This window comes from Schistocerca piceifrons, chromosome 7 (assembly GCF_021461385.2).
Source record: "Schistocerca piceifrons isolate TAMUIC-IGC-003096 chromosome 7, iqSchPice1.1, whole genome shotgun sequence".
NCBI lineage: Eukaryota > Metazoa > Arthropoda > Insecta > Orthoptera > Acrididae > Schistocerca > Schistocerca piceifrons.
Genome location: NC_060144.1, coordinates 106,399,760 through 106,543,938, shown reverse-complemented (window position 1 = coordinate 106,543,938; position 144,179 = coordinate 106,399,760). Strand labels below are relative to the sequence as shown.

The following is a 144,179-nucleotide window of genomic DNA, read 5'->3' as shown; positions in this document are numbered from 1 at the left end:
TTACCTTGCATACCAAACAAAATAGTTTCTTCGTGCAGTGTTCTACCAAGGATCTTAATGATTTTGAGAGGACATTGTCTACTTCAGGTCCCTTGTTATGACTTAGATTATAGAATTCTTTGACATATTCTTCTTGCAGACTCGTATCTTTCATCTTGGTTTCTACTTCTGACTCCCTTTCCATAATATTGTCTCCTTTCTATATTGTACGACGTGGAATCCAAAATTTTGGGACTGGTGCTGCAATCTGGAAAGTAGGAGTAGTAGATCTTTGCACCACTAAGTGGCAAGAGCTGCATATCTGATGAGTAAGTGTGTGGAGTGGCATTCAGCTGGGATGAAGTGTTGTGTGTCCACAGTGATTTCCGTAATACTCTGTTTGGTGTGTGGCGATTTTACAATGGATCTGCGAACATAACAGTGCATGTGTGTCAAATTCTGTGTGAATCTCGGGAAAAATGCTACAGAGACCCTTGCAATGGTTCAAGAAGTGTTTGGGGGACAGAGCATGAGCTGTATAGATGTGTTTGAGTGACATGTTCGGTTCAGGGCTGGCCGTACAGACATCTAAGATAATTCTCACACTGGAAGGCCCGTTAGCCGCACAATGCCAGACATTGTTGCCAAAATTCAACAATTGGTTTGTGTAGATCAACGTCGAATCATTCAAGACCTTGCGGATGAAGTGAGTATTGGTTGCATGAATTGGGCATGCATCGCGTCGCTGCAAAATTTGTGCCAAGGATCTTAACTGCTGATCAGAAGGCACAGCATGTTGAAGTGCGCATGGGCCTTCATCAGACCACATCTGATGATCCAACCTTCTTGTCATGGGTTATCAGCGGCAATGAGAGCTGGATTTATGGTTGACCCAGAGACAAAGCAACAATCATCCCAGTGGAAGAGCCCGGGCTCTCCAAGACCCAAAAAAGCGAGATGGGTGAAGAGCAAAGTGAAGAGCATGATCATCATTTTCTTTGATACCAAGGGAACTGTTCACAAAGAATTCGTCCCACCCAAGAAAACGTACTGTGTACTACTGTGACAGCTCCATGAAAACATGCGGCGACAATGGTCCCGAACTATGGCATCAAGGGAACTGACTGCTGCATCGCGACAATGGGCCCTGTCACACGTTCTTGCTCACCAGGACCTTTTTGGCAAAAAAAAAAAAAAAAAAAAACATGGCGGTTGTACCCCACCCACCATACTCGCCAGATTTGGCACCTTGCGACTTCGCGCTATTCCCAAAACTGAAACTCAAGTTGAAAGGCTGTCGGTTCGACACTGGAGGATTCAAGAAGCATGGGTGGCAGTGACAAACACTCAAAGAACAGGACTTCCAGAAAATGTTTGACCAGTGTCAGAAGTGCTGGGACTGGTGTGTACGTGCGGATGGGAACTACTTCGAGGGTGATTGTGACCATTAGTCAAAAGGTAAGGTTTTCAGCAGATGGCAGCACTAGTCACGAAAATTTTGGATAGCACCTCATATAATATTGTCTCCTTTGTATCTTCCTACTACATCAGCACACAGGGTTATCATGTTAGCACAGCATAACACTACTCTAGCCTTCATAATGTCTTCAGTTCAAAGAGGAAGAGAGTACACTGGTTTCTTCATATATGCCATATTCAGCTGAAACCACTCGTTAATGATTATATGCTACGGAAGTCTGAAATTGTGGGGATGTTTATTTATGTTTCACATGCTGTTCCATTGAGTGCCATACATCTTTTATGTGATTAATATCATGTGATTTAGATGGTAGCTGTGCTGTGACGGAGTTCATCAGACCAGTAAAATATATTGTGAGGCAAATGCCTCGTTTGGTCATCAGTACACTCGACCCCTTGTTTCAATACACTCCTCCAGTCAGCTACTATCTAGTTTCTAGATAACCAGAGATTGAAGGCTATCAGTAGACAAAAATGCATATGGTGATAACACAGATAACTCTTGTGTGTTGAGAACATTTTAACTGCTTAGTCCCCATTTTCCATATTTTCTGTCCAACCAGAAAGAAGTCAGGCAGTTTTCATCAGTTCCGATACATCATTTTTCTTCTCATACAAAAACAAGGGATTGTGTCAACTATCATTTCAGACAATAAAAAAATGTACTTAACAGAAAAAAGTGAATTTGGCTTTTTTGGTTCATTGCAGTTCTTAGCACTGAATAGTGTCAAATGGGAGACAGACAAATAATGGAAACTGATTAATAATTGCTGCTTGAATAATTAAAAAAATTAATTGGAAAGAATAACTGAAAGAAATTGGAAGGTACATATATCCCAGGTGAACTTTAACTGGTACTAATATCAACAGACCTTCAACATCAATACATGTAAGATCAGTATTCATCATTTAAGTTATATACTTCTTCACATTAATTCCACTGTGCGTAGCACTGCTTATGACAATGCCAATACAGGATCACCCCGCTGCTGCTTCCATAGATTCCTCTTGTCTGCTTTGAACCTCACGATGCAGAATTCTAGGCATAGGTGAAATGATGAAGAGACGGGTGTTATTGATGTAATTTTAACTTGCCTTTCTAATAACTTTCCTAAGACCTTTTAATATACAATTAGAATGCACATTTTTTAAACAATACTGGCATGGTGGGGCTAGTCATACATCCGCCCACTAGCACTTATAGAAACAAACAGGTGAAGATACAGAAATTAATCAATTGAAGGGCGTATCTCTCCTCTTTTATTGTATAAAAACATTATCTCTGGCACAAAATAACTTTTACTTTACCGTTGGCTTACATGTATAAAAAGAAAAGAACAAAGAGAGAAAGAATAATATGATCCATTATTGCACCCTTCACTGCCTGACATTCTTGTATATGCTGGCACTAAAGCAGTTGGTGTGGGCATGGGCAAGTACTGATGGAGTCTATGTCACAGTGTCAGGTGCTGAAATTATGACCACCTAATGGAAGGCAGACACTACTCCTTCCTCTGTCAAAACTATTTCTCAATGTGCTGCCAAGGAATCGTAAATTTCCTAACTCTCTTATAATGGTATTTTGCTGCCCAACAAATCTGTACAATATCCATTGCTGTCCCTATGTCACTATTAATCCTAAACTCTCCAATACAAGAGCATCTTTGTGTGCAAAACCCAGACACAGTATCTGCCCAGCACTTCCCACATTCCATCTCTCTTAAAAATAACTAGTGTCTATTTCACTTTAACTATTTGACAGTGTTCTGGTGGGTCTTACTATGAATCACCAATCCAGCAATGCAAATGGCCACTGCCAAGCTATGGCAAAGGATCAGTTGGAATGTCCAGCTGGGGAGCATGCTGCTCAAGTTAAACATCCTTGACTTACACAGCTGTTTACCAATTCAACCCATCTGGATCCTCCAGTACACACCGTATTTTCTGAATTGCATACGAGGGGACTCATTTTCCAGCATCTATTTCCCTCCTGCAGTCTCCTTCACCTCAATCCTTGCCTAGTGTTTAGAGTGATGCTGTGGAAACTATGTTTTATGTTATGAGTTATCACGTGCAAGGTGTGTGCAAATCGAAGAAAATTGTACAATAGGTACCTACTGAATGAGGTACTGCAGTTGATAAAGACACTGACCTCATACTTGGGGAGTATGGAGTTTGCTCTGTCTGTTCATCCTGATTCAGATTTCGCACGGTTTCATCATTTGAGGTTTATGTTGGGATGGTTCCTTCATCAATGCCAAGGCAGACCATCTGTCCTATCCTCATATAACCATACTTACATACTGTGTGTTTTTGTACAAGGTCTAACAAAAAATATGGCCAAACTTACAAGAAAATTTGCTCTCACATAGAGGAATAAAATGGTATATGGACATGAATTCAGAAAAGCTCCATGCCCTTCACCATTTGTCCTGTTCTACCTCTTTCCACCTTCTTGTCTCCCTTGCCATTAATACAGTACCCCTCATACTTTCATAATAGAGCCTAACTCATCCACCTCTTCCATATTTTCTCTCTCTCTCTCTCTCTCTCTTTCCCTCCCCCCCCCCCCCCCCCCCCACACACACACACACACACACACACACACACACACAACAGATCCCACATCTTCCCCCTGTACTATAATCTCATCACTTCTCCTAATAAGCCCTCTGCATTCATGTGTTAAGTGACTGCTGCTTTCCTTGCTAACATCTTCAAATTATACACAGGCATAATCTTGGATAAATGCTTTCCTTTTCAATCTGAAGGTCAACTGAATCCAAAATCTTAGCCCCTTTACAGGCTTTTCTACATGTTAGTTTGCTGCTCAATGCCACTTCTCTTTCATGAGTAATTACTGGTATTTATCTTCCCCACTGCCGTCAGAGCACCACTAACACTGGTGTGTATTATCCAAGTTACTGATGGACAAATGCCAACTATACTCCTTTCTAAGCATAGCGGACCTAGTACTACATGCAACAATGTTGCTTCTGCATGTTTTCTAGTGTCATTGTGACCTCTAATTATTTCTGTATCTCTTGGACTCCATCAGAGAATATCCTTAGCCTGTCTATCACCAATTTACTTCATTATAAATCCTGTCCACCTCCATTCCAGTTTCAAGGTCATTGCTTAAGGCTGAAACATAGGTAGGTGAAATAGTCCCTGGTTATAGTAACACTCCTAATATAAATGCCATTTTTCATGTCTGCTCTCATTTCTATGTCGTTGTTGTTGTGGTCTTCAAGTCCTGAGACTGGTTTGATGCAGCTCTCCATGCTACTCTATCCTGTGCAAGCTTCTTCATCTCCCAGTACCTACTGCAACCTACATCCTTCTGAATCTGTTTACTTTTCCTAATCTAATAATTCGACTACATTCCATTATCCTCGTTTTACTTTTGTTGAGGTTTATCTTATATCCTCCTTTCAATACACTGTCCATTCCATTCAGCTGCTCTTCCAGGTCCTTTGCTGTCTCTGGCAGAATTACAATGTCATCGGCGAACCTCAAAGTTTTAATTTCTCCTCCATGGATTTTAATTCCTACTCCAAACTTTTCTTTTGTTTCCTTTACTGCTTGCTCAATATACAGATTGAATAACATCGGGGATAGGCTACAACCCTGTCTCACTCCCTTCCCAACCACTGCTTCCCTTCATGCCCCTCGACTCATATAACTGCCATCTGGTTTCTGTACAAATTGTAAATGGCCTTTCACTCCCTGTATTTTACCCCTACCACCTTCAGAATTTGAAAGAGTATTCCAGTCAACAGTCAAAAGCTTTCTGTAAGTCTACAAATGCTAGAAACGTAGGTTTGCCTTTCCTTAATCTATTTTCTAAGATGTGTCGTAGGGTCAGTATTCCCTCACGTGTTCCAACATTTCTATGGAATCCAAATTGATTTTCCCCGAGGTCGGCTTCTACCAGTTTTTCCAATTGTCTGTAAAGAATTCGTGTTAGTATTGTGCAGCTGTGGCTTATTAAACTGATAGTTTGGTAATTTTCACATCTGTCAACCCCTGCTTTCTTTGGGATTGGAATTATTATATTCGTCTTGAAGACTGAGGGTATTCCGCCTGTCTCATACATCTTGCTCACCAGATGGTAGAGTTTTGTCAGGGCTGGCTCTCCCAACACTATCATTTCTATATGTAACACATATACCATGCTTATATCAAAATTCCAAATTCTTTTCCAAGTTGTGCTTTTCTGAACCTAACTGTTCTGTGTGTAAATTAAATGCTACTGATGCTAATAGTTTACGGAGTTTGTGCAGAAACATTTTACTTACACAAATATTTCTGATTTTCATAAATCACACGCACTTGACCCCACTAATAATTCTTTGATTTATTATTGAATACTCTGTTTGTAAGCCCTTATTTAGTAGTAGTAGTAGTAGTAGTAGTAGTAGTAGTAGTAGTAGCAGCAGCAGCAGCTTTATTCATCCATCGATCTCTTTTCAGAAGGATATAGGTCATGTCAAACTAATTACAACTTTGGAACAATTAAAAATATGCTAATTCATATACACATACATTTACATTCTTCTAGTTAGAGTCAATTATTAGATTTACTCCTGATATACTTCTTTTACAAGTAACTTGTTAAATAATGTAATGCCACACTGTTCACTCAGATCTCACTATCAGTCACTGTGCACACTATACACACATTTTTCTGTACTGCAGCTTCCCATTTGCTATCATGAAAAACTGAGTCAGCATTCCCGTATGATGAGTGAGATGTTGAGCTCAGAAAGAGGTGTTAGTATTGTGCTATGCATAGCTTGGGGTAAGTTTTTTTTAGAAAGGGAAAAAATAGTGTGAAGGTGCTATGTGGAATGTTGGATGTTTTATAATCATTATTATTATTATTATTATGTATTCGCGTAACTTTTTTTTTCTTTACCTCTACTCTGTTTTATCCAAGCAATCCTGTAATGTTTAAAATGTGTTGCTTAAAACATTCTTTTTAGCTGCCTTTTTAAACTAAGTATATTTTTGCAATTTCTTTAATCTCTTTTGGTATTTTGTTGTACAGTTTTATTACTTGGTAGAAAATGCTGTTTTGAGTTTTATGTTTATTTTTTCTTGGTAAATTTAAGTTGTATAGATCTTGTTCCATGGTTATGGACAGAGCTGTTTGTGCAGTAATTACCAATGTTATTTTTGATGAGTACAAGTGACTGGTAAATTTATTCACACAGAGTAGTTAAAATCCCCAGCATTTTGAACACATCTTTATAATGAGCTTGACTACTATTTTTGGTTATTATTCTTATGACTCTTTTCTGGAGATTTAAAATTGTGTTCATATTTTGTGCATTTGTTCCACAAAAAATAATGCAATAGCTAAGAATCGAGTGTACATATTAATAGCATACAAATAAGAGACACTGCCTACTTTTTGAAGAACATTAGTTTTTTCTTAAATTTATGTAATTTAAGAAATGTAGCCTAATTATTCAAAATTTTTATCATCTTAAGAATTCTACAATGTTTGAATCTTGAAAGTACAATTTGTAGTGTTACAGAACAGATTTTTTATTTCCAAAAAGTATACTTTTACTAGAATACCTTACTAGCCAATAAAATATTTCAAGTGAAAAATTGGAACTCCAGAAAATTCTTGGCAGGCTTTGCTAAATCGTGACATATTTTGTCAAATTCTGGGAAGATCAGCATTTGTGAAGTTAGTCACCCATGTGACCATTAACAGCCACTAGTTAAATTTTGTTTTTATGAAGTTCATTGACCTGTTGCATTACAAATATGAAATTCTGGTCTGTTATAAAATAACTTATCACTATCAGTTAAGACAGTTTTAATAAATATGCATCAAATGAAAAATCTAGTTTCACAGGGCTATATGAAGTTAGTTAAAATCTACTCAAAGCACAGCATGATCATCAAATAAATACTGCAACAAGAATACTCCTGAGACAGTCATCCATCTGACAGGTGAGTGAACTTACAAGCCCGTGTGTTACCCATCTATTCTACCTTCTCCTATTCAAAGGTACCTTTAGTTACATTATAGGAAACAGTCTGAAAAGTGTTGAATGAAAACTTTTTGTAGTATGACTAATTTTTCACTTAGTGTCCTCTTCTCAGTAGTCTTGCTTTTGTTTGTGTGTTATCTCAAAACAGTTCCATTACACAGTCACTCTTTTCACTGTCTACTTGCTGCTGATGAACTGTCGCTATTTCACTTTCTTGTGAACTTTACTATGGCAAACAGGTCAGCATAGGATATCAACAACTACATACATCCAAAGTCTGCAAAATCTGGCAGAAAAACCAAGATTAAAAGTTTGCCCAACTAATGACATTCCTATCACATCTGTTTAGCCTCCTATCTCTCGTGCAACTGCTACATAAACTGAGTATTACATAATATTAGCCTGTAAAGTTTACGGTAAGTACTGTAGTGACACAGCATTCAAAGCACTTTACAAACAATATATTCATTATGGCCTTTTATATGAATGTGTTTTACACATAATGAAATAAACAGAAGTCATTTCAGATTTTTGATATTTGCAATTATATGCAAGTATTTGGCACGTAATTATGGAAAACACAAATGTACTGGATTTGCATGGCATTTCACTAAAAAGGTGCAAAACAAACCTCAATTACCAGTTGTTGTACTGAGCATTTTGCTAATTATTTAACATCTGGTCTGCAGAGAAGAGTACAGCAGGGAAACTTCCTGGCAGTCTTGCTTGGGTAGCTCAGTTGGTAGAGCACTTGCTCACTAAAGGCAAAGGTCCTGAGTTTGAGTCTTGGGCCGTCGCACAGTTTCAATCTGCCAGGAAGTTTCATATCAGCACACACTCCGCTGAAGAGTGAAATTCTCATTCTGGAAGTATAGCAGTTATTTACCGACCAAATACATACTCTGTTAGAGGCAGCACTATTCAAAATACTATGTTTTTAATGAACCAGTATAACAGCATCAATTAGTAAGTTCTCCCATAATATTTTTCACAGCAGCAACCACCAACCATGAGGTAATTGTGGCAGCAGTCTATAATATTCCAGGTGAATATCTCATACATGTTACACATCATATGCAGCAACCATCCTGGTGACAAGGCCATGCCTGGATCTACACAGGGAATAATTCAGTGAACTCAGGTCAGGTGGCCTCATAGGTCACTGAATTGGGCTGCCCTGTCCAATCTAGGGACCAAGAATTTAGCATCAAGATGATGGCAGAGCTATACTAATAGGGAAGCACTCTGTCATGCTACAGATACATTCTCATTCAAAATAAGTTGGACATGTGCCATGCAGTCTTGCCTTGCAAGCATTTGAAAAATCTCATCTTCCATGTGTAGCACTATCTGCCAGTCTGACATTTACAGGCTGCAATTTTTGTGACCTTAAACACTCAGCAACACAATAAGGGATCATCTTTGATGGATCACGCTTCAGTGTGGAACTAGCTGGTAGTCTTGAACGCCTCATGCAGTCATGATCCAGTTTCTTCATTGGGTCACCGAGTCAATTGTGATGTATTCAGATGTTTATGTACAGGCATTATATCATGACATTATGGGCAATGTAATGGACTTGTGTACCACTTAATATTCTTCTTGCTAGCTACAGTCAGCCAAGTCTTTGTTCAATTCTCATCATGCTTGTCATTTCTGTGTCTGAAGTAATGGATTGGGTTGAGGTCACCAAGTCCATATACAAACACAAATGCTGAGTCCCTGAGGGCATTAATCTGGTCCCACAGACCATGAGCGAGTACAGGTACAGGGCACACTCTTGTTCTTGGGATGGGAAACGGTCCCTAAAGATGGATAAGCCACTACAAGGCCAACAACATAAGATGGAGAAATCATTGGGAAATCACTCCATTAAAGATCCATCTAGGTATCCTATGTATCAGCAGTTCATTAAGTTAAATGCTTCTTCAGAAAAATTATCGGCAGGTAAAACAGTTCCCCCACTTGGATGTCCGGATGGAGGCAGCTTGAGAAGATACATCAGGAAAATAAGAAAATAAAATAAGAGAAGAATTTATACTTGGAATCCGAGAACCTTACTCCAGACTGAGAAATTATGGAACTTCATAATTGAGATGGGAAGATGAAATTTAGATTTATTTGGATTAGCAGAAGTGACCACAACCTGTAATGGAAAGTACTGAGTAATCCATTCTGATACAGTAGACAGACCAGGGTATTGTGGAGTGGCTATAATCTCACATAATAAATATGAAACAGAGCCACAGGACTCATGCAATACAATGACTGACTGACTATAGTAAGAGCTGAAACTAAGCCTGAGGATACTGTGATAGTTCAAGCCTGTATGCCAACAACGGATGAGGAAGAAGTGGTGGAAAAATGTTACAAGGAGCCAAGGGAATCGACAGAGAAAATACAGACTGAAAAATATCTGATGTTATTTGAAGATGAAATGCAACCGTAGGAGAAGCAACCAAAAGGAAATACAGTTGGTAAATACAAACTGGAACAAAGAAAAGAGAGCTGAGAAACCTGTAGTGTTCTGCATTAAATGTAAGTTAGTCATAGCAAATACTATATCCCAGCCTCATCCAAGGAGGACATGTATGTGGAAAGCCCCAAGAGACATACGAATGGCACAAACAGTCTACATACTGGCAAGACAAAGATTCAAGAATCAGGCAGATAGCAAAAGCTACCCTTGAACTGATATCAGCTGTGACTATTATCTAGGCATGATATGCCGTGAACTAAAGTTCAAAAGATTAAAGGTTAAAGAGAGGAAACAGTGGGAGGTATGTAAGCTTAAAGATGTGTCTACCCAAAATCAGTACATGGCACAAACAAAGAACACGACTCAGGATACCAGAGAATGTATCAGAAATGCAGTAAAATAAAGAAATGCATTTTAAACTCACCAGAAGTAGTGTTACAGAAAAACAAACAGGAAAATATGAAAGAATGAATATGCCAGGGAATCAAGAATATAATAAAGGAAAGAAGAAATGTAAAAACTCAAAATATGATGAAGGAATGTAGAAATACAAGAGCTTAAGGAACAAGATTAACAAGGGGGGGGGGAAAGCAAGATAAAGAGCAGCATTTAAAGGAAATTTGTGAACACACAGGCAATAGCATGAAGGCAGGAAAATTAACATGGCGTAACAGAAATGTAAAGAAGTTCATCAAATCAAGAAAGGCAAAAACACTGTGAATTAAGGACAAACATGGATAATAATGATGAAATTACAGTGAACAATGGAAGGAATACTTACAACAGTTATTCAGAGGAAACAACAATCTGACTATCAAAAAGGAAGAAGAAGTGGAGCTGGATAATGTAGGAGCTCATATCATGAAAGAAGAGTATGAGAAAGCACTATAGGATCTTAGAGAACTGAAGGCTCGATGAGCCGATGGCATACAAGGGAAACTATTTAAAAAGTTGGGTAGTAAAGTGTAGATGGCACTTTATGACTTGGTATGTGATATTTACTCTCTCTCAAGAGTTCCCAGAAGACTTTGTTAAATGCATAATGCTAGACATGTGAACATCAACAAACATTGAGTCTGGTGTGTCGTGCATCACGAACAGCCACCAAAATTATTCTCAGAAGAATGGAAAACTATTTGAAGACCAGTATGGTTTACAGTGTGGGAACAAGAAAGCAATTTGGCACTGAAGCAAGTGACATGAGCAGTTGAAAAAGGGCAAGAGTACATTCATAGCATTTGTAGATCTTGAGAAAGCATTCCCCAGTGTCAACTGGAAAGCATTACTCAGTATCCTTCGCCAACCAGGAATCAGCTTCATAGCATATGCAAAGTCAGTAGTTCACTGTGGTAGTAAAGAGTAATTATCTAGCAGTCCAGTAACAGGTTACTTTTTGCTTGCAAAAATGAGGTAGGTTTTATTTATTTTTTTTATCTTGGGCATATAGTTGAGAAAATGATGAATCCAAATTTTCAACCTACAAAAGACTTGTTACGACTTTTTGTGGACAAAAAACAAATTTGGGCTTTTTTCCAGGTTCTCGGCTATTATTCAGAAACTATGCACCCTACTGAAACTTTTACGATCCAAAATGCAAGATCATAAAATTTTGCGCCAAATGATCTATTTAAATGTCAATTGCCATTTGGTTGTCTAGGTTTGTTTATTTTTACCAAATGGTTAAAAAGTCAGTTCCAATGTTTGTTGCTTAAAAACAGCTACGCAAATGAAAAATGTCAAGTTATCGAAGTATTAGAGTGCGAAATTTAATGTTATAAAAGCATATAATTCTTCAGTTTTAGGCACTATTAAGTGTTCATGCACTTTAAAGCCAAAAGTTATTTTCTTTTTTTTTTCCTGGAAAGACAGCTCTCTAACTAGCATGTGTTCTTCCGTATATATGTTATTAATTTTCTTCATTCATGTGTATTTTTACTCATTTATATCCATGCCTTAACTGGTAACAGTGGTTACTTAAATGAAAACCAAGTACATGGCAATGGCCAAAACGTATTTACACACGAGTAATACTTCAGAAACAAACTTGTACAAATGAACAAATAAAAGGGCATGACAATATTAAAAAACACACTTTAAATATCAGATTCACATTTAAGTTCTATAGAGGTTGTCTGGTAGACTGCAGCAGGTCCCAGTCCAACATCTAATCTTCAGGCTCCATTGCAGCACCTTCACCAGCTCCCTCATCCTGGAATACATATTTCAACTCTTCCCCATCGTTGACAAACTCAATTTCTGTGGCGTTCTCAGAAGATAAGCCACAATAGTGTTTGCAACTGTAACTGGGTGACCTCTTTTTGATGCTAGTCAGTTGTCAGGATGAGCATTACTGCAAAGGGCATTTGTTTCTAAAGTATTATGTCAGGGTGAAAAGCACTAAATAAATTACTTTTCCTCTCTTAACAACATGTGGGCAGGGTGGGTTCTTCCTTGGCTTGGGTATGAGGTGGAATGAAACAGCATTCTTACATAAGATAACTTTTATTGAAAGATTTGTACAATGGTTTCCTTACCGGATTGTTCTGGCTGGGAGAGCAGCAGCTGTGTCATTTGCTAAGCCTTCTGCTGCATGAGCGGCGGCGTCTGATTACACTTGGCGGTGTGTATCTCGTGTCACTGTTTCGCCCAGTTGACTGGAGATGCGCATCGTGAGGTGGCCCTTTTAATTACTGAGAAAGTCGTTAATCGGATGGTGATACCTTGGATGTGGCATCCCAGTGTTTCTCTTCTCTATGCGGCCGCGTGTGTCAGTGTTGTGCGTCGGCCAGCGGAGCAGCACAGCGGGGTGAAGGCCAGTGTCCCGGACTCGAACAACGGACTCGCCAGTCTTCGGCTGTCAGATCTTCATCACCAGCTCACAGGTGACTGCTGATGTGAGGCCATCTCCTTCCCATCCTCACGAGTCACCCGGGTATGTAAAAATCAGTCTTCAAATACCTTCTAACTTCTGTCTTCTGGTGGCGAGGCTGCTGCTTGCTATTCCATTACAGCGGCGGACTTGGTGCTTCTGTGTACGATGTAGTCTCTTCCTGCATGACGGTCTTCAGCACCGACTCAACTGTACTGGAACTGAACTCAAGCCAAAACTGAGCTGAAAACTCCTGTCGGGCCCACTGCGTCTCGCGTATTTATTTACTTCAGTTCACTGGAGGTGAACGACTTCACGGTCATTGCCTCTTCTGTCACGTTGAAAAGCTTCTCGAAGAATCTTCTTAACATCGACCATTGGCTCTTGGAATGTAGGCGAGGGCCTTTGATCACATGTGACAATTGAGCAACACATGAGCCGGTCGGGCGATGCCCTGACGGCTGAATTGACAGCTTCCACTTATGTGGGGAGGGCGATGGCTTCTCCTGAACGTGCTATGCAAGCGCCGGCCGTTGCCACCGCTGCTTTGTCCGCTGTTTCCCAGTGTGTAATTCTTCTAAACTAAACTAAGTTTTTCATTTATTTTCTAATTTCTACCTCACTTCACATTGATTTCACTAATTTATTTACCTATTTTAAGTACCACTCAACACAACATCCACACACTGTTGTGCATCTTGTTTTGCATGCGCAGGAAACCATCTCCACCAGTGTGTGTGGTGCTGCGTCTATCATCATCATCATCATCATCATCATCATCATCATCATCACAGGAACCAGGCCTGATAAATTTTTCTTCCAGCTCCACTTGCATGGATCAATTTTCTTCCACATGTAAGATTGCACTTGACATTAAGATTGCAGTGAGTGCTACCTTGCTGTGTCTGATGTTGGCAGTAGCCTTTCAAGTTGGAAAGATTTTCTCAGGGTAGAATTTACAAAAAGGTCATACCTGAGCTCGTCCAAAGTCATGTAGTTGGAATTCCCATACAGTGCTACCATCAGCTGATCTCCTGCCTGTGCTATTAGAGCTTGAAAGCCTGAGTTTTTAACAATTTCAGCAGCTTGCACTTTTATGTGTAGCTGTTGCTCCATAAGGTTTAGTAATTTCTTTTTCCTCAGCCAAAAAAAGATGATGTGGTACCACATCCAGTGAATGCATCATTAAAAAGGGCAAAGGTAGAATCAAAATTGAAAGAATTACTGGAGTAACACATTCCTGCTGATTTGCCTCTTCCCGATTTATGGAAGTACAAGTAGTTGTAGTTGCTTCCTCGAGCTATTAGGAGAAAAAGTACGTAAATGTCCTTGCTCATAACCACCATAGTCAGACCCAGCAACTTGGAAGATAGCTGTTTCCACAGGTAATGAATCCACTTCTTCTGCTTGTACCACTTGAGTACCTAAGTCTACAAGTTTCCATATGAGCATCAAAATCGAGATTTTTTCCTGCTGATGAAGAACCTGGTGTCTTTAGACAATGAGGTATTTCAGAAGACGTGTTCCCCTTTGCAGACCATCACTTGGATAGAGATCAAATTTAACTGTCATTTCGGATCTGCAGTGCTTTCTCAAACAGGTTTCATGTTTCGTACAGATGGCTCCGAGCTTTTCTTTGATGTGCCAAACAATCTTATGGAGCAGGTGATCACCATCCACCACAAAGCTTTTTATTTTGGGTACTTCATTCTGTTGGAGAAGTGTGAATGCATCATACAGAGATGATTCTGTACCTTTAACAACATGGATTATGGGGAGCTCAAATGAGAAACAGAACTTAAAAGTCCTTTATCAGACTGCTCGATAACACAGTCTGTGAAACAATGTTAATGGGTTTATGGTAGGAATCCTCTTCTTCCCTATATTGAGAGCCATAGTGCAGGAAGCAAGTGTTATGACCTTGAGGTTGCATCAAAATTAGGCATTTTTAAAGTTCTGTCCTTTAAGTCTGGTGATACCCTTAATTTCTTCTACTAACGCCTCACGACAATTCACCAGTTCATCATCAATTACTCAACTGCTTACTGACAATCACATTATATATAGGGAAAGGTGGATGTTTGAACAGCCAATCATTCAGACTGTCACTATCTGCTGCATAGTTCGCTCTATTGTTACATCAGACCATACACGACACCAAAATTTATCACTTCGCCTAATGGTGAAGTAACCTGCAGCTGCAAATTTACTGAATTCAGCAGTATCCATTCAGTCTTCCAATGTGAGCACTTCTTGTTAAGGAAAGGTGAGTGCTTTCAGTGTAGTGGAAATGACCAGCAGCATTAAAGTACAGAAGCATTTCCGTAATGGTGTTTAAATGCAAATTCCACTACACTCAGCCTCAATGAACTGTTCTGTGAGTATAATCATGTGATAATATTGCACATATAATTTAGATTTTTTCCGCTTGCTTCAATGTGGCAAATTGCCTTTTCAAATCTGGTTATCGCATTTCTGTAACCTTTGTTTTCAAGGCATTTGAATATGGATGGTCTGTTATGGAGAAGCAACAATTTCTCAATTATTTTCATTTCATCTTTTTTGAATGCAGTCTCCTGGAAGAGGTAATATTACAATACCACATGACCAGTGTATGAGCTCTACTCTTACTGCTCTATGAGATGCATGCCCACTCAAAACTTTATCCACACTGTTTTCAGCAAATATTGTGGGCAGTAAGTCTCTCAAGCCATTTCCTTGCCATTAATACACTTAGGGGCATTAGAAGGTGCGACCCACCTAACTGTACAATGACATGTTCTAAATCACTGCCTTCGCTTCTTACAATACCCACAGTCTTCAGATAAAGTGGCTGATCGAAAGTGACAGACCACCACCTTTGATCATGTATTATGCATTCTTTTCAATGCCGTTATAAGAGATGTATATATTGTGTCATACTAAGTTGGAGGATCCATCCCACTCTGGCACATTGGTGACTTTTGTCCACTTTCCATAAAGCTACAGAATCCCATATCCAGAGAGTGATACCTTCAAGCATTCAGGGTCTTTGAAATTTAGATCGTGTATAAAAATACTGTTTAAGCCAACTCCATCACGGCGCAAGGAATGACAGTCATGATTCTTCCCATGGAATGGAAATTGTGCATATGTTAAAACCAGCATTATTAAAGATGAACTGAATGAATCCTTCACTGGTTACGTTACGATAATCAGGTCATTCAATCGAGGATGTTTCAAAAAGGGGAGCTTCCATACATGGAGCTGCGAAGCCAGTTGAACTAAGAGTGTCAACAATAAGGCGATCTAAATCTTTCTTACATGAATGTACTGGGCCCAGTCAATAGTAAAAATAAAAATGACCATGGCCCTACTGCCAAAATCTACTTGTGGCAAAGCAACAATTTTTTTCATTTACCTGGAGCTCGTTTAGTTTTAAAAATCAGTTCCTCAAAGAAATGGAGCAATGAATCAGGAATCACTGATTGGACATCTGACAAGAAATCATAAGGTAGGGGTATTGTGATGTATCATAGACCTGTGTACTGATGTCCACACTAAGATTGGCTGGTAAAAACCCCTTTGACAAGACCATTGATACCGAGCATCTTTAGCACAAATGTCATCACAAATGCGTTCCAATACTTCACAATCCCACTCATCACCTCGTCTTTCAGTCACCCTGATAACAGTATATCTTTATTCAACTTTCATTACTTTATGAACAAAATTCAGCCAGACCAGTTAATAACTTACTATGTGCTGCAATTTTCCTAACCCTACTGCATTCTAGTAGCATTTCCAGTTCTTTCTGTTTCACTTTAACCGCATCACCATCTGCCAAATTGCTGTTGTATGTAAAACACCCCTGCTTACGATCTGGAGTGCTATTTTTCGATGCATTGACCACACAACGAAAGTAAACTCAAATGATAATTTTGCAAGATACAAGGATTTTTGAACATGTCCCTCACACAACACAGGAAGACTGGTTGCGGCTAACAATGGTAACAATAACAAAGGAACAGAGGGGCTGGCAGCCTCGGCTGTTTGCGACATGTCATTCGAAGGAGATCTAGAGATACCTCAAAACCAGAAGTTGGGACTCATTTATGTCTTCCTAGTCGACATTTCTTTTCTTTGGCTTTCAAGGGTATGAATGATTAATAGCATTTAAAACTGAAAAATTTAGGCAAGTTGGTAAAAACGAATGACCTTTGGCAACTGATTGTAACCAAATGGCTCCACCGATTCTGACATTTAAGTAGGTCAGTCGATGCAAAATGCAACGCTCTTTCATTTTGCTAATAGTAAAATTTTCAGTAGGATGCAAAGTTTCTCAGTAGTCAAAAATCTGAAAAAGTTTTTTCCCCCCCACAAAAAGTTGTCCTCAGTGTTCTGAAGGTAAAAAACTGATTCTACACAGTCTCAACTATGTACACGAGACAAAAAAATAAATTCTTGTACCTCATTTTTTGCAAGCAAAGGGCAGTTTTGTGATGCCGTTACTGGACTCACAACAACCTTAAGGTGGTACGGCAGGTTTGCTCCCTATCATCACACTTATTTAATCTGTACATACAGGGAACTATCAACAGGGTGAGAGAAGTAGACATACATGGAGATGAGGTGGACATGCTGAGATTTGCCAATGACATAGCACTAATTGCAGAAAGTGAAGGAGACCTGCAAAAAATCCTGAACACAAGCTAAAAGGCGATATTATACAGAATTGTCCAGGTCGAGAATGCTTTTATAAGAAGAAAATCATATTCACCACAAAGAGTATAAGCTTTGAAGTGGTGAAACAAATGTTGAAGACCTACATGTGGAGCATTACAACATACCTCAGCAAAGCTTGGACAATAGGAGTGGGAGAGACGAGAGGAGACTCACGGCGCTGCACCTTATCACTTGCCTCACCCACTGCTCTGCCACTTCAGTGATGAAGTGTGAAATCATTACTATGAACTGTGCACTAGAGTGGACTTGTTAACAAACCCTGTTTATCTAAAGTGAAAATGTGGGAAACACACTTTATTCAATGATTTTTCTTCATGTAGTAATCACAGCTAAACCTAATGAAATGGACATACTTTACATGATAAGACAATTAATTAACTGTTGCTTGACAGAAGGCCATGCTGAGGAAACCTGCAAGGCAAATAATTTTAATATTAGGAGTAAGAGAATGCAGAATGCACCATTGCACCGGGAGGCATGCCACAGGTACAGTAAAAATGGGACTCCAATAATGACAATGTATATTGTAGGATAATTCGAATTACAGCTTTATTTGATTGAAAGAATATACTTTGTTTGTCACTCAGCATGTATAAACTGTGATTTGTTCATTTCACTGCTTTAACTAGACATTTTGTTCATATTAACTTAAATATACAGGCAAAGCATATGGGTCAATGGGTTGCAGGAGATCAATTGAAAATCAGTACTGTTGCTCCTCGAGACAACATTTCAAACACCAATAGCAAACTGTGATGCACATATGTGCCTGGAGAGGGGGGGGGGGGAGGGGGGGGGAGAGAGAGAGAGAGAGAGAGAGAGAGAGAGAGGAGAGAGAGAGAGAGAGAGAGAGAGCACGCAACAGGTGTAACAGAGATACTGAGTCAGAGATCGAGAGGAAATGTATTTATCTTTTAATCCACAAAGAGTGAACAACGGTGTACTTCCATTATACTACATCTGAATACAGTAACGTTTGAACACTGAAAATATTAATTTTCAATCTATCTAATTAGGAAAGGAGCTACTCTGAAACATGACAGCTACGTTATCATCATCTTGACAACAGTCTATTCTATTAATGGGTCACATAAAATTTATATTTTCTCCTGAACTACTATGTAAATTTTGTTCTTGTAGGAAAGATAGTGATTAAAATTTACTAAAACGTAATTAGAATTGCACTAATAATGCACGAATATGTATCAATTTACAAAAGAAAGAATATACATACCTATGAGGCTAAATATTTGAAAAAAACTGTAATATTTTCAGATGGTTTGCGAGTCTCTAAACCTTTGAAAAGGGAGACTACAGCATACCTATTTCATCATTAATGGCAATGTGATTCTCAGATTGAAAACTTAACCTTCATGTACATGAAGTGTACTCAGATTTACTAATCATCACAGAATCACACACTATCATGACTCAGTTACAAATTATGTTACAACTGAACTGTTCTCAGGCAGTCTTAAGTATTTTATTAAATATCAGGAAATTGATTGAATTCAAATCAACAGAAATGTTTGAGGCACCAAGTTGTTAGTACGAGCATTCAAGCAGACAATAGATTGAAAGTGGTGACATTCAGCTATCTCTAGAACCTTTTGTACTTCAAAACATAAAACCATGTATTAACTTTGTCATCCAGCATTCAATGTCTTCTTCCTCTTCCTCTCAGCCCAGAAATATTTCCTCTAGATCTATGTTTATATTCCACAAACTTCTGTGGAGTTCAACAGGGTACATCCACTATTGTATCAATTGTTAAGGCTTTTACTTTTACCATTCACACATGGAGCACACGAAGAATGGCTGCCTCATAGCCTCTGTATGTGCTGTAATTATTTAATCCTGACTCTGTGATTCCTATGAGACTGATATGCAAGAAGTTATAATATTTTCCAGTTTAACACCTAATGTTGGTTCTGAAAACTTTACAAGCAGATTTTCACAAGATAGTTTGCATTTTTCTCCCAGTGTCCGGCAGTTCAGTTCCTTCAGCATCTTCATAACACCGTCCCATGGGTCAAACAACTCACTATCTGTTGCAGGCAATTTCTTCATACACATCACGGCCAAGATGTTTTCCTCATTCTTGTAATTTCTGTTAGTTTTACATCCTTTCCAATTCATACTTCTTTGTTTCCCATCTGTCAGTCTATCACTTAAGAAAAAATTTTTCTCTGTGACACTGTGATTTACTGCCATATAACACACCGACGAAACAACCTGACCAAGTTCACTCTTCATTTTGTCCAAATTGTTTCTGCAGTCAACAAATCATTCACATTTTCAAAAGCTCTACTTCTAATTTCCTTGGCACAGCCTCCATTTTGCGATCAACTTTGTAAGTGGCTTAAAGATTTTACTGGTTCCAAAGACATTCCTTCCAGTTTTTGTCAGTGTCTTAATGTTTCCCAATCCTGATAATGGAAATGTTGTGTTACTAGGGCCTGCCGTCGGGTAGACCGTTCGCTGGGTGCAAGTCTTTCGATGTGACGCCACTTCGGTGACTTGCGCGTCGATGGGGATGAAATAATGATGAGTAGGACAACACAACACCCAGTCCCTGAGTGGAGAAAATCTCCGACCCAGCGGGAATCGAACCCGGGCCCTTAGGCCCAATCCTGATTACTTTGGCCTATCCTACCATTTATCCTCATCCCATACTATTTTTCCACATTTACAATAATTTCCAACTTACATTTGATTTCTGCCTCTGATTCAGCCAATACTGCTCTATTATTTACATACATAATTGTAATTTACCTTGTTTTTCCAGATTTTTCACTTTTTTCACACTGACTACTTTAACTACTTTTTTCTAGGCTGATCAGTTCATTATTCACCTTTTTATATCATTTTTTCCTTCTGCAGAATAGTTATTCTTCCATTTTATCTAACATACTTTATAAAACCCATTCTTTTGTAATTATGGCCACAATTATTCATTTTAGACTGCAGTTAAATATTTACCATAAATTTCATTTGAGGATACATTTACCATAAAACATCATGTAAAATTGGTTTGGAATGCTTCTTCGTAACTCTTTCACTGTAATTTTACTGACACACACACGTGTGCGCACACACCTGCAGTACAACAGCACCACCACATAACCAGATGAAAATGTCAGGAGTCCTTGATAGTGAATATTATCAATGGATGACATAGCATTATTCCAAGTAGAATTTCAGCAAAAACCTCCATTTCTACTGACAAGTTCACTTGCTAACTTTATCGCCAACTCTGGAGTACTTCCTAACAACATGATCCAAATAGCTGAAAGTGAACACGAGAATCTCAGTGCTGTTATATTTCATAGGTTGGCCAGTGCAGAGGCAATTTTCTGAAATAGCCAGTTTCCTCAGTTGTTTTAAGTGTGTGACGAACTTGCCCTCCACTGTCCTGATAGGATGACCAATGTATGACATGTCACAACTACAAGGGATACAGTAGATACCTGCCTTACGTAACCTAATATCACCCTTTTCCAAACATAGAAGGGCCCTAGTCTCAGATGGTCATTGAAAAATAGAATATGACCAATCTTGTAGGAAATGCTGCCTGCATAATGCAAAAAGACTGTAGACTTTGGTGTCACCTTTCTTTTTTTTTTATCATTCGCATTGTGTGTGTGATTTGTTTTCCACTATAACCACTGTGACACAAGGTTACTTCGAACTGGGCTAATTCAGATGACAAACTTTCTGAGATGACATAGGCCCTATGGAAGAAGTTCCAAAGTACCCATTCACAAGAAGCCGGATGGTGACAACTATCAGCATGACACATATGAATCAGTATGAGCTGGCTTCCTATGAATGTCATGTCTCAATACACCACCAACCTTCCACCTGACCAATACATTTTTATATGTCCATTGTGAAGTAAATATTCAAGTGGATTGAACCAGATGTTTCCACCAAAATAAATACAAGCTGTCAGTTGCACAAAATTTTTTGATTCCGTTTCAAGAGATTAATCTGTTATGTTAAGTTTGATACAAGCTTGAATCATAAGAAAGCAGAGATTAAATATGGATTGGATGATAATGACATCCTAAAATTATCAAGCAAAAAATATAGAAAGTTTGCAAAAAATGTGGAGTAACCGAGCATAAATAAAAAAGGTACAAAAAGTTTGTTAAAAACTAATATACAACAGTGGAGCATTAGAATAATCAACTACCTTTGCTCACGAATATTGAACTGTTATAAATCGCAGTAAGTGCACAGTATATGCAGTGAATAGCAACAATCAGCTCAAAACAAAATTCTTTTTCCATCTCCTTTTAGTTAGCGCTGTTTCAAGGTAATTTTACCTTTATACCTTATTGGCTGTTTGATCTGAAGTACAACTGTCTAGCTTCTGTTAAACACTTTATATGGTTCCATAAGGGTGTCCCCAGCTGCCTTCCCTCTACGGCTACATTGTGCCAGCTGGAAAGACCATGTCGTAACTACAATTCGACTAGGATTGGGGGTTGTCTCAGGAGGCGTGGATGCCAGGAGAAAAATGGCAGGGAACTGGAGGGAGGATTGGGGAAAGGTGTCTGGGAGGGAGAGGCTGCAGATACAAGGGATAATAATGTAATTTTGACATAGGTATTAGACTTAGATTAGATTTACTTTCTTTCCAATTGATCCGTAGTGAGGTGGTCCCCCAGGATGTGGAACATGTCAGAACTTATACTTTTACCATTCACATATGGAGCATGTCATGCAGTGCATACTGAAGATTACATGGAGGAATGGAGGAAGGACAGCAATTTAAGGTAGATGCAACAGCTGGCATTAAAAAAAAAGTACGGCAAATTTCACTTGAGAAATTGGAGGGAAATATCCCAGAGTGAACCAACTGTGTTTAGAAACATTAAATTAACATTAAATTATTTGCAATTGGCCATAAGGACTACCATCAGCTGTATAATAGAATGACAATGACAATTTGTGCCGGACAGGGACTCGAACCCGGATTTCCCACTTATCGCAAGCGGTCGCCTTATCATTTGGCTATCTGTGCATGACTCACTGCCAGACCCAAACTTCCACATGTTGTCAACCATGTGTCTACGACCTGTACTCTTACATCCATTATGTATATTCTCATACAGCTCAGACTTACTGGACAGGATGAGAAAGCATGTCTTTGCTTCTCTTCCTGATCTGTAAGTCTCCCCAACCCACGGCTGTGGGTGATTTTCTCTCACTGTTTCCTAAACCTCTCCACACCTTTCCCTTCACTCCTCCTCTTTCCCCTTCAACCCTTCTACCAGGAGCAGCAGCCACGGCTCTGAAAGCTTGCAAATTTCAATATCTTTGTATACATTCTCTCCAGCCTTCGCTTTCTGATTATTTTTTTATCTACCTAATTACATCAAATTTTCAAAAATTGATTATTTGCCTCGATATATAATCTTCATCAAAGCAACAGTTAGTCGAAATTTTTTCCTGTTTGTTTGGTGTTACACCATCAGAGCTGAAGAAGTCATCACTTTTTATTTCCGCTACACTGAACTTTTGTTTCTTGACTCTGCATGTTTTGACTATGTTCTGAATCTCATGTATTGGTTAAATGATTTGGTTGCATCTCATCTTGCTCTCAATGTGTCATCAGGCATATAACTGTGGTCAGTAATTAAACATTTTTGGGTGCTCTCTTTGATGCACTGGACAGGCTCTCCTAACTATTTGCATTAAAATGATTACACATATGATATTTATATTTTGGCTACCACAAGAGTCTGACCAAAGCGCAACAATTTCTTTTGTGGGATTAGCATTTGAGTGTTTAATAAGACATGATCCTCTCTCATAAGATCCTTGACATGCTACCCCCCCATGCCAAAGATGCATAGTTGCTTTGGACATACCTTTGTCACGAATGCCCAAATTGAAGCAAGAAAGTTGATGTACATAATTGGTAGAACACAACACCTGTGGAAACTTATGGGCTGAAATTATCTTTTGTGCATCAAAAGAAAGTAATGTGCATTCACTATATTTTGCAGTCTCTTTGTCTTTTCACATTACCCTTGCAATGTCAATCTGTTGGTGATCTAGCTGTCTTTCCAAGTTTACACTTGCAAGAGCTTCCAGAATTTTAGAAGTCTTTACTAGCACACTTAGAGAGTAGGTTTTAATTTGAAGATATCACAGCTTTCCAGGTGTGTTTTTGTGGGGATTAGTGCAAGGTTGAACTGTTTCAAAAACTTTTTCACACATATTGTGATACAATTTCTGATTCTGATTTTCTGCTGTCCATTGCTGTTATACAGCCTAGATATCAAGCTTAAGTTGAGACTGCAAGACAGATACTTTCTACTGCGACTATTATTTCAACAATAGTGGCACCTGTAGCAAGGAATGAAGTAACATGATTTCTGATGCACTGAATTCTTTCTTCTGTATATTTATTATGCGGCTCTTTTCCTCTTTTGTTTTGTAATCCAACAGAAGATCGCAGAGAATCTTCCCAATGTTAATGTGTGTTTACATGCACATCTTCACAAACCTTCACATCACCTTGTGTCATAAGAGAGAAGTAACATCAGGTGAATGTTCTTGGGGAATCTTCAGCATTTGATCTTTTATAGTTCACACGCAAAGCCTTTACAGCCCCTCCAATCAAAGCCATTAGTGTTTCATACTGGCCAGTGTTAAAACACACATCAAAAATTTATTGTCAATCCTGCAGTGATACTTTTTCACAACGGCTCTGTCGACATTTACTGCCGTACTCCTTAAACTTGTTCCCTTACTGTTCACCCTGTCCTGTCGATGATGTGAATGCATTTCTGCAGTTTAGCAAGTCACCTGAACATTCCATTTGGATGGATTGCTTGTCTTGCACTTCATCTCAATAGTTTCACTGGATTCTGCAAAACATAAAAATGTTCTTAATGTAAAGCTCCTCACTTACATTTTAATGAATCCAACTTAGCAAGCAAAGAAATAAAATGAAACTTGACATCTCATGTACAGTCAAAATTATTGTATGCATATTTCGTGTGGCAAAGTGAACCAACTACATTCCCTAAGTTGACAATGTTCTCGATGTGCAACAGTTTTAACAACTGATCAATAACATGTTGCAAGTATTTCATTACATAGTTTACACTTAAGTTAATTCACTTTCACATATGATCTTGGTCTTAAATAATTGCACACAGTAAGGGAACATTCCACACAATTTTTAATCAGGTTTATTTACTTTAAAGTATAAAATGTACCTTAACTACTTGACTGAGCTGAGGACAGCACACATTTGTTGCTGTAAGCACACTCAACATGTACATCGCTGTCATCTGACTCAACTGAATCCACCATCTTGTCACTGGATTTTGTTCACTTTTGCACCAGAGAGAACTGTACATTTGAGATATTCTGGAAGTGCCAACATGGCTAATATCACTCAGTCTCCCCCAAGAAGCTTGGTTTGCTTTGCCACATGCATATTTATGATATACTACATCATTTCCCACACTAAACTCAAAAACTGTAGTTGATTCACTCTGGTATAGGACCACACCTCCCCTTCCCCCCCCCCTCCCCCCCCCCCAATTAAACACTTTGTTTTATTAAGGTGGGTCTCCCTAGTTCACTGCTGACCAACAAAAACGTGAAAAATTTTCCAGCAATGTTAGGACCATTTTAAGGCAAGATAAACTTCGTTTTTTGACTGATTTGTTACTGCTGATGAGCCATAAGGAACCACTTGTTGCAAAGAACTTAGCAGAAGTCGAAGCAGTAGCCCTGCACCAAAGAGAAAGTAATCATCATCTGCTGGAGATATTATTGCCAGTATTACCTGGGTGCAAAAGAAATTATTTTTATCAACTGCCTTGCAGAGGGTATAGCAGTTACTAGTAAATATTGCAAAAGTAATCTTAAACTACTGGATGATATCTTTCACCTTTTAGCTCCGGCTCACTAATATGTTATGGCAATGAGAAAACTGTGGTATCTGATAAAGAAATTGTCGGAACATACTCTCCTCTCATGTTTGGAACTTACATCTAGTATACCTAATGAGTGTATGACTTGAAAACTAGTCAAGTCCAATAAGAGATTGGCAGCTACAAATATTTTGAAATGCAGCACTGCACTTACAGGTGTACACTCTACTCTCTTAGAAAACAATGGGTGAAGAGCACTGAAATGAAAAGACAACTATATCAAAAATGTGTGTTCTTAAACAAAACATAATTTTTGAAATACACATGATATTTGTTTCGAGCGGACAAGCAAAAGAAATGGTGGTAATTGTCAGAAAAACAATTACCTTTCTACAAAACAGAGTAGACAGGACACATGTAAATTTAAGGAATAACATCTGGAAAGATAGTGGTCAACTGTGATAGCAGGATGGCACTAGAGAGCAATCATCACAAACTGAGTCTTAATTTAAACTGATTTTCTTTTCCTTCTTCATTTATATGTTCTCTTTCTTTCTCCTGTTTCAATTCTTTAACTTCTGCCCTCTTTATACCAGTAAGAATTACTACACCTTTGCCCCTACATGCTGTACCACATTTCTCCACCTTTCTTCAATTTACTGTTTTTCATTTACACTGTATGGTTTTCTAAAGCTTAGTTCTCATTTCTACACAATTACAGGCAGCCCTTATAGTCACAATTCTGAATCACAGCTGTTTATTCATTGTACCTAAGAATATATCTGTGTCTGGACGAAGGTAAATGAATTGATATTTTTTTCTTCTCTTGACCACTTGTGGTTTTACTCCTTTTCTTCCCTACAGCATAATATTTCCATTTTGCTCCATTTAGAGAGAGAGAGAGAGAGAGAGAGAGAGAGAGAGAGAGAGAGAACAAAGTACCCATATGTACAGTGTTTATATGGAGCAACATTTAATCACAGCTTTTCAATTTGGTAACTTCGAAGTGAACACTTATTTCATTTTCATAATAAGCTCTATGAAAACCTGATGCCCGACTGATATGCAAAAAATATCAGACGAGTTGCAAAAACACTGTATCCCCAGCAGCTATAAATATAATGACCGAACTAAACTGGACACATGTTTAAAGTGTCACTACCATATGTATATTTCGAAATTTCCACAAAAAGAAATAGACTGAGGAGATTTCTCATGTAACAAGGGCCTCACCCATCTTGCACCTGGATTAACCCTACTGAGAAGTTTAAATCTGTATGAATAGCATATTTGGCAATAACAAATCTGCAGTGTGTTTTTTTTTGCAAGCGTGCATGCATTCATGCACCACACTGAACACTTATTACCATTTTTCCAAAACACTTACAGAATGTATGGAAAGTGTTTATATTGTGTTAGACAAACTGAAGGTCCCAAAAAATGGCAAAACAGAGGAAGTATCTGACCTCCAGAATGAATTTTCACTCTGCAAGAGAGTGTGCACTGATTTAAAACTTCTTTGCAAATTATCAACGTGTTTGGATCAGAACAGTAACCGAGAACCTTTGCCTTTTGCAGACAACTGCTCCACTAACATATCTACATGAATCTCTTTAACTGGCATCACAGCTCTACTTCTGCCAGTACCCCTCTCCTACTTTCCAAGCTTCAAAGAAAATCTCTGCCATACCACACACGACTAGACCTCTGGGAAAATAGGGTACTGACAAGGAATAGCCTAGGGTATTGTATCCATAATAAATTTTAATGTTGCAGCAGTCTGTGCACTAAATGGAAACTTCCTGGCAGATAAAAACTGTTTGTTAGATTGGAAAAGTAGAATAAAACTACCAGCAGAAGCAAAGTTCCGAGGAAGGGTTGTGTGTCATGCCCAGATTACTCTGTCAGTAGACCAGTTGCATACAGAAGACAGAGGTTTTGGGTTTGTGCCCTAGTCCAGCATGCTGTTTTGACATGCCAGGAAGTTTCAAATATTTAACTTTTCTTTTACTGTGAACTCTGCCTAGCTGTGTTGTCATTATGCACAAAAACACAGGTACCATCACATGTCGAAACCAAACCTGAAATTTTATGTACAAGAACACAACAAAAGAATGCACTATCAAAATATTAGCTGCTAAGGTGCACTGCATGTATTTTTTTTTTTTTTTTAAGATGTTAAAGTTATTCATTTTTGACACACAAATAACCACATATGAACAGCGGTTTGTACAGTCCTTCCTGCCTGGTGCACGTGTCAGCGAATACGCACACACAGCCATGTCGCTCGAAGTCCAAAGTGTGAGCACATGAATTTTAAGCCTTTAAATCATACCAAAAATGTCTCAAAGCATCACTTTCATGAACAAATTGCAGTTCATATTATTAGCTAAATTGTTGCAGATGTGATTCAGGGTGGCTGCTCAAATCGGGGAGCTAGGGGATAAATAAATACATTCCTGAGAATTCTAGGCATGAGGAGGAAGATGGTGTTAAGAAGCTCTTGATAAATTAATGGTAAGTGGGGGCAGATGAGTGGGGCCTGGGCAGAATATCACAATAATGACTTTTCTTTCCTCTCAGCATTTCAGCTCATCTATATACCAGCCATTATCAGTTGTTTAGCCTCAGTTTTTAATCATCAATAACTTGTATGGAATAATATTCATATCATTAACACATGTCAAGATCTTAAGTATTTATAACTTACGATTTATAAAACTCAATAAAATTCCCTGAGATTTTATGAAGTTCCCCAAGATTTCACCTATTTTTCCAAGCAAAATTTAATTCCCAGGAATTCCAGGTTTGTCCAGAAGAATCACCACCCTAGCAAGAGGAAATAAAATCAAGGCTGAGTATGATGATACATTACAGATGACTTCCATCAATTGTGGTTTTAATATGTTGACATGAAATATTGTCTAACAACTCCTGTAACACAGTTCTTATAATCAAACAATGGAAAATCCAAGATGGAATGTAGCAATGTTGTAAAAACAAAAGTTGCTACTCACCATATAGCAGAGATGCTGAGTCGCAGATAGGCACAACAAAAAGACTGTCACAAATTATCTTTCAGCCAGTACGGCCTTCGTCAGCATTAGACGGTAAACACACATTTACACACTCGTGCAAATACAATTCACACACACGACTGCAGTCTCCCAAATGATAAAGTTCGGTCTGCATGCGGTTCTTGCACGAAACAAGAATGATTGGCATTATACAAGTTTTTACATCAACTACAAATTTCTCGGTAGTATTACCTACTAATCACGTCTTCTACATATTTATTTGAAGTGCACTTTGTGATTTTCCCATCTTCATTTTCCACATAATTTCCTGAATATGTTTAACTATGTCGAAGAAGTATGAAAATCTAAAACATTACTCTCACTTGCAATTCAGAGAGCTCAGTCAAGTAGATCTCCATTTGGTAAGGGTGCATCAACTCTCACCAGCAGTTTTAAATCTTCTGAATAGTCTTTCATTTTGCGTATTTCATGTTGGCATACATTTTGTACTTCATGTAAATCTTTGACCCATTTATACAATTCGCGTTCAGATTTTATGAAACAGAACTGGCTTTGCACACTGCTTAGCTCTAAGCATATTCTCACTCCATCAGTTAACCAAAAAATTTACCTTTTCTTTGGTTGGTTTGTGGGATTAAAGGGACCAGACTGCTACGGTCATCGGTCCCTACAGCCTTTTCTTTGACACTTCAAGCTGTTCTGTACCTTTTTTCCAGGTTAGGAAGATACTGTGTTTTGTTCTGGACTACTAGCTAGCACAACAATCACCATTTGAACCATAATTCGAAGAGTCATTAGTTATTTCCTGTTTCATCTAGTGTTCCTCAATTGCTAAAGAAATGTTGACATAAAATGAACTAATATGTAATACATATGTAGGTCTTCATGAGAAGTAGATGATTTTGACTGCATACAATGTGCTTCATATTTCACCTTTGCAACACTGGAACCTGCACAAAGACAGATGCGTAAGCTAGCAAAGAAAATTAATTCAGTTTTATTGCCATTGCCAACACTTAGCAATACTGCAATTACTAATTATTGCCGATATTAAATGAGTTGCAAATTGAAGAGAATAATAACGGCTAACAAATGCATACGAGAAACTAACTGAAAGGGAAATTCACTTTACAAATTACGATCGTGTTGTGCAGTGTTATACATTTATCGATTTGTCACCTACATCTACATCTGCATCTACATGGTTACTCTGCAATTCACACCAAAGTGCCTGGCAGAGGGTTCATCGAACCATTTTCAAACTACTTCTCTACCATTCTGCTCTCGAATGGCGTGGGGGGTATCCCACCTAAATATTTCCGTTCGAGGTCTGATTTATTTTATTAAGACTTCTCCCTATGTAGGTAGGTGGGTGTTAAAATATTTTCGCATTCAAAAGAGAAAGTTGGTAATTGAAATTTTGTAAGTAGATCTCACCGCAAAGAAAACTGCCTTTGTTTCAGTGACTGCCACCCCAATTCACGTATAATGTTAGTGACACTCTCACCCCTATTGCGCGGTAACACGAAATGAGCTGCCCTACTTTGCACTTTTTTTATGTCCTCCGTCAATCCTACCTGGTAAGGATCCCATATTGCGCTGCAATATTCCAGCAGAGGATGGACAAGTGTAATGTAAGCTGTCTCTTTAGTGGGTTTGTTGCATCTTCTAAGTGTTCTGCCAACGAAGCGCAGTCTTTGTTTCGCCTTCCCCACAATATTATCTATGTGGTCTTTGCAATTTAAGTTGCTCTAATTGTAATTCCTAGGTATTTAGTCGAATTGACAGCCCTTAGATTTGTGCAATTTATCGTATACCCAAAATTTATCGGATTTCATTTAGTACCCATGTGGATGACCCCACACTTTTCTTTGTTTAGTGCTAATTGCCACTTTTTGCACCATACAGAAATTCTCTCTAGATCATTTTGTAATTGGAATTGATTGTCTGATGATTTTACTAGACGGTAAATTACCGCGTCACCTGCAAACAATCTAAGAGGGCTGCTCAGATTATCACCTAAATCATTTATGTAAATCAGGAACAGCAGAGGGCCTATGACACTATCTTGCAAAACACCAAGTATCACTTTTATTCTACTCGATGATTTACCGTCTACCACTACGAACTGTGACCTCTCTGAAAGGAAATCACGCATCCAGTCACACAACTGAGAAGATACTCCATATACATGCAATTTGATTAATAGTCACTTGTGAGAAACAGTATCAAAAGCCTTCTGGAAATCTAGGAATATGGAATCGATCTGAGATCCCTTGTCGACAGCACTCATTACTTCACGGGAATAAAGAGCTAGCTGTGTTGCACAAGAACAATATTTTCTGACTCTGCGTTGGTTATGTGTCAATAAGTCATTTTCTTCAAGTTGATTCATAATGTTCGAGTACAGTATATGCTCCAAATCCTACAGCAAATTGAAGTCAGTGATATGGGTCTGTAATTAAATGGGTTACTCCTATTTCCTTTCTTGAATATTGGTGGAACCTGTGCTACTTTCCAGTCTTTAGGAACAGACCTTTCGTCAACTGAGCAGTTGTATATGATTGCTAAGAAAGACGCCATCGTGTCTGCAAACTCTGAAAGGAACCTGTTTGGCATACCACCTGGACCGGAAGACTTGCCTTTCTTAAGTGATTTGTTTTGCAACACCTAAGATATCTACTTTTATGTCACTCACGGTAACAGCCGTTCTGGTTTCGAATTCTGGAATATTTATTTCATCTTCTTTCGTGAAGGAATTATGGAAAACTACATTTACTAACTCCACTTTGGTGGCACCATCATCGATAACATTTCCATCGCTATCGCGCAATGACGGTATTGACTGTGAAGCGAGACAATGCATCCACTGTGTTTTGCAAGCACTGTTTGCTGCAGTTATAGCAGGGGTGTACATTCCTCCAGTTACCTGGTGTGCTATGAATATTTGTGTATTTTGAGTATTTTTTTTTTTTAAATACTTGCACAGTGAGTCTTATCTGCCAAATGTGTTGCTTTCAGTGTATTCTTCCTACATAAAAAATCTCAGGATAGGTTTTGACGTGCCGGATTGGACAATCCGCTTGTCAGAGTCTTACAAACTATTTTATGGAGGTGTATGTTACAATTTACAAATGCAGCTAGTTTATTTGTAATAGTGAATATAGATTAATACTGTTGAGCATTTCACAACAGTAATTTTGGACAGCAACCTCTGCAAAGATAAGAAACTCATTTCCAAACAATCAGGTTGCAAACAGTGAAGAATATTGAATAGCACATTGTCAAGGGAATGAAAAACAGTGAACTGCAAATTCAGCGTTATATAACAACCCATTCAAATGTGATTTTGTCATCCACGGTATGCATGGTATGTGTGTATTACACAAGGTTATCCACAGATGTGACAAAATGTACTCATTAATACGACACACCAATATCATAAAGGGGAATCAAACACAACCTGAATTAAAATGACAACAGACAGCTCCACAGGCTCTTAAAAATATCTTTACTCACACTTCATACAATGCTCTTCATTTTATTTCATGGTGGATAACTGCATTCACTGAACACTCTTAATCATTTGAATTGGCAACTGTGATGCACAAAATTTTATTTGCACCGTGTTCCAAGACGACTGTTTAAGTACTGGTGCTCAGCTTATGAACAGTGCTGAAACAAACTGATCCTAACAGTAATCGAGTCCATTAAAAAAAATTTAAAAAAATGTTTTATGCATTTTGTTATGTCTGATACTCACTCAGGTGGTAGCTAATACCATGTTCCGTTTTGTAGCACCAAATGTGTGGTGCTGCAGTTGGCACACGACGGAAAACAGCAGTGTGTCACTTTACATCACTTGAGAGCATCACTTGCGTCTATGGACACTGGTGGCATAGATGAGGAAGAGAGATGATGCTGCCACACCACCTCTGCATGCATTGCTTGATTTGGTAAGAGGGTGGGTGACTTGAAACAGCATAAGGTCAACACCTCAACCCAGCCAGTGTGCCTGATGCCTAACACACCCCTCCTCTTATACAATAATTTGTGAGAAATTCTGCTGTTTAACTTTATCTGTGGTATTTACAAAGAAGTTAACTGCTAAGTTTAATGGACAGGTTATCTTACAAACTTGTGGTGAAACAGATTTCTAACAATTTACAAATATTTTATTTGTTTACTTTCTATGAACTTCTGTTTTAACAAATACCTGATTTATAATACTGACACACTGAAAAACACACGATTAGAGAGAGTGTGTACTTTTAAGCACTAAAAGCCATATCAAATAAATGCGTGGTTGCACCCATACTACCCAATACATATACCAGTAGTAAAAATGTGCTACAATCTAATAGCACAGAAATGTGAGGCAACACAAGCCTGTACTTGATGATTTACAAATTGTTTCTTTTAATTTTTCAGTTCTGAGTATATTTATACAAAATACACTGCTTATTGGCTTACATTCTTCAGCAACACAACACAGGGGTTTAATGTTTCAATCATTCACACACAAATTATTTGTTTCTACATCCCACATACAATGAACTACTTCATTGCATTTTATCTGACGTTGGACAGTCACAAACACATACACATAAGTACGAACACAGTGTTTGTTGTTTGCAATGTATACTCAGTCTTACTAAATCAGTTCTAGTCTTCATGTATATTGAACAGTTTAGCAACTTCATTTAGATCATCATACTTGCTCTCATCCTTTAAAACCTGAAAAAGAACAAAGTTATGATTTCTTTCACTGCTTAAAAGCAAGCTAAATAATACAGTACATCTTCTACAAGATTTGTTGAGGTGGGGAAAAAAAAGGTCAAAGACACATTTGTTGCATTTTACTCTTTCTCTTCTTCAATAGTGAATGTTAACACTAAGCTGCAGCAAGTGTGTACATTGTTGGGAAGATTGGGGAAGGTAAAACATTTAAGTGAAGAAAGTAATAGTGCAAGGGAGAAAGCTCAGAAATAGGTTGACAGATGCTGAATATGGGGACTTGAAGGTGCGGGTTGAAGGATGACTAGTGCTGAGAGGATATCACGAGTGTACAGACATCTGAGACAAAATGAACTTTATGGAGGGGGCATGCACAGATTCGAATCGTGGAAACTATGGGAGAGAGGCGGAAAGGGGTGGGAGTAAAATGATGGAAGGTGTGAGGAAAATACCATTAAAGTTGACAAAACTGATCTTACACCAGTTATTGTTTCAAATGTTATGAGATATTTCATCCACTACTTTAGAAACTGTTCAGTCAGTGTGTCATGAATGATGTTCCCCAATTTAGAAGTGTGGGCTTTTGTAGATGCAGTCCACTTCAGTAAAATTCTAGGAATTATGACTTCATGATGTGACTGAACTATCAACACTTCTCATGCTATTGCAAGCAGCCTTCATCAGGGTGACTCCCTTGAATTTGTGACATTACTCAATACTGATGCCCTATCCTTCAAGCTGAAAATTATTGGACATTCCGGCTACTGTGTGTTGAACGAATGGCCATCTAAAGAGAAGAATATCAAATACTTGCTAGGAATTCTCAGTAACTTTCACAGTTACAGTAAATGAATCCAGTTTTGTTTTGTTTTAAGGCAAAGAAACAACTAGGGTCATAGCCCATATCAAAACTATAGAACACAAAGACAAAGAGAGGAGTGAAAAATGACTACACATCAATCCCAATCAACAGAAGAGAAGACAGCTAGAAACAGTGACATGGAGAAAAGTCTATAAACCCCCAGTGCAAGCGGAGAGGCTTGTGTGTTCGCGTAAAGCTGAGGGATATGATTGCTGTGGGAAGCTACGGCCGGTAAGGTCTTGGGCTGATGGAGCAGACTAAGTGTGTCCCACAATGACCTGTCATCCCACATCCATTCCTTGTCCCTTCCCAACTCCTCAATACCCAACCCAAGGTGTGATGCCATCCATGCCAATGGGTGAGTGGCACATGGTAAGATGTGTCACGAAAAGAGCCTCAGGGATACCGGGCAACCTCTCTAAGTAATTAGCCTTGCACTGCGTGGGGTTTCCGTGGTATGGACCAACTGCATCCCCATATCTCATGGGACCAAAATGGACAAGAAAGAAAATAGCAACACTGAGGGGCGAGTTGAGACCACACACACACACACACATATATATATATATATATATATATATATATATATATATATATATATATATATATATATATATATATGGGCTGGAACTGATGGAAAACATCTCCTCAGCTGAACGGGGGGGACAGACCTGTTCAAGAAGTGGTATCGGTTACTAAGAAGTTGGACCAGATTAAGATCAAAGGCTTGTCTGGGGCTCAGAGGAGGAAACTTCTTCAAGAACAAAAGCTACAGGAAGGAAAAGAGTGGCTTCCTGAACAAAAGTGGAGGGAACTAAAAGGGCTTGAGAGCAACAACTTCAAGAGGAGACTGCCCCAGAGTGCAGGGGGTGCACATATCCCTTCTACATCGAGGGTAGGCAGTAAGCGAACAAGTGAGGAATCTAATAAGACTCCCACTTCTCAGGATAAGCATATCCAGAAAAAAAGAAATAGAGAAACAGACCTACAGTACTGTAGTCTCTGTTTTTAGGATGGCAGTTATCCAGCAAGGCTATCCACTGGTCAAGATCACCTCACAGCAGGAGCAGCTCGTGCAAACAGCTCTCTTTAAGAAGATTGGGGGGATGCTGGTCCAGAACCCAAACTCAGGAGAGTATCTGGATACCAGTGCTCTTATCTTTGTCTGTGAGGGGGTGGGTACAGTCGACTGGCTTAAGGAAAAGGTGCCCCTAATATCGTCATGGGAGGATGCAAAGCTGCTGGTAAACACAGTGGCTGACCTCTTCAAGACCACAGTGATATTAATCTGAGTGACAAAACTTCTTAAGGAAAATTCTCCAGACACTCTGAGAAAATAGGGTCTTAAAACCTGAAAGTATTGACAGATGATTGGAAGGTAATCAACCGGAAGGTTGCACCAAATGGGCAAACCCTTGTGGTGGAAGTCAGAGAGAAGCCCCTGAAGGCAATGAGGGAACAGGCCCTGAGACTATTCTTGGGGTTCTCACATATTGCCATCAGGGTAATGAAAGACATCAGCAATGAAAATGGCAGCAAGATGGAGACTAAATGTGCTGCAGATAAATCTGCAACACAGTAACGGGGCCACTGCTGCCCTGAGTCATCTTCTGGGAAGTCAAGACATGGATGGGGCCCTGATTCAGGAACCCTATCAGGTCTCTGAGGCACTGGAGGTAAGCTGGTTTACGCTAGAAATACAAGAAACTCCAGAAAGTGCATTTATGCGAAAAATGGAATCCCCTTCATGCTGATGGTGGACTTCCGTTCTAGGGAGTTAGTGACCATCAGGATGCGGCAACATGAGGAAGGTATCACGAGGGAGTTTGTAATGGGGTTGGCATACCTTCCTTAAGAGGACAGCGCTGCTCCTCCTCAGGAGGTGACGAGACTGACGGAAGTCTGTATACAACACGGTGACCAACCATCGGTTGGATGTGATGCTAATGCCACAACTTAGTGCGGAGCAGCACAGTCACCAACAGCAGAGGTACGAATTTTCTAGAATTTCTTCTAGCTAATAACTTAGAGATCCTCAATAGGGGCACGGTACCCACATTTAGGAATATAAGAAGAGAAGAGGTAACTGACATAACCTTCAGTTTCACTTTGATTGGTAATTATGTCAAACAATGGTTTGTGGCTTAGAGCCATCCTCACGAGACCACATGTATACTTAGTTCGAGGTTGAAATGCGCATTAGATATACCATGTCCTATACGAATCCTAGAAAAACAGTCTGAGAGGCATATAGGAGGGACCTCGACTCAAGCCTATAGGAAGTCAGTATTTTGATAAGTAATCCGGTAGAGTTAGAGGAGGTAGTAGAGGCAGCGGGGCTCTTCCATCATACCATGACAACTACTCAATCACTAAGAAGTGTGCGAATAGGAATGCAGATAGAATTTTTCCAGCACTCCTGCAACAAGAAAGAGTGAACTTAATAAGATTTCTATGCAGGTTATTTAGGGTTAGCCTAGCAGCAGGAATCATTCCTAATGTCTGGAGGGCAGTGAAGGTTGTCTTCATTCTAAACCTGGGAGAACTGATCATACCAAGGCCAAGGATATGAGGCAGGTCAGTCTGTCCTCCTTTCTTCTCATAACATTAGAAAAACTGGTCAACATGCATGTTTGGGAGAGGAGGTTAACTAGGGCCCCTCTACACATAAACCAACATGCATACCAACTAGGAAAATCGTGTGAAAATGCACCCCACCAACTTGTTGGGAAGGTGGAGAAAGCGCTACACTTTCAGGAAATAGCCCTCTGCATCTTCTTGGACATCAAAGGGCTTTTGCAACACGGCCTTTGAATCCATGGTTAAGGCAGCAGAGGTGCACGGCTTGGAGACCACCATTTGCATGCTTAGTTGTAGAAAGGTAAAAGCCACCATGATGAAAAAAGTAATCAACATCACCAGAGGCTGTCCACAAGGAGGGGTCCCGTCCCCTCTACTGTGGAACCTTGTGATGAATGAACTTATTGTAGAATTAAACTCTGGACAGTACTTTTGCCAGGAATACACAGATGATCTTGTCATAGTAACACTTGACAAATTTTCAAGTACAGTTAGAGCTATGGCACCAGGAGCATTGAACATTGTGTAAAATTGGCACATGAAACAGCATCTAAGGGTCAGTCCTAAGAAGACTGTTGTACCATTTAGGAGAAATCAGATCCAACACACATATTGGAATCTCATGCTTTTCAATGAAACTCTACCGATGAAGAGGATACCGAAAAATCTGGGGTAACCCTGGATGAGAATCTATAGTGAACCCCTCACATGAGGAGCACCTGTTCCAAGGCAAAAGGTACTCTAATGAGTACCAGGAGAGCTTGTGGTAAAAACTGGGGCTTAAGCCCCAAGTGTATGTACTGGATATACACCACGGTCGTAAGATCTACAGTTATGGTGGAGAAAGGTAGAAGAGCAGGTACCTGCTAAGGAGCTTGCTAAGGTGCAGAGATTGGCCTGCTTAGCAATCACAGGTGGAATTAGCAGCACACCAACTGCTGGGATGGGAACCATACTGGACATGCCCCCGTTACACCTGTGGGTAAAGATAGAGGCAGCAGCTGGAGCATACAGGTTACACACTGGCAAAAACTGGAAATCACTGGGATATTCAGGATCTCTCACTAAAATACTGAGTGAGATAGACATAAGTATGGTTGTGGAAATGACGGCCAACTATATAACAACTCCCAGCTGCTTCAACAAGCCTTTCAATGCAGTAGTTGAAAGTAGAGAGCTCTGGGAGAACAAATTTCGACACCGTACTGGGGACATAGTCTGGTTCACTGATGGTTCGAAAAAAGACCAGGGTGTTGGGGCCAGGGTATACAGCATGCCACCAAGGCTGGAGAGTACAATCTCTCTAGGGAAGATGGCCACTGTGCTTCAAGCAGAAATATCTGCTTTCAGGATGTGTACGGAGGAGAATTTGTGGATATCCTACAGAGGTCGTAGCATTTTCATTTATTCAGGCAGCTAAGCAGGCCTGAAAGTACTGTCAGCCTATGCAACAAGATCAAATATCATGGCAGAATGCTACAAAGACCTCGTGGAGCTAGAGGAAACCAATAGGGAAAAACCTATTGTGGGTTCCTGCTGAAATTAGTGGTAATGAGCAAGTCAATGGGTTGGCCAGGTTTGGGTGATGACACCATTTTTTGCACCAGAACCCGCCCTGACAATCACCAAGGCAATGATCAAAATAAAACTGAGACTGGACAAGGGGAAAGCATGTAGAATATTGGGTTTAAGTTCCAACAGCAAAAACATGGCGAGGTACTGATGCCAAAGCCATGTTCTAAGAGAAGTCTCTCAATCCTGGGCATGAACAGGAGAGAAATGGAATTTTTGGAGATTTGTGGTAAGCTTCTATGGGACCAAAACGCTGAGGTCATCGGTCCCTAAACTTACACACTACTTAACGTAACTTACACTAAGGACAACACACACACCCATGCCTGAGGGAGGACTTGAACCTCCAACGGGAGGGGGGGGGGGGGGGGGCGTTAAAAGACGCCTCAGACCGCGTGGTTACCCTGCGTGGCGAGAAATTAAACTCATGGTTGGACTATTGTCAGACCATGGGAATTTCAAAAAACACCTACATACAAGGGGGATAATAGAAGCAGACCCCAAATGTAGGATGTGTAGTGTGGGCGTGGAAAATGCATCACGTTTGATCTCCAAAAGCGAGGCATTGGAGATTAAAAGACAGAAAATATTTAGATCAACCAGACCTGAAGAAACTGTGTCCAGCAAAGAACTAGTAAAGGGTCTCCTTGCACTGTTCAAGGGCATTGGTTGGCATTACTAGAGACACAGGGAACAATAGCACACACAATAAACTCTGTTTCGGAGTGGGCAGCAGCAGGCTTGACCAATGTTGTTCTTGCTTCCCTGATAAATATCAAATCAAATCCAATCAAGGTCTACAAAATACACCGTAGAGAAACTGAGGTCCAGAACTAAAAATTAAATGGCCTTCATCATATTGCTATGACAGATAAAAAGCAAAAATGCGGTTGACAGCCTGCACTTCACAGCTGATAGCTCAGACAGCAAACACAAATGAGAATGTAAGTTGTTAAAAAAAAGGCATTCCATCAGGATATGGTTGACCGTCAAAAGTTGAGTGTAATGTGCACAAAGTGGTGGGGGAGCACCACCTAAAAATGGTGATGGTTAAAAAGACAGTGCCCAATACGCAAACTAGTTGTAATTGTCTCCCCGCTGCAAGTGGTGGTCGTGCAAGCCCCTGGGAGAGGCTTAATAACCCAGAGCTGGTTCCCATAAAGGGAGGATCAGTGATGATGCCAAAGTGTCACCAACTGCCAACAGTCTGCAACACAGAATCATCGGAGGGAATGTAAGAACTTGTGGGTTGAGGTACAAGAACTGCAGCCTTGGCAGCAGTGACAGTGGCCTCATTTTCTGTCAGACCAACACAACCAGGAACCCACATAAAAATAACAGTGGCTCCATCACGAGTGAGCAAGTGACAGCTTTTCTGGACCCATTGCACTAAGGGATGGACAGTGTGCAACATAGAGAGGTTTTAAGGGCACACAGAGTGTCTAACCAGATGACAATTAAAAAGACTGTCACCGGATGTACTGCGTGACCTGATACAGGGCGAAAAGCTCTGCTGTAAATACTGAGCAGTGTTCTGGAAGCTAATATGAAAAACGTTGGCACCAATGACGAAGGCACATCCGACACCATGGTCAGCCCGAGAGCCATCAGTGTACACAAAGGCACTATCGTGGAAGTTCCATGCAAAGGTCATGAAACAAGACGATAGAGCGAGGCAGTAGTAGTGCCCGTAGGAAGCAAATGTAGGTTGAGGTGAACACGGGCCACCAGATGAACTCAAGGTGGTGAAGGGTTCACACCCACCAGAAAAGTTGCACATAGTATGAAGTAAATGATGATGATGTTTGGTTTGTGGGGTGCTCAACTGCGTTGTTATCAGCGCCCATACAAATTCACAATCTTTGCTCAGTCCAATCTCACCACCTACATGAATGAGGATGAAATGATAAGGACAACATAAACACCCAGTCATCTCGAGGCAGGTGAAATCCCTGACCCCACTGGGAATCGAACCCGGGACCCCGTGCTCGTTAAGCAAGAACGCGACTGCGAGACCATGAGCTCTGGACAATATGAAGTTATGCTGCCTGAGCAAGAGCCTGAAGCAAACTTCAGGAGGTAAATGGAGAAGTGGGACATGCTCCATACTGGCGATCAAAGAAGTCATCGAATGAGGCGGCATAGGATGGGTGGCCATGCATGGCAGTCAAATGGCATGCATACCAGCTGAGGAGAAAGTCGTGGCAGTAGGATAGCAGTAGCTAGGCAGCTTCTGCATACAGACACTCAACCGGGCTAATGTAAAAGGCGCCAGTTACCAAACAGATGCCATGATGGTGAATAGTATTCAGATGGCATAATAGGGATGAATATGCATATGCATAAACAAAGCACCCATAGTCTAGTTTCAAAAGGACAAGGGAAGGTACAAGCAGAGGAGGGTGGTTCGATCTGTTCACCAGGAAGTGCCATTGAGGCCACACACGACATTGTGAGACCACATACAGTGGGCTGCCAGGTAAGACACATGGGAGGACCAAGAAAGTTTCCTATTGAGCAGGAGCCCCAGGAATTTTATAGTTTCGACAAACAGATGAGCAACAGGCCCAAAATGTAAAGACAGTGGAAGAAACAAACTGTGCTGCCAAGAATTCATACAAAGGTTTGGTCTGTAGGGAAATAAAAGTCATTGTCAATGTTCCATAAGCCAAGACGATCGAGACATCACTCTAGACGCCCATCAATGAGACAAATCCATGGATAACTGCAACAGATGGCAAAATAGTCAATGAAAAGGGAGACGAAGATTCCCAGCAGGAGACAGGTCATTAGAGGGTTAATGGTGACAGTAAAGAGAACGAAGCTCAGGACGGAACAATGAGGCACACCGTTCTCCTGGATAACGATGTCTGACAAGGTAGAATCCACACATACCTTGAAAACTCGGCCTTTTAAAAATCCCTGTAGGAAACAGGGCACTCTGCCTCTGCAGCTGCACGTGTAGGGAGTATGGAGGATACCAGTCCAATAGCAGGTGTTGTAGGCTTTCTCCAAATCGATAAACACGGCCACAGTCTGGGATTTCCACTGAAAACTATTCATGATATGGGTGGACAAAGTGATGAGATGGTCAACTGCAGAACAGCAGGTTCAAAATCCACACTGCGCATTGATTAGTAACTTGTGAGACTTGAGCCATCATACCAGCCGGACATGAATAATACATCCCAACACCTTGCAAAAGGTGAGAGAAATGGGGTGGTAGCTGAAAGGAAGGTGTTTGTCCTTACCGGGTTTGGGTATGGATATGACAGTGGCTTCACACCCGCATCTGGGAAACATGCCCTCTGCCCAGATGCGGTTGCACGTACGAAGCAGAAAAGCTTGCCACCCAAGAGAAAAGTGCTGCAACATCTGAATGTGAACATCATCTGGCCCTGGGACAGAGGATCCAGATGAAGTGAGAAAAGATCTAGATCCCTCATAGTAAAGGCGGCATTGTAGCACTCACAATTCTGAGGAGGGAAGGTATGCCCAAGCCTCCTATACTCGTTTCCGATGAAGGAAGGTAGGGTGATAGTGGGAACAGCTCGAAATCTCTGCAAAATGGTGGCCCAAGATATTGTGGATAGCAAGAAGTTCACAATGACTTCATGTGCTACTGTCAGGCCAGAAATTGGGAAATGGATCTTGGTCCCAGAGTGTCGTCAGAGGTTGGCCCACACGATGGAGGAGGGAGTGCAACTATTAAAAGATTTAGTGAATGAAATCCAGCTAGCTTTTTTGTTATCCCTAAGAACGCGATGACACTGTGCATGCAACTGTTTATAATGAATGCAGTTTGCCATTGTAGGATGATTAAAAATGCGGAGAGCACTTCTCCATGTGTGAATTGCATCATGGCACACCTCAGTCTACCAAGGGACTGGGACACAGCATGGTAAGGAGGAAGTGCGAGGAATGGCACATTCTGGGCAGTAAGGATAACGTTTGCAAGATATTCTACCTGGTCATCAGAACTGGGGAAACAATGTTTGTCGAAGGTCACCAGGGAGGAGTAAAGCCTCCAGTCCGCCTTAGTAAGCTGCCATTTGGGTGTGCACGTGGGTGAGGTAGGTGTCAGCAAACTGATAGCACACGGGAAATGGTCGCTCGAGTATGTGTCAGAGAGAACGGACCACTCAGGACGATGGACAAGCTGTGCAGAGCAGAAGGATAGGTCCAAATGGAAATAGGTGTGCGTGGAGTCTGAAATGAATGTGGATGCTCCTGTCTTAAGGCAGAAGATGTTAAGTTGACTGAGTTCAGCCAAGAGGGCATCTCTCCCACAGGTTCTGGGGGAACCCTAAAGGGGATGGTGCACATTAAAGTCACCGAGCAGCAGAAAGTGTTGAGGTAGCTGTACAATAAGCAGAAGGAAGTCTGTCCTGGTAACATCGAATGACGGAGGGATGTAAACGGTACAAAGGGAAAAGGTCAAGTGAGGAAGGGAAAAGTGAACTGCAACAGCTTGAAGGCAATTAGTCACGGAGATGGGTTGACTATGAACATCATACCGTATGAGCAGCATGACTCCCCCACAAGATGGGATGCCGTCCTCGGGGGAAGGTCGAAACGGACTGGTAAGAAATGTGAGAGCTCAAAGTGGTCATGAGGATGCAATATTGTTTCCTGAACACAGAGAACAAGTGGATGCCGCAATTATAAAAGCAGCCGTAAATCCTCTTTGCTGTATCGAAGGCTGCGAATGTTGCATTGGAGGAGAGTCATGACAAGGAAAAAATGTAGGGCCAAGTGGCAACCTTCGAAGACACACTGTTACAGGGCAAAGAGGCAGGAGGACCATGCTCCATGAGGTTTACATAAGTGTCGGCATTCTTCTGTTGGCCTGCAGAGTCTAGGCCAGAAAAACAGTTGGTGGTGTGCACATGTGACACGGACGTTGGCAGGGCGAGGGTATCATGTGGCGATTTGGCGAAGAAGACCGTCTGCATTTGTTTGACTTCTTGGAGCCTTTCCAGTTGGCAGAAGAAGACCCTGATGCTGGTTGGCTGGAGAGTCGTAAGAAGTCTTTGGGAGTATTCCTTCCGCCCTCCTTGGCCGGCCAATTGTGTAGCTGGTGACTTTGCCCCATGAGGCCAAAGTTTGATAGCGTGTTGTACAGCTGGAGGAGGAGATGAGGACACTACCATTATCCTGGGCAATTTCACAACCACGGTGCAGCATTTGAGGTCATATGTCTGCTAGGCCACGTCCTTCATGGAGTGAGAGGTAGCAAGAACAGTAATATAGTTCCCAGATGGTAGAACACAGGGTTTCTGACTAGCCAACAACTTGCAAACACTTTTTCCTTCATCCGGATATCCTGGACAGCCTGCTCATCAAGATACATGGGACAATCACAGTAGGCGGCGGCACGGACACCATTGCAGTTGATGCAGCGGAGAGGAGGCGAACAATCGTGCTCATGAGCATACCTACCATAGGTTATCCATTTGGCTGGATGTCGACAGTACTCTTGAGTGTGGTTGTAATGACGACACCGGTAGCAGTGCATCGGGTTCCGAATAAATGGTCTGACTGTGGTAACTTCATAACCTGCTTTGATCTTTGACAGAAGAATCACTCTATCAAAAGTGAGAAAGAGATTGCATATGGTCGCTAATGAGGCATCTACTTTTTTCATCACCTGATGGACTGTAATGACACCCTGATTAGAGAGGTACGTTTTGATTTCTGCCTCGGTCATACAATCGAGCAGCTTAGTCTAAATAGCACCATGTGAAGAATTCAGCATTTGATACACCTCGATATGAACAGGATAGACAGGGAGGAGCAAAGCTGCAAGCAGTAGTTGTGCTTGAGAATCAGAAGTGGTCTCCAAAAGCAAAGTGCCATTGTATAAACAAGAGTAGGATTTCACAGGGCCAGCAATGGCATCGACACCTTTCTGAATAAATGGATTTACAGTAGCGAAAGACTCACTGTCCTTAGTATGTCAAACCACGAGGAACCGTGGTGCAGCTGGGAGGGTCTTTGAATCGTTAGCCTCACTCCATTGAAGTTTCATAGCTCACTGCGAGAAAATCCCCCACGATTTCCAGCATCGCCAATGGTGCACTTCTTCCAACTGGGAACCCCCTTCAGAATGGGGCACACCCGCCTTACGTGATTGTTCACACCTCAGGTCACACGTCCCGGACACCTGACAAGAGGGATCAATCGGCAATTTAGGAAGGCTGCAGTTTATTCATCATCCCTCCGTGGGCCCGGCCTCTTCCAGAGGGTATGTGTGAACTCTGTGTGTCGATCCGGAGCTGGAAACTAGGCATTACCCAGTCACCTATTATGCGTCAGACGGGTGGGCCGGCCTTCAGGAGCACCAGGGAGGGAGAAGAAAAAGAGGAAACTCCAATGCCAAAACAGAGGAAGGATAAGAGAAGGTGAATGAAGAAAGTAACGAAAAACAGTGGAAAGTATTTTGATACTGACTGCCAAAAATGCAGAATATATTTCAAAAAACAGCCCAGACATGATCCCCAAGGGTGGGGAAAAAGAACAGCAAGAGGATAGATGGATAGACATGCAGCATGGAAAGGGAAAAGACGCTGCAAAGGCAAGGGACCCTGTGGTAGCCAAGCACGAACCCATCAAAGAGTGGAGAGGCCCCGCGGGAGGGGGTAGAATCTAGTGGAAGCTGCTATGACACAGTGCTGTTTACATATTATATGATGGGACCGGGTATCTGTCAATACTTCATGTAACCTTCATATATGGTGTTTCGAGGACTCAACAGGGTATCTCTACAAGTAATGTAACTGGCAGCAGTTCACAACCAAGATGGCAGGATCCCAGCGTCCTGCTCTTAGTTTATGTTGGTTGGTCACTTTATTATTTCGATGGCCTCTATTATTTTTCTCTTACAAGTTAAGTGGCTGCTTGGCTAAAACATGAGACTGCTTAAATTTTATCACCTCACCACATTTTTTTTCATATTATGCCACTGCCTATGGGTATGAGGAGATTGAGTTAAGGACAGTAGTGGAGGGGGGATTACAGACATTGGGAGAGTGTCAGCGGATAGTGGAGTGTGGTGAAGAGTGTGTAAGATGGCAGAGGGAAGGATGGAGAGAAGGAAGGAGGATGTAAGAAAGTTAGATGGAGGGTGTTAGAAGGTGCTGGCTGTGAGAGAGAGAATACGCAGGACAGCAGAGGGGGGAGGTTGGGGGGAGTGGAGAGGGACTGGTGGCTAAGAGGGGCTTAACAAAATTTTGCTGTGGATTTAAGTATGACCCACTGACCTACGAGGCAGAAACTTCTAAATGGTCTAAGTGACAGACTGCAGTGATCCGTCACATAGGTGACCAATCGCTTCTCATATCACACATTTGGCGGGGAGGGGGGGGGGGGGGGGAGGGAGGGGGGCGGGGTCAAATTGCAGCGGTCTGTCACTCATGCCTGGGACACACAAGCATACACGCGCTAGGAGCCAAAATCTTGGTCTAGAACAATTTTGCAGTGTTTGTCATGTACTTTAAGTACTGACAGCTAATTCAGCACATCAGTCATAGTTGGGTCATGTCATAAGCTTGGAAATATTACAAGAATTATTTCAAACAATCTCAATAGTTCCTATGATTTACTGACAATGAAAAGAAACAATTCAAACATGAGAAAAATGCAAATCTTTGCCGAAGCAGGGAAAAAAGGTAATGAGAACATCTTTTTGGAAATACTGACAATATTCATTGTTAAACAAAACGGTGACTAAACGTATCACATGAGTTAAGGCAGTATCCAGGACTCACGGAACAGTCTCTAAACTCATATGGTGTGTTGTACGCTTGCCCTGTTCAACACACACTGAGTACTTGTTGTAAAGGTAATCCGAATCGGAATGCAGCATATCAGTTAAGTGGAGTAACAGTTTATTGGGCCAGTGGAGAGTCTTCCCTTTATATAAATCATATGACACTGATCCTGCCTCTCAGTCCCAGACAGTCACACTGTGTTTGAAAGCTGTCAAGAGTTTGCGAACTGCTGCTGTGAATTCATCATCTGCACCACTGCGTTCTGAACTTCTGTGGAAATTTAACTAATGTCTCATCAAACCTTCCATTTTCCATTCATCACGCCTTCGAAATAGTAAGCAACTGTGTTTCCTTCAATCAGTTTTGCAGACAGTACTTCTTTAGGAGTGTTCCTCCAATTTACTCTCAGTGTCCCAGTGCAATGCATTTTCAGATTCAATAAGGTAAGGTTTTAGCTATCACTAAAATACTGAGTAATTGTTCATGTAATATGATGGTCAACATGCAGCTTCTCTTTCAACACACGCGACATGACCTTCTCCGCGTGGGATTTTCCACCCTTATCAGCAAGCAACCCAATGTACACAATGCACTTTTTTTACACGACTATCCAGGTTGTTTAGCATGTATATTTTGACACTATATTTACGCCTTTTACTTCATATATGTTGTCTGAAGACCAATCTCCCCCTTCAAAGAATCATTGATTCATCTAAAGATAGGTCTCTTCCTGAATAATAAACTCCACACATTCTATTGTTGAAGTAATTTAGAATACGTCATATTTTATATAATTGATCATCTACTACTGGGTGTTCTGGCTGTGAATTTTTAGCAAAATTAATGAGTTTAAGTCACATACCTGCCCCTGCTCATGGTCATCATTATTTCTCTTTTTTGAAACAGATTTTCTTTTTTCCGATACTCCAGTGATCAAGGGTTTTCATATTACTCATATGTAATGAAATACCAAAGAAAGACAAATATTTGGTATTTACTAAAAATCCTGTACCTGTCCTTTGTATTATTGCTCAAATGTAGTCACAGCATTATTTGTTTCATGAACTAGATGCTGGAGAATGGCCTCTGTAAGTAGTAGTCTAAAGAAATTCACAGGAAAAATGCTGGTGGGATGAATGAGTACACATTCCTGTTTTGTAAATGGATGACAATGCCTGTCATGTGGTTCATCATGGCTGGTTTCACCTTATTAATGTGTGCCAGTGTAGGTTCTTCATCATCTATGATTTCATCACAATTATTGATTCCACATATCCTTTATTCCACAGTATCGTCATTAAGACAGGTTTCCGTATTTTCGAGATTCTAGCCATCCTCCTCCAACTCGTCTTCAAATTCAAAATCGCTGTCTTGTAATACATTCAGTACTTAATCAGCAGAGACTTTTTCAATTTTCCTATACTTTTTAGGGTTAGTAGGTTTGGGGGTCTGTTGACTAGTTGTCATTTCGAACAATCTACCACACAGACAACTAAGCCCATAGAAAAAAATTATATACATATAAAACAGTAGGAACAAAATTGTTCCCGGACACACTGCTGTTTGTACAAAAATGTATGGGCTCGTGGCTCATGTTTATTTTTACAAGCATCAGCAGCAGCAAACGTGTTAGGGTGGCAAGGTGAAGTGTGTTGGGACACTAGAAGGAAAAATGGGGAAAGGAGAGGAGAGGACAAAAATATTTGGAAGGCGGGAAAGAAAAATAATCTGTGGAAATGCAGGGCAACAATGTGTGTTACAGAGGAAAAGTATTAAGTGGGCACAGCAACAAAAATAAGAAAAGGGTGGTGCGAGGTGATGTGTAGTGTGAAGACAATAAGGTCATTTGGGGGGATGCAAATGAACACAACTGCTTAACTATACATAAACCAAAACAATTACAAGCTTTCATAATTAATGATAAATAATGAGCCAGTATTCTTCACAATGATATTACCTGTCGTGCTGTGGACATTCGGTTGAATACATTCCATAAGACTATTCCCACAACTGTTTCATCTCTTAGGTAGAAGATGACACCTTTCTCATAATTTTCACCTTTCTTTGGTGCAGAAGGAGCTGATACAGTTGCTGGTACTGGCATCTTGTCCTATTCCAAAGAACAAATCGAAGGAATACTTTTATTTATTAGATAAATTTTAACACAACTAGATACCATAACTTATTTAAAAGGAGTCAAAAGTCAGTACACATTATACGTAATAGCAACATACCTCTCCACCTTTATTTTTTGCATCTATGGCTGATATTTTGGCATCAGAAGTACTATCATCACATGGCTTGGCATAAACTCCAACAGTTGGCAATTGTGAATCAACAATGCCTATAGCCTCAAAGCCGACATCAGGTCCCAGATCAGACCAAAACATAGACTGATGCCAGTAATGCTTTCCTGTGCATAATGGAAGAACTATATAATTCTATGCATGGAAAATATTTAGACACCACTAATTACTAAATAACAAAAGAGGAAATTCATCTACCATCATGCTAGTAACATGAATGATCATTACACAATTTTGTAGCCAAATCACATGGTAACATTAATTTCTTAGTAAAAACATCACGACAATGAATGTAATTTTTTAATAACTTTGTTTATGTTTATATCCAAATGATGACAAAACCGCGTGACCACCTCTTACAAAACTGAGTTATCTTCGTGATTCATCACTAAACAAACTCTCATATAGAACAAGTTCAGAGGAGTTCGGCCTGAAAGGTAACTGAAGCAGACGAATGTGTATTACAAGAGAATCCATCATGATCACATTATCACTGATTCATACAAACTAAGGACTTTCAGGTCCTTTCCAAGGACACAAATTTTCTCTAACAACCTAAATCATGCAAGGTTTTAGATTATTTTCTGAACACAAGGGACTCTACTTCGATCATACAATAATTATTTGTTCGAATGATACCACTGGAAAGTTAATCTATTAGCACTGAGAACGGGCAGTTTAAAACATGAAATGGTGTTAAAACTAACAGATATTGCAGAAAGTTACTCGCCAATATGGTGACAGTAGACAATGGCGCGGCACGGTAGGAATAGTGAATACCAAACGAAGTCACTACCTTGCCGCTGAGTGTCACCAGCACGACACCAAATTTTATGAACATGAGGCATGGAATAAGAAAGTCTTGCAGCGTATACACCAATTTACAAACCAGGCTGCTTAGCATATGTAGAGATGGTGTAGTACGGGTGAATAGTAAGCCTCTCACCATGAAGTGGTTCACCACGCAGCAGGTCCGTTGCAGTGGGGGACAAACATGATGATGATGCTGTGAGCAGAATACTAAGACAGATAGAGTGAGCACTAAGTTGGCAGGAGCCCACTAGGAACCGAGTTATTGTCCTGTACCAGTTGCCAATGGCTGTAGTAGGCAGGTATCCAGCTGCATGGCGGACTTGACAGCTTGGGGCGGAATTCAACATGTAAAGAAAGAAACTCGCTGCCTTAGCAGATAGCTGTAGAAAACTAGAAATTTATGAAGCTGCTAAGAGACGTGCAGCAGAAGGCCACCACATGGTCATGCAATTCTCTCCTTCATATGTTCAAAAAATTTGTATGAAATCTTATGGGACTTGACTGCTAAGGTCATCAGTCCCTAAGCTTACACACTACTTAACCTAAATTCACCTAAGGACACACACACACACACACACACACACACACACACACACACACACACACACACACACGAGGGAGGACTCTAACCTCCGCCGGGACCAACCACACAGTCCATGACTGTAGCGCCTTAGACCACTTGGCTAATCCCGCGCGGCTCTCCTTCATAGGTCACCAAAATTAAGAGTGAGAAGGCAATTCCCATTCTCTTTACTGCACTAGCTCACACAAAGCACCTACAGTGTGTTTCACGAAGATACAACGACCCTTCCACATCTCACCTTCTGAACCATTGTAGATGCAGTGAGCAGACAAACCGGGGGTGTTTACTTCCCAAGAAAGTGAGATAATACTACATGAAATAATACATGAATTACTAAATTACTAAAAACATTAATGCAAGAAATGCATACGATCAAAATTTACGTAAACCTTTGCACACTGATCTACAAGGCTACCAGACCAGGAAAACTGCCCAGATAAAGGACGCGCTGGCCAACACGTACAAGCAGGAAATAATCTTAATCAATGTTATGCATCCCTAATAAGAATTAAGTAAGGTTGAGGCAGTTTCTGGTTTGTGTTAAATGTTTGAGGCAAAAAACTGGCATTTTTGGACTTCTTACAGTTTTCTGCTTATAATTCGAAACAATACATCCTACACAACATTCCCAAAAAACACCAAAATGAACATTCCCAAAAAACACCAAAATGAACATTCCCAAAAAACACCAAAATGAACATTCCCAAAAAACACCAAAATGAACATTCCCAAAAAACACCAAAATGAACATTCCCAAAAAACACCAAAATGAACATTCCCAAAAAACACCAAAATGAACATTCCCAAAAACACCAAAATGAACATTCCCAAAAACACCAAAATGAACATTCCCAAAAACACCAAAATGAACATTCCCAAAAACACCAAAATAAACATTACTGAATATTCCCAAAACACCAAAATAAAATTTATTCTGCCATTTAGCCACATGTATCACCAAAGATCTTCAATTTTTACCAATTTGATGGGAGAGTGAGTTAGGCTCATGTTCCAACGCCTGTATCTGGAAAACAGCTACTTTAAATGAAAAACTGTCATACAGAAAATTGTTGAGCATCGAATTCAGTGCAAAAGAGCTCTTAAATCTTAAAATTCATAAAACTACAAATAAAAATGTGGAAGTATTTGCTGCTAAAACTTTTTTGTGAAGTCTAATTAATTCTGAATGTCCAAAAATCATATATAAAGGCAATTTAGTTAGGTACCTGCCTACCTATACAGGTAACTCCATTTATTAATTTAATTGTTCAAGTAGGTAATTTACAGTGTTCTGTGTTACCCACTTGGGTTTATGATAATCACTCAAAGAGTATCCAACAGAGAGGGGGGAAAACATGGAAATCATTCAAGGGGAGAAACTTTAAGGAAGTGCAATTCCTGAGGAGGAGCTGAGTAGTGCCCCTGCAAGCCACGAAGTTTACAGTCAAGTACCTGTCAGTTGAAGTGCTTTCCATGAGAAGTCAGCCCAATAGCTCTTATCATACTTCGTCTTTCAGTTAGGCTCATATCCATTAACTCTATTTGATGATGATGGAATAATGCACAAGACAAGAAAATCAGGCCTCTTTAAACTGTTCAACCCAGTCAATGTTAAGATCACAAGCATGAAAGACCTCCCCCTTGACAGTGGGTTCCTCTTACACTGGGTTCTGTAGGGTATTCATGAAATGTTTTCCTCCAGCCTTGAAAAATACATGAACTATGTCAGGAAACACTTTAGATCCAACAGCACTTAGTATCTGATGGATACCCTGAGGAGAAAACAAAGGGAAACGTAAAATCTGTTGAAAGTGCCTGAACAGCCTGCACCATGTCATCAGCTTCTGATTATTTGATGAGACAATGTCACCAACTATGCCAAAAGAATGTTTCTTACTAAACGAACTTAATAGGAAATGTGCCACCTCAGTATTGACAGAAAAATTGTATGATTAAGGGTACTAGGTCAAGTGGGCCACTGAAGATGCAGATCCCTTGAAACATCACACCTTCTGTGGCCGTGACACCGCCCATACATTTTTTCGACATGGTAAAATCAAATTTATAAACACATTTCAAAGGGACGCAAACCTCCAACACATCATCTCAGATATCGTGGATCCCAAAATCACTCGTGATAAGGTCGCTGGGGCAGGAGTTAAGTTCATTATGCGTTTGTGCACAGGTGCCAGCTCCAAACCTTTGAATGAAATTTGTCAGCAACTATTCCAAAGGCCTTTACTGAAAAATAGTAATTTCAGGTTGGCTTCTCTGCCTACTACTGATGCTCACCAGCATTCCCTTGGGGTCTACTTGCATGTACAGATATGGAGAAACCATCAGATGGATCCATTGAAATGAGGATGGATGACTACAAAAAATGGCCTGATCCCCACTGCAACCACCCAACAGCCAGGGATCCTGCAGAAGAAAGAAGAAATGCCAAGCAGCTAATTCCTGCAGGAAAGTATCTATACATTGCTTGGCTATATGCAGCAATTGCCAGGGGCTTTCATGTCTTAATACTAGCAGAAGAGAACATTTTCCTTGATTACATGCAAATCGACAATGTGATTGACACCACTGAGGAGAAAATCTATTTAGATCCCATGCCAGAAGAGGATGAAGAATTATATGACCACATTTCCTTCCCAAGACCACTTCCCCGAAACATACAAAAACATCAAAAAATAAATTGTAAATGAATATAAATGTAGATTAATAATTGCTGAAAGAATGTCTGTAAAAAAAATTCTCTCTGATCAGTTTTATATTTTAATTCAAATACATTTCCATTAATAAAATCTTTCATTTGATTTTTTAAAATTTTATTATTTTTTTAAATTTTAAACCTGTTTATCATCATTTTGGACTGGCATGGTAATTAATTAAATTAATACTAACACATAGAACTAATTACCTAAGTAGGTAGGTTGCTCACTAAATTGCCCTTAGATCTGAGTATTTGGATGAATGTGGATGATTTGACATTCAAAAGTAATATGACTTCACAAAATAAATCTTAGTTAGAGTTTGATGCTGCAAATTCTTTCACATTTTTATTTGTATTTTGCACAGGTGCGAGAGAAATTTAAATTTTAGGGGATTCTTGTGCAGAATTTGATGTTCTGCAACTTTAATGTAGTTCTGTTGGGTTCATATTGTAATGGTACAGTAGCAAATGTAAAAATGCAGCATTTGTATGATGTGCTCGATGCTGTGAAAATGATTGTTTTTTCATGTTTCTACGATACTTATCTACCTCTGTGGCATAAAACGATGGACATAGTCCAAACAAAGAGGATTTGGTTTTTCATTTTTGCCTCAAAAAATTAAATTATGTTCTCTTAAGCAACTTTTATGAACAGTCTTTCATAGGACATCGATAATTAAGAACTTTTGTTTTAATTGGAAACAGGAATTTAGTGTCCAATATGTAATTAAAAACAAGACTACTTGCATTATTCATAAAAAAATCATAATTTTTATAGCTACGAGATGTAGGTATTTGAAATAGAATGAGAAACAAAAATTGATACTGGTAAGATTTGAACCTACGGACGAAACAAGGTGTTATTCAAGCTACTATTACGCTACTGACTGCGCTACCAGTTTGATTTGAATCTACTAATCAACTGTGGTACATACAACTTCAAATCAGATTATTTTCATAAATTTATGAGAAACATTAAGAACAGCCCATTTCTCGGCACTTTTTAACCACGTTACAGGTGCCTGTTTCACTACAACAGAAAGCAGCCTCCGCCATTTCCATATTATGCATTAACAGCACGACAAACCGAGCACAACGCTGGAGAGGCTGTGACTGTACACGATTTTTGAAATAAAAACTATGTACCTAAAGCATGATTAAGAAAAACGTTGATGGTTGTTAATACATTTGAATATCTTAAAGTTTCATTTAAAGTAACTTAGTAATAAGATAACGTAATACAGAAGTAGGACCTACTTTGAAGAGCGTAACACCAGTGCATGAGTGGTACGGCTGCTGACCAATCATCACGTTTGTGTATGTTTACATCAGGTTTAGCATTATGATGAACAGATTTATAGAGCTGTGAACTATCTACCAGATGGAAGAGCCCGCCCTTCATTTAACATGCTGTCAATATATTTTCGGCAATAACCATTTTATTGTTGGCCGGTTGGCTAATTTAAAGGAGGGAGAAGGGACCAATGCCACAAGTGTGAGAATAAAACGGATGAAACATATAACACAAAATGGAAAGAAAGGAAAAGCCACAAGACTGAAGGGAAGGCAACGAACACTAAAGGAACAAAAGAGGACAAGAAAACAACAGAGAGACACTAGAAACAGAAGAGAGTAAAACATGAAAGCAGATTACAGTGGCTGGCCAACCACAAGAATAAAAGGGAAAGCCAGCCACTCTGCAACACATTAAAACCCCCACCCAAAAAGCACTACGGTGGAGGACACAGAGTGACAAAGGACATGCGCTAAAACCTACATAGAAGTATAAAACCCACTCTCATGGATAAAACATAAAACTAAAGCTGCTGTGGAGGCACTGTCACCCAGCACCAAAGGCAGGGTGCTGGGAAAGTTAAACGTCTGCCGCAGAGCGGCTAAAAGTGGGCAGACCAGCAAGAGCTGGACGACTGTCATTTGGGAGCCACAGTGACACTGAGGTGGGTCCTCGCAACGGAGTAGGTAACCATGTGTTAGCCACGTATGGCCAATGTGGAGCCGGCAGAGGACAACTGATTCCCTGTAAGACGCCTGCATGGAAGACTTCCACACATTCATAGTCTCCTTAATGACACGCAGTTGAATGTGCGTGCTGTTATGCCATTCAGACTCTCAAAGCTGGAAAACCCTGCGGTGTAACACAGAATGCAGGTCAGCTTCAGAGATGCCTATCTCCAGAAGCAGTTTCCGCGTCACCTGTTTGACCAGCCTGTCAGCAAGTTCGTTGCTGGGGATTCCGATCTGTCCTGGGGTTCACACGAACACCACGGAACGGCGGGACTTTTCAAAGGCATATATGGACTCCTGAATGGACGCTACCAGAGGGTGGCGAGGGTAGCACTGGTTGATAGCTTCTAGGCTGCTCAAAGAGTCAGCACACAGGAGAAATGACTCACTAGGGCTTGAGCGGATGTACTGAAGAGCACAAGATATAGCCACCAGTTCTGCAGTGAAAACGCTGCAGCCAACTGGCAAGGAGTGCTGCTCAAAATGTCATCCATGAACATATGCGAAGCCTACGTGACCGTCAGCCATTGAGCCGTCGGTGTAAACCGCTTCAGATAACCAGAACACGTCAAGAATCAAGAGGAAGTGACAGCGGAGAGCGGCGGGGTTAACGGAGTCCTTAGGGCCATGCAAAAGGTCCAGACGAAGCTGCGGCCGAGGGGTACACCATGGAGGTGTACGTGAAAAGACCACAGGTAGAGGTGGTACAGGGAAGGACTCCAGTTCGGAGAGAAGGGGTCCCACGCGAACTGCAATCGTGTTAGCCCCCATCTGAGCCGCCAATGCGGAAGATGGACTGCCGCGGGTGAGAGAAGGAGACAGTAATTCAGATGCTCGGGGGAACAATGAGTGTGCGATGCGTAATTGACAAGTAGTTGTGCACGTCTGATCTGCAGTGGAGGGACACCAGCCTCCACCAGTACACTGGTCACCGGACTAGTCCTAAAAGCTCCTGTTGCTAATTGAACCCCACAGTGGTGCACAGGGTCGAGTAAATGCAATGCTGAAGGCACTGCCGAACCATAAACCACACTCCCATACTCAAGTCGAGATTGGACAAGGGCTCTGTAGAGCAGCAGCAGCGTAGAGCGATCTACACCCCAATTGGTGTTCCTCAGGCAACAGAGGGCATTGAGGTGCTGCCAGCACTTCTGCTTAAGCTGACGAAGATGGAGCCAAGTCAATCGAGCATCGAAAACCAGTCCAAGGAATTGGTATGTCTCCACAAAAGTGAGTGGATCATCATTAAGGTAAAGTGCAGGTTCCGGATGAATGGTACGATGCCGACAGAAGTGCACGACACATGACTTTGCGACTGAAAACTGGAAGCCGTGGGCTAGAGCCCATGACTGCACCTTGTGGACGGCTCTCTAGAGGCGCCGATCAGCAAAAACAGTACTGGAGCAGCAGTACAAAATGCAGAAGTCGTCTGCGTACAGAGAAGGTGAGACAGAAGGCCCGACAGCTGCTGCTAGACGGTTAATGGCCCCTAAAAATTGACACACACTCAATACAGAGCCCTGCGGGACTCAATTCTCCTGTATATGGATGGGACTATGGGAGTCAGCAACTTGGACACAGAAAGTATGTAGTGACAGGAAGTTTTGGATAAAAATCGGGAATGGTCCCTGGAGACCACACTCGCACAATGTGGCAAGGATATGACGTTGCCAAGTATGCTTTACACAAGTCAAAAAAGATGGCAATCAGGTGTTGCCATCTGGAAAAGGCTGTTCGAATGGCAGACTCAATGGACACAAGATTATCAGTGGTAAAGCGACCCTGGCGGAAGCTACTCTGAGATGGATCCAGCAAGCCACGCGACTCCAGGACCCAACCGAACCGCCGGCATACCATACATTCCAGCAGCTTACAATGTAGGTGAAACTGACGGGCCGATAGCTATCCCCATCAAGCGGGTTTCTACCGGGTTTCAGCAGAAGCTGTGTTGGGGCAATGTGCAAGGGCACTGAGGAGCTCCCACTCTGTAAATGGGGCATTATAGGATTCACTGCAGCATGTAGTGGATGTGAGGATGTTCCCTTCCAGCCACCGTTTGAGTGTGCAAAAGGTAATTCTCCGATGCAGAGGCTCGAGCAAAGTGCTCGGCAATTACATTTGCGTCAGTACATAACTCGTCATTTATGGTAACACCAGGGGCAGCTGTTAGGGCTCGGTCCCGAAAAGATGTTTGATCTATGCCCAGACTTGGGAAGGTGACGTGTGGCACCCAATGGTGGAGGTGTATCTCTCCCAACACTCCTTCTTCCATTGTTTGATAAGGTAGCGAACACGGGCACAGAGCCATTTAAAGGCTATGAGGTGCTCCAGGGAAGGGTGCTGCCGCTTATGCCACTATAGAGCTCACCGACGTTACTTAACTGCTTCAGCGACTTCCGACGACTACCAACGGACTGCCTTATGGCTTGGGAACCCTAAAGAGCGAGGGATCGCGTTTTCTGTTGCAGAAACAATTGTGCTAGTCTCCTGCTCAATCATCATTTCGATGTTACCATGTGGGAGAGATTCAGCGGTGAGAGCAGAGGTGAAAGTTACCCAAGTCCGCCTTGTTCAAAGCCCATCTGGGCAGGCGTCCGTGTGCCTGACGCTGGGGCAGTGACAGGAAGATGGGGAAGTGGTCACTACCATACAGGTCGTCACGTGCTCTCCAGTTAACTACCATGAGCCACACTGAAATGTGTGGCGGCCCCAGTATTTAAGAGGCAGGGGTCGAATTGCGACAGTAAAGTTTGGCATCTCTGCCTCAGCCAGTAAGCATGGTACCACCCCACAAGGGGTTATGGGCATTAAAATCTCCCAGAAGCAGGAAAGGTTTAGGGAGTTGATCAATCAGTTCAACTAATACATTCAGGGGTACTGCACCATCTGGAGGAAGATATATATTGCAGACAGTTATTTCCTGCATCATCGTTATTCTGACAACCACAACTTTAAAAGGGTTTGAAGGGGCACATGTTCACTACAGACCGAGTTTAGGACATAAACGCAAACTCAACCTGACACTTGATTATAGTCACACGGTTCCTGTAATATCCCTTATAGCCATGGAGGGCAGGGGTCCGCATTGCTAGGAACCAGGTTTCCTGGAGGGCAATGCAGATAGCAGGTGTAAAGCTTAACAGTTGCCGTAGCTCAGACAGGCGGTGGAAAAAACCACTGAAATTCTACTGGAGGATGACATCATGAGACTGGAAAGGCATGGAACATTCAATGAGGCAGTTTATGCCTCAGAGTCACCTGCTGCCACAGATTTAATGCCTGAGCAGTGTGTCTCAGGATCTGGTGAGATCTAGGTCCTCAGCAGACACCAAAATCTCCACCCCATCCTCAGCTGCAGCGCTTGTAGGTAGCAGTGGTGTGCGCACAATTTCCTTGGTCTTAGGGGTTTTCTTTTTGGATTTCTCTCGCTGCTCCTTGGGTTTTCCTGGCTGGGAGGACTTCACTGGCTCAGTCTCCGCGACTGAGGAGGAGTGTGAAGCCCTACGACGACCAGCTGCTTTTGGGCTCTACAGCCACTGGTGGGTGTCGTCTTTCCCACTAGAAGAAACCTGGGAACGGAGTGACCAAAGTGACCCCTTCCTAGTGAGAGAAGCCTAAGAACACTTACACTTCTCCGGCTTAGAAGTGGGGAATGAACTTCCCCAATGGTTGGAGAGCTGTTGCTCCTGAAGTGAGTGGTGCAGGAGCAACAGGGAGGGAAATGCCCCCACACCATCAAGGGGGGCAGGTGTAGTCTTCCAGCTCTGAGAGGTGACCTGAGTTGGCAGAGCTGATGGTGCCAGAACTGTTGTAGCTGCAGCGTAAGACGATGTAATATGCAAAGGATGCAGGCGTTCAAATTTTCTCTTAGTCTCCGTATAGGTCAGTCTGTCCAGGGTCTTTTACTCTATTATTTTCCTTTCTTTCTGGAGAATCCTGCAGTCAGGCGAGCAAGGCGAATGGTACTCTACACAGTTGACACAGATGGAAGGCGGGGCACGTGGGGTATTGGGATGTGATGGGCGTTCGCAATCTCGGCATGTGATGCTGGAAGTACAGCGAGAAGACATATGGCCGAACTTCCAGCACTTAAAGCACGGCATTGGGGGAGGGATATAGGGCTTTACATAACACCGATAGACCTTGACCTTCTCGGGCAATTTATCATTCTCAAAGGCCAAGATGAAGGCACCGGTGGCAACCTGATTATCCTTCGGACCCCAGTGGACAAGCCGGGCGAGATGTACACCTCGCCGCTCTAAATTGACCGCGCAGCTCATCGTCGGACTGCAAAAGAAGGTCTCTGTGAAATATTATACCCTGGACCATATTTAAGCTCTTATGAGGTGTGATGATTACACGAACATCCTCCAGCTTGTCACTCCTGTGACTGGGCAGAGGATGCTGTTTTGATGAAGACTGACCCAGATCTCATTTTGGACAAGCCCTCCAACTCCCCGAACTTGTCCTCTAAATGCTCAACAAAAAAACTGAGGCTTCATCCTCGTGAAATATTCCAAATGAGCTCTCGAACATACAAGGTACTGGGGCGCATAAGATCTGCTGCCATCCTCAGCCTGATGTTCCTCCCATGGTGTGGCCAGGGAGGGGGGACGATTTTGGGTCGTACTTCTATGCGTTAAATTGAGCTCGTGATCGCTTAGAAACTGCTCGTGTTTCACTACCATGCTGGATATCTGGTGCAAAGAAGTTCACTGTCATCGTCGACCCAGAAATCGACACTGCATAGCGCATGGTGGAAAATGCAACCAGGAAGGTGTCCTCATCCAAGAGATGGAGAATGGGCAGGACTGCAATGCAACAACGAGAAAGTGGGCTAAAGATCTCAATGCACGATGGACACGATGCACCTTGTAAGGCGCCCTTCCCCAATTGGCTCGCTCTTCGGGAAAATTTTGAAGAATGGAGGTCAAACCCTACAGAGGACCATCACATAAAGGCTGAAACGTGTGAAACTCCTTTTAGTCGCCTCGTACGACAGGCAGGAATACCTTGGGCCTATCCTAACCCCCCGGACCCGCAGAGGGACATATTATTGTCTGCACTATCAAGGGTGGAATACTTTTTGCAGCTTGATGGTATCAAATGCATAACACCAGAGTCTGCTCTTTTAACATCTCAAGAGGCCCAAAGGCTTAAATTGACTGGCTTAAATTGACTCTCTCTGTAACAGAAGTACATTACTTAGGTGCTATGGAACTTCAGTTATTTCAACAGATGGCAAGCAATGCATTACATGATATGACTGTTCTAGATTTAAACATGATTAGTGCTGAAACTTCCTGGCAGATTAAAACTGTGTGCCGGACTGAGACTCGAACTCGGGACCCTGTTGGTCCCGAGTTAGAGTCTCGGTCCGGCACACAGTTTTAATCTGCCAGGAAGTTTCATATCAGCACACACTCCGCTGTAGAGTGAAAATTTCATTCATGATTAATGCTATTCCGTAAGACATATTGACTCCCACCTTGCAGATGTGTAGTAAGTGGCCCCACTTCGTGCAGATCACTCTACGAACGCCAGTAATTTCTGAATGGAAGAGATTTATGTAGTCTAGCAGGAACATAATTAATAGTGAGAGAAATGCTGCAACTTTATGGTTATTCATTAATTCACCACCAAATGACTACAACATGGTTTCACAACTTTACATTACGCTGTGAACAAAAGTAGCAAGGTGCCACATTTGCCAATCCAATCCCTTTCTCATCAACACTGTATGGATCACTGACATCAGATTTATGAATTACCTTATTTACCTGAATATAAGATGATCCTGCCTGTAAGATTACCACCTCTTTTTAAGAGGCTCCTTGAAGAAAATTTGTTTTTTAACATTTTCTGACTAATAAAAAATAAAAAATTTTATTTATGTAAGGTGCCTGCCTGAAAAGTTACCAATGCATCTATTCTTAACTTACACCATTTATTCGCTGTCTACATTTTGGCAATACAAGTAGAAATACAACGAACAAAAAGAAATGGTTTACATATCTTCATTGCCCTTTTTATTTACTATTGTCTGTGGTTTCACCATTCTTAATCACCAACGACATCATCCTAACAGGACTTCTGTAAAATTATATCTTCGTCGTCACAAACATTTGGCTCTTTCTTCGGAATATGTTGCAGTTTCTGAGGATACGATTACAGTGAGACCTGAGAACAGAGCTTTTTTCTTAACACACAGTGAATTTCATTTTTATACTGACATGAGAAAGTCACAATGTCCCTTACTTTCAAACACATCATCTGCCTGCCGCTGTCTCATTAGCTGTGTAGAACCAGTAGCTGACACACCTCCTATTGTTCCCGTCATACCTCACACTGAGCACTGACAGCATTGCTGCATGAAGTTCGTAAGTATGCCACTGGACCCAAGCTACACTTTTATCATCTCCTGCAGAAATGTACGCTGTTGTTGACTATCTGTTGAATTTCGAAGTTCATGTAATTATGAGTACAAACAGATTCAGGCAAACTGAAGTTTAAACGTGGTAGATGTCCATAAAAAGCCTAACTACACAGTATGCGAAGTATGCAGTATACATTCCCATGGTTGGCAGCACGACAAACTTTGCTGCCCACTCACCACTCTCCTTCCCCCACTCATCTTAGTTCTCAGCAAAGCTGTTGTCATTGTTCCCCTCCAACCCTTCCGCAGTGCTGTGGATGTGCAACAGTGAAACACAGATGGCAATAACTTCTAGGATGCAGGTCATATGCAACAATAGCAACTAGTACATAAATAAAAGATCACAATCACAATTCAGTCCAATTCTCGAACTTCTGCTGTCCTGTGAGCTAATGACAGCTGTTGGTATTGCAGGTCTTCCCGCTGCAATTTATTCTTGGGATAACAATTTCTGTCAGTTTAATGTGATGCATTTCGTTTGTTAGACATTCAATTCTGGATTAATTGTCTTTCTCGTTTCATCTGGATGTCACCATCTTGTTCTAAGGCTGATTAAAAGCTGGTGACATTTTTCCCTGGTATCATAATATGTGAATAGGGACAGAATTTCTTATTTGCTACCCATCTGGTGAATCATTAGTGTCTCATAACCAAATAAAATGTTGACTTGGGTTCAGCATCAAGTAATGGTCTTATAAGAACAAGATTTTCTTCTTTGAATGTTAACTTTACTTAAAAAACCAACATAAATGTACTTATATGGTATCCATACATGTATAAAAACTTTTATTGCAAACCTATTCAAATACAACAAAAGTTTGTAACTCAGTAGAATTTAATGCTGCTTCATCCTGTGCTTCACAAAATTGTCAATTTTTTAAGCAGAGCATTAGGTTGTTGCGGCTAGTTCACGGTTTCTTGAGTATCCCTTGCCCTAGTGCAATGAGTCAAATGTAATGTGACTAAGTATAGATGCAAGTGCTTTGGCGTATCTGAAAATCTCGAGCCTATTCAAATGAAAGCACTGTTTACTAAGTGCTACCTTTACAAATTCTTCAAAATAAATTTGTACGAAGTCTCAGTAGCCAAAGTTTCATTTATAAATGTAAGACACCTCAATATTAATCTATTACAGCCCTGTATTTTTGGAATGTTTTTGGGGGGAAAAAAAAGACAGTGTCTTACAGTCGGGTAAATTTGATAAGCACATCCATTGTTTATGGGAATGTACTTTATGTCACTTAACAACTGCAAGTAAGTACCCAATGAACTTAAACTAACTCCACTATATCAGCACAAGCTCAATTAAGTTATTTTGTCTATTTAAGGAAGATAATTGGACAGGAAATGCTGTGGAGATATAGTCTGTCTATAAACTGAAAAGTGAGCAGCATTCATGGGGGAGAAAGTCCTCCGAGCATTGCAGAACAGTATGCACAGATTTACATAGATTCTGTCCATATGCGGTTCTAGTGATACTATTGTGGAAAATAAACACAGTGTGTCACCAGTTACTCATATGCCAAGCTACAAAAGAGTCTATGTAACTTTGTGAAACACCCTATAGCTGCTTTTTGTGTGCTAGAGGGAATGGAGAATTCCTTCTCACTCTTCATTTTGCAGAACTATGATGACTACAATCTGGCAACCTACCTTCCTGCATGTTTCTAACTGCCACCCCCTCCTTTCCACGCTGTTACATCCCCAGAACACAATCTATACCTTAATTTGATTCTACTTGCTCTTAGGTGTGATACAAAAATTTAAAATCTGTTTTTAACACATGTTGTTTAACAACGTACATTAATTCTGCACCATTAAAACACTATTTTGAATAATCTGCAGTTTTTCATTCACTGTAATGAGGAAACTGTTAGTTGAAAAGAAAAAATGAATTTGACCTTTTCTGGAGAAAATTTAAAGTAGTTCAATTTCGTACTGGGAAACATTTATCCTTGTAATTTACATGAAAAATCTAAACAAATAACTTTTTACCACCCAACCCCACTGATCAGGACTTAGTATTTGTTCATGACACACTCCCCCTCACCCACCAATGTACAAAAATCTACAACTGCAACATTTTTTGGTCTTTGTTCACTGAGCTATAAATTAATTTAATTTGGCCTTTTCTTAAAACAGAGCAACCTTCTGCAAACAGACATCTATCTCTGTAATACTGCCTTCAAACAATGAAAACTCCAGGTGAGAATGGCAACAATGTAGGAAAATTTGTGAGTGACTTAATTTTGCCTTTCTGCATCTCAACGTGTCTTCTTCATGGCAAGTAGCAGTCTTATCATTTCCTACATTGGTAATATTATCCTCAAAATTTTGTACTTGTCAAATCCACAAATAAGCAAAAGTACTTTCAATTTGACAGTCGCTGTGTACTCCAAACAAACTTCTCCCTCAATTCTTGGCATTTGTGGTAAATACACTTGCTATCATACTGATTAAGTACATCATATGCTAACTCTGACAATTACATTCACTTTTTTCAATTGTATCATTAGCTTGGTTCACAAGTGGATGTTCTCTGCCATCTTAACTGGAATCAATACTCTCTATCTTCAGAAACAGTAAATGGCTTTACTTTTCATTATACAGTAGAATGCATCAAGTAACTTTAACTACTATTCTTTCTGAAATAATTCTCTGAAGTGAGAGAAAACAAACAATTCTCTCTAAATAGTATCCACAATAGCTTTTACATAACCTTCTCAAACTCATCTACGTTTTGTCCACATCCCATGCCCCATTTCAGTCAGTTTTCTTGCCACACAATTTATGTGCTGTGACACCATTACTGCGAAATGTCAGATCCATCTTCTTACAACTATTTACTCCAATCTCATCACACATGCAAGATCTATTTCATCCAAGAAAAAGTAGCTTGTCATAACACGTGTTAAGTTATCAGCTGATAATACCATTTTTGAAGTTTTCTAGGTCGACACGATGGCTAAATTGACATTCATGTAAGGTGTTTCCATTTTATGATACACACTTTCACAGGTGAAAAAGAAAGGCGAATTTATCAGTTTGAAGTAAGGAACCAGGCTTGAAAAGATATGAGTCGAAAGTTACAAAGTCAGACATGATGTGGCTTATCAACAACAGCAGAGTACAAAAAATTACAAATATTTCCTCTACGTAGTAAAACTGATGTACTACATACACAATAGCCACCACTGTTGAGTAGGCAAACCTGACCAACATCCTGATGTACATTATGGAGGGTGGGTAGAAAAAACTTTACTACTGCACTGCTGATGATGTGTATGTTTACTCACATGGACACTTCAGATGTGGAGGCCCATAAGAGTAGTCTTTCTGACAACTGCTATGAATGGGTCACAAAAGTTGGTAGAAAAATGTAAGAATTACAGATGTACTTGTTCTTTAATTTTTATCGTCATCAGCAGACCAAGAGTAAATGTGGAACTTTTCTAATTTTTGCTGATAGTGCACATAAACCAAATTCATTGTTATCTGAAATACAAATTTTCATAGTCACCAAATATCAGAATTTCATCTCACAAAGCAGCAATGAAAGTGGTGAAAGAGCTTTATAGGTCACAAGATCCACATAAGGTGGCAATTGACCTTCTACTCAACGACCTTCGCTATTCAGCTAGTGAGACAACACAATGACTACTATGCCTTATTCAGTCCTACTTGGATTAATGGGTTTATGTTATTTCTTTATATGAAACATCACGTCTTTCATTTAAGCTATACATGTTGGTGCTCCCTGTTAAGTATCGCAATGTGCCATACTGAATTTCATCATGAACTGTACGTCACATGTATAATGTTATACACAGTTCTCACTCAAAAATAATAGCAGCTACAAATTTCATCACAGATGGAATCAAAATCCCAACTGATATTTTCAATTTTAGCTTTTGGATGGGAAAGAGCTGGATCACACCATTAGCGAAGATAATTTAAATAGGGTGTCCTCCATGGTCCAAGCATTATCTCTTATATTTTTCTGGAATCTCATTCTTAATCATAACATTCAAGTGACACACATCTACTAGAAACCATTCTGATGCCTTCTCACACAACAGAAAACTCAGTGATATTTTTTATTGTTTGTATGAAATCCTGCCATTGAAACCTGAAACAATGCAATGTTCTCTGTATTCCATTTTTTAAATGCCACAATGCATTAAGTCTACTCTTGTTTGAAGAACAGCTCTACTCACTCACCACGATAAATAATAATTTCGATGGTGGTGACGATGATTCCATTCTTAAATTTACATGCAGCGAATCTGGCTTTAATAACTTAATATGTAGAATGTAATCAAACAATGGAAAATCCAGGATGGAACACAACAATACTAGAGAAGGAAAGTTGCTACTCACCATATAGAGGAGATGCCGAGTCATGATAGGCACAACAAAAAGATTCACAGATCCCAGTCCCACATACTGTTCCTGCGTTGTTGCTTGGCTCATGAAATTCCCCCCTAATGGCCTTACCATCAAATTACCAATCTCTGGTTGCCACCATTCCTTCCACAATGACCTCCTCCTGTTCACATTCCGCCAATCTTTAGCCCTCACCAACGTAGTCCTGCAAAACCATATCAACCAAGCCCAATCCTCCTTGCAGAACCCTTCTCTCCATCTGGAACATTCTCCTGCTATGTAATCCCAAATTCCTGGAACCCATAACACACGTTGAAACTCTTGCCCTGCAGGAACTTGTGCAAAATGCACAATGCCACCTCAAAAAGCTCTCCATCCTGCTTACTTTCTATTCCTGCCTCGGAGTACTACTGTCTACCACCTCTACAACCCCCAAATCTCCCCCACATCGCCCCATAGCTGACAAACCCTGTGCTACAGACCTACTACACTTACCCAACCCTCCAAAACTCCCTCCCACCACCACACAGAAACCAGAACATAAACAGACCCACAACACAGTCGTGAACATTTCCTCCAGAAGCTTCAGTCCTACAGAAATATCAGTCCTTTCCAACGGCCTCACCTTTTGCCCCGCTTCCAAATTCAATCATGCAAGTCTAGTTAAAGACCTCCTCTCCTTCTCCTGGTCCTTACAGTGGAAACACTTTTTCGCCACCAACCCGACCAATCAGACTCAACCAAAGACCAATATTGAACCTTGCCTAACTCAGTTCACTCCTCTATCCAACCATGATCCACTCCCACTGCCTCCAAGCCACCCCCTGTTAACTTTCCAGAATTTCTTAACCTCGAACCTTGCCTCACCATCATTTCCCAAATCCCTCAGCATGCAAACTAACGTTGCATCCACAGAAAGAATTGCAGTCCACCATCTAAAAACTGATCCCGACCTTATAATCCTACCTGTGGGCAAAGGCTCCACCACTGTTGTTTTTAATCGCAAGGATTACGTGGCAGAAGGACTCCGTCAGCTGTCAGATACTTCCACCTACAAACCTTGCCACAGTGACCCCATATTCCAGCAATACAGCAGGATCCCCAGTCACTACTCAGATCCTTAGGCCCATCCCAGAACCTCTCCCCAGAGTCCATCTCTCTACTTACTCCCCACACTCCCACTTTCTACATGTTTCCTGATGTCCATAAACCCAACCACTCAGGATGCCCCATTGTGGCTGGTTACTGTGTCCCCACAGAGTGAATCTCTGCTCTCATAGACCAACACCTTCAACCTATTACCCAGAACCGATACTCCTATATAAAAGATACCAACCAGTCCCTCACCAACTCTCCACAGTTCCTGTCCCTTTACCACACAGTGCCCTGCTTGTCACTACTGATGCCACCTCCCTGTACACTAATATTCCTAATGCCCGTGGCCTTACTGCTATCGAACGCTATGTTTCCAGATGCCCTATGGATTCCGAACTAACAACCTCCTTCCTAGTCGCCATGACCAACTATATCCTCACCTAAAATTACTTCTCCTTTGAAGGCATTACCTACAAACAAATCCAGGGTACAGCTATGGGCACCTGCGTGCACCATCCATCCTTAGGAATCCTTCCTAAAAACCCAGAATCCTAAACCCCTCACCTGGTTCAGAGTCATTGATGACATCTTTGGTCTCTGGATTGAACGTTAGGACACCCTATTCACATTCCTCCAGAACCTCAACAACAACTCCCCATTTGCTTCACCTGGTCCTACTCGTTCAACAAGTCATCTTCCTAGATGTTTACCTTCACTCAGAGATGGCTACATCAGTACTTCCATCCATATCAAACCTACTAACCACCAGCAATACCTCTACTTCAACAGCTGCCACCCTTTCCAAACCAAGAAGTCCCTTGCGTACAGTCTAGCCACCTGTGGTAATCGCATCTGCAGTGACGAGCAGTCCCTCTCAAAATATAGCAAGGGTCTCACTGAAGCCTTCACTGACCATAATTATCCTCCCAACCCTGTACAAAAACAAATCTCCCATGCCAGTCTCCCACCACCTCCAAATGTCCCACAGACCGGCCACAAAGGAGCATTCCCCTCAGTACCACCTGGGACTGGAGCAACTGAATTAGATTCTTTACCAGGGTTTCGATTACCTCTTGTCGTGCCCTGAAATGAAAGATGTCCTCCCCACTATCCTTCCGTCCTACTACAGTGGTATTCTGCCATCCACCAAACTTACACAATATACTCGTTCATCTTTACACAACTCCTGCTGCCAATCCCTTACCTCATGGCTCATACCCCTGTAATAGACCTAGATGCAAGACCTGTCCCATACATCCTCCTACCAACACCTACTCCAATCCGGTCACTAGCATCACCTATCCCATCAAAGGCAGGGCTACCTGTGAAACCAGTCATTTGCTTTACAAGCTAAGCTGCAACCACTGTGCTGCATTCTATGTAGTCATGACAACCAACAAGCTGTCTGTCCTCAAGAATGGCCACCGACAAACTGTGGCCGTAAAACAAGTGGACCACCCTGTTGCTGAACAGGGTACCAAACTTGATATCCCTCATCTCAATGACTGCTTCACAGCCTGTGCCATATGGATCCTTCCTACCAACACCATGCTTTTCTGAATTGCCCAAGTGGTAAATTTCCCTGCAATACATCCCACGTTCCCGTAACCCTCCTGGCCTCAATCTTCGTTAATCAGTGTCCTCACTCATCCAGCCCCCTCCCTGTTCCCATTCCAGCACCACACAGCTGTCATTTCACTGCCACACTCAGTCTTTTAATTTCTTTTTATTTCTCTCCTTTCCACAGCTTAACCCCCCTCCCCACCTTCTCTCCTGCCCTCCATCTAAACTGCAACACTTCACTGTGTGTGTGTGTGTGTGTGTGTGTGTGTGTGTGTGTGTGTGTGTTTTGCTGACAAAGGCCTTAAGGCCAAAAGCTATAATTGTGTGAATCTTTTTGTTGTGCCTATCGCGACTCAGCATCACCGCTATATGTTGAGTAGCAACTTTCCCTCTCTAATATTATTATTTAGAATGCAAAATCTTTACAAAAAACTTGATACATTTTCCACCCAGTCACACTCTTGTTTCCTTGCATAATTCTAAACAAATACGTATAATTTGGAAACAGTTACACTGTAAAGTATAACATTAAAACTTCATGTAACGTAAAGTCATAAAAGATTGAAATGACAGATCAGAACTGTAAGTTGTTAATTGATTCTGTAATTTATTATTAAACTGAAATAGTTTTAAAATCATCTCCAGAGATAAGAGGAAGTACATATGGTAGCATTATTGTTGAGCAGCGGATTGCCCTGACCTCAATCAATGAAGTTTGCAGTCAGAATGAACAGAAGTTCAGTTATGAACAGAGTCTTAGGGCAAATAATTAATTTACATTAAATGCTTATGGATACATGCTCAAGCACTCATGTTTAACTTTAGAAAAGTACTGCACATTCTGACAACGAGATGAATATAAAATTATTTCACTGTTTTATTTACACCCTGATGAAGGTTACTTTCCAGATTGGCTTCGTACTGCAAGTTCCATCACTGAACGATCATTGTGAGATACTACAGTTCTTTCAGGGCTTTGAGATTCATTGCCTGATACTTGTCCTTTTGTTTTGTTTTTGTTACAGACTAATTTCGATTACACAGTAATGGATTTCCTCATTAACATTGTGGACTTACAGCAGCTGATCTCACTTATTACTGTAGTCAATTTGAATATGACACACTGCACATTACCTTCTGCACTCTTGACAGTAAACACACAGTCACTCCAAACCTAACATCCTGTGAGTGCACCTGTCTATATTTAAGAGCTTACTTCAGAAACTGGCTTCACAATAACTGAAGGAAAAGACATGCTAAATACTGCAGATTGAGGGTCTCTGAATGCCTCTGTAGCCTTTGTGTAAGAGATTTGCCTATAGTCAGAATCACGAACAAAAGCGATCTAGTTTCAGCTCATTCTGCACGCCTGACACTGAACATTCTGCTGTGAATGTAGCCAGTGGGAGCATTGAACATGTCTGTGGCGAGTTATTTTAGTGAATTTTTATTCCGTTTGTTTTGAGCTGTCATAGCTGATGGCGGGAAACACAAATTCTACATGAACAAGTAAGATACCTCATTTTCAGGATTTATTCTTTCCTCAAGCATGAAACTTGTCAACGCACATATAGCAACTGTTGTTTGGAACCGGCAATGCTGCAGTCCTCATCCATATTTTAACCTATGCAGACCGCCTTCATTTGTCAATTAGATTACCAATAATTCTTTTTACCAAAAAAGGTAGCATCCAAAATAATCAGCATATAGCTGTTGTGGTGAACAACAGGTTTTTGAGCCACGAGTAGCTTTACTGCATTTTACCTGAGTTGCTTAGCCTTAGCAAGCAACAATTGTGTGGCCATACTTGTGACAGATGGAGTACCATAAAGGGTTAGGCACAAAGTTGCACCAGCAAATAGATTGCTCCGACACTAGTGTGTGCTAGGAAAGCGTGTATTTCAAGTATACATTAAAGTAGGAGTTTTCTTGAACATAACACTGTTTTCTTTCCTACACATACTGTATCAACCTGGTTACTATACTCAAGCCTAGTCACCCTCTGCAATTTTTACCCCCCACGCTTCCTTCCAATACCAGATTGCCAATTCCCTCATGCCTCAGTAGGAGTCCTTTCATCTGATCTCTTATTTTAATAAAGTTGTGCCATAAATTTCTTTTTCCCCAGATCGATTCACAACCTCATCCTTTGTTATTTGATCTATCCATCTACTCTTCAGCATTCTCCTATAACATCACATTTCAAAAGCTGCTTTTCTCTTCTTGTCTAAATTTTCCTTCTTCCCTGTAAGATTACACTCCACAGAAGTATCTTCATGAGAAAGATCCCAACAAATTTATCTTATATGTTAACAAATTCTTCTTTTCAAACATGTTTTCTTATTATTGGCAGTCTGCATTTCATATCTGTTGTATTCTCCCTACTTCAACCATCATCAGTTATTTTGCTGCCCAAATGGAAAACAAATTTATTTTAGTGTCTCATTCCCTAATCTCATTACCTAAGCATCAACTCATCCACTTCGACTTATTTCCATTATCCTATTTTTACTTTTATTGACATTTGTCTTATAATCTCTCTTCAAAAGATCATCCATTCCATTCAACTGCTCTTCTATGTCCTGAGTCTCCTTTGACAGAACTGTCTCATATCAGCAAACTCAAAATTTTTCTTTGGTTTCCTCCACACACAGTTTAATAGGAACTGGAAGGTCCTATCGTGACAACATTAAATTTTGTCATTTAACTCCCCTGTATTTCAGAAACCACTGAACCAACTTACATGAAACCTTTACAGAACATGTTCATCTTTTGAATCTGCAGTTCCTGTCTTTTCTTTCCACATTTGCTGTTGCTGTTAAATTATAGGATAGAGGTTCCACTTTTTTGCAAGCACGCTGTTTTTTTCTTTTTACCCAAACATGTTTCAACACCTCTGTGCCATCATCAGCGGGTTTTTATTTATTGAAAATGTGATTTTACATTAATGTGTTCAGATTCTGTTATGGGGTCTTCTATTGCTTTATGTGATGTGTGTGTATGTTTTGTTTTGGTCCTTTTTCCAGCAGGTTTTCTTGTTGTTTGGTGAGCTTTATGTTTATGATTCTCTTTAGCTTTTTGGTTTTGTTTATTCTGTTTTTCTTGCATTATTTTCTGTATGTGCCTTTTCCCTCTCTCTGTTATTTGTTCAAACTGGGCTGATATTGGAAATTTATTGGCCACTTCTATATATGTTTTTTACAGTTTGTTGATGAGTAACCTTTTTTTTGTGTGTGTGTAGTTCCCTAATTTCATGTTTTATCCACATAATCTCCACTTTCTTCTTCACTTTACTTGGTGCAGATGACATGCTATTCACAGAGTTTCTTTTATATAGTCTGAAATTACATTACGAGCTAGACAATTTTTATTAAACTGAATGTTAAGGGTTGTGTTCTGAAGTTTCATTACGGTGTTCCAATATTTATTGCAGAGCTTGCTGGGGAATGCCTTCCTGGGTGACAAAATATTTATCTTTTGAATCCGCAGCTCTTGTCCTTTCTTTCTGCATTTGATTTATATTATAGGAAAAAGGACTGAAACACAACATTGACACAGACGTATCACATGAAACAATAGAAGCTCTCATAACAGAATCTGAACACATCAATGTAAAATCACATTTTTAATAAACAAAAACCCACTGATAATGGAACAGAGGTGCTGAAACATGTTTGGGTAGAAAGAAACTGCAATGCGTTTGAAAAATGGCGGAACCCATATCCTATAAATTACAAGTTATGTTCTGACTCTACAGAACTAATATCAATGCATTTCAGCCACCACTCGCAGAAATAAAATTTTTTAACCACATGGTTAAAACTGTGTAATTTTTTGTATTGTCTTCTAAATAATTTTAATTACACTTAACATTATGTTTTCCTTTTAGTTCAGTGACTCAAGATACATATGTTGCTACTCCCTGAAAATCTGAACACTTTAAGTGGTTTCCCAGATTTAGGGGAAAATGCGACAAAATGTAAATTTTGAGGGACAGCTTGTAAAGTTTCAAAAGCCTAAAACTTAGAAAATATGGGCTTTATTTTTGTTTTACTCACTCAGAAGCACTCTACATCATGAAGTGTATCATCCTGTTGACTTTTCTCCATGGTGGTTGTTTTTTCTTCTTTCTGGACTCCTTAGTGGCCAGTTGTGCTGCATATTCTGCTTTATGAATGCAATCATTGTCCATCTGTTCAATTTCTCTGATGCAATTTGCTTCAAGATTAATTACCATATGCTGCAGCACTTTCACCCTACACATGTTGCAATCATTAAAAACAATAACAGCACCACTGATCCCCAAATTTAATGTCTTCATACTAACAAAAACTTTTTTTTTTTTTTAGTCGAGTCCACTTGAGATTATTGAAAAACCCATTTGCATTTTAGTTCTGACCACACATACGCTTCTTCAGTAATTCAGGATTTGCCAGGTCTCTGTAAATAAGTTTTATGACATCCATGACTGTTGCTGGGATGGAACGTTTATGGCTGTGTGAACTGTTTGAGTGCTGGGTATTGCAACAATTGCACCATGAGTCTGATCTGGCAGGGCAAAGTTAGTGTACTTGTTTTTCGTCTGCTGACGAGTCTGTGGAAGAAGGTAGCCCATATTGACTGCTCATTTTTAACAAATCACCAGTATTATTTCTAATGGCCATTCCTTGGTTTGTAAATAATTTTTTTGCGTCAGCATACCTCTTATGGTTTTACCATAAGAAATTTTCTGGCCTCTCAAAACTTTGTTTCAGCTCCCTTAACCTTCTGCCCATCCTCTTCTGAAATGACCAACACATTCCAGTTCTGTGATAAGATTATCGCAGATTATCTACTACAATGTTATATGCTTTTGTGCCCCCATCTCCTAAGAACTTAGTGTAATAGATTGACTAAAAATTTCAGCAGCCTCAATACCACCACTTGTTCCTTCATAATTTCTGTCAGAAGTATGTTGTTCTTCATTCAACAATGTTTTGTTACAATCTGGAAGTCTATTACCTCTCCAGTATTAACACTGGTCACTTTAGCAAAAGAATTCTTAGAACTGTAGCTGCACTTCTGCTAAGTGCCATCAAAAGCTGCCGGTTTGTCAGTCATATCCTTATTTATTTCAATAGGTTTGTTCGCAGGACCCTTCACTGACTCGCATGCAACAGATTCCACAGCAGCTTCAATAAATCATGTATACTTGTTAATTTTACAATGTGGGTGTGGCATATTCATCATAGCACACATCGTTTCTCTTGCAGTATGTCTTTGCCAGTAGCCTATAAAGCCACCTTATACGTCCTTCAAAAAATTGTCTTTACATTTAACATAATTCCAAAATAAATGAGTATATTTACATCCGGCACAATCATGATAAATTTTCTGGCTAGTCCATTTGATACATCACTGTCTTTATATAAACTAACTGGTCGTCCCACTACTTTACAACACGAACATTCACCTAACAGCTTTGTTAGGATGTTTTAATCTATCACAATATAACCTAGCCTACCTTCCGCATCACTTTCTTTTTCAGAAAACTGAAATTTAGTTGGGAGAACATATTCAGAATTTCAAAAGTTTGGCACGTTAACCTTGCCCTCTCTCTCTGCCAAATGACTTCCTATCACACCAGCAGCTGAACACAAAAACAAACAAATTGGTGCAGCCCTGTGAACTTACAGAATGTTAACCTGTATTACACACATCTCTTTTTGACACACATTTACAATGTAATTTCAGTTTCTTATGTCCAATATCACAACAAACACCAATGAAAAACATTAAAATTAGATGTATCAAGATACACCTTTAGTAATTAAGAAAACAAAAATCAACACACCATGCAAGAATTATCTGAATGGGATGGAAAGCGGTAGGTGTGATGTACATGCAGAAAGAAACAAATGATTATGATTTTTGAAAAATTAGATGATTCATGCTAGAGAAACAGCTTCACAAATTTAAAAAGTCAGAAATGCATAGATCAATCTCTGGTTCTTACGCAAGCAGTTATTTGGCTTGTCACTGATTGATAAGAGTAGCTGGATGTCATCCTGAGGAATATCATGCCAAATTCTGTCCAATTGGCATGTGAGATCGTCAAAATCCTGAATTGGTTGGACGGCTTTGCCCATTATTCTCTAAACATTCTTAATTGGGGAGAGATCTGTTGACACTGCTGGCAAAGGCAGAGTTTGGCAAGCACGAAGAGACATGATAAAAACCTCTTGCCATGTGGATGTGGGCATTATTTTGATGAAATGTAAGCCCGGCGTGACTTCCTATGAAGGGCAACAAAATGGGCATACAATACCTTTGACGTACTGCTGTGCTGCGTCCTGCTATAAAAGATGTGGTACCCCAGACTGTCAGCACTGGTTGTCAGGCCCTATGAGGGGTGACAGACAGGTTGGTATCCCACCTCTGTCTGAGGTGTGACTAGATACGTCTTCACTGGTCATCAGAGCTCAGTCCGAAGTAGAACTCATCAATGAAGACAATGGTCAAAGAGATTCCAGGCTCATCTGGATATGCCCTAGACAGTGTTGGGATACCAACCTGACTGTCACCCAACACAAGGCCCAACAACCAGTTACTTTCTGGCCCATTTCTTTTCATAGTAGAACACCTTTGGTTCTCTTACACGGCATACTTACAGCACAGCTGTTATGTCTACGACATTCTGCAGCCTATTTTGTTGCCCTTCATGGCAAGCCATTCGGAGCTTACTTTTCAGCAACATAATGCCTGCTGCACACAGTGTGAATTTCTACTGTTTACCTTCGTACTTTGCAAACAATACCTTGGCCAGTAACTAGAACATATGGCACATTGTGGGCATGGTCCTCCAACCACCTTGTGATTTTGATGACCTAATGTGCCGACTGAACATAATTTGGCACAGTATCACTCAGGACATCCAACAACTCTTATCAATCAATGCCAAGCTAAATAACTGCTTGCATAAGGGCTAGAGATGGACCATCACATCATTGACTTGCTCATTTCTTGAAGCTGTTTCTCTTGAATAAATCATCCAATTTTGCTGGAATTGTAATCATTTGTTTGTCTGCATATTTACATATTTCGTGAGGGTGCGTTTCTGGATGAGGTATCGATTATATTGCTTCCCCCTACTTATACCTCCCGAGGAGATCACGAATGTAAAATTAGAGAGATTCGAGCACGCACGGAGGCTTTCCAGCAGTCATTCTTCCCGTGAACCATACGCGACTGGAACAGGAAAGGGAGGTAATGACAGTGGCACTTTAAGTACCCTCCGCCACACACCGTTGGGGTGGCTTGCGAAGTATAAATGTAGATGTAGATGTAGACACCTATCAATTTCTGTTTTATTCAGATAATTACTTCACAGTGTGTGGTTTCCCCCCCCCCCCCCCCCCCTTCGGAGAAATATGGTCCACCATGTCCCGTGAGACAAAAATAAAGCCAATGCATACTATAAAATGTGGGATAAAAGCTGGCAGACAACTGCAAATCAATGGAAAGATTTGTTTCTCCATTACATCCTATTTCTCCATGACAATGACTACTTTTTCTTGGCAACTTAGGATCTGACAAAGCACACACTGGCTGGAATTTTTTTCGCCCAGAAACTGTGTTTCACATCGGTATGCATCTTACTGATGCCTATTTACAAAATATGAAGCTGCTGTAGAATGAAAATAGGAAGAGAGAGAGAGAAAAATTAGAGCTGACAATGTATCAGGTTGGTGTATAAGTTCGTATCATTTTTGTTTTGCATGTATGTATTCCAGTTGCTATTGGCTTATTTGTCAGTTATCATTTCTTATTTGGAGTTCACTGTTACTGTTTGAGTTTACACATTGTCATTTTGCCATTCAGAGGCAGAAAGCGTAGCTGTGGACACTAGAAAACGGAGTGCCAAGTGGGGAAACTGGAATACTTCAGACTATTTTTCTATCCGAGCTCACGGAAGTGGGGGCAACCAGAAACATTTTTGCCATGTATGGGGTTATGCCACTGGATAGAGCATGACAAGAAAATTGTTTTCTTGTTTTAAGGAGCATCATTTTGACATTAGTGACTCTCCACATTCAGAAAAATCTCCATGGTTTGGTGAAGATCAAATATCGTTTAAACTCATTAATCCACTATGCGTAAGTCAGTGTATTCGAGACCTGGAAAATGTGCTGAACTGTGATCACTCCACATTATTTGCATGCAATGGAGAAGGTTTAAAAATCAGGTGTACAGGTAGTGCATGCTCTTAGCCGAAATCACAAAAATCAGCAGGTGCCCATATGTTCATATTTCCCTCAACTAGCTAATGAACAACACTGACCATTCCTATCCTGTACCATTACAGAAGAAATGGTGTTTTTATGCAAACAGAACAGAAAGAAAGCAATGGTTGAGCCCAAACAAAGAAGCAACTCCTTGGAAAAAGACATGCACACATTCACAAAAGATAATGTTAAGCATATGGTGGCACAGTGACAGTGTGGTGTACTGCAAATTGCTTTCCTGAGTTGTAACCATCACTGTTATCATTCATTGTCGACAACCGAGATATTTTGCAGGTGCAATCCAAGAACAGTGAACAGGAAGACGGCGTGCAGTGTGTAACACCTGCCTGCTAGATTTAAGAACACTTTACAGTAGTTGGGTTGCACAGTCATTCTGCTCCCACCTTTTCTGCTCATTATCGAACAACCTTCAAGCAACTTCCTTTCTGGATGAAAATGCACTCCAAACATAGCTTGACAGGTTCTTCGTCTCAAAACCAAGAGACTTCTACAGCTGTAGTATTAAAAAGTTGCCCCAGTATTGGTAGACTGTTGTAAACAGTGAAGGAGAATATACTATTTATGACTAAAGTCTCTGTTATGAGTATCTTTCGAGTTTATTGAACATGTGGAAAAATACTATGAACGTATGGACCAACCTGATATGTAGGGACAAATATAAAGGGTCACTGATATTTTCAGGAAAATAAACCACTTAGTGCATTTAAAAAAATTTCACTCATTCATATAAAGCACACAAACACACCAAAAAAATAAAAATGTCGATCTAACCTGCACCAGTCATGTTTTCACCAGCCAGACGTCCTGAGACAACAGCGTGGTCATGATGCTCAACTCGACGGCGTCCAAATTTCACGTCATAAAAGCACGTACAGTCACCTGCCTACCACAAGAAACACAGTTACAACATAATACAAAACCTATGCATACTTAACATAAAATGCACACAAATGATCCTGGGCCACTCAAAGTAGTGCTATTGAACTAAAAAATACATATTTATCACATCCAATCACAGGAACATTAAAAAACCATTTACTGTACATTTGAGGCAAATAACACAACTGCTAAAAAGTACATTATTAATAATACTCACAGCCCAGACATTAGATCTTGCCACCAGTTCGGCATTAACAAGGAAACCACCTAATTTTTCATCCACCTCCAGTCCTGAGGGACCCGCAAGCTCTGTATTTGGTTTCACTCCAACAGCAACAACAATATGATCAGCTTGCACCTATTTAAGACAAACAAAATATTGCAAGTTTTAACTATGGACTTATTAGTCCTTGGTCATTCTATTTTACTCGCATACTTTTTAACACTGTTATAGCCATAGACACTTGTTGGTTTCCAGAACATTTCTGAATGTGTTGTGAAAGCAATCTTAGGCAAAATAACTGAAGCTCCCGAAACATAACGTTTTCCAGAATGGAGAAAATGTTTTCCAAGTAAATAGTGTATCCTACACTTACCACTTAAGTACTTACAGCTATTTACTGTTAACAAGGCATTTCTTCTATTTTTGTAACGTCTACATTTACTTCTAAATGTGTTCAGTTCATTAAGCCTGTGCATCATATAGATTGTTTGGCTCTGTTTGTGGATTGGTTAGGGGATGCTGTCAACTGTACCAGTGCACTGTTCTTAAATAAGTAATAAATTGTTCCTGATGTGTGAATCAGATTAATCAATGAATACGTTGAATTAAGGTGGAGTAATCTAAATAATGTTCTTCGGCTACAATTTCTCAAGCTCAATAATAATAGTTTATTCTGCTTTGAGACACACACTGAATGCAAACTGGTGACTGATCTCATCAGCAAAGTTACGCCGAGTTAAATCACTTGAGCTCCCCAATATTGTGGATAATTAATTCAATTTATGATTAAAATAACTGATAACATAGTATGTGTTCACAGTTGAAAGTGATTCGGAACACACATAAATACGAGTCTGATAGCTGCACGAAGGAATGAGTCTAAGTGCCAATCAGCACTGATATGAATAATCCCCACTTAACAGGCTGAGTTATAGTTGAACTCAGTACATCTTCAACCTCTTTGGTCCCAATAGGTTTAACATGGGAAAAATGCTTTATGTTAGGCAATAGCCAGAGAAGTTGCAGATGATCAGCATGATGTTTTGATAGAAGCATATAACAAGCAGCAATGTCCTTCAAACCAACTGCTGTCTCTTGAGTTAGAGTTGATTGCGAAGCCTGGTTCAGACTTTGTTTATGACAGAGTGCAGAAACTACTTAAATATTTAGGGAGTTCACTACAAAATTGAGAGTGCTATTTAGTGCCAAGAACAACAGATCTAATATCAAACACAGCACTATCACTGTTATTTACTAAAAAGAAATGTACCATGTAATGGGATGTTGTTTATCTGGGGCAATACTTAAGAAACTTTAACCCACGTAGATAAGAATAGAATGTGCTTGTGAAACTGTTTTGGCAGGATAAGTGATGCATGCCAAGAAGTTTGCTAAGAAACCATGCTAATAAGCTTTGTGAACTACAGCCACCAGATAGTGTGTGCGCACAGTCACTGTGTAAACAGAATTTTGGATGACAAATAGGTCTTAATTTTCTGAGGTTTATCATTAAACTGATGCCATTCATCATAATACAATCTAACAGCAGCAGCATGCATGCATCGAAATAAATGTCTAGACATCATATCTATCACAAATAGTTTTCTTGTTCATTAACCAGATTATCAAATATTTGAAGTTACGTTTTATTTTGACCATTCTACCTATCAGATACAAAAGAGGTAGTCAAATGAAAATGAGACAGATGGAAAAAGTAAGTTAACTGTTTATTATTTCAAAAGTAGTTGCTGTAAGCGTTAATACATTTATCACACTTTCACCCTAGGTGGTCAATGCCGCTAGGGAGAAATATTTGCGATTACCTACAAAACCAGGCCTGTACCTCTTCTCTAAAGGAAGTCTACAGTCACAATTGTCTTTCTTCTGGGCTTCAAAAATGTGGAAATCACATGGGGAAGGCTGCCCAATCTAACTTCTGCAGTGTAATGGAAAAAACCTTTGCAACGTGGGAAGGAACTTGTGGTGCTATGGTTGTTTCGACTACGTTGAAGTTTCACTGAGAAGCCCTTACATATCTTCCACACAATCCCATCTCTATCCAGCAATTTCCATATTTTTCAGCACTGCAGAGAGACATTTACTGCTGTTGATTTGCTCAGACAAGGTCCCATGCCTGGGTCCAATCATGGTTCTGTAGGCAACTGCAAACATTTTTCCACGAGCCACTGACCGTCTTTTGGGGTAAATGTTAACAGTTATGGTGATTGCTTTTGAAATAATGAGCAGTTTACTTACTTTTTCCCAACTGTCTAACTTTCATTTGACTTTCCGTTACAGCTTAACATAGCAGAGATACTTCAAACCACAATGGCATAAAAACAATCCTCTGAAGCTTCTCAAAGGACACCAATATAAACTAAGTGAAATGAGAATTGCATGCTGCTCCACAGATAAACCAATGTACACAGATCTCAATTACTATCATTCCAAAATTCTATAGTAGGTTACACTCAAAAAAATTGCCCTACTTTGAGGCTGCTGACATTAGGAAAGTTAGTGGTCTGATTCTTTACAATGCACATTCTGAAATAGAAATCAATATGAAAAACAAGCATTCCTTTGGAAAGGAAAATTAGGAATATTTTATCATTCAATTACTGTATCACTTCTAAAAAAAAGTAATGATGCAGCCTTTAGTGTCAGTGGCAGGGTTTAAATTGATGTTCCATTACACACATTTCCAGTCATGTTCTATATGGAAGTGACAAATGAATTATTTTCATTTTATATTATAATTTGCTGCCCAATAAGAAAACTATTCCAAATTACTAATGGATGATACAAGTTAAACACACTTTTGTTTACGAAAAGATAAAAACAATACTGACATAATTAACACAATAACAAAACTTTAATACTCAGCAATGCTGAACTACCACTCATTCACAACATAACCTCTAATGTGCAGATACGCAGATACATTCCCACAAGCTCAAACATGAAGTAAGGGAAATCAAATAACTATTGGGGGAAAAAGTGCAGCAACCTGGAGTGCAGGCTTTACATGATACAAAAGACACAGAGTTTTTACGCAGGTGTAAATACGTTACTGTATTCACCCCATTAGAAGACAAGATTTTTCCCACATTCATCATTCGCAAAAGACAAGGTCACCTTACATTTACAAACTAAACTTTTTTGCTGAGGTCAACATTATAAAATTGTGTGATACATTGATACAGGGGTTGTCTTACATTTACAGATAACGATTAGACAAGTGGGTTCATGCACAGATTTTTTCGAAAAATTCGGTAGGGTTGGAAGCACAGCAGTGGCACCAGGCTGGTTGAGCACTAAGAAGAATGTTTGGGCACGGGGGGAGGGGGGGGGGGGGGAGTTGTGAGCAGGAAACAAATTTTATCCTGCTGCCCACTGTGTAAATATATTGACTTTTTATGAACATCTACTGCAATTTGCCTGAATCCATTTTCAGTATGAACTGAACTGAACTGGCAAAGAATTGGGCCTTTACTCATTATAGCCATAAACTTCTGCAGGAGATGGAAAGAGTCTATATAGGGGCGAGTGGCGTGTTTACATGTTTCATTCAGCAATGTAGTCAACAATCACCATGAGGCCTAATGGGAGTGAGAGTGTATCAGCTGCTGATTCTCCATAGCCAATGAGAGATGAGAAGGCAGACAGTATGTTCAGAAGCAAAAAACAAAGGAATATTGTCACAATTACACTTCAATATATGTGCAAAATACACTATATATTCAGAAAAAATAGCTGTGTTCTCCGGTCCCACCATACCCATAACCACAGTCTCAGGAATCGCAACATATTCGTAACAATCAGCTAAGTATTTGTGACAGCCAAGACTCCAAATTTCATTACTGCTGGTTTCACTTGCAGCAACTGCAGCTGCTATATTAGGTGCCACCCTAGTGATACCATAGGCTGGCTAAAATTGTAAGCAAAGATGGAAGTGAAGATAACAATTTACATAAACAATTTGTGTATTTCATTTCTCCTCATCTTATTAATATGTAGACAATCAATAAATGGTGTAAGTTTAGAATAGATGCAATGTTAATTAATTAATTTTTTTTTTTTTTTGCAGAATATCAGTAATGTACTGGTAAGTCTCAATGTCACTTTAGACCTCATACAAAGTGGAGAATCATCCTTCGAAGACCAAAATCATTGCCCTGATCCATTTAACAAGGGAACTCAAACTGTACCAGCTGACACATGAACTGCCATGATAGACACCAGTTGTTTTTTTAAGTGACTGCAGTAACCACAGGAAATGCAGCATATATCTGTTCTACACACCAAGAAAAATCTTTGCTACAATTTTAACAAATAGGCTTTTGACTGTTTCTGAGAAAACACACACTGAATATCTGTGTAGCCTTCGTGCCTCCATAAATTACAGTGCATATTGTTCTGGATCTGACGGCAGCAAGAGAAATGCAGATAATAATGTGCGCCTTCATTCCTAAGAGGCTCTCACACGTTCAATTGTCATTCTGTCAATACGACTGTCCGGGGACACAGATTGACGAACTATCAATATAAGAAATATAGAGGCAGTACTGATGGTCCCAAAACATTCTCAATGCTTTCAATACGTGATGAGAGTTAGAAGTTCAGTACTGAAGTTTGGCAATATTCTCTGCAGATATGTTGACAGGGCTTCATGAACCAGCCACGTGGCATTAGTGTGCGCTATTTATGTTTTCAGCTCATTTTCATACCTATCATACATCAGATTCAATTTCTCAATTGGTCTTAGAACAGAACTAAAATAATAGGTCAATGAAGGGACAGTCACTCAATGTGCCTCTTCAGGACAGTCAACATAGGATTCACTGTGGCACTGCTTTCTTCGCTGATATGAAAATTTAATACTTGCTTGTTGAACTACACAGCCGTGTAGAAAAACACTTCTACTTCAAAAATTATGTAATACATATGCAATGCCTACTAAGAGGTCTGGTAAATACAAGTCAGTCTCATCATATTTTTTTTTAGTTGAAATTCCGAACACATCCTCCCATGGCAGACAACTGCTCCACAGAGGTTTCCGTAACAACTTTCTAATTGTGTTTGCTGATAATACATCACTAAACTTCAAGCACTCCACTGACCTGCCTGTTGCCATAAATCTCACAGTTTCTCCTAATCCATTATGTGAAAAACAGCAGGTAGACATATACCGCAACTTGTATTTGGTGTCAGACTGCTGGGGACTATGTTCTAGCAGTCACAACTGAATGGTTTAGACTGTGTTTCAACACCACACAATGTTTGACAACGAACGTGTGCCGAAATTGCAGTCGCAATAAATAATATTTTTAACGACCAAATGTGGAATGATTTCACTGAATGATTACACTAAGGCTGGGGACTGAAGTCAATCTCACATTTTCATCAATTGTAGGCACTGTATTTTAATCTGCCTTTATTACTTTTTCAATAATAAAATGAATATTAATATTATTTAAATACAAATTGATCTCTAAGAGTACTAAGTAAAGGGACAAAAGAATGTTATTTCGTAGACTGTTTCGGTCTATGTAAGCTACTGCACGACATTGTTAGCCGACTTCTTTTTCTCACTAGTTACAGTTACTGCTCACTCTTGATGTGAATAGATCATCAACTTCATTTCTGTTGGTTTAATTGAGGCTGCAGTAGTAAGTTTTTTATCTGCACTGGGGTAAGAACATACTGAAAATTCTACAAAATATTCTTTAACCAGAGACATCCCTGCTCCAAGTCAGCACTGATTTCATCCCACAAAATAATTATTTCTCGAAGGTGAAAATGTGTGTGTGTGTGTGTGTGTGTGTGTGTGTGTGTGTGTGGGGGGGGGGGGGGGGGGGGAAGGGAGGGGGGGAAGGGGGGGGAAGGGGGGGGGGAGAGAGAGAGCGAGAGAGAGAGAAATATTAATTAACTGTTTATTAACTGAGAATTCATTAAGAATTGACTTTCCACTAAATGGGCTGTGAGAGTCTAAATTTTGATCAGAATTTTTTAGCGCAAACAGTTTGCTATTAACCACAAAAACATTTAACTTTGACAGTTTTATGTCAACTTTAAACTTCAATACAACACAGATAATAAAATCTCTGGTGAAATGTTGTATGAGCTAGCTGTAACTTTTCCTGATTATTATTAAATCGTATTTATGGGCCGTGCTTGTTAGGAAAGAATGAAATTATTTAACTGAATCTTAATGCAGGCCATCTTAAATAATAGACTCAGACCATTATATAATGGGTGAATGAACAGTGAATTAGCAACATGTCACACCCAGTGCATATTAAAAACTATTAAAACAATATATAATAATGAACTGTGTTGCTTGGGGCCAGGTTGTGTATCTCGTCAATGTCTAAATAAGAGCAGAGTAAATATTTACAAAATAGCATTGTCATTACAAAGGGAAGCAATAGCAAGATCTTTTCTATAAAAGCGACCCATCAAGATTGCTGTACCCGGCAAAACAACAACAACAACAACAACAACAACAACAACAACAACTATTTCAGAGCACATCAGCATTAGGAAGTTTTAATACAAACAGAGGACTCATACGAAAAACTGTCGGATCTCTGGTTTCAATTTCAGTTAGTAAAATAACATGCGACAAGTCGTTATTTTCAGCAAACTTGGACCCTTTTCCTCTTTCTTGTTGTTGTCTATTGTTTCTTGCTAGCTATTGCCAAGCAAATTAGGGCATACCCATTCTTTTGTGTGTTTGAGATCATTCTTAACCTTCTTACGACATATTGCTAGCTGAAGCCAGACGACAGTAACGATATTATTGATGGTGTGAGAAACGTTTCAGTATATTAAAAGTCTGACAAATTAGTATTGTCAAATACTGAATATCAGCTGATTGTTTCTGTGTCTAAGACTGTGCCTAAGCTGCACTTCACCTGCCCTACAGATTTCCTTAAGACTGATCAAAGCCCTCCACACCCTCCACAGTGGTATGATCTTCCAGTCTTTTTCTAGCGCCTGCATTCATTCTCTTTGATCTGTATGTGGCAGCTATGCTGTAAGTCACATCATTTGAAAATAACAAGTGTGGAAATTACGTCTATTGAGCTGCTCACTTTAAAACCAACTTGAGAGCACTACTTGCAAACAATGGTTTACTTTGATCTAGATCATAGTGTAAGATTCATTCTGACACTTACACATATCAGCAAGGGAACAGCAAAATCACTTCCATTTTTTATTTTATGCTTATGACAGCTTCCCAACATTTTGGAAACTTCTTTAGTCCAGACAGGACACCTTCATTGTTGAGTTGTCTGATTACTTAAGTCACCTCACTGGAAGCTTCATTAATTGTATCAAAATGCTTTCCACTGGGATAAATGAGATTCAGTTAGAGCTTAAAATCTCACATCCAGGTTTCATCAAATGCAAAAATCCTTTTCATAAACTGTTCTCTTCTTGTTCGGTAACACTGAAGCAATTCTTTTGCAACCTGCTTTCTGCTCTCCACACAGATCGTACAGAAACCATCTTGCAGCTGGTTGGTTGGTTGGGAGTGAAAAGGGTTAAACTGCAAGGTCATCAGTCCCTTCATCCGTTAAGCAGCAAACAAGGAGCGGCCGAAGAATGAAGGAGGTGAAAGACAAATCCTAGAAAGCCTAAGTGTAACTAACACAAGGAAAAAAGAGGGATAAAAGCTAAAAAAAGAAGAAAGCAGAGAGAAGTCATTAAAAGATCAGTCAAGAAAAGGCATTAAACCAAGAAATGAAAAACAATAAAGAAAATTAAAAAAGTGACCAGGCTGCACCAAAAACAAGGGCTGATAAGGGACACCTGAGAATGAAAAGGTAGGTTGTGTGTGTGGGTGGGGGCAGGAGAGGGATGCCCGACAACCCCTCAAGCAGTCAACAAGTCAAAAAAAGTCCTTCCTTACACGGATGAGTGGAAACCACCTTCGCAGGCAAAACATAACACCCATCAGCCACCTTGGCGTCATCTGCTAGCACCAAAGGTAGCTTGTCACGAAGATTCAGATGCCACCTCAAAGCAGCCAAATTAGGGCAGTCTATGAGTAAGTGGGCCACCATCAGGTGGGCTCCACATCGGGAATGAGGAAGATCCTCATGTCGGAGAATGTGACCACAGGTCAGCTAAGTGTGGCCAATGTGGAATCGACAAAAGACGGTGAATCCCCGGCAAGAAGCACACAAGGAAGACTGCCATGGGGTCATGGTCTCCTTAATAGTCCTCAGTTTGTATGGGGAGATCAGAGCAGACCATTCTGAGTTCCAGACATCCAGCAATCAATGGCATATAAATTACCGAAGGTCTGGTTCTGGGACTCCCATTTCTAGAAGCGGCATCCTGATGGCCAGCTTGGTCAATCGGTCAGCTATTTCATTTCCCAAAGTCCCATCATGATCAGGAGTCCAAATGAAACCAGCTGGCAGTCCAGCTTGATTGAGATCAGAGACACAATCCTGGATGCCTGTAATCAGTGAGTGAGGAGACCAGCACTGGTCTATGGCCTGAAGGCTGCTAAGGAGTCACTGTAGATTAGGATACTCTTACCAGTGCACGAATGAATGTAGCCAAGTGCTAATTTAATGGCCATTAATTCAGCAATGAAGACACTGCATCCGTTTGGCAAAGAGTGGAGTTCACTGCACCATGCATGTGTGTATGCAAAGCCTGTTCGTCTCTCGACTGTTGAACCTCTGTGAATAACAATCCCGAACCGGGATACGTCTCAAAGTCAGTCAAGAAAAGGCGGCAAAAAATTGTAGGGCTATGGAATCTTTTGGACCAAAGGAGACTTATGGCCAAATCCAGGGTCAGGGCACAAGCCATGGGGGCAGATGCGATGTCTCCCTAACCAAATGTGACAGTGAAGGAAGTTGCAGTTCCGAACAGAGACACACCAAGCATTCAGCAGATGTAAACCCAGTTCTGGGCCGCAATTTTGCAAGGTGGAGCTCCCTTACAGGGAAAAGGACACAGTAGTTTGGGATGTTCTGGGAAGTTACGAATGCGTATAGTGTGATTCAGCAGCTGTTATTGGCAACTGATAGGTAATGAAGGAACTCCAGCCTTGACTAGTAGGCTGATCAAGGGGGCCAGTTCGGAAGGCTCCTGTGACGAGTCAGACCCCAAAATTATAACGGGGTCCAGTAAAGTGAAGTGTATTGAAGTGTCACCAGCACTTTCACTTAAGTTGGCAAAGATGAGGAAGCCACATCAGCTGGTAATCTAAGATCAGTCCCAAAAAGCAGTGCATCTCAACTACAAGAAATAATTGATTGTCCAGGTAAAGCTCTGGGTGTGGGTGGGCAGTACAAGGGCAACAGAAGTGCATGACAAGTCTTGGCAGCTGAAAACTGAAAGCCATGGGTGAGAGCCCATGACTGCCCCTTTTGTATGGCGCCATGCAGGCAACGCTCAGCAATACTCATACTAGAGCAATAATAAAAGCAAAAAACTGTCAGCATATTCAGAGTGTGATATCAAAGACCTCACAACTGCCATTAGACTACTGATGACAACCAAAACGAGGGGGACACTCAGTACAGAGTCCTGCAGGGCTCCACTCTCTTGGGAAAGGGAATGAATCACGAATGTGCAGTAAGACAGGCAAAAATCAGGAGTGGACCCCAGACACCATTCATGTAATGTAGTAATGATGTGGTGATCCCATGTCATGCCCTAAATAAGCCTTCTGTAGATCGAAAGAGACAGCAATGAGGTGCTGACAATGTGCAAAGGCCATCTAGATGGTGGACTCTAGCAGCGGAGTTGCCTTTGGGAAGACTTAAATACAGCCAAAAGGCCCCAAGACTCAAAGAGCCAACACAGCCGCTTGCTCACCGTGTGTTCGAGCAACTTACAGAGAATGTTGGTAAGCCTGACTGAGCAATAACTGCCAATCTTCAGGCGGTTCTTACCCAGTTTTAGTACCGGAACTATAGCGCTTTCTCGCCACCGTGATAGGAACTCACCTTCGTTGCATATTAGATTAAAGAGGGCAAGGATGTGACACTGACAATCCTCTGCGAGATGTTTCAGCATCTGATTGTGTATGCGGTCTGGCTCTGGCGCCGTCAGGACAGTGGGCTAGGGCACTGAAGAGTTCCCACTCACTGAACAGAGAGAGAGCATTATATGGCACCAGGTGGCGGATAGTAGAAGACAAGCGCATTTGCTCCCCCACTTTTTAATGAATCGAAAGGACACAGATATGCAATCATAATGCTCAGCAAAATATTCGGTGACAGTGTCTGGATGAATGGCACTTCTGGATCAGAATAAACGGCACCATCAAAGCAAATATTTGAAATATCTGCAAGGGACTGGAAGCTACAGAAGTATCTGACCTTTGCCCATAAGTGTGATGGAGAGGTACATGATCCAATGATGGAAACATACCATTTCCAGGATTCTAGCTTTTGTCATTTTGTGAGGTACTGAACATGGGTACAGAGCTGTTTAAAGGCAATGAGGTACTCCAGTGAAAGATGCCACTTATGGTGTTGGAGAGCCCACCCATGATCTCCAATGGCAGCAGCGATCTTTGGGGTCCAGCAGGGTACTGTTTCCCCAGGGAGATGAGAAGTTTTGGTTGGCTGCCTAAAGAATGGCTGCCATTCTATGCTGATCGGCCACATTGATACTATCTTGCAGGGGGCGGGGGCGGGGTGGGGGGTGATTGGCTAAGGACGACAGCAGAGGTGAATTCATCCCAGTCAGCATTACAGAGAAACCATCTGGGTGGGCATATAGGGGAGCAATGCTGAGGGAGAGACAGGAAGACCAGGGCTGCAAAAGAGAGATCAGTGGCCGAATAAGTTCTAGTACCACACTGAAATGTGTGGTGGTACCAGACGAAGAGGCAAAGATTGAGCTGTGCTAATATAGATGTCTCTTTACTGTGGCCAGTGTTCATTGTACCTCTATGCAAATAGTTATGGGCGTTGAAGTGCCCAACAGTAAGAAAGGTTGAGGGAGCTGAGAGAATAATGCAGACATACATCCTGGGACAAAACATCATCAGGAGGAAGATAAAAATTACTGATTGTAAAATTCTGATGTGCCCTTACCCGAACAGCCACAGCCTCCAAGGGGGTATATCAAGAGGCACAAGTTAACTATATACAGAGTTCACACACATGTGCAAACTCTGCATGATACTCTCTCATAGTTGGTACAATTCTTAAAAATAACCTCAGCAGCCCTGAAGGGCAGGGGTCTCATTTGCTGGACACCACATTCCCTGCATGGCAATACAGAATGCAAAGTACTTAAAAGTTGCCATAGCTCAGCCAGGTGGTGGAAAAACCCCTTACAAATCCACTGGAGGGTCAAACTGTCTAAATATTCTGGGGGCATGAAGCGACTGAAGGTGGGGACAAATTACAAACCACGGTCATGTGCTGCCACCAACAGATACCAGGGGATATAATGACATAGGCTCTGCGGCAAATTGCCTGGGGAGATCTGGTGCCTTAGGAGCCACATGGATTTCCATCTTGGACAAAGGAGGACATGCAGGGTCCAGTGGCATGGCGACCACCGGAGTTTCCTTTGCGTCTTAGACAACTTTTTTTTTTGTCCTCTTCCTCCTTAGAAGACAAGGACTGAGGTTTCCCCAAACTGGTTTCAGGGACAGAGGAAGAACAAGAGTCCAATCGTAAGCAGGCTGTCATTCCTTCAGTCACTGGTTGGTGTCTGGCTGTGGACCAGCTGGAACCATGCTAGGAAGAGTCCCAAGGAACCTCTTCCCAGCTAGAGAAGTTGCAGGAATATGACGCATCTCCAGCTGGAGGATGGGGACCGATGTCACCGGCAAGTGAGAGTCAATGGCCTGATGTGTGACCCTAACTACCTGGAGGGGCATGTATTATCAGACAACTCTGAGAGTTCACTGTAAGAAGTGCAACACAGGAGAGCACCATTGCTAGAGAAGGTGAGAATGTTGTGCAAGAATGAGTAATTTCTATGGGATTAAGCTCCTCAAACTTTTTTCTGGCCTCTTTGTATGGGAACTTGTCTGGGGTCTTGTTGTCTTATTTTCCTTTCATGCTTAAAATGGAGCAATCTGGAGAGCATGGAGAGTGGAGATCGCTGCAGTTTACACATGTGGAAGGAGCAGCACATGGAACATTTGCGTCAGAGGACATCCACAATCCCTGCAGATGGGAGGCAATAGACCAGGAAGACACACATCCAAACTTCAAAGTTCAGCAGCTGAAGCTTCTCACTTCATACAACTGAAGCTTCTCTTAGGAGAAGGAACATAGGGTCTCATGTCACACCGGTAGGCCATCACCTTGGCCTTCCCAGATGATGTATCACCCTCGAAAGCCATGACGAATGCCTGACTAGCAATTCCATTTTCCCTTGATTCCCTATGGACACTATGGATGAAGTGCACACTCTGTCGCTCTAAGTTGGGCCACAGCTCATCAGACTGCAAAAGAAGACCACAGGGAAAGAAAGCCCTGGACCATACTGTGACTCCTGCGGGGACAGACAGTCCTAGGTATGTCACCCAACTTGAGAGAGCAGCACTTGGCCTGGAGGAAACCACTCTTCACCTTAAATATGGCTGCAACTTCCCCTTATTTTTTATCAATGTGTTCACAAAAAAATAAAGGTTTTTGTGGCCAAAAAGGTGTCCCCATCAAGAGCAGGAATTTGGGGATGAGGATTTTGCTCCTTATCGTCTAGTCCTGTGTGCCTCCAATGGTGTGGCCAATGAAGGTAACAACGTTGGGATCGTTCTTTGTTGCATCATACACATCCTTTCCATACGAAGAGACTTCTGGGGCCATGTGACCACCAGCAGGAGAAAGTTTAAGTCGCTTCATATGCGAACTATCTGCCATGGTGCCCCCTACTCCGAATGGAGGTTCTCCTCATGGGCACCATAGCCACAGCTACTTGGCCAGTAATCTGTTTCTTGGAGTCCCCATGCCCCAGTCATGATGGGCACATGCTCTACACCATACTTGGGGAGTGTGCAGCGCAGGCACCAACAGTGTGATCCCCGCACGGTAAGGGGGCTGAAACTCCAGCTTACATTATCATAACAGAAGTTGCTGCCGGATGTCCCCCACCGTGGCTCACTGCTCTTCAGTGAGTATGTGTATGGCTGCCACAGGGCCCCAGCTACCACCATGCAGGTACTTGACACTTTCCTCCTCCCCCCCTTGCCAATCCACCACGATGGGATGGCTACCCTGCTGGGGTTTGGATGCACAACAAAAGGAAAGAAAAGGGAGCCACGGTGGAAGGGCACAGGGACAGAGCATACACCACAGTAGGTGACTTTCCCTGAATGACACTCACTCCTATAAAATTTGGGAAAGACAGCAGGTCAAGCCCAATAATGGGGACCATAAATTGTTAATGGAATGTGAAGACAGCACCAGCAGTGAAACTGGAAATCAAGTAACAACACTGTTAACCAAGTCCAGGCAGGTTCTGCCCCAAAAGGACCAACCGATGGAAAGTCAGAGGAGGTAAGAGATAGTCAAAGTGTAGGTTTGCAGCACAGAAAGAGGAAGTAGTGCTGCAAAGGCTGGGACCCTGTGGCAGCCATGCACATACTCACCTAAGAGCAGTGAGCCATGTTGGGGGACATCTGGCAACAACTTCAGTTATGATACTGTAAACTGGAGTGACAGACTTTACAGCCTCACAAGCAATTTCCTAGCAAGCTTTTTGTCAATCTTCTCTCAAACTGCCATTAATGATAAAATTAGGATGTGTAGTCTGTTGCAACTGATGGCCTTCCACTTCTTGGGTTGTCCTCTGTGTTTACCCGATCTTCATGGAAACTAACAGGTCTCTGTGATACTGTGCTTTAGACACACTACACTATTCCCAGACTCTGGAAGTGCTGTAAATTTCCATTTGATTCTTTCCATGTAGGGATTTGATTTTGATATATGAATGCTAGCCACAATGTGTAATCTGACCTGACATGAATTTCAACTTGATCGTGCTACCATAATGGTTGCACATGTGCCGTGTGCAGGACTTTTGAAATTACACTTGTACAATATCTGTAAGTCATATAGCTACTGCATTAGTCAAATTTCCACCCCTTCGCGACAGAGCACGTCAAGGTATAGAAACATATTAGTAACATACGTGAACACACTGTGCCACCTTTGAACTATAAATAGCACATAAAAGCTCCACTTCAGACAAATGACAGACAAAGCTTTCTCAGGAAATGAAAACTATGCATCAAAATACCATCAAGCAAGGTGTGTGTGTGTGTGTGTGTGTGTGTGTGTGTGTGTGTGTGTGTGTGTGTGTACTACACATGTTCAAAGTAATAGTGCACACAGTACCAACCAAAATTTACAAAATTACTAAAAATTCTATATAACTTTCACTCTCTGTTGTAGACCATCAAAGGACCAGTAATCAAATTATGTGTAACATTTCCTTAATCGGTGCTTTGTCTCAATGTTTTGACAAAGCCCTATACACATGTTTCACTTTACACAAACAATCTTGAAACTAACCGACTGTCCATTGCTGAGTTTTAACACAACTTGCCCCTTGTCCGCGTCAACTTCTTTGACTTCAGCATTTGGAATCACATTCACTCCTTCTGCTTTCACTTTGTTCATGGTCCACTGACTTAAATATTCAGGTAAAATTTTTCCCAAAGTACCACTTTCTGGAAATATCTGCTGCACCTTCACACCTTCCTTGCAGCCTGGAAAAAATAACTATAAAATGTTGGCACTTATAATGAAACTAGTCAATATAATTTGTTACAACAACATACCATGGCGAGCTAGAGCACACGCTAGTTCAGTTCCGAGAAATCCACCACCAATAACTGCAATATTTTTAACACCTTTATGAACTATTGCATGGAGTTCTTCAAAATCATAAACATCCCTAAATAACGTAACTTTTTCTTGAATCAGATCATTTGCTTTCTCAAAGACTGGCAAGTTTTTTGGGCTGGCTCCTGCAATAACAAAAAATCTATCAAATGTAATAAGACTACCTAAAATAAAATTGTATAGTACGTAACAAGAAGATTATTTTCTACTCACCAGTAGCTATAAGGCACTTCTTAAACCTAATTTCATGGCCATCTTCAAGATATGCTATTTTCTCAGTAACATCTACCTTTTTAACATTCCAACCTCGTGCTACAGCAACACCTCCATTGGCCTGTTCCATTAAACATTTGCAATCAACATAAAAGTCTTCTGGTTCATAAAAAAGACTTCTCTCTGTACCATTCCACTGCTTGAAAAGTAGCTTTTTGGAAGCTTCATCATCTTCATTAAACCACAGTTCCTTTGATAATGGAGGTCTCATGTAAGGATAACAACTCTCATTTGAAACTATAAGCACCTGTAAAAAACCAACCAAACTTAAAATATTAATTTTATGGTTATCTAAATGGTTCAACAAAAGTGAAAAGTAACAATTATTTACGCTGCAATCAAAGATATTTTTATACAAAAAGAGAATAGAAGTCAAAAGTCCGAACTAAAGTGCATCAATTTCCAGAAACTATGAACAACTATTTTTCAGATAATATGATGTCAACAGCAGAAAGGTGTGTACTGAAGTTAATTGTGTTGTTTGGAAACAATTTACATATAATACCATCTGTGTTAATAAATAACTTCTGTTGTAATTTGACATCTGCATGCAACACTTCAGATGTACTGCGGTATTTTGTTGTTATAAAGGAATGTATCACCCTAGTGACAGCAATAGAAATTGCAAGAAGCAAGCATGTATCTACTACTGAATGAATGAAGCAAACACAGCCACACTAAATACCACATTTGCCCCATCATAAGACAAGGTTTTTTCTCCAAATTCATCATTTGAAAAATACAGTCATCCTACATCTGGAGATAAAACTGCTGCAGCAGAGGTCAACGTTTTTACATTGTGTAACAAATCAGTATAGGGATCACTTTACATTTAAAGGTGAAGCTTTGAAGTGTTGGCAATTGAATTCATGTGACCTTTTAAGAATTCTGGAGGGTTAGAGGGGGAACAGTGACATCAATTTGGCTGAGAAAGAGGATTAATATGGGGAGGGAGAATTATGAGCAGACATACCACATACTTTGGCTTATTATGAGCATCTACTATAGTTTGTCAATACCCATTTAGTGTAAGAATTTAACTGACTTTAAAATTGGACAAATATTCAGCAACAGTAAATGTTTCTGCAGGAAACAGTAAAAGTTTACATAGGGGCCAGTGGCATACCTACTGAATTTACCCGAGTATAAGATGAGGCTTTTTCCCCAAATTCGTCATTCAAAAAATACACAATCATCTTATATTCGCAGATTAAACTATTGCTATTTAGGTCAACATTTTATGTTGTTCAGTGGAGTACAAAGGATCAGTCTTACATTTATAGCAGTCATATTTATATATGAAACTTTGGCTACTGAGGTCACGTGCAGATGTATTTTGAAGAATGTTGAAAGGTGATGCTTGCGTTCCAACAGGCTCAAGATTTCCTGATACGCCAAAGTTCTCAATACAATATCGACGTTGCACGAGCAATGACGTGACACTGACTCGTGAGGCACTAGTGCAAGAGATAAGCAAGAAACTATGAACTGGTCACTACAACAGTCTAGTGCTCTGCTTGAAATAAGGTGTTTTTGTGAAACACAAGAGAAAATAGCATTAAATTACATAGTATTAGAAACATTAATTCTGCTTTTTTAGTAAAGGTAACATTCAAACGTGAAAATGTTGTCCTTCAAAAACATTACTCGATTCTGAAACCAGATCAATATTTTATTGGAATACGAGGGACTAAAGATTTACTAAGTGGGCTGCAAATGAGAAAATCAGTTGCTGTTCACGTATCAGAATACTGGGTGAAAACGTTACCACATTTTACTCAGCGTCAGAACATGATGGTGACACTCAGATGAAAAAAGAAGGAAAATTAATTCAGAATGAAATGCCTAAAAAACAAAATAAATAATATTTAACTAATTGCTGTCACGAGAATAAATTTTAGTGGCAGGACCTGCAGTGGTGATACTACCAACAGGTATCACTAGATCACGGGACAAGTAAAAGTTTGAGAATGGGACTGAACTGTGATCTTTTATTTAGGCACAGTGGAACCTTGCTAATTGAAGTCTCCTCATAACACACAATTTACATAAAGAGCAAAACAAACTGTAAAAAAAGACTTGCTTAGCGAGTGATGTTTCACATAGTGAGTGACTATGATTTAGTGAGACATCAACAGCCACACCAGCCATTCCTGCGTGGCAAGGGAAACATTCAACAATATGAACACCTTTCACTGTCAACAGCAGCACATGAACAATGTCTTTAGTATGTACTGCTGTTTGGGTGTAGCACTCTTTCTACTACCATCTTAGTGCACGTTTTAATCACATATTTTTTCTAAACTTGTGTTCACACAGTGTTTTGTGTGTGTGAATTTTAATAGCCTTCATAGAAACATCTCCGAAGATAAATCTGGAAGACGATGACCGTAAGAGAACGAAGATGACCTTAGAAATAAAACAAAAAAATCACTGAAAAACTTGAACGTGTCGTGAGCATTACTGATTTAGCAGGCACATGCAACTGGCCTAACTCAACTATTTGCATTCTCCTCAAGAACAGGGACAAGACCAATGAGACAGATGCTTCATAGGAAGTGACAAGAGTATCTAAACAACAGTTTCGTTTTGTGGACAATGTCGAAAGGTTGCTCCTTATATAGATAAATGGAAGGCAATTGCAAGGCGACACTATTAACAATAACATCATTTGTGAGAAGAAGGTGAGAATGAATGAAGACACTAGGATCATCAGCAACCAAAGAAGTGTTTAAGGGAAGCCATGGGTTGTTCTAGAAGTTTAAGAGAAGAACTGGCATCCACATCATTGTGAGGCATGGCGAAGCAGCCAGCTCAGACACAAAGGCAGCAGAGAACTTAATCAGCAACTACAAGATGCTCGTAGATTCTGAGGGTTATCTGCCACAATAGGTTTTTAATTGTGATGAGACAGTTCTTTTCTGGAAAAGATGTCGACGCGGACCTCCATAACAGCGTAGGAGAATGGATTGCCTGGTCACAAGCCAATGAAAAGTCTGCTTCACACAGTTATTCTGTGCAATGAAAGTGGAAGTTCGAAAATTAACTGCTGCTTTTGCACCATTCAGAAACTCCATGAGCCTTCAGTACAGTACAGAAGAGCAAGTTAAATGTGATGTGGAGGTGCAACAACAAGGCTCGGGTGACACATGATCTATTTTGTGATTGGATCAATCCAGTGTTTGGTCCTTTACTCTGAAAACTTATTTTCTTGAGATGAATCTGTCACTCCATGTCTTTCTTGTAATGGACAACGCTCCAGTCCATTCTCCAGGCCTACAAGACCACCTGCTTGAAGAATTTCAATTCATCAAGATCCAATTTCTGCTTACCAACACCACACTGCTACTCCAGCCTATGGACCAGCAAATTATTTCTACCTTTAAGAAGTTCTACAATGTAGCACTCTTTGAGCATTGCTTTGAGTTGACTTAAGCTACCAATCTCACTCTCAGAGAGTTTTGGAAATATCACTTCAACATTGTTGCCTGCACCAAGACGATCGAAAAGGTGTGAGAAGGGATTACCAAGAGAATCCTCATTTCTGCTTGGAAGAAGCTTTGGCTGGAATATGTTGAATGTCTGGTGGAAGATCACAGCCAAGGAATGACCAATGAAGAGCTTATGGAGTTGTGTGTTTCAGAGCAGGAAGGTGTGTAGAGGAGTACTTCAGAGGAGGAGGAAGAGGAGGTCGATTGGTTGGTTGGATTGGAGAAGGGACCAAACTACGCGGTCATCAGTCCCTCCGACCTTGGAATAACTAATACCGATAAAACCTCACACTCTAAGACAGAACTACAATGGCCATAAAATTACAAATTATTGACACAGTAGGAAGGAAGAAGGTGGAAGGTGGAAGAAGAGAGAAGGGAAAGAAAGTGACTAATGACAGGGGCATGCAGGAAGAAGCACAGGTAGACAAGATAGACACTCAAGCACGGTGTATACGTGGACAAGGAAAAAAAATTTCCGGATTTTCCCAGATTTCCTGGTTAAAAACACACTTTCTCCCAGATGAAAAAACACTTTTTGCATGTTATTAAGTGACAGTATATTTTCCCTCAGAACTGGAAAACTTATCAATCCTTTTGAATGGTTATGTTTTTATACACGGGCGTAGAATTTCCTGGCACTTTAGAAAATGAAACTCAGGGAAGAAAACCCCTTTTGGAAAGATTTTTGATGTGCAGCAACGTGTACGCTGCATATTTTCGTATTACAAAAATATAAATTCGAATTCCACCAAACACCGCATGTTACTTTCCGAACCACTGTAATCAAGATTGCGATGTGCTTTTGTAAGCGAGACATAGCTCACGTCACGTGATCTCGCCAGCCGATGACAGCGGATATTCAGACCCCAGGACATGTGATGCAGTCAGGTAATAGCAACATCAATGTTAAGTAGCGCGGATACACAAACGGGAAAAGTTAACATTTTAAATTAATATACATAGTGCTGCTACAAGAAAAGCAAAGCTTTCACATATAATATTGATCTCTAAGGTTAATAAGCTGCAAGAGAAGCTAAGCTTTCACATATAACGTTGATCTTTTTTTCTGCATTACCCTTTAAGATATCACACAAATGTGCCCCTCAAATTTTTTGCCTAGCCCAGTGGCTTGTCCTCAAAGTTTTCCACAAATAAATTATCTACCGCAGAGGAGAGAGAGCTTCCCGTAGCACCACATCAATTTGGTTACAGTAACGACATGAATGTCTGATCATCTGGGCTCAAAATACTTTTAAATGGCTCATCGTCAAACGCTCTGCGATTTAAGAAATTCATTGTGCATTCTCACACATAGTTCAATTTGCGTAAAAGAAAATTTACTTTGAAAGTAATGCTTTTCAAACCACCATTCACAATATTTTCCTGTGACCTGTTAGAAATAGGTTCGTTTCAGTAGTTGTCAGACAGCGCCAGATAACAGGCACCATCGCGCTTGGCAGCCCATATGTTCGTACGTGTAAAACATTAAAAGATCTTACATTATGTCATAAAAAAGAAGATATCAGAGGATACTCCAAGAGCATCGGAATTTTGTGAACCATACAAAAATGGCACACTTAAATTTCATACTTGAAGAGCACATTTGTATATCCAGATTCCCAATGAAGTAGGCCTCGACCTGATATTAAGAGAAGATAACCGTGAGGCAGCCAAGTATGGCCGATGTGGAGGTGGCAAAGGATGAAAGAGGCTTTGCGAGAGGCCCATAAAGAGGACCGCCACATAGTTGTAGAATCCTTTATCGCCCTGAGCTTGTTCGGCGAAGAAAGAGTGTGCCATCCCGCATTCCAAAGTCCAAAACCCTCACAACGTAATGCCAATAGCAAGAGATGGACCGTAAGTAGCCAATTTAGCCAGTCGATCGGCAACTTCATTGCCAGGGACCCCAACATGGCCTAGTGTCCAAATTGAAAACCACTGAGCATCTACATTGATCAAGGAGAGACAGGGAGTCCTGAATAGCTACGACCAACGGGTGGTGAAGGAAGCACAGGCCAATAGCTTGCAAACTGCTCAAGGAGTCACTACAGATAGTGATGGACAGTCCAGAACTGAAGCAGATATGGTCCAGTGCGCGCAAGATGGCTACCAATTCTGCAGTAAAAACACTGCAGCCATCTGGCAAGGAACGAAGATCCACGTATCTCGCAGAGGTGTAAGCATAACTAGTGTGACCAGCAAGCATGGAGTCATCAGTATAAATCACTTCTGAACCCAGGAATGAACTGAGGAGACAGTAGAATTGGTGGCAAAGGGCCTCCGGAAGGACAGAATCCTATGAATTGATGGAGAGATAAAGACAGAGCTGTGGCCGAGAGACGCATCACGGAGGGGTACGTGCCTGAGTGGAGAAAAGAGGTGGTAAAGGGAAGTGCTGGAGCTCAGAAAAGAGGGACTGAATGCGGGCAGCCATGGTAAGCCCACATCGTGGCCACCACTGCAGGAGGTTGATCTCCGTGTCTGGATAAAAAGAGACCATAATTAGGGTGCTTTGGGGTGCAGCGAATGCGGAGCACGTAAGATATCAGCTGTTGTTGGCGCAAAACTCACAGTGGTGGAAGCCCCGCCTCTGTGAGAAGGCTAATCACGGGGCTAGTCTGGAAGGCACCAGTCACAAGTAGTACCCCACAATGGTGGATGGGGTCTAGATCTGCAATGTCGAAGGTGACGCAGAACCATAGACAGGACTAAGTAGTCTAAACGAGACTGGACCAGCGCTTTGTACAATCGCAAGAGAATAGAGCAGTCTGCACCCCAGGTGGTATTGCACAGACATCTACAAACACTGAGATGTAACCAGCATGTCTTCTTCAGGGAGCAATGTCAATGGGCATCAAAGACTAGACCCAAAAAGCGATGGGTGCCCACCACCTCGAGGGATTGGCCACCGAGGAACAGGTTCGGATGGGGATAAACTGTATGGAGATTGCAGAAATGCATGACACACGACTTTGCCACCAAAAACTGAAAGCCATGGGAAAGAGCTCAGTATTGCGCCTGGTAGATTGCCCCCTGTAGACAGTATTCTGCAGTGTCCATGATGGAGGAAGCGACGTAGATACAAAAATCATCAGCATACAAAGAGGGGGACACTTCGGCCCAGCAGCCACCACCAGTCCATTAATGGCGACGAGGCAGAGAGGGACACTCAGACGGAACCCTGTGGAACCCCATTTTCTTGCCAATGGGAAGTGCTGTACGAGGAACCAACTTGGACGTGGAAATAGCGACAAGAAAGAAAGTTATGGATAAAAACGGGCAGAGCGCCACGAAGGCCGCATTCGTGAAGGGTGGTGTGGATGTGGTGGTGCCAGGTGGTGTCGTAGGCTTTATGCAGGTCATAGAAGACTGCAATGAGCTGTTGCCGATGGGCGTAAGCTGACTGGAAAGCAGACTCCAGGTGGACCAAGTTATCCACCGTAGAGCAACCACAGCAAAAACCACCTTGAGTTGATGACAAAAGGTCGCCAGATTTAAGGATCCAAAACAACCGCCGACTCATCAGGTGTTCAAGGAGCTTGCAGAGGGTGTTGGTAAGGCTAATTGGATGGTAGCTATCCGACTGAAGAGGTGGCTTCCCAGGCTTCAACACCAGAATAACAATGCTTTCCTGCCACTGGGTAGGAAATACCCCCTCACTCCACAGACGGTTGAAAAGGATAAGTATACGACAGTGGCCAGCCACTGGTAAGTGCTGGAGCATTTGGTTATGTATCTGATTCGATCAGGAACCATATAAGGCCCCAAGCAGCGAGAAACGAAAGACAAAGGCAGTCGTTCCGAGCGCTCTTTCAGGAGGAACGTGGGCAGATACTGATTCGATACAGAGTATTGGGCAAAGTGTTGAGTGAAATGCTCTGCGACAAAGTCCGGATGGGTAAGGACAACACCACGCACAGACATTCCATTGACGTCAGTGGGAGGACAATGGCCAAAAATTCTGCGGGCCCCCTGAGGGGGGAGGGGGAGGTAGTAACAACAAAGCAGCAACCTTGAAACATTGAAAGCATGGAAACTGATTGCATCACACATTGAAAATCATCACACCAATAAAGTAGTGGCTACACACATTACAAATTTGATGATAATGATGTGTCTAATTTTTGCTTAGTGCTGAAGTGTCAGCAGGAGGAAAAGAGAGAGAGAGAGAGAGAGAGAGAGAGAGAGAGAGAGAGAGCTTCTGTGAATAATAAAGTACATAATACTATATACAATTTTCCTTGAGTAAATGGCATGAATAAGATCAAACTAAGTATGTTTTTTTCTGCATTAACGCCTTGTTGTATTTTACATTAATTTATGTGGGATAAATCTTTTCACTTAATGAGCATTTTGCACTACAAGTAAGATTCTGGAACAAATTATACTCACTATGCAACATTTCACTGTACCTTTATCTATTCAAAATTGTGATTTTGACCTTTCCAGCCATAATCAATTTACAGCTGTAACAACAAACTGCTGACTGGCCAGCTTAACCTTAAGAATACATTCCCCTCTCATTTTTTTAAAATAAAAACAAAATTGCTGTTTTTTTTTTCAAATTATAACTATTCCTACATTACTATGAAGCATGTCAATGCATAGTCATTCCTTTTAGGAGGACACCATCCTCATGTCAATCATGTTTACGTATTTCATATGCATAATACGACAGTTGCCTAGAAAGTAGCGCAACACTTTTTTCTTCAACAATTCTTTAGTGAACATAATGAGAATTACATACACAAAATAATGGTGTTTTATCTACACACCCTATTTTCCCAAGTAATCTCCATCCCGTTCTACGGCCTTCCTTCAGTGCGAAACTAGGGCATGCGTGCCCTGTGTTACCAATCCTTGTCCTGGTGGTGGAGGCAGTGCTTCATTGTGTCCTCAAAAATGTCTTCCATGAATGGCATCCTTTAACGGCCCTATCAAGTGGAAGTCCGAGGGAGCTAGGTCAGGGCTGTGGGGTGGATGGGTAACACCGTCCAACCCTGTTTTGCAATGTGTTCAGCAATGCACTGACGCGTGGGGTCGAGCCCTATCATGTTGCAGCAAAACATCTCCTGGGTTGCTGTGGCACCAGTCACCAGAAGCATGTCTTGAGTTTTTTTAATGTGTTGGCATATGCTTCTGAATTAATAGTACCGCCTCTTGGCATCACATCAATAAGAATCACTCCTCCACAGTCCCAGAACATGGTGATCATGACCTTACCGGTGGCAGCAGCTGCTTGAATTTTCTCTTCTGTGGGGAGTGGGAATGGCACCATTCCATCGACTATCATTTTGTTTCGGGCTCAGAACGGTGAACCCAGGTTTCATCACCTGTCACAATCCTGGAAAAGAAGGCTTCTCCCTCAGCTTCAAAACATTGCAACGAATCAAGACAATTTTTTTTTTTCCTGTGCAATTTGTGATCCACCATTAGACGCCGTAGGACTCCTATTGCACACACTTTTGAATATCCAAGAGTGCGGATAACTGCATCCATGCTTCCTTTGCTGAAATGTAGCACCAACTGCCGAGTTGTAATGCATCTGTCCTTGCAAATGACAACATCAGCTCACTCCAACATGTCAGGTGTGACAGCCACGGATGGTCTCCCCGACCACTGCAAATTGTGGAGCTACGCCGTACCACCTTCTGATTACCTATCCTCCGTGCCCAGAGACTAACTGTACTTCTGTCAACAGCAAATGCTCCAAAGACTTTGTGCAGGTGTTTGTGAATAATCCCCACAGTTTCTTCCTCTGCAGTGAAAAATTCAATGATGGCACATTGTAACATACATCGCTTAGAGATGCCATTTTGAAACTGTCCTGCAGCAATTCTATCTGTCTCACTAAGGAGACTTTAAATAATATGTTTGTAATGTTTTGGATTTGTAGCATTGTTTTTGGCTGAGAAATAAATGTGGTGCATTACTTTCTGGGCAACCCTCATAAGACAGGTGTTTTGTCACTTACACAAAAGCAGGTACCACATTACCAAAACAAGGTCATGTCAAAGCAAGTGAATCAACAAGAATTCATACAACAGAGCAGAAATCCTTTGATATCACAGGAGATTTTGACTTAAGTGAGAAATCGAGAAACTTTGAAAATGTCGTAATTGATGGAGACAAAAGAGAATACAAACATCTAAAAAATGATATTGGCAGAAAATGGCTAGAAGGCAAAAAACAAGAACATATAACTAGGGGAAGACAGATATTGCCTAAAGGAAAATTAGTCCACTGGCGTACAGTGAATGGTATATCCGTCATCGCACTCTCGTGCATTTATGCATAATGATGGCTGCAGATATCAACATGCAGGCGCCTTTTTCTGCGATGTTTATGCATGTACTGCATTATTGATGCTTCAATTTTTTGCACAGGCTGCATGTTAATAAATGGCAGCAGCTGTGCCCACTTTTAAATTGACTTGAATTGCTTAGATGCAGCTAAATATTACAATGCAATGACGGTGCGTTTTCATAAATTCAGTACAGCAACATGGCTGATCGATACGAAATCCAAGCCAAAAGAATATGTCAATTTCTCAAAGAAAATGCTTCAAGTGACACTGATTATGAAATAGATTCTGAAAGAAGTGAAAGCACAGAATCAGAAGTGAGAGTCAACAGTGGTTGTTTTTTTACAAAGAAGATTTTTCCCTCGACAATCAAGACACCGTGGGAAGCCAGCAACAGGCATGTCGACAATTACTGATGAGTGAAACTACGATAATGTTTGCAATAATCTTTACAATACCAAGAGCAGCACAGAAGGCAAGACGGATATCACTAATCCACTGAAGGCAAGATAGAGATCACTATTCACAGTTCCCTACACCAAAATCCATCGTAACTGCATGTAACTGATCAGTTTTTGATGCCACAGTTCTGGGGGTCGGCCGTCAAGGAAAGAAATTTACTTGCAGCTGCAATATGCGCAAAAGCAGCTGTAAATGCAGAATTGAGAAGAAGGGTTGACAAAGCATACTGATTTTCTGTGACAGTAGATGAGACAAAGGCCATTTTCCACTCTGCATATTGATGTCAAAAAAATTCTGTGCAAGAGAAGTGGTCCAGCACAACCACACCTTTTAGGAGATTCAAAGCTCTCTTATGGATCTTCATTCTGTTACTGATTATGCACATACACAGCATCAGAAACTGAAGAAGATCGAGTTATTAGTCTTCTCCTTGATAAATTTGAGAGGGTGTATAAACTTGCAAAAAAATTGTATTGATGAGAGTCTGATAAAGTTCAGGGGCATATTGTCATATGTATAGTAAAACCCTTCAAAGATGGCAAGATTTGGTTTGAAAATATACAAAGTCTGCTCATCTGACAATGGACACTGTTGCAAATTCTAAAATTTGTATAGGTCTTGAGGTAGAAAAAGTATTCAGCACCCTAGCTGTTGCTTTAGATTTGTATGGTACTTTACTGGATAAATGGATAACAGTATACAATGATAACTGATAGTTCTCCGATTTTGTTTCTGAAGCTACTGGAGAGGAAGACCTACATGGTTGGAACTCTCAAGACCAAACAGGACAACAAAGCCACCACAGATCAAGAACTTAGTGCTGAAAAAGGCAAACTGACTTCTGCATCAGCAAATGAAGTTCTTGCTTTGAAATCGATTGAAAAAAAAACCAGTTCACGTGCTGTCAACCATTAATGATTGACCTCACTATGAAGAACAGCAAAATAAATGGGAAGACTAAGCTGAAACTTAACTCCATCAGTGATTGTAACACAGGAATGGATGGATTTGATGCACATGACAACACTTAGTATCATACCCTCTTGTGAGAAGATATGTGAAATGGGAATTCTCACTGCATGTATAGTACACTGTATGGTGAACTACTGTAAAGAATGAGGTTCACAGGTTTTCGTCTCAACCTGGCAGAACGAATTCTCAATAACATTAGACTTACTGATTACCGGATTCGCAGATGTCCAAGCCAAGGAACAGATCCATTAAGACTACAAAGAAGGCACTTAAGACATTTTCCCGCAAAAATACCCCCAACTGACAAAGAAGCATCACTGTCTAGAGTGCATAACATCTGTTACAACAGATGACAGCGTGGAGAAGCTTGCTTTGAATGTGAAGGAATGCAAGATTTGCCTACACGTGGATAAATATTTTAAGCTTTGTCACACTCAGACAAACTATGTTCAAGGTGTATATAAGGACAAAAAAATTCCGGATTTCTCCCAGAGTTCCCAGTTAAAAACACACTTTTTCCCACGTGAAAACACTTATTCCAAGGTGAAAAACACACTTTTTTCATGATAAGTGACAGTATACTTTTCCTTGAAGCTGTAAAAATATCAATCCTTTGAATGGTATAGGTTTTATACACCAGTGCGGAACTTTAGAGAATGAAAAAAACTTGGCAAAAAGTTTTGGAAAGATCTGTGATATGCAGAAACATTTACTTTCACATTACAATTAGCTGAATATTTTTGTATTTATATTACGGAAGTATAGATGCGAAACAGCACATTAGTTTAAGAAGCATTGAAATCGAGACTGAAATATACTTTTGTAAGCCAGTCATAGCTCATGTCCCATGTTCTCGCCAGACAATGACAGTAGATATTCAGAGCATACGACACGTGACGTAATCAGCCAATAGCAACACCACTGTTAAGTAGTGTGAACACACAAAGAGGAAAAATTAATGGCGTACATTAATGTCCATAGTGTACCTACAAGAAAAGTAAAGCTTTCACATATAATATTGGTCTTTAACATTGATAAACTACAAGAAAAGCTAAACTTCAGTCTTTTTTGCGTGTTACACTTTAAGATACATCACACAAATTTGCCAGTAAAATTTTAAGTAATGATATTAATGTCTGGTCTTCTGGGATTGAAATTCTGGTGGCTAGTCCTAAATGCGCTAAGTTTTAAATGAGAGTCAAACGCTCTATGTTTTAAGAAGTTCATTGCACATTTGCACATGTAACGTAATTCATCTTGCATAAAATGAAATTTACTTTGGAACTAACACTTTTCAAAGCACCATTCACAATATTTTCCTGCGACCTGTTTGAAATAGCTTCGTTTCAGCAGTTGCCAAAGAACACCAGCAGGCTGTATACGTGGACGAGGAAAAAAAATTCCCAGATTTTTTGGTTAAAAATACGCTTTCTCCCGGACGAAAATACACTTTTTCCGTGTTAAGTAACACTATACTCTTCCTCGGAACTGTAAAACTTATCAATTATTTTAATGGTTGTGGTTTTATATACCGGTGTAGAATTTCCCTGCACTTTAGAAAACTCAGGAAAAAAACGTTTTGAAAAGTTGTCTGATGTGCAGCAACATGTACACTGCATATTTTCATATTACGAAAGTATAAATTCGAATTCGAGATTGCGATGCACTTTTTTAAGCCAGTCACAGCTAATGTCAAGCGATCTCACCAGCCGATGACAGAGGATATTCAGAGCATGGGACACATGATGTGTCAGCCAATAGGAACATCACTGTTAAGTAGTGCTGACACACAAATAGGAAAAGGTTATGGTTTAACTTAATACACATAGTGTTGCTTCTGCCTGGCACTTGAGTGTGAATTGCAGAGTAACCACATAGATGTATAATATTGGTCTGTAAGATTAATAAGCTGCAAGAGAAGCTAAGCTTTCACATATATTGTTGATATTTTTTGCGCGTGTTATGCTTTAAGATACATCACACAAATGTGCTAGTAAAATTTTTAACAACGCCATAAATGTCTGATCTTCTGGACTCAAAAATATTGTAAAGGGTCGTGCGCAAAGATTTGATTTTTGAATGAGAGTCAAACGCTCTGTGATGTACGTGATTCATTGGACATTCATGCACAGCGTTCATCTTGCGTAAAAGGAAATTTACTTTGAAAGTAATGCTTTTCAAACAACCATTCGGAATATTCTCCCGCGACCTGTTAGAAATAGATTCACTTCGGCAGTTGCCAGAGCGTCGCCGCACTTGCGCTGTTACGATGGCACAGGAAGCCCGTATGTTCGTACGTTTAAAACATTAAAACATCTTATATTAAGACGTAAAAGAAACAAGACATTAGAGGGCACTCCAAGAGCATGGGAATTTTGTGGACCATACTAGAACGCATAATTCGGCTTAAAATGCACATTCGTATGTCCAGATTCAGAAGTAAATTTTCTTGGAGTACCAGTACTGTATGAGCTCATGTTTGGTTCTTTATTATGGCATAATGCCATACATGCTAGAAGATGAAAACATGAACTTTAAATACAGCGAACAGTTGAAAGTAGCCAATAGTGTGGAATTAAACACTTTGTTTCAAATAAATTGACTGCCTCAGCAGAAAAGAGTAATAAAAGTCAAATTTCTTTAAAAAACCGACAAAAAATAACTTCATTGTTATGCAAGGCGATTGACGCTTGACTGTCAGAAAGGTGGAAACAAAATAAAATCTGACACTAATAACATATTTTGATGATGATGTCCCATACTCCAAGGAGCGTAGGGGACGATGCAGGAGACCCTTCGATAATTATGTTAATGTATTTTAATTCACTCGATAGCTCCTGGCCACAGAAAACCGTTTTGGTTTCATTTGACGTGAGAGCAACAAACTAAGAGGAAACAGCAAAACCACTTAACACGGGCCACGTGGAGACTACCACCACCCCACTACAACTCAGACTGCTCTGTGTATCAGCTCCGGATCTACGTTATTTCCGAACCGCGACAATATTAGATAGTGCCGCTCCCCCTCCCTTGAGCATTTGAGGTAGGATGCCAAAAATTTAAATAATCGACTTTTCAAAACTATCTTCATTTTGTAGCTCACATCTTTTTGAAGAGTCTGATACACAAAACATATACGTTCGAGGTAACGTAAGACACGTTATTTGGTCCTATGTGTGCCGAAGTGCAGTGCCACACCTCTTCACACAGCATTCTTCCGTCGCACGCCTCTCTATTTTGCTCTGTGGAATTCAAATGCGTAATATTTTGTAATGGGTGCCAACAAACTATATTAAGGCCAGTGGAAATTAAAATCTCCTGTGGTACCTCTCCTGCTCCCAGTCGGCCGGTTTGACAGCCTGCACCTCCTTAAAAAAATCTTGCAATTAACAGCGAATGGAATTATTTGTAATTGGAAGAACAAGAAATCTTCAGAAAATTTGCACTTTTTGCTGCCTATTATCTAATAACTTGCTGTTTTATGTGACATAAAATTAAATATAGGATACATAAAACGAGTAAAGACAAGAAAGACAGTACACATTTCTTCAATCCTTAAGTCCTAGGTTTTTTTCTCTCTCTAATCTTGCCACAACTTTATGTGGCGTACTTTCCTTTCTGTGAAAAAATTATTACCTCATCGAAGTTCGTGAACGTTTTGCTATATGAAAAAACGAAATGACGTTGTCTAATACTAGGAAAGCTGTTAATACAAATAGTACCCAAAGACTGGTGTGGTTTTCCGATCTAATTACATGCATTTTGTCACTGTCTGCTAGATAAAAAGAAATAAGCCCACCTAATAATGCAACAATTATTACACACATCAAATAAACGAGACTGTTTTGCCACAAATCATCATTTTTATAACACGAGAGAATATAATTCACGAAGTACCAATATCATATGCCTATTAGGCCTACTAAAAGCAAAAAGTTTTATGTTAGGAAATAGTTTCACGTTTCATTCATACACTCTAGCTTCTGAAGCATGAGATTGAACAGTAGTAGTACGAAATTTTTATATAAATTTGGAATCGTCATATTCTTCCGTAATTTGTGATAGTCCCCGTTTCTTCTCCTTCCTCTGTCTAACAAACAATCTTGTCATCACTAATTCTGTAACTATTCCTGCCAGTGTCAAAACTTATTCTCTGATTAACTTCACTAACCCTGCCACAATCACCGGTTTAGTATCCCGCATTTATTCTCCAGTTAGGCGTTATTACCTGTTCGTACAACGCGTTTTCCACACTACTCCCAGAACAGAACTTTAGCAGCTGCTAGCCGGGGACTGTACAACTGGCCCTTAGTAGTGTAGCAGTCTGGCCAAAAATTTTCTGTCAAAATTTCATTCTCTTGGATACATAGAGAAGACAATGCATATTCCTGTTAGTCGTTTATTTCCACTCTGAATCTATGGATTTCGCTAGTAATTATAACAAAGCTGATCATTTGCAAACCCAGTCAACCACATGAACACCAATTGGCATTCACCCATTCGGCTTTATTCTGCTCAGCTCGTATAGACCCATCCGCTTTTGTCTGCAGGTAAGTTTACTTCTAGATGCGATGGGGATTCCCCTGCCAGAGACATCACGTACACTATGCATGCATTCAAAAATCAACTTATGATTCATTCAGAAATCAACTTACAATTTGTTCAAATACCAACAGGGATGCGTTCAAACTCATATGAGTAATTTATAGACCAACGTACACTGGATACTAGGCGCTTTGCGAAACAAGGTCTTTTACCTCGATAATATGAATTTGGCGCCCCTCGAAATGCCTGGGGCAGATACCCCAGTTTGCCGCCACCCCCTAGTTCCGGGCCTGTTGCACATACGTGAATCTGACGGCTTAGGCGCACCAGTGAAATTTTTCCAGATTGCATCTGGCCGCTTGCTGCTTTTGCTTATACAGCTAACTGCCACACTCCTGTAGCCAGAAGTGGGAGAAGGTACTACCACAGTCTATGTTAGACTGTGGTACTACACATACGACTAAACTGCACATGCGCATAAGCTTGCTTGCAACCACTCAAACGAAACTAATGTAAGCAGTTGTGAGGTCACGCTCATCAGAGGCATTTGTTGTTATGAAGCATTGCATAGTCTTCCTAAGGCCTTTGGCACATTTTGCTGTTGGCAGACGCTTGTATGAGCACTGTGTTTTGTTGTTGTATATGGTGCATTTCCTTTGCGACTTAAGTTTTATTTTCTTTTTTTTTTTTTTTTCTCCTCTCGTTCTCGTTTTATTGCTGCAGTATTGTTCTGCAGTAGCTAGATACAGTAATATTCTTTGTTATGGTACTGGTTCTTACCAGTCAGTTACAAAAATTTAACTGAAAACTAAAACAATGAAAAATTCCCGGAATTCTAAAAAAATTCCCGGGTTTTTTACAGGTTTTCTCCCGGATGAAAAAAATTCCCGGGTGTTTGCTGGATCTCCCAGTTGTCCCGGGTTGTATACACCCTGACCCGAAAGCAGGCGTAACTGCACATGGGCAGCTACAATGATGAAGGAAGCCCATATTTTCGTACATACAGAGGGGTCCAAAAAAATGTATCCAATGTTTAAAAGTCCATAACTTGCAGACTAACTGACGGAGTTGTCTCATTTTTGGTGAAAGTGTAGCTTAAAATCCAACTTAAAGATATCACTGTAGGTGTTCGAAATGGTCACCATTAACATCCACACACAAATGATGCCGCCAAACTGCAGCACGAACTACTGACTGCAATGTGTTCAGTTGGATATTTGCACATGAATGTATGATGGATTCTCGAAGTTCATCCAAATGACGTCCTTTAGTGTTCCCCACAGGTAAAAGTCCAGATGAGTTAGGTCTGGGGAATGTGGTGGATACTCCACAGCACCTTTACGGCCTATCCATCTTCCTGGTACATTTTCGTCGAGATACACCCTAACACGATTTTGGTAGTGGCCTGGGGCACCATCTTGTTGAAAGTAAACTCTTCCGTCTCCATACAAGTCTTGGATGGCAGGTAAAATGGATGTTTGAAGCTTCTGAAGATACATCTCACCAGTAACTGTGCTGTCAAAGAAGAATGGCTTAATCAAGCCCCAGTAAGACAACCCAGACCACACATTTACTCCTGGCAAATTCATGGCTTTGTCTACATGGACGTTCGGATTTTCAGCGGTCCAGTAGATGCAATTGTGGCGATTTACTGTACCATTGAGTTTGAACTGTGCCTCATCAGACCACACAATCATCTCTGCAAACTCTTCATTGTTGCGCACCATGTTAGCAAACCACTCGCAGTACCCCATTCTATGATCTGGGTCATCCTCATTCAATGCGTGTAGCAATCGTGGGATGTAGCACTTCCACTTTGCTGTCTTCAAAATACTAAAGGATGTTGTTTATCAAAAAAAGCCACGCACATTGGATTAACATCAAGAATCCATCATACATTCATGTGCAAATATCCAACTGAACACGTTGCAGGCAGTAGTTCGTGCTGCAGTTCGACGGCATCTTTTGTGCATGGATGTTAATGGTGACCATTTCGAACACCTACAGTGATATCTTTAAGCTGGACGTTAAGCTACATTTTCACCAAAAATGAGACAACTCTGTCAATTAGTTAGCAAGTTATGGACTTTTAAACAGTGGATACATTTTTTTGGACCCCTCCGTATATAGTATTGAGATACCTTACATGGCGTTATAAAAGAATTAGGATACTCCAAGAGCACCACAATTTCTTACACCACACTAAAATGCATAGTTTGGCTTTAAGTGTACATTCATATGTCCAGATTTACAACGAAGTAGGCCACAACCCAATATTAAGATTTTAGTGCAATTTTCGGGATGCAAGTTTTCTTGGAATACCAGTACTGTATTATCTCACATTTGGTTCTTTATTATGGCATAATGCCATACATGCCTAAAGATGAAAATATGCACTTGAAATTCAGTGAACAGTTGAAACAAGCCAATATTGTGGAATGGAACACTTAGTTTCCAATAAACTGACTGCCCCTGGGGGAAAGATCAATAAAAGCCACACTTATTTAGCAAACTGACAAAAATAACTTCTTTGTTCTGCAAGGCGATTGACTACCAAAAACATGGTAACAAAATAAAATAAGAAAACTGAATCTAATAACATGTTAACCTTCCGTAATTATGTGAATGTATTTTAATTCCTTTGATAGCTCCCAACCACAGAAATCCATTTTGTTTTCATTTGATGTTCGAAATGTAAACAAAGAGGAAACGGCAAAATCATTTAATGTATACACGGCTTACATGGAGGCTAACTGGCTCTCCACTACAACCAAGACTGCTATGCACATGCGGCAATCTCGCAGCTTGGGTGTGCCAGAAAAATTTTCCTGGGTACCATGTGGCTGCTTGTTGCTACTGCTGAAACAGCTAACAACCAAACCTCAAGTAGCTGTACGCAGGAGACAGTACTGTGCATACGCAACTAAACTGCACATGCACCTGCAGGCAACTGCTCAAACAAACTTACTGTGAACAGATGTGACGTCACACTCATTGGCAGCAGTTTATTGTTATGAAGTATTCCACAGCCTTCATTCTAAAGCCTTTGGCACATTTTGCTTTATCAATTCTTACCAGTCAAAATTACAAAAAACTAACTGAGGTCTAAAACAATAAAAATTCTCGGAATTCTAAAAAATTCCCAGGTTTTTCCCAGTTTTCTCACAGATGAAAAATTTCCCTGGTTTTTCCAGGATTTCTTTGAGCATATGCACCCTGTATGTATCATTATATTTCACAGTGTAACAGAGAAATACAACTAACAGTCTGCTGTAATATGCCATATGGTACGTTGCTGTAAAAACGAAGAAAATCGCTGAAAAGTAAGCATACTGCTATGTCATGATGTCAATAATAAGAAACCACATGTGAAAGGGTTAAGAAGGCCTTTGGAGAAAAGAAACAGCTACCTCAATATTAAAGATCTCTGATTGAAAACCAGTACTAACAAAAGAAGGGAAATATCTCTCTCTCTCTCTCTCTCTCTCTCTCTCTCTCTCTCTCTCTCTCTCTCTCTGTGTGTGTGTGTGTGTGTGTGTGTGTGTGTGTGTGTGTGTGTGTGTGTGTGTGTTTTTTTTTTTTAAATAGGCACTAACTGGCGATGCTATCAGTGCCCTGACACATGTTAAAAGAAACAAATGTTGATAAAATTGCTAAAACCGTTACAGTCAGTGAGGATGAAAGCTCAAAAATGACATGTTCACTCCCACCTCACTCTCACTGACACACACAATCACTCTGTCATTGCCTTAACACAATGGAGAAAAGGTGAAAGATGCTATCCAGGGAATAAAACACAAGTAAAATGACATTAGAACTGAAACAATGGTGCAGGCAAATGCAACCGGTGAATCATTTACAAAAAAACTCAGGTTTGCCAATCAACTTGTTAATACATCAGAACCATCTCCTGAAAGTATAGGAAACAATGTTGGGCAATTCACCAACTTTAAGGCTCTACCAACATTCATTGTGAGGTCACTTAAAACAGATGGCAGATCTGACGGCAACTCTGACACTACCTGCTGGTCCGAAAATAAAACACAGCCAAATAAAACGCGGCACACAATGATCTGCATGTCACAAGCACCATGGTCCTCTCCCCGGAATATCCATGTGTTGTAGCACCAAGCAGAAAGACACACTACTTCCTTTCAATGGAAAGCTAAAAAGTGGAAGGACTATACAGAGGGGCAACAGCCTCGTCTCTGTGGTAACATCGGTTCCCGTCAGATTACTCAAGTTAAGCTCCATCAGGCTTGGATAACACTTGGATGTGCCGCTGTCCAAGTCTGCTTACTGCTGTTAGTGTACACTTGGCCCTTGTTAATTTTGATTTTTTAATTTTTTTATTTTATTTTTTTTTTACAAAAAGTACATAATTGAAAATTTTCAAAATATTTCCATAGATGCTTCATACTGTTGTAAATCACATGGCAAAATATAAATGTGGGATGGTAATGGGTTCATTGTTTTTTAAAGAGGATTCCGGACTCTTGTTCTTCACTAACAGCCGTAGTTTGACCAAACTAACCTTTAACGAACAAGAATTTCATTAAACTACACTGAAAAATAAGTCAAAAAGTACTAGAAATATCAAAATATCACCAGGACCTATAGCTAAGATTTAAATAATGTGTGAAAAACTTATAAGTAGACCACTGATGTAATACTTCTGGTCCAAAAATGCACAATTCATTAGCATAGACTTTAGCCACTGTATGAAGGCTGAGCATGCTTGTGTTCCTGTCTATGTATGCAGCAGGCTGTGAACAACTTGAAACTAGCACAGCGCTTGATGTCTGTACAATCATTCAGAGACTGGAGCCATTGGTGAGAGGATATAAGACTACTACCTTTTAAGGCTTAGTGTGCCTACAGCATTATCGTGCACTGTGGTTTTAGTGCAAATCAATTGTTACCTCTGTGTTGACCAGTTTGTATCTAGTATATTTAATAGTTCATTTACAAGTAAATCTATAAATTGAAGGAGCGTTTATAAGTGGTTTTTCCATCAATATGGAACCAAGTAAAAAGTGGAGTGCTGTAATCCATTGAAGTCAAATCATTTTATTAGAAACAGAAAAAAAACTGAGAAATGTCACAGCATGGATGCCCAAATTATTTCCACAAATACCTAGTGGTGGCAGGATTTGTGATAAATGTAGGAAAGATGTAACCACATTGAAAAATACACCAGAGCCCATAAATGATAAAACTGTTGAAGATTCTTCTGGCTCAGAGATAATCATTCCAAACCAAGACCATGACTTCACTGCAACTTCAGTGGTTGTTCAAACACTTAACACATCACTTCAAGAACTAGGTGAGCCCCAGTTGATAAGAAAAAAGTAACATCTAGGCATTACACCAAATCAAAAGTGAAAAAATCTCATCAGTGACATGTAAACTTTTTGTTGCTCCTGAAACTTCATCAGATACTGATAAATCCGTTCTTTAAAATCTCAAAACAAACTTTAATAATTCTACAAGTAGAGCAAAAAACTAATGATTCTTACAAGTTTACCTGAAAAGTGGAGTGTCAGGAAAATAATGAGGAAATTTAATGCTCCTAATAACGTTGTTTGGCAGTCCAAAAAATTTTGAAAGAGAAAGGATTCATGGATCGTCCAAACCCAAAACCAGGGAAATGTTTACCACAGAAACTGTCAAAACTGTACATTCATTTTATGAAAATGATGAAGTTAGTTGGCCAATGCCAGGTATTAAAGATTGTGTGACAATTACAGAAATAAGTGGAAGTAAAATAAAAATATCAAAAAGACTTATTTTGTGTAACCCTAAAGAAGCTTACAAACATTTTAAAGACAAGTTTCCTAACATAAAAATAGGTTTCTCTAAATTTGCTGAGTTGAGACCGAAAAGCAGTACATTTCAAAAATGCTTTGAAATCCATCATCAGTTGATTGCAACATGGGAAACTGTGAATACTGCCCAGGCGAAACTGTTTTACATAAAATTTTACAAGACTCTTTTGATGAAAACTTAATTGAACGAGTTCAGTTCCAACAGTGGATGTCAGTTGACCGCTGTAATCTGGAAATTGTTCAGAAAACTTCTGAAGAATTCATAGATTTATTTTGTAGTAAGATGTCTATTTTGATTCGGCATGACTTCATTTCCAAGCAACAATGAACATTCTTTAAGTCCACAAGAGAAAACCTTATGGAATCTGAATTTGTTGTCATATGTGAGTTTTCTGAAAATTATAGTATAGTTCTAAAGGATGAAGCTCAGAGTTACCAATGGACAAAACAGATTACCATTCATCCTTTTGTTATATATTACAAACAGGAAGACAAAATTGAGCATATGAGCTTTGTCATTGTTTCAGATTGCCTGGAGCACAATACAGTTGCGGTTTACACCTTTCAAAAGAAGCTTATTTCTTATCTAACAAATTTCAAAAGATTCCAAAAAATACTATTATTCTGATGGTTCTCCTGCTCAGTACAAAAATAAGAAAAACTTCCTGAAACTTTGCCTTCATGAGGGAGACTTCAACATAAAAGCACTTTTGAGCCACAGCACATGGGAAATGGCCTTGTGATGGAGTAGGGGGTTAAGTTAAGAGATTGGCAGCTCATGCTAGTTTGCAAAGGCCATACCAAAATCAGATCCAAACCCCACAATATCTACTTGAGTGGGCAGTAGATAATATCACAAATATTGATTTTGCGTATTCCACTCAAGAAAACTATGCTGCTTCAGAAATATCATTAAAAACTTGGAAGAGGCATTGACAATCAAAGGAACACAGCAATTTCACACTTTCATTCCCAACACTACATCAATATTAATAGTCAAATACTTTTCAGGTGACATGCAGAGTTGGAAGAGGGAAGTAACTACATCACCAGACAAACTGAAGTTACAATATTTATCAGGCTATGTTACCACTGTATATGCCAGAAACTGGTGGCTTGGGTACATTTTAGAGGAAGGAAAAATAAATAAATAAATAAATAAAATCTTGATGAACTGAAAATAACTTCTCTTCATACATGTGGACCAGTTAACTCATTCTCCTCTCCTGCACATGCAGATGTCCTGTGAGTGTCAGTTGTGGATGTTCTCACAAAAGTAATTCCATTTACTCCGACAGGGAGAACATACATTCTTAATGAAAGTGATGTAAACCAAACCCAGTCGGCTTTATTAAAATGTAATCTGTGAAGTTCCATGACAATTTATTGGGAAACTGCTTTCAACTCAAAACTTAATTTTTGTCTCAGGTTAGTGTTCATGTATATTTCATAGAAAGTTGTTTCAAAATTACTGTTAGTACCTATTGTGTTAAATTTAGCTATGTATAGATACCTGTTACTCAAAAACAACTCACTCTCAGTCACTCACTCACTGGTCATACCAGACTCTAGAGTCCATTACCGTAGCCAACGTATTTTCGCCATCCGTCCCTGTCTTGGGCTATTTCCTTCCATTCACCTTCAATACCTAGGCTCCTCAAATCAGCGTTCACATTGTCCTCCCATCTACGCCTCGGTCTCCCCACAGGATGTTTTCCCTCTAACTGCTTTACTAGTACTCTGCGCGCTGCCCTGCCCTCATCCATTTGAGCTACATGACCCGACCATCGCAGCCTATGTGGTTTAATAATACTGATTATGTCAGGGCAGTTCTTGAACCTCTTCGTTATGCAGTTTTCGTCACTCTCCGCTAATGTCATCCCTTTTTGATCAAAAAATTTTCCTCAAAATTTTGTTTTCAAATACTCGAAACGGCTTTTCATTTTGCACAGTGAGAGATCAAGTCTCACACCCATACAGCATAACTGATAGAATAATAGTTTTGTGTATTCTAATCTTTAAATTCCTAGACAATATCCATGGTAAAAGTAATCTCTTCAGTGAGAAGTAGCACGCATTTCCCGCCCGGTATCTCTTCTTCAGTTCAGATTCAACCTCATTACTCGAAGTGATGTCCACACCCAGATACTTCAATGTGTTCACTTTTTCAAACTGTATGTCTCCAACTCTGAACATTTCCTGATCTACTGCTGTTGGCATTCTAGTAGTAACCAGGTATTTAGTTTTGTCTTCACTTATCCTTAGGCCTACATCTTCACTAGCCTTGATTAATGCATTCGAATTTGCTGTTACAGATTCTTTCCTATCGCTAATGATGTTTAGATCATCTGCATACCTTAATATCTTAATATTTCCATTTAACTTCCACACCCTCTGAATTATCAGCTGCCATTCGTACAATATATTCTAGGACCAAATTAAAAAGTAGCGGAGACAGGGCATCTCCCTGCTTAAGTCTGTTCTTTATTACAAATTCTTCTGACTCCAATTTCCCCACGCGTACTCTACCTTTTGTGTTTTTCAAACTCGCTTCTGTAAGTCTAACATACTTCTTTGGAATTCCAAGTTCCAAAAGAATTCTGTACAATTTTGATTGCAATACTGAATCATATGCTTTTGTAAAATCTATGAAAAGATTATGAACTGGTTTATTGTATTCCCATTTCTTTTCCAAAATTTGATGCAGGGTGAATATTTGGTCTATAGTTGATCTGTTCCTCTGAAAGCCAGCTTGGTAATCCCCCACAATTTCATCTGCATATGGTGTACGCCTGCTTAACAGAATATTCAAGAAAAGTTTGGAACATACTGGTAATAGCGATATCCCTCTATAATAACTACAATCCATTTTGTCGCCCTTCTTAAAAATTGAGATCAGAATCGATTCCTGCCACTCTTCAGGTAACATCTTTGAGTTCCATACTTTACTTATCACTTTGTGAATTACTTCAACCAATTTCTGTCCCCCATTTTTAACTAATTCTGCAGTTATGCAATCTGATCCTGTTGCTTTATGGTTTTTCAATTTGTTGATTGCATCTCTTACTTACTTTAACATTGGCTCAGGTATCTGGGGTTCTGCTGTATGTATTTCGTACGCCTGCTCATTTCCTGCTTCCTGGCGTACATTTAATAGATGCTCAAAATACGCCCTCCATTTACTTAATATAGCACTGGGGTCTGTCAGTATTCCCCCGGCATCCCCTCGAAGTGCTTTTGGCCTAGCCTTGAAGCTGCTCCTATGTCCCATTTATGTCTAGGTAAAGTTCCCTAATGTATTTTGTTTTACTGTTTGTTTCCATTTTTTTAATTTTATTGTTCAAATAATCTCTCTTCTTTGCCCGTAGCCTACAACCAACTTCCCTTCACATGTTTAATAACTCCTCTCGTTTTCTGTCTCCCATTCTATCCCAATCTAATCGCGCTTTTCTCCTTTCCTCTACCAATTTCTTGCATTCCTCATCAAACCACGGTTTCCTCCAGTTCTTCTTAATTGTACCTATTGTGACCTTCGATGACTCTTTGATATTATTCCTCACAGCGATCCACTGTTTATTTACATCCTCGTCTTTATCTTCGTGTGTCCCGAGAGCATCAAACCTATTTGAAATTTCTATCATGTACCTTCTTCTAAAGTTTTCATCATTTAGCTTGTCAGTGTCGAACCTAACGAGTACTGCATTGTGACACTTTGATGTTGCTGTAGATAGCCGTTGGTGAACTTTGGCAACTACAAGAAAATAATCAGAATCGCAGTCTGCTCCCCTGAAAGTCCTAATATTTCCTATACTAGTATGCCATCTCCTATCTACAAGAACATGATCAATTTGGTTTTGGGTGTGTCCATCCAGAGAGACCCAAGTTGCTTTATGAATGTCCTTCCTTTTGAAATATGTGCTCTCAACAATCAAGTCTTTTGAAACAGCAAAATTAACCACCCTTGTGCCATTATCATTCAAAATGTTATGCAAACTTTCTTTCCCAATTGTAGGCCCTATCTTCGCATTAAAATCACCTATTATTAATTTTGCATCGTACGAGAAGAACTCGTCCAACAGTTTATCCAGTTCTTCATAAAAGCCGTCTTTAACGACCTCTTCAGTGTCCTCAGTTGGTGCTTGTACATTAATTACTACTAGTCTATTCCACCTGCCGGACAACACTATAACCAATAGTCAGTCACTAATGAACCTTATATCTCCGATAGCGTGAAGCACTTTTCTCTGTGCTGCGAAACCTGTTCCGAAACTGTGAGCTTCCGCACCTCCATTGAAAAATGTATAGTTACCTCTCTTTATGCTACCCTACCCCTGCCACCAAGTTTCTTGAATAGCTGTAATGTCTACATCGTATCTATCTAATTTGTCTAACAATGTCTGGAACTTTTCTGGCCTGTTCAAACTTTTAACGTTCCATGTTCCCAACCTGAAAGTTCCTTTCGGCCTGAATATCTTCGAAGTAGGTTCTGCCCGCAGATCTGAATGGGAACCTAGTTTACCTCCAAAACATTTTACTTCAAAGGAACCCATGCCCATTAATGTTGCTGATTCTTGATGAATAGATTTCATAGTAAGAGAAGAAGAAACAGGGATGGTTCATCATGCCATCGCCTGCTCCCCACCGGCTGTCCACGACTGGTTATTTTTTGTATTCGCAGCTACCCTTCATATCTGAAGGCCATATCCTTTATCCGCAACTTGGGGACACGCTGTGCCGTGGTGGTAGGGGCCCCACGAGACAGATTCAAAAACAAACATCATGTATTTAATTTTTTTAATCGTTTCATTCCAAACATCATGGACCAGGACTATTATGTAAATACTTTTACTTTTTTATACTTTATTTCAGTTTGTAGTTAAATGCTCCAAATTTTTTGTTTTATCAGTTAATATACCGTTAGTTAAGTTGTATGAAATTAAAATAAGCAATCAACTATAAAATATGCTGATGAGTTTTGTTTTAATAAGGTGATGTTTTGATATTTCTAAAACTTTTTTTACTTACCTTTCAGTATATTTTAATGAAATTCCTGTTTGTTAAAGGACAGTTTGGTCAAACTACGGCTGTTAGTGAAAAACAAAGAGTCCGGAATCTTTTTTTTTAATGAACCCATCTTCATCCCACATTTATATTTTGCCATGTGATTTACAACAGTATGAAGTAGTTATGGAAATATTTTGAAAATTTTCAATTATGTACCTTTTGTAAAAAAAATTAAATCAAAATATTAATTAGTATTTTGAAAAAGGTTATTAATTAGAAGCTATGTTTTGTTGTTTATCCCTGGAAAGAGTATACAAAATGCTGCAAAATGACACCTTTCCCAGATCTCTAGCTCAATTAGAGCAGCTCCGAGGGCAATTTAAAAAAAAAAAAAGTCTGTTCACACATTTTTGGCTGGTTTTTGAAAAGTTTACATAGCCATATTTCAGGAATGGTATGAAATAAAAAATTGAAATTTGGAATTTTTCTTAGTCTCAGCACCCATTATAAGTATACTAAATTTTAGCAAAATCTAACATGGTGAGGTAAAATAGGTGTGTTGATTTGGCATTGAAAACCCGTAGTGGCTCTAGTCATGAAAGCTGACACTGGTCGGGAGAGCGGTGTGCTACCCGCATGCCCCTTCATATCCGCACCCAGTGACGCCTGGCGGCTGAGGATGACATGGCAGTTTGTTCATACTGTTGGGTCTTTCTTTAGATGGGGTAGTAGTACACAAGGGAAATGAACTTGAAAGCAATAAGGGAGGAAGAAGTAGATGAAGATGAAATGGAAGAAACGATTCTGAGAGAAGAATTTGACAAAACACTGAAAGGTCTAAGTCAAAACAAGGCCCTCGAGTTACCTGCTGTGCTAGATGTATGAAACATGCAGAAAATCCTCAAATTTTATGTAGAATGTAGTAATTTGAATTGCCAAGAAAGTAGCTGCCGACAGGTGTGAATACTACTGAAATATTCGTTTCGTAAGTCAAGGCTGCAAAAATATGAAAATGAATTAGTTACAGAATGGAGAAACTAACAGAAACCTGACTTCAGGAAGATCAGTTTGGATTTTAAAGAAATGCGAGAAATCCAAGGCAATTTTGCTGATTTAGCTCTCTTCCATTACTGCACCTAGGATATCCTGCCTTTACTGTCTGGAGAAATTATGATCCCTTCTTATCTCTCTAACTTCTCTCTCCTCTACCATACCTAAATCCCATGTGCATACAACCAACCCAGTATTGAGCAACTTAAATTGTCTGCAGCTGTTATTTAATTCCATCTTGCATTCTGTTATCAACAAATAACATGTAATCCACACTGCCAACTACTGCTTATCAGTCACTCTTACCCTTCTTTTTTTATCTTCTGAACCATCCTCGTATTAGTTACCATTTGAATCCCTTGCCAATCTATTATCAGAAATATCACTGATTTGTAAATTATTTCCATTACTGCTCTCTCATTTTCAATCCTTACCACATTTTGCTCATTTAGTTCTGTCATTTCAGAAAACTTACATCTGATCTAACCAAACTTCAGTATTTTATGTACTTTCTGTAATTCTTTTATGTACTGTCCAACCCCTCTTAAAGAACTTATCAGTAACACCCATACTTCTAACTGCCATACACTTTTTCACAAAAGTAAAGCCTCTGCCTTTCCTTCACCAAATTTTAGTATTCTGGGACTATATGATCACACCACAACCTACACCTGGATAATTAAATACTCTGCAAGCTACCATACAGTGCTTGGCAGACTACTTCGTAAATCTACATACATACTCCACAACTCACATGGCACATGGCGGAGGGTACTCTGCAGCATTACTAGTTGTTTCTTTTTTGTTCCACTAGCAAATAGAGCGAGGAAAAAACTGTCTGTATGCTTCTTTACAAGTCCTATTTTATCTTTATGTTCCTTATGCGAAATGTGTGTTGGCAGCAGCAATCTCATTCTGCAGTCAGCGTCAAATGTCAGATCTCTAAATTTACTATAAAGTGTTCCGCAAAAGGAAGTTCGTATTCCCTTCATGGTTTCCCATTTGAGCCCATCAATGTAACACTTGCATACTGATGGAACCCATTGTTAATAAATCTAGCAGTTCACCACTGAATTGCTTCAATGTCTTCCTTTAATCCGAAACGGTGATCATGACCTCAAGAAAGGGTCACACTACTGTTCTATATGGGGCCTCAGTAATAAATGAGCTACATTTTTCTCAAATTCTCCCAATAAACCAAAGTCAACCATTCACCATTTAGCACCAACTGGAAATTTTACCTAAATCATCTTGCATCCCCTTAGACACTCAATGATGACATCTTCCTGTACATCACAGCAAGCAACTGCAGGTTGCTGTTCACGCTGTCCATCACATCATTTATATACACAGATCATAATAGTCAATCCCGATGATACCCTTTTATCTGATGAGCACTCGCCATCAAGGGCAATGTACTGGTTTCTACTATTAGTAGCGAAGTCTACGAGTCACTCATGTTTCTGGAAACCTTTTCCCATACACTCATACCAACATTACAGCCTGCAATAGGGTATCATGGCAAATGCTTTCCGGAAATCTAGGAATATAGAACCTGCCTGTTGCCCTTCATCCATCGTTCGCAGGGTATCGTGTAAGAAAAAGGTGAACTTAGTTTCACAGGAGTGGGGCCCTCTAAATCCTTGCTGATTTGTGGTCAGAAGCTCTCCTGTGTTAAGGAAGTGTATTATATTTGAACTCAGAGCATGTTAAGAATTTTGCAGCAAACCTGTTTCAAGGAAACTTATCTGTAATTTTGTAGATCCATGTTTTTACCCTTCTTATACGTAGGAGTCACCTGGGCATTTTTACAGTCGCTTGGGACTGGGTGAAAGACTCACGATAAACACAAGCTAATAAATGGGTCAAAGCCATAGGGTACTCTCTGTAAATAAAACTGGGATTCCATCCAGACCTGGTGACTCACTTGTTTCCAACTCTTTGAGTAGCTTCTCTATGCCAGGGATGCCTATTACTACATTCACCATATGGGAGGCTGTGCAATAGTTAAGTAGCATAAATAATTTCTTAAATGTGAAATTTAAAACTCTAGCTTTCCTTTTGATGTCTGCTATACACAAACTAGGCTGGTCAATGAGAGACTGGACAGAAGCCTTCAATCCCTTTAGCGATTTTACGTAGAACCGGAATTTTCTAGGGTTCTTGGCTTGGATATGATGGCGGAATGAGTTGTATGCCTTGCACATCTATCTTTTTACAGATGCATAAATTTCAACTAACTTTTGCATGTTATCACTTGCAGGTCATTTTTGAACCAGGTTTTGTAATAGTCTCTGTGTCTTCGGCAGTTTCCAAATTATGTTATTAAACCATCATGGGTCTTTCCCGTCCTTAATACATCTGCATATCTGCTCTTGCCAGCAAAAATACTCTCCTAGAGTTCTTGATAGATTTTTAAATTTTAGTTACCATCATCAGTATGATGACATCATTATCACTAAAGGCCATCTCTATACTGTCATTTCGGTAATGTCAGACCTGTTTGTACATACAAGGTCTGTGCCATTTCCACTGCATGAGGACTGTCGGGACTTTCTTTGAACGATTCTATGATGTTAAGGTGGAATCAGGTGGCTGGTAAAAACATCTAATAATGAACCTGACTTCACTTATGCCTGTTACTTGTGTCCAGGTAAACTGACAGGATGACTTAATTTTGAAACTGATAGACAATATTTCTGCTGACTGCAGTGAACAGTCCCCTTTCTATGGTGCCTTCTCTCTCTTTTTCATCATATGTTCCATGTCTCCCTAAATATTTCAGAGTTTCTTACTTCGAGTTATAGCCAACTCTCAGTTACACAAATAATTTGAGCATGACAACTCTCCCAGAAACCAGTAAATTCTGAAGCTTTGTTATGAAGACTTTGACACTTTACTGTTAAAATTTTTATGGTCTGTTTACTATGTACAAGGTCTGATGTTCTCTGTGTACTGAGAGACGAGCAATCAAGAGGATCTCAAAACAACAATAAGCATGTAAATTACCCACATGGTGGGTAATGGGAGGAGAGAATATATTGAAGGGCACAAGTTCCCATCTCCAGAGTTCTGATAGGTTGGCGTCAGTGGGAAGTATCCAGATAACCCGGACGGTGTAACACTGTGCCAAGATGTGCTGGCCGTGCACAAAGGCATGTTTAGCCACAGGGTGATCCTCATTACCAACAAATACTGTCTGCCTGTGTCCGTTCATGCGAATGGACAGTTTGTTGCTGGTCATTCCCACATAGAACACTTCACAGTGTAGGCATGTCAGTTGGTAAATCACGTGGGTGCTTTCACATGTGGCTCTGCCTTTGATCATGTACAACTTCCGGGTTACAGGACTGGAGTAGGTGGTGGTGGGAGGGTGCATGGGATAGGTCGTACACCCGGGGTCGGTTACAAGGGTAGGAGCCAGAGGGTAGGGAAAGTGGTTTGGGGATTTCATAGGGATGAACCAAGAGGTTACGAAGGTTAGGTGGACGGCAGAAAGACACTCTTGGTGGAGTGGGGAGGATTTCATGAAGGGTGGATCTCATTTCAGGGCAGGATTTGAGGAAGTCGTATCCCTGCTGGAGAGCCACATTCAGAGTCTGATCCAGTCCCGAAAAGTATCCTGTCACAAGTGGGGCACTTTTGGGAGTTCTTCTGTGAGAGGTTCTGGGTTTGAGGGGGTGAGGAAGTGGCTCTGGTTATTTGCTTCTGTACCAGGTCGGGAGGGTAGTTGCGGGATGCGAAAGCTGTTTTCAGGTTATTGGTGTAATGGTTCTGGGATTCAAAACTGGAGCAGATTCGTTTGCCACGAAGACCTAAGCTATAGGAAAGTGACCATTTAATATGGAATGGGTGGCAGCTGTCAAATTGGAGGTACTGTTGCTTGTTGGTGGGTTTGTTCCATTTTAAACGGTCGCTTCCCTACAGCTTAGGTCTTCGTGGCAAACGAATCTGCTCCAGTCCTGAATCCCTGAACCATTACACCAATAACCTGAAAACAGCTTTCGCATCCCGCAACTACCCTCCCGACCTGGTACAGAAGCAAATAGCTAGAGCCACTTCCTCATCCCCTCAAACCCAGAATCTCTCACAGAAGAACCCCAAAAGTGCCCCACTTGTGACAGGATACTTTCCAGGACTGGATCAGACTCTGAATGTGGCTCTCCAGCAGGGATACAACTTCCTCAAATCCTGCCCTGAAATGAGATCCATCCTTCATGGAATCCTCCCCACCCCACCAAGAGTGTCTTTCCGCCATCCACCTAACCTTCGTAACCTCGTGGTTCATCCCTATGAAATCCCCAAACCATCTTCCCTACCCTCTGGCTCCTACCCTTGTAACTGACCCCGGTGTAAGACCTGTCCCATGCACCCTCCCACCACCACCTACTCCAGTCCTGTAACCCGGAAGTTGTACACGATCAAAGGCAGAGCCACATGTGAAAGCACCCACGTGATTTACCAACTGACATGCCTACACTGTGAAGCGTTCAATGTGGGAATGACCAGCAACAAACTGTCCATTCGCATGAACGGACACAGGCAGACAGAGTTTGTTGGTAATGAGGATCACACTGTGGCTAAACATGCCTCGGTGCACGGCCAGCACATCTTGGCAGTGTTACACTGTCCGGGTGATCTGGATACTTCCCACTGACACCAACCTATCAGAACGGAGATGGGAACTTGTGCCCTTCAATATATTCTCTCCTCCCATTACCCACCAGGCCTCAACCTCCGCTAATTTCAAGTTGCCGCTCCTCGTACCTCACCTGTCTTTCAATAACAGGTTTGCCTCTGTACATCCGCCTCGACTGACATATCTGCCCAACCTCTTTGCATTTACATATATCTGCCTGTGTCTGTATATGTGCAGATGGATGTGTGTGTGTGTGTGTGTGTGTGTGTGTGTGTGTGTGTGTGTGTGTGTGTGTGTGTGTGTGTGTGTGTGTGCGCGCGCGCGCGCGCTCTCGCACGAGCGAGAGAGAGAGAGAGAGAGAGAGATAGAGAGAGAGAGAGAGAGAGAGAGAGAGAGAGAGAGAGAGAGAATATCTGTGCTTCCCCCCCCCCCACTCTCGGGATTGGAATGACTCCTTACCCTCTGCCTTAAAACCTACATCCTTTCGTCTTCCCCTCTCCTCCCCTCTTTCCTGATGAAGCAACCTTGGGTTGCGAAAGCTTGAAATTTGTGTGTTTGTTTTTTATTGTCTTCTATCAACATATCAACGCTTTCGTTTGGTAAGTTACAGAATCTTTGTTTTTAGATATATTAGAACTACTAAATTAAGAATTAACTATAAAAGCAAATGGATAAAGATAATATGGAAGTTGCTACTCTTCTCGCGTTTCAAAGACGACAGATACTTTGTACCATTTCTACTCACTCCCTTTCCTGTTCTGTTCTCAATCACCTCTTGCTTCTTTCACAAAATAACTTTAATTCTAAGATTTTTACCATTCCACACATCAAGTGCTGTTGATATTACTCTGACAATTATCAGTCTTACTGGGTGAGGAGCATTGAGGGGAACGACAACAGATATGTAGGCGATTGTTTTTAAAACTAAATGCATTATTCATACATTGACAGGTAAACTACACCGAAGCAAACCAGGTAAGTATTTTGATGCTGCATGTGTGTACAGCAGTTATGTTATGCATTCAGTATAACACTGAATTTTGTACTTGATAATGGTAGCAAATCTAGTCACTTGTATTAATTGATACCATTAAAATATGACATGTACTTCAGATAATGTATGTACAAACACACACAGAAAAAGTATCAAAGGTATGTACACAATACCACAATTTTAGAAAGCACAAAAGATGACACATTGAACCAAACAAGCCATTAAATAGTTTTAACACAAATATGAAGTTCACTGCACAAAACAAGCAGGCATCAATATAAATTTCTTAGGCCTGACCACCAAAATAAATAGTCAGTGGAAAACCTCCCATAACATACATCAACATTCAAGACTTCTCATCACCGCAATTGCCATAAAATGCAAAACAAATGGCAGCTTTTCAACCTTGGTAAAGACAACGGCCTACATATGATTAGTTAAAGGAAGGCAAATTTAAACAAGAGATGGAAATCATATAACAAAGAGAAATTGAAAGCTGATTTGGCAGCTCTGTAAATTCACTGCCAAGTTCAAAGATGTTCAGTGCTAAAATAAAGAATACACAGACAGAATAAAATCTTTTTCACCATCCGCTTTCTTAAAAACCTTCCAAAATTTCAGCCCCCAACTGATTTTGAAACCTATACATGCATTAAATGGGCACATGACTAAAATTTAGCCAAAAAGTGCACAGAGTACTTGAAATGATACTTAACTATACTTTGCAATAAAATTGATTATTTTAAACAGGAAATTATCAAAACTATGGGAAAGCAATGGAGCACAGAATAAGCGGTCTCGATACATAATATAGAGGGACCAGTGACAGAAGTGCATTCAGCTCTGTGACAAGTGTGATTTTAGTGCTCGTCACAATGTAAGTTTTGAACTTACTTATTTCTTTACTTTATTTTGCATTTTTAATACTTTTTGCAGATATATATTCTGTACACTGAATTTCCTTAAGTCATTATCTAGGTTTGACCTTCGTTTACACGTGCACATCCGTATGTATTTTTATTCATATCTTTTGCTGTTAATAGTGACACAAGTGACTTTTTTCTTGTCAGAAGTGAAGATTTAGCATCTCAGAATTAGTTTTAGGAAATATCTGATGTTTGGAATTTCTGTTAAGTGCATGTTTTGACAAATGTCTACATATCAGTAGACATTACATTCTTTTAGAGTGAAAGATATGTATTACATCTCAGAATTTTCTTTTAGTTCCACATACGGTTTTTCTCCTTTGCTATTGGGTTTTTACCATTGAACTGTGGGAGTTGCTGTAGGGAAGTAGTGGGAGCTGTAGCAAACGATCTCACCTGAGGGGAGAGGGGAACTGTGCTGAAGCCACTAAAGCGCTCTCTTGCAACTACAAAATATGCAGCAAGAATGGCTTAACAGTGGAGCAGGAAAGGAAGATCTGGACCTTTCAAGCATATCTGTATGACACTACGAGAAAGAGCTACTGAGGATGACAAAAATCAGAGGTGGGGAGGATGGCTGGGAACTTGCAGTTGGTCAGAGGGCTCACAGGATGAGGATGGTGTCTAACAGTTTTCTTGTGTCTACCAGTAAGAGGTTCAAGATGCTGGAATTGAGGGGGGAGACCCCTCAAGCTGGGGCAGAAGTAAGAAATGTGCAACAGACTGACTGAGTAGTGAAGATAGGAAAAGCACAAATGTTTGTGTGAAGAGACTAAGGGGTGTATAGGCGGACGAGGAAAAAAATTCCCCAGATTTTTCCCGGATTTCCTGGTTAAAAGTACACTTCGTCCCTGATGAAAATACACTTTTTTCCATTGTAAGTGACAGTATACTTCTCCTCGGAACTGTAGAACTTATCAACCCTTTGAATGGTTATGGTTTTATACACTGGTGTAGAATTTCCCAGCACTTTAGAAAACTAAACTCAGGGGGGGGGAACACATTCTGGAACGATGTCTGAAGTGCAGCAACATGTATATCACATATTTTTGAATTACGAAAGTATACATTCAAATTCCACCAAACACCATTTGTTACTTTCCGAAGCATTGAGATCAAGATTGCGATGTGCTTTTGTAAGCCAGTCATAGCTCATGTCACTTGATCTCACCAGCCGATGACAGCGGATATTCAGAGCATAGGACACGTGACGTAGTCAGCCAATAGCAACATCACTGTTACTCTGTAAGTAGCGCGAACACAAAGATAGGAAAAGTTAACTGTTTAAATTAATATGAATAATGTTGATAAAAGAAAAGAAAAGCTTTTACATATAACATTGGTCTCTAAGATTAATAAGCTGCAAGAGAAGCTAAGCTAAGCTTTCACATATACTACTGATCTTTTTTGCGTGTTTTACATTACCAACGTGCCAGTAAAATTTTTAACAATGACATAAATGTCTGATCTGTGCTCGAAATTATTCTAAATGGTCATCCTCTGAGAGCTGATTTTTAAATGGGAATCAAATGCCCTGTGATTCAAGAAATTCATCTTACATTCTCGCATGTAGTTCATCTTGTGCAAAAGGAAATTTACTTTGAAACAACCATTCGCAATATTATCCCATGACCTGTTGGAAATAGGTTCGTTTCAGCAGTTGCCAGAGAGCGCCAATTAACAGGCGTCACCGCACTTGCGCAGCTACGATGGTATAGGAAGCCTGTATATTCGTACGTGCAGAACATTGAAAGATCTTACATTATTTCATAAAAGAAACAAGACATTAAAGGATACGCCAAGAGCATCGGAATTTCGTGGACCATACTAAAATGCCTAATTCAGCTTAAAGTGCATATGCATACGTCCAGATACGGATGCAAAGTTTCTTGGAGTACAAGTACTGTATTACCTCATGTTTGGTTCTTTATTATGGAGTAATGCAATTCGTGCTACAAGATGAAAATGAGCACTTGAAATGCAGCGAACAGTTGAAACTAGCCAATAGTTTCAAATAAGTTGACTGCCTCAGCAGAAAAAATTACTAAAAGCCAATTTTCTTTAGCAAACCGATAAAAATAACTTCATTGTTCTGCAAGGAGGGTAACGCTTGACTGTCAAAAAGTGGAAATAGAATAAAATCTGAAACTAATAAAATATTTTAGCCTTCTGTAGTTATGTGACTGTGTTTTGATTCATTTGATAGCTCCCAGCCACAGAAATCAGTTTTGTTTTCATTAGACATGAGAGCAGTAAATGAAGAGGGAACAGCAAAATCACTAAACGTGAACAGGGGTCATGTGGAGACCACCCACCTCCCCACTACAATTCAAACTGCTCTGTGCATCAGCTATGGATATACGTTATTTCTGAACTGGGGCAGTACTACATAGTGGTGCCCCCTCCCTCAAGCATTTGAGGTGACTGACTGACTCCATGACACTACGGTCCTCTGAGGACCTTGGCCTCCTCAATCACAGATTTCCAATTGTGTGTGTCTTCAGCACACCTGTGCCACCTCCTCACTCCCACTGCTCTCAGGTCGGCTTCCATACCTTACAGCAATCTCACACGTGGTTGTTCTCTCCTCCTCCTCCTCCTCCTCCCTCACCAGAATGTTCCATCATCTTCTTCGGGAGCCTTTCTTCTGTCACACGCCAGACATGTCTTTACCATCTTAGCCTTCCCATTTTGATTGAGGTTATCACATCAGGTTCTTTGTACAGAGCCCTTATTTCTTCATTAGTCCTAATTCTCCATATCTCCCCTTCTTTTACAGGACCAAAAATCTTCTTCAGCACTTTCCTTTCCCATATATTTAGTTTCTTCTCCAAAGCCTCCATAAGTACTCATGTCTCGCCGCCATACATAAGAACTGGTTTGATCACTGTTTAGTACAGTGTCAGCTTTAGTTTCCTACTTAAGATTCTTACTTTTGAGCATGGTATATAGTGCTCTATATGATCTGTCGGCAGCCGTAATTCGATCTGTTATATCTACCTTCACTTAGTTTTCTGGTGTTATTACTGAGCCTAGATAAATAAAGCTATCTACTCTTCCAAAGTCGTACCCTTCTAACTCTAGATCATGTGTTTCTTCTATCTCTCTCAGTTACCATACACTTAGTTTTTGTCTCATTAATTTCTAAACCAAAGTTCATGGCAGCGGCTTCAAACTCTTTGCAGGCTGATGTGAGCACCTCCATACTTCTAGCACTTATTACTAAGTCATCTGCACAGGCTAAGATTTGCAAAAGTCTATTGTAAATATTGCCTCCTGGGTTTGTGGTTACTGATCTTACTGCATTCTCTAATAGCAGGTTGAATAGTAATGGGGATAGTGGGTTTCCCTGTCTTAGTCGTCCTTCCATTGGGAATGATCTCAACAGACATCCCTGAACTTCAACCTGGCTTTTACTGTTTTCCAAGATCAACTTAATTTTATTAGCTTCTTAGGAAATTTGAATACCTGCATGGTTTTTAACAGTGTTCATCTTTTAACTCTGTCACAGGCCTGTTCAAAGTCTATAAAGAGATGTTCTAATCTTACATTATATTCCTAAGTCTTCTCCAGCATCATTCGTATTGTCAGCTGTAGCCCTCCCAGCTCTAAAACCTGCATGGTACTTGCCTAGAATCTTTTCTGCTCTTCTACTTACTTTCCCTGTTATAGCTGTACAAAGGATTTTGTAGGCGATACTAAGCAGAGATATTCCTCGGTAGGTCTTACACTGCATGCGTGATCCTTTATGTATAGGGCAGACGGTTGCTAACGTCCAGTCCTCTGGCATTTTCTCTGTTTTCCAGGCCATTGTAATTATTTTATGTACCCTCCATACTAATATTTCACATCTGTGTTTTATCATTTCTGCCGTTACCAAGAGCTTTGTTATTCCCAAGTTTCTTTATAATTACTCTTAGCCCTTTTATCGATGGTGGTTCTGTGTTCACTGCTTCATCATCTCCATCCACCTCTTGTTCCTCTTCAGTTTCTTCTCTAGCCCCTCCATTTCTTTCTCCACTAATTATATGTCTGTCTGACAGTAACACTTCAAAATGTTGTGCCCATGTTTCTATTATTTTTTCTGAAACCTGGAAGTCAAGGAAGGCAGGATTCGGTTACGATTGTGGATGGGGCCATAATCAGTTACAACACATTTATTTTAAAACTGTAATTCCAGACTCAGCAATAAATAAATATATCACATGTTATTAATGAAGGAATAAACAACTGTGTAATTAATAGTGCTTTCAGTGTGTTACAATTTACCAAATGAGCATAAAATACAGACACAGCAAATAATGTTTTAAAAACAAGCCAATGTGATCCCAATTAGAATTTTAAGGCAAATAACCACAGTCACGGCTGAAGGCATTTAACACCAAGAATGGCAATTATAAAAAAAAATTAACTAACATACCGTAAAACAATAGCAAAGGTTAATTTAAAAAGACAGGCAACTGATCACCAAATGGGTGAGACAGGCAACACTTGCGAAACCAAGTGGCGCCAGTCAACATGAGAAGAAGACAAACAACTGCAACCATGTCAACTAAACAATATGGTCTGGCCTCCAACAGAGGATGGAAACCGACAAGCAGCACCAACATGAGCCGCAGCACGGCTCATTTTCCTGTCCAACTATCAAACTGCCTGTCATATTTCAGTATTTCCATCCTTGGCTGTTATCCTCTCTATTTATTCCTCCCCTGCTTATTTTCAAAGTTCTGTATTTCATCCATCCATTCCCTTTCCTCTACTCTCTTTTTAATCCACACTAAATTCTTAGCTTTCTTTGTCGAGCTTGATTTCTACCATCTAGCACCTTTGACATCTCATCAAACCATCCATTTCTTTTCTGTTTTCCTTTTTCTCCAAGTACATCTTGAGCTGTTGTATTTAAAGTTGTTTTAGTGTCCTCCCATACTACATTGATATCCTTTCCCTCCATCCTGCTGATCTTTTGCAACTTCTCTTGCACTTTGTTCCTATACTCTTCCTTTTCCTTCTGATCTATGAGCATCTCCACATTGTAGAACTTACTTTACCCCAACTCTTTAACTGCAATCCTTTCTAAGGTTTTGATTCTTACCAAAATATGGCCTGAGTCAATATCCACTCCTCGGTGGCTAATCGCATCCAAAATATCTGAGGTTTGCCATCCATCTATCAGTACATGATTATCTGATTTGTCATCAACCCATATGGCAATATCCAAGTCTCTTTATGAATGTCTTTGTTTCTGTGAGAAACACGTGCTTTTAATCACTAGTCCTTTGCTAAAAGCAAATTCAATCAGTTTCTAACCATTGTTATTTGATTCCAGGTGTTTACTATGATGACCTGCCACAGGTTGGTTCTCTTCTCTTTACCTAGTTTAGCATTACAATCCCCCAGAATAATTTTGACATCATACTTTGGCAGTTTATCAACATTTGAGGTAGGACACCAAAAATTTAAAAAATTGACTTTTCAAAAATACATTCATTTTGTAGCACACATCTTTATGTCTTACATGTTATTTGGTCTTAAGTGTGCCGAAGTGCAGTGCACGCCTCTTCTCACAGCATTCTTCTATAGCACGTCACTGTATTTCATTCTGTGGAATTAAAACGTGTAATAGTTTGTAATAGGTGCCATCAAACTATATTCAGGACAGTGGAAATTAAACGTTGGCTAATATTGCAGCAATTGTAACATACACCAAATAACAAAAATTTTTTGGCACAAATGGTCATTTTTATAACATGACAGAATATAATTCGCCAATAGCAATGTCAAATGCCTATTAGGCCTAATACAAGCAAAAAGTTTTATGAGGAAATAGTTCCACATTTCATTAATACGCTCTAGCTTCTCAAGCATGACATCGAAAAGTAGTAGAAAGAAATTTTTATATAAATTTGGAATAGGCATATTCTTCAATAATTTGTGTGACGTCTCTGTTTCTTCTCCTTCCTTGTTCTAACTAACGATCTTGTCATCACTAATTCTGTAACTATTCCTACCAGTGTCAAAAATTACTCTCCAGTTAACTTCACTAACCCTGCCACAATAACCAGTTTAGTTAACCCATTTTTATTCTCCAGTTAGGCATTATTACATGTTCGTACAACACATTTTCACACTACTCGCAAAATAGAACTTTAGCGGCTGCTAGCTGGAAATGAAACAGGCCCTTACCAGTGTGCAGTCTGGCCAAAAATTTTCTGTCAAAATGTCAATTTCTTGGATACATCTAGAAGGTAATTCCTGTTAGCCATTGATTTCCACTCTGGTAATCTGAATCTATTGATTTCGCTAGGTATTATAACAACGCTGATCATTCGCAAACCCAGTCAACCACAACAGCGATTGGCATTTACCCATTCGGCTGTTTTCCGCTCAGCTTGTATAGCCTTGTCCCCATTTGTCTGCAGTAAAGTTTATTTCTAGATGCAACAGGGGTTCCCGTGACAGAGACATCATGTACACTATGCACACATTCAAAAATCAACTTACAATTCATTCAGAAATCAACTTAGAATTTGTTCAAAAATCAACAGGGATGTGTTTCAAAATAGTATGAATGATCGATAGACCACCGTGCACTGGATGCTAAGTGCTTTGTGAGACAAGGTCTTTTTCCTCAAGAATATGAATTTGGCACCCTCCCCCCCCCCCCTCCTCCCCTGAAATTGCCATCCAGGGCAGATACCCTGGTTTGCCCCCGCCCCCTAGTTCCAGGCCTACTGCACATGCATGGATCTGGCAACTTACGTGCGTCAGTAATTTTTCTGGGTAGTATCTGGCTGCTTGCTGCCACTCCTTATACAGCTAACTGCCACAATTCTGCAGCCAGAAGTGGGAGAAGGCACTATTCATATGCAACTCAACAGCACATGCACATGAGCTCGCTTGCAACTGCTCAAACGAATCTAATTAAGCAATTGTGATGTCACGCACATCAGAGGCAATTTTTTGTTGTGAACCACTGCATGGTCTTCTTGAAGCCTTTGACATGTTTTGCTGTTGGCATATGGTTGTATGAGCACTGTATTTTTTTGTATATGGAGCGTTACCCCAGAATATTATGCCGTATGACATTATTAAACGGAAATATGCAAAATATATCAAGCTGCTGATCTCTCTCTCATACTGATGCTAAGTGCAAATGGGGCCGAACTAAGTTGTTTTAGGAGTTCCAAAATGCACTTTTTCCAGATCCAATCCTCATCAATATGGACACCTCAAATTTTTGAAGTATCCATACTACTAATTATTTTATCACGGTGTGTTACGCTTAACCTTCATGTAGTTCCTCTAGATATACAGAACTGAATATGTTGTCTTTTTTGAAAACTTAGTATTTTCTCAGAAAACCAATGGCACTGTTCACATCATTGTTAACAGTTTCCTGTGTTACCGTATATATACTCTGACTGATTATAATACTATTTTCATCTGCAAAAAGAATTAATTCTGCTTGTGTCTTAGAAGGAAGATCATTTACATATGAGAGGAACAATGGCAGACCTAAGATTGAGCCTTGGGGAGCTCTTTCTTCCAAGTCAGAGGAATCTCCTCTGATTGTGTTGGCTTGATTACTAAGGGAGGGCATGACATTCAGATTATAGATTTACTTCAAACTTTGTACCCCTCTAGTGGTCCATTAGGACAACATAATGTTCTAGTTGTAAGGTGTACTACTTAGCCTATCTCTCTCTTTCATGTATATTTTTTGGAAAGTGGTTCTATTACTTACATTTACAAGACACTGAGAAGGTACTGTAATGAAGAAACAAGTGTATTTGCATGAATGTTTAATCTGCAATGTCATTTGGCTGTTCACTAACTGTAATTATTTCAACAAACATTTTGAACTGTTGACAAGTAAACGACAAAACACAAAGTTATCCTGAAAATGGATGACTGTTCTGATTTCAAAGTAAAGTCCGCTTCATGCAGAAGACTCTCACAGTACACAAATACATCTTTGAACTGGCATTTTTATAACTACATTATGCTTTAAATCTTAATGCATTCGTCATTTGCAGTAGTCAAAGAATCTGAAATCTCCATGTTTGCAGTAAATTATGTGATTTTCAAAAAACTTGCACATACACTATTTGTTCTCTAAAGTACACCTGACAATTATTTGTACATTACCCTTGTATTCTGGCATACTGTAACATTGTGTTATTGAATTAAGTTATTTACACCTCTATTTACTAATGCCTGACTTAGGCTTTCCAAGCCTGTCCCTCATCCTCAAAACCAATGCCTGCAGGTCGAAGTGTCCAGGTGCGAAGCAGTTCCGTGTACCTCCACCAATTGCAGGTATAAGGGATTTTAAAATCACGACAGGCATAAATTTTCAGGAAAACTTTATGCGTTTAGGTGTTTACTTGTCAATAAGAATAAATATAAAACTTGTAATTAATTAATATTAAGAACACAGCAAAATACCACCCGAAATTCAATAAAAGTTCAAGTAAATACATTGTTTTTTGCATTATCTGAGGAATGTCACATATACATGAAGAGGTCAGAATGATTCAAGACTACACCAAAAGTATTAAATTTTACAGGAGAGCAAAAGACAGATTTGGAAAAATTTATAAATCAAATTAATAAGGCTTAATGACTTCAAAACATGGTTATATTACTGCACCGTCCATTGAAAAATCAACAAACCACTTAAGCAATAGTAGCTATATTCAGTCAATACATAGTGAAATCTCATTTTTTAGAGACGCTTAGGCTTGAATCTTTCAGACCTTGGCAATGCAATGGTCCATATTCAATACACAGGTATTCAATGCATAGAAGTTCAAAAAATTAAAAATGTATAGCCATCACAAGTTGCATGTAACTTTTTCTTTATTTGACACATTTTATTCAACCAGCACTAGCATCCTCAGAACTGTGGAACTACAATTTGTTACCCTTCCACATTAAGTAACAAATTTAACTTACAACTTGGTGACTTTTATTGCCTGGCTAAGGGCAACTCGTTACAGATATCAGGCCAACATACACATAACGGACTAGGTTGGCTGCGTACGTTTAACATACACTCTCTGGTTAGGTGCATTCCAAGATTAAACAGCAAGACATACCAGTTCTTGTTGAGAGAGTCAAAGCCCTATCAACATGAACTTTCATTGACAGCTACCTCATTGTCTTGCATAAAACTACATAATACAAAAAACAGTAATACCAATAAACTATGGCAAACATTCACTGCTTTTTTGGGCATTCACACATACAAGACTAAAAAACATACCCAGTTACTACAATAATTTTAAAGGGACACAGTAAAATTACAAATGCCACTTTTACAGGCGTAATGCACATGTCATGTATATGGCAGTAAAACTAACCTGTATTAGCGTAGATTAAGCTTACCATTCATAGATGGTGGCACAATTCCTCTTACATCTACAACTATTAGCGTGCGGCATACGGAAGGAAGGTGTTTACAACATACATAACAAGTAACAAGTGGCCCCAGCCATGTAATGTAAGTTATGTTGAAAGTTGAACTCGTTAATTTATCTTATTGTATGGTGGTGTAACACTGTTTATTTCCACAGTTCTGAAGATTCTTGTGTTGGTCGAGCGAAATGTGTAAAACAAAAAAAAGTTGTATGTGACTTGTGGCGAATCTATAGTTTTAATTTCTAATGCATGCTGTTCCCCTGCAGGTAAATGCCTGCTCTTGCATAACAGTTCTCTGGTGATTTTCTCAAATTTTCATAAGGAGCACATCTTACTACTTGCACTTTATGTTACCCTAATGGACTGCTAGAAAGAGTACAAAGTTTAACGTAAATCTGTGATTAGAACTTAGTGACCTATTGTAAGTACAACTTTCTGCATTCTTTTGTTTAGACATGACATTATCCATTGGTTAGCTATAACAACAATTCTGTGAAACCTCACTTTATCTAGAAGAAGGATATAATGACAATTGTATAGACAAAAAATCTACTCACCAAGTGGCAACATGAGAAAACATATATAAAGGCATTAGAAATTAAAACTATAGATTCGCCACAAGTCACATACAACTTTTTTTTGTTTTACACATTTCGCTCGACCAACACAAGAATCTTCAGAACTGTGGAAATAAACAGTGTTACACCACCATACAATAAGATAAATTAACGAGTTCAACTTTCAACATAACTTACATTACATGGCTGGGGGCCATTGGCTCATTCTTCTGGCAGAAGGGTTGAAGGAGAAGGAGAAGGGATGAAGGAAAAGGACTGGCAAGGTTTAGGAAATGGGGAGAGTTCGGAAAAGTCACCCAGAACCTCACATAAGTGGAGATTTACCTTACGGGATGACAAGCAAAGACCGATTGTTGGGGATTGTATTTGCCAAAATTTGAAAATCTGAGAACTTAAAGTGGAGAGTGGGGAAAAACAAACAGGTTAGAAATAAAAAATTAAAAGGGACTGAAAAAAAAGAAATAGTAACTGAAAAGAAATGCTGGGATCAAAGAATTTAAATGTAAGTAAGGCCAGGTGGGTGCCAAGAACCAAGGATACCTTAACACCAGTTCCAATCTGTGGACTTCCTTGTTCCCATCTGTGGAGTTCTAAGGAAATGGTGTCTGGGATCACGGATCTAGATGGCAAGTGGGTGAAACAGGCAGTGAGGTCACAAAAGTCATGTTGTATAGCAAGCTTTGCAACAGTTTATTGCGTGTTACTAGTATGTACCATCTGTCTACGCTCATTCATCCGAACTGATAACTTGGTGGTAATTATACCAATGTAAAACACAAACAGTGTCACCCTTACAGCTGATATCTGATGTTTCACAGATGGTGGCAAAAAAGAAGCAGAGGGGGAAGAAATGAGAAAAAAAAGGACAAGCAAGGGGGGAAAGAAGCTGTAGACTGAGAAAAAGCTCTTATATTACAAATTCTTGGTTCTCACCACACACCTGGCATTAATTTTCATTAATATATTTGGTCTCAGAAGTTGTTATCAGTAACAATTCTTTTTTTCCACTCCCTTTTAGTTTTATACATCTTTTATTTCTGACCTATCTATTTTCCCCACTCTCCAGCTATATCACATACAGTGCACTTAGCTTTCCACTCTTATTAACACTTGCACAATGTTCAGCCAGTAATCTCTGTCTTCTTTATTACTCTTTCTTCCACCTTTAAACTCTCACATTATCAAATTTTGTCCAGTGCAGTCCCCAACAATCAGTCTTTCTTTCTCATTCTATCCTCTTAAGGTCTCCCCTGAAAAGGATTCTGGGCGACTTTTCCAAATTCTCTCAATTTCCTAAACCTTGCTCATCCTTTTCCTAAATCTGCTTTCTTTCGCCTTCAATCCTTATACCTGAAGGAACCACTGGCTCCAAAAGCTTGTACATTTACTTAACCTACATGTAGGTTTTCCCCCCGTCACCACTTGGCGAGTAGATTTTTAAAGTATCCAATTACTTATATTTGCAAAAAATTGATTGTTTTCACTGATACAAAAGGATACTGTGCTACAGAGTGTCACAGAAAATAGCAACCTGTGTTATTTTGTTATTTAATGCTTGTAAAATTTCGTGAGCGAAAGTTTAAGTGCCATTCTCAGTTACGCAACCCTTCTGAAATCAAAAGTGAACAGCACAGCTGTATGTATTACAGAGTGCTGGTCTGGAGATAAAGAAATACAGCATGTAGTGCTATCGTGATAATGTTCAAGCTACTACTGCAGAACTACCTAAAAGGGTGTGGGATCATGTATTTGTATTAGGGGTGGCACATATTTTAAAGCCAGAAAAAGATCAGAACACTATTAATTTAGATAAACATTTTGAATTGTTAGCTGTTTAGCTATCGAAGCTAGACGTCTAATAGGAGTTAATTGTACTGTGTGTGTACTGTTCACATAGAGGCAATGTGGATTCTTTCTTCAACAAATTAACTAGTGCTGGAAAGACTCTCAGCACCCAAAACTAAACATAATATGTGGAAACATTGATATTAATATTAATACAGGGGTTGAGTATGAAAATTAGTAATGGCCTTCTAAACATTCTGAGCTATCAGCAGTGCACAAATTGTAAACAATGCTACTAGAGTATCCATAGGTTCAGCATTAGTCTAAGACCACATTCTTACAAACACAGAGAGCGGAAACTGAAAAGTGTTTGTAAGGCATTTTGGCCTTTCTGATCATTACTTAAAATAATAATGCTAAAGACACGATTGGGAAAACCCACAAAACTGCAGGTCTACAAAAGGAACTACATAGTTTTTTTAAGCATTTGTCAATCGCACTTGCAATGAAGAGTGCATCCTGCAAATAGCTGAAATTAATTTTTGAGGGCGCATTTCCACAAGTAGCTACTTCAACAACAGCATCTGGGGAAAATAGATACACAACTGTGTGTATCGGAAAGCCCTACCACATACTCAGATTTCTACATTCTTCACAAAGGCACTACCTACACCAATCCACAGCACCTACATTACTGCCACAAGTTAAAACAACAACAACAACAATAAAAATCTAGAAGGACACTACTAGTTGCAGAATATCACTAAATGACAAAATGATATATAATGTGAAAATATAAGCAAATTATTGTGGTATGTCATGAAACAAGAAACATTCAGGGGAAGAGACAAGTATACCAACAGGGAGATCAAAGATGGAGGTAGAACAATAGAAAATCCTCGGGAATTGGCAAATTTTATACATGACTCACTGGAAAAGTAGCAACAAAATCTACCTAAACCACATGTATCACTCAGAACAACTTAACACAAACACAATGATGAGGTTTTGTGCACAAAGGAGCCTGAAGTTCGCAGGAAAAAGCAGAAATTAAAAATAAGATGTCAGCAGCAGGTATGAATAAGACTTCAGTCTCCGTTCTACGCAAGAATGAAGAGCACACAAACCCCATTAACAAATGTAATAAATGAGTCCTTTAATTCATGTATTTTTCCAGAGTACCTAAAGTGTGCACGAATGGTGCCTTTACTAAAGAAAGGTAATAAAGAGAGCACTGAAAACTGCAGGCCAGTTTCAATAGCATCTGCATTCATGAAAACAACTAATCAGTCATGAAAGGTAGATCAATGAGTTTCATGATCCAATACAAGTTTCCCAAGTGGAATAAGTACAAAATTGGCTGCTATCAAGTTCACAAAAGTGGTACTCTAATAACTTGACAAGGATGATGGTCTTACAGAGGTATTCTTAGACTTGTCCTAGGATTCTGACACATGACCATAAAACATCACAGAACAAGATAGAACCACTAGATTAATTGCGTTTCCAGTCTGAGCTGTGAAACAGGATGAAAAAGGTAGGCATAATTCACATCTGCTAATGATCTTAACTCTTATTAGAGAAGGCACATGAAACCCTGAAAGATGTTTACAATTGGGCAGTAAGTAACAGCATGCATTTCAGCAAAAAGGGGGAAACCAGTTCTGTCACATTAGGCATAGGTAATGAATCTATAGATGGAGTAACAAACCAAGCTTTTAGGGATGAATATTGACTGATGGAATGAACACACAAAGATCCTGGCAAAAAAAAGTGTCATCACTACGTTTTCTGTTACACTTCTGTTTATCAAACTCTTTATGTCCTGTTCATAGGTTCATCACACAAGTGTACAGGCATACAATAAAAAGTTTGTCAATGTGTCATGCTCATCAAATTTAACTTCAATTTTGAAGCAATGGTCATGCTGCTTGTATTGTGTTATGAAATAATTTGACACTACTAGGAATGACTATCGAAGCAAAGCACTGTTTGCACCAACTTTAGTACTACTTATAAAGAAGAAAAAGAAACAAGATACTTCAACTAGGACATGGGTGAAAATGAGATAAATATGCCCCTGAAAATCTGTTAAAGGAAATATTACACTCAGAACCTGATGATTACAGCAGCTTTTCTTTTTTCTTTTCATTTTATTGCACTCCTACTTTTATACTGTGCATAGTACATTTGTTTTCTTCTTTACATCTTTATGCACAATTTATGGCTGAGAAACATTTCACTGCAGATTGCGAAGTCATCAACAAACATGTCAAAAAGTAGTGAATATTATGCAACTTGAAGTTATCAACCAACATGCTAACTATATTGTCATGCATGTTTTAAATATCATAGTATCCGGACTGAAAATTTTGGAGGGGAGGAGGGGTGTGTGATGATGTTATCCATACCTTGAAATGCAGTAAAAACATGAAAATCTTACACAGTGGGGGAACACAGTTGTTAAAAACAAAAAAAAAAAAAAAACAAAAAAAAAAAAAAAAAAGGCATGGGAAGTGAAGAAGAAAGAAAAACATTAGAACATTTCACTGGCTTTTCCAGCTCACAATCAATCAGATCTTCCATCTTATGTAAAACCTTGGACTACACTACAGATTAGTCAGTCTATAAAAATGACTCCCTTCAAAAGTTGCAATGACTATAAATCAGTTACAATGTCAGCAGTAACCAAACAAGGTCCTACCACATTTCAATTGCGTCAGAATCACAATAAAAGAGGAGGTAGCTGCTATCATACTCAAGTAGTGCATCTGAAAAAACACACACACACACACACACACACACACACACACACACACACACTACATAAACAAAGAATTAAGTTAATTTTCATATGTGATTTGAGTATGGAAAGAAAAGGAATACTAAATCCCAAAAGTCTTTTGCGGCCAGGAGACTAGACACATTGTAATGAAGAAAATTACAGAAGTTATTTCTAAACCCTTTCACCTGCATGATGTGGGCATCAGATTGGAGTCAAAAAGTCAGAAATAAAAATCAAACCAATTCTGAGAATCATACAGGCAGTTTACAATTTTATTCTGACAGCACGTTCCACACACTGGTAACCATTTCAAAACTTACCAGCATCAGTAAGTAATATGTATTATCATTATCTGCCATCAGTCCTATCACATACGTGAATGCTGATAAAATCCGAAAATACCATGTACCTTTCCCTTTATTACCTGGTGTATATGCATGTTATGCATCACTAGAGAAATTTCAAACCAGTCTTTATGTACAATATAACTAGCTTGAAACTTAACGTGCTCCTACAAATCAATGTTGAACTTAGTATGTTCTTTAAGCATATTATAAGCCTATATACTATGGACTTGTGGAACATACTGTCAATACAAATGCAAACTAATTGTTCCGAAAGACCATTAAAATTTACTTTTTTTCACATTATCCCAAGCTTTTCTTTCACTTAAAGGTGGCAGTTATCTAAGCAGCCAACTAGTTTAGTCACTATTTCAAAACCAATGTCCAATTTGTATGTTGAAAGTATTATCTCTATAGACAGTTTGAAGCAGTGTGAGTAATATACAAAATACGAATCACATGTAGGCACCTAGCAAATAGTAAATAAAATTGAAGAACTATACATAAAAACCTAGACATAAATAGGGCAAGAGTGATATCTGAAACATTAAGCAGTATAATGTACCCACAGAAAACACAATACACAATTGACATATTGAGGCATAACAGTGATTTTCCTCACTGACGGCAGTGAGGAGTAATCAGAATGTGTTTCTTAATTCCTTCCAAACAAATACATACTGTAAGTGCTTAAATTGTTGTTCAATGGTGTGTGAATTCCTAAGGGACCAAACTGCTGAGGTCATTGCTCCCCAGACTTAATATGCTACAGGTTACAACAGAGGGGGAAGAAATGAGTGGGACAATTTTTATTCTTCTAGTATAAATTACTATACACCTGTTAGCTAGAATAACATCAAAATTTTTTTTTCTTTTGCCAATAAAAGTAACAGTAAGCTCATACCTTAGCAGTAGGATCAGATGACTTTATAGACCGGAACGCAGAAAAAGCAGCAGTGCCGCCTCCAATCAATAAATATGGTACACACTTTGGTATATCTTTAGAGTCAGGAGGGGACTTCACAATTGGCTTTGTTTTGCCTGCAAATCAAAAGTTCTGTACATAGTAAAACTGAAGTAATACATGTACACCAGGATGTAAGTAAAATTACATACGTTTCTTTCCTTTGCGTACTACATCTCCTTTATCCTGCTGTTTCTGCTGAAGGAAGTGGTACAACTGAAACAGCAAATCAATAACTGTTTACATATTTTAACGAGATTGTCCGTCTACAGAGGACAAACTATCAATGTAAAATGATTATCTTACAGTGAACAACGAAATGGCTGCAAAGAGCAGTCCACCAATCAACTGCCGGGTGTATTTCTTTTTCGAGCCATCATCCTTTGGACAGACTTCCTTGGGAGGAACTGGCTTTTTCGTATCGCGACATTCCACTGGTTTCTGTGGGGGACACTTCGGCGTCTGCTTGCACGGGTCAGTAGAGTTACTTCTGAATGTTGTGAGACACAACCGGTATTTCTGAAAGTCTGGAACAGGGAACTCCAGCTAATAAGAACATAATTTTCAAACTATGTAGATGCGCCCGCAATTAGCCTGCCAATATACGAAAGCATAAACATCATGAGATTACTTCCTTACTAAAACACTGCTTGGTGTTAACCGCAAATTGGTATGACATTTGAGGTGTAATACGTAAAAATCAGCATATACGCCATTGATAATAAGCAGATACTCTATTTCACGCAGCAGTCCCTTACAGAAAACTATATAATTTAAAGTATATACCATTTACGTACCGTGAGTGGGACACCTCTGCAGTTTCCAAGGCCCAATCCCAGCAATGTGAGCAACGTATCTTATATTCCTTAACATTTTATTTTGCACAAATACCAGTAAAAGTCCTGTAATCTAGACACTTAAAAGACAATTTTGTTAAAAGTGACCTATTGATCCATCAGGGAATTCAACACAACTCCCCTACATTTCTAGTAATTACAGCACCAATAAGTGTCAACAATACCGTCGGTTTACCACGTTTATTTCAAATGCTCTTTGAGCAGCGTTGTATCTTTGACATTTTTATTATTCTCTGTATTTTGAACCTATTAGTTTCAAACGCACAGTTAGAGATCCGGTAATTAATTCAGCTAGTATGGTCTATCATAAACCTTTTACAAAACGGTATCAATGTCTACTCCCATTACTTGAATTCACTAAACGAAGCTACAGCTTCAGTCTCAGATATTATGAGCGGTGGTCGTTCTCAGGACGGGCTGCCTAGTGAAAGTACGTGGTTGGTTTTATCAGGGACGAAGCTTGTGTCGAATTTTTTTATGTCCTGCATGGAAATACATATCGCATTCATCTGAAAAACAAAGCAGTTACTTTCTTCTTCGCACAATGAAAGTTATAACTACATCAATGACTCAAGTGAAAAGGCCAAAGGTAAGATTTAACTTACGTACGATATAACAATATAAATATTGTAGTTTTGTTATGTTAGAGATACATTTCGTAGGTACGAGGTAACTGCTACGACGTACATTATTACTTTGCTTATTGTGAGATAAATATTTTCCGATAGTTTCAACATCGAGACCTGGAAAATTGAACAGTCATTAAAGGCCAACTCGCAC

The 144,179-nt window shown here is 40.0% G+C and overlaps 1 protein-coding gene across 3 annotated transcripts; it reads right to left on the bottom strand.

Annotated features, from left to right (window-relative positions):
• Nucleotides 1–31,980: 31,980 nt before the first annotated feature.
• Nucleotides 31,981–143,912, bottom strand: LOC124804849 (apoptosis-inducing factor 1, mitochondrial). Of its 3 annotated transcripts, none has more exons than XR_007017374.1 (13): nucleotides 143,340–143,912; nucleotides 142,849–143,069; nucleotides 142,695–142,758; nucleotides 142,483–142,619; nucleotides 92,386–92,692; nucleotides 92,109–92,297; nucleotides 91,840–92,036; nucleotides 77,315–77,455; nucleotides 76,990–77,101; nucleotides 48,248–48,426; nucleotides 47,971–48,123; nucleotides 32,254–33,227; nucleotides 31,981–32,175 (listed from the first exon to the last, which is right to left on the bottom strand). XR_007017374.1 is itself a non-coding variant. In XM_047265200.1 (12 exons), the coding sequence occupies exons 1-12, from the start codon at nucleotides 143,413–143,415 to the stop codon at nucleotides 33,156–33,158; spliced, it is 1,848 nt and encodes a 615-aa protein (XP_047121156.1). In that variant the 5' UTR covers nucleotides 143,416–143,912; the 3' UTR covers nucleotides 31,981–33,155. The 3 variants fall into 3 exon arrangements, 1 of the variants encoding a protein (XP_047121156.1); XR_007017375.1 differs by having other exon boundaries at nucleotides 31,981–32,165; XM_047265200.1 differs by having other exon boundaries at nucleotides 31,981–33,227.
• Between the last annotated feature and the right edge of the window lie 267 nt (nucleotides 143,913–144,179).

Excerpts from the sequence above, each read along its gene's own strand:
- LOC124804849 (XM_047265200.1), bottom strand. The coding sequence starts at position 143,415 with ATGTTAAGGAATATAAGATACGTTGCTCACATTGCTGGGATTGGGCCT. Across the intron at positions 92,298-92,385 it reads GAAGTGCCTTATAGCTACTG|GAGCCAGCCCAAAAAACTTG; the intron begins GTGAGTAGAAAA and ends TTGTTATTGCAG. Across the intron at positions 33,228-47,970 it reads GAATGTCCACAGCACGACAG|GTTTTAAAGGATGAGAGCAA; the intron begins GTAATATCATTG and ends GTTCTTTTTCAG.